The sequence below is a fragment of the Pelophylax lessonae genome, assembly GCF_965119305.1.
Source record: "Pelophylax lessonae genome assembly, chromosome: 1".
Taxonomy (NCBI): Eukaryota; Metazoa; Chordata; class Amphibia; order Anura; family Ranidae; genus Pelophylax; species Pelophylax lessonae.
The window spans coordinates 577,649,401-577,793,579 of record NC_138768.1 but is presented as its reverse complement, the minus strand read 5'-3'; the positions used below and the strand labels follow the sequence as shown (position 1 = coordinate 577,793,579).

The window sequence follows — 144,179 nt, the reverse complement described above, 5'->3', positions numbered from 1 at the left end:
GCCTGTTCCATACTCCTCCTACTCCTCATCCAGCCTTTTAGGGGTACAAACAATAGTAATTGGGGCCTAGTGTGCTTCTGTACGTGTGAGATACATACACTTTTTTTGATCATATTTTCTATTCTGCTATTCAATAAAAACCTTTGGGGATCAGTTAAATTGCGGAATAGTCTGTGTTGGTACGTGTGAGATCCACCTTTCCAAGTTTTTGTGGTTCATCTCATACTTCTGAAGATTTGAGGGTGCTGCCTGTTCCATACTCCTCCTACTCCTCATCCAGCCTTTTAGGGGTACAAACAATAGTAATTGGGGCCTAGTGTGCTTCTGTACGTGTGAGATACATAAACTTTTTTTGATCATATTTCCTATTCCGCTATTCAATAAAAAACCTTTGGGGATCAATTAAATTGCGGGATAGTCTGTGTTGGTACGTGTGAGATCCACCTTTCCAAGTTTTTGGGGTTCATCTCATACTTCTGAAGATTTGAGGGTGCTGCCTGTTCCATACTCCTCCTACTCCTCATCCAGCCTTTTAGGGGTACAAACAATAGTAATTGGGGCCTAGTGTGCTTCTGTACGTGTGAGATACATACACTTTTTTTGATCATATTTTCTATTCTGCTATTCAATAAAAACCTTTGGGGATCAGTTAAATTGCGGAATAGTCTGTGTTGGTACGTGTGAGATCCACCTTTCCAAGTTTTTGTGGTTCATCTCATACTTCTGAAGATTTGAGGGTGCTGCCTGTTCCATACTCCTCCTACTCCTCATCCAGCCTTTTAGGGGTACAAACAATAGTAATTGCGGCCTGGTGTGCTTCTGTACGTGTGAGATACATACACTTTTTTTGATCATATTTTCTATTCCGCTATTCAATAAAAACCTTTGGGGATCAGTTAAATTGCGAGATAGTCTGTGTTGGTACGTGTGAGATCCACCTTTCCAAGTTTTTGTGGTTCATCTCATACTTCTGAAGATTTGAGGGTGCTGCCTGTTCCATACTCCTCCTACTCCTCATCCAGCCTTTTAGGGGTACAAACAATAGTAATTGGGGCCTAGTATGCTTCTGTACGTGTGAGATACATACACTTTTTTTGATCATATTTTCTATTCCGCTATTCAATAAAAACCTTTGGGGATCAGTTAAATTGCGGGATAGTCTGCGTTGGTACGTGTGAGATCCACCTTTCCAAGTTTTTGGGGTTCATCTCATATTTCTGAAGATTTGAGGGTGCTGCCTGTTCCAAACTCCTCCTACTCCTCATCCTGCCTTTAGGGGTACAAACAATAGTAATTGGGGCCTAGTGTGCTTCTGTACGTGTGAGATACATACACTTTTTTGATCATATTTCCTAATCCGCTATTCAATAAAAACCTTTGGGGATCAATTAAATTGCGGGATAGTCTGTGTTGGTACGTGTGAGATCCACCTTTCCAAGTTTTTGGGGTTCATCTCATACTTCTGAAGATTTGAGGGGGCTGCCTGTTCCATACTCCTCCTACTCCTCATCCAGCCTTTTAGGGGTACAAACAATAGTAATTGGGGCCTAGTGTGCTTCTGTACGTGTGAGATACATACACTTTTTTGGATCATATTTCCTATTCTGCTATTCAATAAAAACCTTTGGAGATCAATTAAATTGCGGGATAGTCTGTGTTGGTACGTGTTAGGTACACCTTTCCAAGTTTTTGGGGTTCATCTCATACTTCTGAAGATTTGAGGGTGCTGCCTGTTCCATACTCCTCCTACTCCTCATCCAGCCTTTTAGGGGTACAAACAATAGTAATTGGGGCCTAGTGTGCTTCTGTACGTGTGAGATACATACACTTTTTTTGATCATATTTTCTATTCTGCTATTCAATAAAAACCTTTGGGGATCAGTTAAATTGCGGAATAGTCTGTGTTGGTACGTGTGAGATCCACATTTCCAAGTTTTTGGGGTTCATCTAATACTTCTGAAGATTTGAGGGTGCTGCCTGTTCCATACTCCTCCTACTCCTCATCCAGCCTTTTAGGGGTACAAACAATAGTAATTGGGGCCTAGTGTGCTTCTGTACGTGTGAGATACATACACTTTTTTTGATCATATTTCCTATTCCGCTATTCAATAAAAAACCTTTGGGGATCAATTAAATTGCGGGATAGTCTGTGTTGGTACGTGTGAGATCCACCTTTCCAAGTTTTTGGGGTTCATCCCATACTTCTGAAGATTTGAGGGTGCTTCCTGTTCCATACTCCTCCTACTCCTCATCCAGCCTTTTTGGGGTACAAACAATAGTAATTGCGGCCTAGTGTGCTTCTGTACGTGTGAGATACATACACTTTTTTTGATCATATTTTCTATTCCGCTATTCAATAAAAACCTTTGGGGATCAGTTAAATTGCCAGATAGTCTGTGTTGGTACGTGTGAGATCCACCTTTCCAAGTTTTTGTGGTTCATCTCATACTTCTGAAGATTTGAGGGTGCTGCCTGTTCCATACTCCTCCTACTCCTCATCCAGCCTTTTAGGGGTACAAACAATAGTAATTGGGGCCTAGTGTGCTTCTGTACGTGTGAGATACATACACTTTTTTTGATCATATTTTCTATTCCGCTATTTAATAAAAACCTTTTTTGATCAGTTAAATTGCGGGATAGTCTGCGTTGGTACGTGTGAGATCCACCTTTCCAAGTTTTTAGGGTTCATCTCATATTTCTGAAGATTTGAGGGTGCTGCCTGTTCCAAACTCCTCCTACTCCTCATCCTGCCTTTAGGGGTACAAACAATAGTAATTGGGGCCTAGTGTGCTTCTGTACGTGTGAGATACATACACTTTTTGGATCATATTTCCTAATCCGCTATTCAATAAAAACCTTTGGGGATCAATTAAATTGCGGGATAGTCTGTGTTGGTACGTGTGAGATCCACCTTTCCAAGTTTTTGGGGTTCATCTCATACTTCTGAAGATCTGAGGGTGCTGCCTGTTCCATACTCCTCCTACTCCTCATCCAGCCTTTTAGGGGTACAAACAATAGTAATTGGGGCCTAGTGTGCTTCTGTACGTGTGAGATACATACACTTTTTTGGATCATATTTCCGATTCCGCTATTCAATAAAAACCTTTGGGGATCAATTAAATTGCGGGATAGTCTGTGTTGGTACGTGTAAGATCCACCTTTCCAAGTTTTTGGGGTTCATCTCATACTTCTGAAGATTTGAGGGTGCTGCCTGTTCCATACTCCTCCTACTCCTCATCCAGCCTTTTAGGGGTACAAACAATAGTAATTGGGGCCTAGTGTGCTTCTGTACGTGTGAGATACATACACTTTTTTGGATCATATTTCCTATTCTGCTATTCGATAAAAACCTTTGGGGATCAATTAAATTGCGGGATAGTCTGTGTTGGTACGTGTGAGATCCACCTTTCCAAGTTTTTGGGGTTCATCTCATACTTCTGAAGATTTGAGGGTGCTGCCTGTTCCATACTCCTCCTACTCCTCATCCAGCCTTTTAGGGGTACAAACAATAGTAATTGGGGCCTAGTGTGCTTCTGTACGTGTGAGATACATACACTTTTTTTGATCATATTTCCTATTCTGCTATTCGATAAAAACCTTTGGGGATCAATTAAATTGCGGGATAGTCTGTGTTGGTACGTGTGAGATCCACCTTTCCAAGTTTTTGGGGTTCATCTCATACTTCTGAAGATTTGAGGGTGCTGCCTGTTCCATACTCCTCCTACTCCTCATCCAGCCTTTTAGGGGTACAAACAATAGTAATTGGGGCCTAGTGTGCTTCTGTACGTGTGAGATACATACACTTTTTTTGATCATATTTTCTATTCTGCTATTCAATAAAAACCTTTGGGGATCAGTTAAATTGCGGAATAGTCTGTGTTGGTACGTGTGAGATCCACCTTTCCAAGTTTTTGTGGTTCATCTCATACTTCTGAAGATTTGAGGGTGCTGCCTGTTCCATACTCCTCCTACTCCTCATCCAGCCTTTTAGGGGTACAAACAATAGTAATTGGGGCCTAGTGTGCTTCTGTACGTGTGAGATACATAAACTTTTTTTGATCATATTTCCTATTCCGCTATTCAATAAAAAACCTTTGGGGATCAATTAAATTGCGGGATAGTCTGTGTTGGTACGTGTGAGATCCACCTTTCCAAGTTTTTGGGGTTCATCTCATACTTCTGAAGATTTGAGGGTGCTGCCTGTTCCATACTCCTCCTACTCCTCATCCAGCCTTTTAGGGGTACAAACAATAGTAATTGGGGCCTAGTGTGCTTCTGTACGTGTGAGATACATACACTTTTTTGGATCATATTTCCTATTCTGCTATTCAATAAAAACCTTTGGGGATCAATTAAATTGCGGGATAGTCTGTGTTGGTACGTGTGAGATCTACCTTTCCAAGTTTTTGGGGTTCATCTCATACTTCTGAAGATTTGAGGGTGCTGCCTGTTCCATACTCCTCCTACTCCTCATCCAGCCTTTTAGGGGTACAAACAATTGTAATTGGGGCCTAGTGTGCTTCTGTACATGTGAGATACATACACTTTTTTGGATCATATTTCCTATTCCGCTATTCAATAAAAACCTTTGGGGATCAATTAAATTGCGGGATAGTCTGTGTTGGTACGTGTGAGATCCACCTTTCCAAGTTTTGGGGTTCATCTCTTACTTCTGAAGATTTGAGGGTGCTGCCTGTTCCATACTCCTCCTACTCCTCATCCAGCCTTTTAGGGGTACAAACAATAGTAATTGGGGCCTAGTGTGCTTCTGTGCGTGTGAGATACATACACTTTTTTGGATCATATTTCCTATTCCGCTATTCAATAAAAACCTTTGGGGATCAATTAAATTGCGGGATAGTCTGTGTTGGTACGTGTGAGATCCACCTTTCCAAGTTTTTGGGGTTCATCCCATACTTCTGAAGATTTGAGGGTGCTGCCTGTTCCATACTCCTCCTACTCCTCATCCAGCCTTTTAGGGGTACAAACAATAGTAATTGGGGCCTAGTGTGCTTCTGTACGTGTGAGATACATACACTTTTTTTGATCATATTTTCTATTCCGCTATTCAATAAAAACCTTTGGGGATCAGTTAAATTGCGAGATAGTCTGTGTTGGTACGTGTGAGATCCACCTTTCCAAGTTTTTGTGGTTCATCTCATACTTCTGAAGATTTGAGGGTGCTGCCTGTTCCATACTCCTCCTACTCCTCATCCAGCCTTTTAGGGGTACAAACAATAGTAATTGGGGCCTAGTGTGCTTCTGTACGTGTGAGATACATACACTTTTTGGATCATATTTCCTATTCCGCTATTCAATAAAAACCTTTGGGGATCAATTAAATTGCGGGATAGTCTGTGTTGGTATGTGTGAGATCCACCTTTCCAAGTTTTTGGGGTTCATCTCATACTTCTGAAGATTTGAGGGTGCTGCCTGTTCCATACTCCTCCTACTCCTCATACAGCCTTTTAGGGGTACAAACAATAGTAATTGGGGCCTAGCGTGCTTCTGTACGTGTGAGATACATACACTTTTTTGGATCATATTTCCTATTCCACTATTCAATAAAAACCTTTGGGGATCAATTAAATTGCGGGATAGTCTGTGTTGGTACGTATGAGATCCACCTTTCCAAGTTTTTGGGGTTCATCTCATACTTCTGAAGATTTGAGGGTGCTGCCTGTTCCATACTCCTCCTACTCCTCATCCAGCCTTTTAGGGGTACAAACAATAGTAATTGGGGCCTAGTGTGCTTCTTTACGTGTGAGATACATACACTTTTTTGGATCATATTTCCTATTCCGCTATTCAATAAAAACCTTTGGGGATCAATTAAATTGCGGGATAGTCTGTGTTGGTACGTGTGAGATCCACCTTTCCAAGTTTTTGGGGTTCATCTCATACTTCTGAAGATTTGAGGGTGCTGCCTGTTCCATACTCCTCCTACTCCTCATCCAGCCTTTTAGGGGTACAAACAATAGTAATTGGGGCCTAGTGTGCTTCTGTACGTGTGAGATACATACACTTTTTTGGATCATATTTCCTATTCTGCTATTCAATAAAAACCTTTGGGGATCAATTAAATTGCGGGATAGTCTGTGTTGGTACGTGTGAGATCTACCTTTCCAAGTTTTTGGGGTTCATCTCATACTTCTGAAGATTTGAGGGTGCTGCCTGTTCCATACTCCTCCTACTCCTCATCCAGCCTTTTAGGGGTACAAACAATAGTAATTGGGGCCTAGTGTGCTTCTGTACGTGTGAGATACATACACTTTTTTGGATCATATTTCCTATTCTGCTATTCGATAAAAACCTTTGGGGATCAATTAAATTGCGGGATAGTCTGTGTTGGTACGTGTGAGATCCACCTTTCCAAGTTTTTGGGGTTCATCTCATACTTCTGAAGATTTGAGGGTGCTGCCTGTTCCATACTCCTCCTACTCCTCATCCAGCCTTTTAGGGGTACAAACAATAGTAATTGGGGCCTAGTGTGCTTCTGTACGTGTGAGATACATACACTTTTTTTGATCATATTTCCTATTCTGCTATTCGATAAAAACCTTTGGGGATCAATTAAATTGCGGGATAGTCTGTGTTGGTACGTGTGAGATCCACCTTTCCAAGTTTTTGGGGTTCATCTCATACTTCTGAAGATTTGAGGGTGCTGCCTGTTCCATACTCCTCCTACTCCTCATCCAGCCTTTTAGGGGTACAAACAATAGTAATTGGGGCCTAGTGTGCTTCTGTACGTGTGAGATACATACACTTTTTTTGATCATATTTTCTATTCTGCTATTCAATAAAAACCTTTGGGGATCAGTTAAATTGCGGAATAGTCTGTGTTGGTACGTGTGAGATCCACCTTTCCAAGTTTTTGTGGTTCATCTCATACTTCTGAAGATTTGAGGGTGCTGCCTGTTCCATACTCCTCCTACTCCTCATCCAGCCTTTTAGGGGTACAAACAATAGTAATTGGGGCCTAGTGTGCTTCTGTACGTGTGAGATACATAAACTTTTTTTGATCATATTTCCTATTCCGCTATTCAATAAAAAACCTTTGGGGATCAATTAAATTGCGGGATAGTCTGTGTTGGTACGTGTGAGATCCACCTTTCCAAGTTTTTGGGGTTCATCTCATACTTCTGAAGATTTGAGGGTGCTGCCTGTTCCATACTCCTCCTACTCCTCATCCAGCCTTTTAGGGGTACAAACAATAGTAATTGGGGCCTAGTGTGCTTCTGTACGTGTGAGATACATACACTTTTTTTGATCATATTTTCTATTCCGCTATTCAATAAAAACCTTTGGGGATCAATTAAATTGCGAGATAGTCTGTGTTGGTACGTGTGAGATCCACCTTTCCAAGTTTTTGTGGTTCATCTCATACTTCTGAAGATTTGAGGGTGCTGCCTGTTCCATACTCCTCCTACTCCTCATCCAGCCTTTTAGGGGTACAAACAATAGTAATTGGGGCCTAGTGTGCTTCTGTACGTGTGAGATACATACACTTTTTTTGATCATATTTTCTATTCCGCTATTTAATAAAAACCTTTTTTGATCAGTTAAATTGCGGGATAGTCTGCGTTGGTACGTGTGAGATCCACCTTTCCAAGTTTTTAGGGTTCATCTCATATTTCTGAAGATTTGAGGGTGCTGCCTGTTCCAAACTCCTCCTACTCCTCATCCTGCCTTTAGGGGTACAAACAATAGTAATTGGGGCCTAGTGTGCTTCTGTACGTGTGAGATACATACACTTTTTGGATCATATTTCCTAATCCGCTATTCAATAAAAACCTTTGGGGATCAATTAAATTGCGGGATAGTCTGTGTTGGTACGTGTGAGATCCACCTTTCCAAGTTTTTGGGGTTCATCTCATACTTCTGAAGATCTGAGGGTGCTGCCTGTTCCATACTCCTCCTACTCCTCATCCAGCCTTTTAGGGGTACAAACAGTAGTAATTGGGGCCTAGTGTGCTTCTGTACGTGTGAGATACATACACTTTTTTGGATCATATTTCCTATTCCGCTATTCAATAAAAACCTTCGGGGATCAATTAAATTGCGGGATAGTCTGTGTTGGTACGTGTGAGATCCACCTTAGCAAGTTTTTGGGGTTCATCTCATACTTCTGAAGATTTGAGGGTGCTGCCTGTTCCATACTCCTCCTACTCCTCATCCAGCCTTTTAGGGGTACAAACAATAGTAATTGGGGCCTAGTGTGCTTCTGTACGTGTGAGATACATACACTTTTTTGGATCATATTTCCTATTCCGCTATTCAATAACAACCTTTGGGGATCAATTAAATTGCGGGATAGTCTGTGTTGGTACGTGTGAGATCCACCTTTCCTAGTTTTTGGGGTTCATCTCATACTTCTGAAGATTTGAGGGTGCTGCCTGTTCCATACTCCTCCTACTCCTCATCCAGCCTTTTAGGGGTACAAACAATAGTAATTGGGGCCTAGTGTGCTTCTGTACGTGTGAGATACATACACTTTTTTGGATCATATTTCCTATTCCGCTATTCAATAAAAACCTTTGGGGATCAATTAAATTGCGGGATAGTCTGTGTTGGTACGTGTGAGATCCACCTTTCCAAGTTTTTGGGGTTCATCCCATACTTCTGAAGATTTGAGGGTGCTGCCTGTTCCATACTCCTCCTACTCCTCATCCAGCCTTTTAGGGGTACAAACAATAGTAATTGGGGCCTGGTGTGCTTCTGTACGTGTGAGATACATACACTTTTTTTGATCATATTTTCTATTCCGCTATTCAATAAAAACCTTTGGGGATCAGTTAAATTGCGAGATAGTCTGTGTTGATACGTGTGAGATCCACCTTTCCAAGTTTTTGGGGTTCATCTCATACTTCTGAAGATTTGAGGGTGCTGCCTGTTCCATCCTCCTCCTACTCCTCATCCAGCGTTTTAGGGGTACAAACAGTAGTAATTGGGGCCTAGTGTGCTTCTGTACGTGTGAGATACATACACTTTTTTGGATCATATTTCCTATTCCGCTATTCAATAAAAACCTTTGGGGATCAATTAAATTGCGGGATAGTCTGAGTTGGTACGTGTGAGATCCACCTTTCCAAGTTTTTGGGGTTCATCTCATACTTCTGAAGATTTGAGGGTGCTGCCTGTTCCATACTCCTCCTACTCCTCATCCAGCCTTTTAGGGGTACAAACAATAGTAATTGGGGCCTAGTGTGCTTCTGTACGTGTGAGATACATACACTTTTTTTGATCATATTTTCTATTCCGCTATTCAATAAAAACATTTGGGGATCAGTTAAATTGCGGGATAGTCTGTGTTGGTACGTGTGAGATCCACCTTTCCAAGTTTCTGGGGTTCATCTCATACTTCTGAAGATTTGAGGGTGCTGCCTGTTCCATACTCCTCCTACTCCTCATCCAGCCTTTTAGGGGTACAAACAATAGTAATTGGGGCCTAGTGTGCTTCTGTACGTGTGAGATACATACACTTTTTTGGATCATATTTCCTATTCCGCTATTCAATAAAAACCTTTGGGGATCAATTAAATTGCGGGATAGTCTGTGTTGGTACGTGTGAGATCCACCTTTCCAAGTTTTTGGGGTTCATCCCATACTTCTGAAGATTTGAGGGTGCTGCCTGTTCCATACTCCTCCTACGCCTCATCCAGCCTTTTAGGGGTACAAACAATAGTAATTGCGGCCTGGTGTGCTTCTGTACGTGTGAGATACATACACTTTTTTTGATCATATTTTCTATTCCGCTATTCAATAAAAACCTTTGGGGATCAGTTAAATTGCGAGATAGTCTGTGTTGGTACGTGTGAGATCCACCTTTCCAAGTTTTTGTGGTTCATCTCATACTTCTGAAGATTTGAGGGTGCTGCCTGTTCCATACTCCTCCTACTCCTCATCCAGCCTTTTAGGGGTACAAACAATAGTAATTGGGGCCTAGTATGCTTCTGTACGTGTGAGATACATACACTTTTTTTGATCATATTTTCTATTCCGCTATTCAATAAAAACCTTTGGGGATCAGTTAAATTGCGGGATAGTCTGCGTTGGTACGTGTGAGATCCACCTTTCCAAGTTTTTGGGGTTCATCTCATATTTCTGAAGATTTGAGGGTGCTGCCTGTTCCAAACTCCTCCTACTCCTCATCCTGCCTTTAGGGGTACAAACAATAGTAATTGGGGCCTAGTGTGCTTCTGTACGTGTGAGATACATACACTTTTTTGATCATATTTCCTAATCCGCTATTCAATAAAAACCTTTGGGGATCAATTAAATTGCGGGATAGTCTGTGTTGGTACGTGTGAGATCCACCTTTCCAAGTTTTTGGGGTTCATCTCATACTTCTGAAGATTTGAGGGGGCTGCCTGTTCCATACTCCTCCTACTCCTCATCCAGCCTTTTAGGGGTACAAACAATAGTAATTGGGGCCTAGTGTGCTTCTGTACGTGTGAGATACATACACTTTTTTGGATCATATTTCCTATTCTGCTATTCAATAAAAACCTTTGGAGATCAATTAAATTGCGGGATAGTCTGTGTTGGTACGTGTTAGGTACACCTTTCCAAGTTTTTGGGGTTCATCTCATACTTCTGAAGATTTGAGGGTGCTGCCTGTTCCATACTCCTCCTACTCCTCATCCAGCCTTTTAGGGGTACAAACAATAGTAATTGGGGCCTAGTGTGCTTCTGTACGTGTGAGATACATACACTTTTTTTGATCATATTTTCTATTCTGCTATTCAATAAAAACCTTTGGGGATCAGTTAAATTGCGGAATAGTCTGTGTTGGTACGTGTGAGATCCACATTTCCAAGTTTTTGGGGTTCATCTAATACTTCTGAAGATTTGAGGGTGCTGCCTGTTCCATACTCCTCCTACTCCTCATCCAGCCTTTTAGGGGTACAAACAATAGTAATTGGGGCCTAGTGTGCTTCTGTACGTGTGAGATACATACACTTTTTTTGATCATATTTCCTATTCCGCTATTCAATAAAAAACCTTTGGGGATCAATTAAATTGCGGGATAGTCTGTGTTGGTACGTGTGAGATCCACCTTTCCAAGTTTTTGGGGTTCATCCCATACTTCTGAAGATTTGAGGGTGCTTCCTGTTCCATACTCCTCCTACTCCTCATCCAGCCTTTTAGGGGTACAAACAATAGTAATTGCGGCCTAGTGTGCTTCTGTACGTGTGAGATACATACACTTTTTTTGATCATATTTTCTATTCCGCTATTCAATAAAAACCTTTGGGGATCAGTTCAATTGCCAGATAGTCTGTGTTGGTACGTGTGAGATCCACCTTTCCAAGTTTTTGTGGTTCATCTCATACTTCTGAAGATTTGAGGGTGCTGCCTGTTCCATACTCCTCCTACTCCTCATCCAGCCTTTTAGGGGTACAAACAATAGTAATTGGGGCCTAGTGTGCTTCTGTACGTGTGAGATACATACACTTTTTTTGATCATATTTTCTATTCCGCTATTTAATAAAAACCTTTTTTGATCAGTTAAATTGCGGGATAGTCTGCGTTGGTACGTGTGAGATCCACCTTTCCAAGTTTTTAGGGTTCATCTCATATTTCTGAAGATTTGAGGGTGCTGCCTGTTCCAAACTCCTCCTACTCCTCATCCTGCCTTTAGGGGTACAAACAATAGTAATTGGGGCCTAGTGTGCTTCTGTACGTGTGAGATACATACACTTTTTGGATCATATTTCCTAATCCGCTATTCAATAAAAACCTTTGGGGATCAATTAAATTGCGGGATAGTCTGTGTTGGTACGTGTGAGATCCACCTTTCCAAGTTTTTGGGGTTCATCTCATACTTCTGAAGATCTGAGGGTGCTGCCTGTTCCATACTCCTCCTACTCCTCATCCAGCCTTTTAGGGGTACAAACAATAGTAATTGGGGCCTAGTGTGCTTCTGTACGTGTGAGATACATACACTTTTTTGGATCATATTTCCGATTCCGCTATTCAATAAAAACCTTTGGGGATCAATTAAATTGCGGGATAGTCTGTGTTGGTACGTGTAAGATCCACCTTTCCAAGTTTTTGGGGTTCATCTCATACTTCTGAAGATTTGAGGGTGCTGCCTGTTCCATACTCCTCCTACTCCTCATCCAGCCTTTTAGGGGTACAAACAATAGTAATTGGGGCCTAGTGTGCTTCTGTACGTGTGAGATACATACACTTTTTTGGATCATATTTCCTATTCTGCTATTCGATAAAAACCTTTGGGGATCAATTAAATTGCGGGATAGTCTGTGTTGGTACGTGTGAGATCCACCTTTCCAAGTTTTTGGGGTTCATCTCATACTTCTGAAGATTTGAGGGTGCTGCCTGTTCCATACTCCTCCTACTCCTCATCCAGCCTTTTAGGGGTACAAACAATAGTAATTGGGGCCTAGTGTGCTTCTGTACGTGTGAGATACATACACTTTTTTTGATCATATTTCCTATTCTGCTATTCGATAAAAACCTTTGGGGATCAATTAAATTGCGGGATAGTCTGTGTTGGTACGTGTGAGATCCACCTTTCCAAGTTTTTGGGGTTCATCTCATACTTCTGAAGATTTGAGGGTGCTGCCTGTTCCATACTCCTCCTACTCCTCATCCAGCCTTTTAGGGGTACAAACAATAGTAATTGGGGCCTAGTGTGCTTCTGTACGTGTGAGATACATACACTTTTTTTGATCATATTTTCTATTCTGCTATTCAATAAAAACCTTTGGGGATCAGTGAAATTGCGGAATAGTCTGTGTTGGTACGTGTGAGATCCACCTTTCCAAGTTTTTGTGGTTCATCTCATACTTCTGAAGATTTGAGGGTGCTGCCTGTTCCATACTCCTCCTACTCCTCATCCAGCCTTTTAGGGGTACAAACAATAGTAATTGGGGCCTAGTGTGCTTCTGTACGTGTGAGATACATAAACTTTTTTTGATCATATTTCCTATTCCGCTATTCAATAAAAAACCTTTGGGGATCAATTAAATTGCGGGATAGTCTGTGTTGGTACGTGTGAGATCCACCTTTCCAAGTTTTTGGGGTTCATCTCATACTTCTGAAGATTTGAGGGTGCTGCCTGTTCCATACTCCTCCTACTCCTCATCCAGCCTTTTAGGGGTACAAACAATAGTAATTGGGGCCTAGTGTGCTTCTGTACGTGTGAGATACATACACTTTTTTGGATCATATTTCCTATTCTGCTATTCAATAAAAACCTTTGGGGATCAATTAAATTGCGGGATAGTCTGTGTTGGTACGTGTGAGATCTACCTTTCCAAGTTTTTGGGGTTCATCTCATACTTCTGAAGATTTGAGGGTGCTGCCTGTTCCATACTCCTCCTACTCCTCATCCAGCCTTTTAGGGGTACAAACAATTGTAATTGGGGCCTAGTGTGCTTCTGTACATGTGAGATACATACACTTTTTTGGATCATATTTCCTATTCCGCTATTCAATAAAAACCTTTGGGGATCAATTAAATTGCGGGATAGTCTGTGTTGGTACGTGTGAGATCCACCTTTCCAAGTTTTGGGGTTCATCTCTTACTTCTGAAGATTTGAGGGTGCTGCCTGTTCCATACTCCTCCTACTCCTCATCCAGCCTTTTAGGGGTACAAACAATAGTAATTGGGGCCTAGTGTGCTTCTGTGCGTGTGAGATACATACACTTTTTTGGATCATATTTCCTATTCCGCTATTCAATAAAAACCTTTGGGGATCAATTAAATTGCGGGATAGTCTGTGTTGGTACGTGTGAGATCCACCTTTCCAAGTTTTTGGGGTTCATCCCATACTTCTGAAGATTTGAGGGTGCTGCCTGTTCCATACTCCTCCTACTCCTCATCCAGCCTTTTAGGGGTACAAACAATAGTAATTGGGGCCTAGTGTGCTTCTGTACGTGTGAGATACATACACTTTTTTTGATCATATTTTCTATTCCGCTATTCAATAAAAACCTTTGGGGATCAGTTAAATTGCGAGATAGTCTGTGTTGGTACGTGTGAGATCCACCTTTCCAAGTTTTTGTGGTTCATCTCATACTTCTGAAGATTTGAGGGTGCTGCCTGTTCCATACTCCTCCTACTCCTCATCCAGCCTTTTAGGGGTACAAACAATAGTAATTGGGGCCTAGTGTGCTTCTGTACGTGTGAGATACATACACTTTTTGGATCATATTTCCTATTCCGCTATTCAATAAAAACCTTTGGGGATCAATTAAATTGCGGGATAGTCTGTGTTGGTATGTGTGAGATCCACCTTTCCAAGTTTTTGGGGTTCATCTCATACTTCTGAAGATTTGAGGGTGCTGCCTGTTCCATACTCCTCCTACTCCTCATACAGCCTTTTAGGGGTACAAACAATAGTAATTGGGGCCTAGCGTGCTTCTGTACGTGTGAGATACATACACTTTTTTGGATCATATTTCCTATTCCACTATTCAATAAAAACCTTTGGGGATCAATTAAATTGCGGGATAGTCTGTGTTGGTACGTATGAGATCCACCTTTCCAAGTTTTTGGGGTTCATCTCATACTTCTGAAGATTTGAGGGTGCTGCCTGTTCCATACTCCTCCTACTCCTCATCCAGCCTTTTAGGGGTACAAACAATAGTAATTGGGGCCTAGTGTGCTTCTTTACGTGTGAGATACATACACTTTTTTGGATCATATTTCCTATTCCGCTATTCAATAAAAACCTTTGGGGATCAATTAAATTGCGGGATAGTCTGTGTTGGTACGTGTGAGATCCACCTTTCCAAGTTTTTGGGGTTCATCTCATACTTCTGAAGATTTGAGGGTGCTGCCTGTTCCATACTCCTCCTACTCCTCATCCAGCCTTTTAGGGGTACAAACAATAGTAATTGGGGCCTAGTGTGCTTCTGTACGTGTGAGATACATACACTTTTTTGGATCATATTTCCTATTCTGCTATTCAATAAAAACCTTTGGGGATCAATTAAATTGCGGGATAGTCTGTGTTGGTACGTGTGAGATCTACCTTTCCAAGTTTTTGGGGTTCATCTCATACTTCTGAAGATTTGAGGGTGCTGCCTGTTCCATACTCCTCCTACTCCTCATCCAGCCTTTTAGGGGTACAAACAATAGTAATTGGGGCCTAGTGTGCTTCTGTACGTGTGAGATACATACACTTTTTTGGATCATATTTCCTATTCTGCTATTCGATAAAAACCTTTGGGGATCAATTAAATTGCGGGATAGTCTGTGTTGGTACGTGTGAGATCCACCTTTCCAAGTTTTTGGGGTTCATCTCATACTTCTGAAGATTTGAGGGTGCTGCCTGTTCCATACTCCTCCTACTCCTCATCCAGCCTTTTAGGGGTACAAACAATAGTAATTGGGGCCTAGTGTGCTTCTGTACGTGTGAGATACATACACTTTTTTTGATCATATTTCCTATTCTGCTATTCGATAAAAACCTTTGGGGATCAATTAAATTGCGGGATAGTCTGTGTTGGTACGTGTGAGATCCACCTTTCCAAGTTTTTGGGGTTCATCTCATACTTCTGAAGATTTGAGGGTGCTGCCTGTTCCATACTCCTCCTACTCCTCATCCAGCCTTTTAGGGGTACAAACAATAGTAATTGGGGCCTAGTGTGCTTCTGTACGTGTGAGATACATACACTTTTTTTGATCATATTTTCTATTCTGCTATTCAATAAAAACCTTTGGGGATCAGTTAAATTGCGGAATAGTCTGTGTTGGTACGTGTGAGATCCACCTTTCCAAGTTTTTGTGGTTCATCTCATACTTCTGAAGATTTGAGGGTGCTGCCTGTTCCATACTCCTCCTACTCCTCATCCAGCCTTTTAGGGGTACAAACAATAGTAATTGGGGCCTAGTGTGCTTCTGTACGTGTGAGATACATAAACTTTTTTTGATCATATTTCCTATTCCGCTATTCAATAAAAAACCTTTGGGGATCAATTAAATTGCGGGATAGTCTGTGTTGGTACGTGTGAGATCCACCTTTCCAAGTTTTTGGGGTTCATCTCATACTTCTGAAGATTTGAGGGTGCTGCCTGTTCCATACTCCTCCTACTCCTCATCCAGCCTTTTAGGGGTACAAACAATAGTAATTGGGGCCTAGTGTGCTTCTGTACGTGTGAGATACATACACTTTTTTTGATCATATTTTCTATTCCGCTATTCAATAAAAACCTTTGGGGATCAGTTAAATTGCGAGATAGTCTGTGTTGGTACGTGTGAGATCCACCTTTCCAAGTTTTTGTGGTTCATCTCATACTTCTGAAGATTTGAGGGTGCTGCCTGTTCCATACTCCTCCTACTCCTCATCCAGCCTTTTAGGGGTACAAACAATAGTAATTGGGGCCTAGTGTGCTTCTGTACGTGTGAGATACATACACTTTTTGGATCATATTTCCTATTCCGCTATTCAATAAAAACCTTTGGGGATCAATTAAATTGCGGGATAGTCTGTGTTGGTATGTGTGAGATCCACCTTTCCAAGTTTTTGGGGTTCATCTCATACTTCTGAAGATTTGAGGGTGCTGCCTGTTCCATACTCCTCCTACTCCTCATACAGCCTTTTAGGGGTACAAACAATAGTAATTGGGGCCTAGCGTGCTTCTGTACGTGTGAGATACATACACTTTTTTGGATCATATTTCCTATTCCACTATTCAATAAAAACCTTTGGGGATCAATTAAATTGCGGGATAGTCTGTGTTGGTACGTATGAGATCCACCTTTCCAAGTTTTTGGGGTTCATCTCATACTTCTGAAGATTTGAGGGTGCTGCCTGTTCCATACTCCTCCTACTCCTCATCCAGCCTTTTAGGGGTACAAACAATAGTAATTGGGGCCTAGTGTGCTTCTGTACGTGTGAGATACATACACTTTTTTTGATCATATTTTCTATTCCGCTATTCAATAAAAACCTTTGGGGATCAGTTAAATTGCGAGATAGTCTGTGTTGGTACGTGTGAGATCCACCTTTCCAAGTTTTTGTGGTTCATCTCATACTTCTGAAGATTTGAGGGTGCTGCCTGTTCCATACTCCTCCTACTCCTCATCCAGCCTTTTAGGGGTACAAACAATAGTAATTGGGGCCTAGTGTGCTTCTGTACGTGTGAGATACATACACTTTTTGGATCATATTTCCTATTCCGCTATTCAATAAAAACCTTTGGGGATCAATTAAATTGCGGGATAGTCTGTGTTGGTATGTGTGAGATCCACCTTTCCAAGTTTTTGGGGTTCATCTCATACTTCTGAAGATTTGAGGGTGCTGCCTGTTCCATACTCCTCCTACTCCTCATACAGCCTTTTAGGGGTACAAACAATAGTAATTGGGGCCTAGCGTGCTTCTGTACGTGTGAGATACATACACTTTTTTGGATCATATTTCCTATTCCACTATTCAATAAAAACCTTTGGGGATCAATTAAATTGCGGGATAGTCTGTGTTGGTACGTATGAGATCCACCTTTCCAAGTTTTTGGGGTTCATCTCATACTTCTGAAGATTTGAGGGTGCTGCCTGTTCCATACTCCTCCTACTCCTCATCCAGCCTTTTAGGGGTACAAACAATAGTAATTGGGGCCTAGTGTGCTTCTGTACGTGTGAGATACATACACTTTTTTTGATCATATTTTCTATTCCGCTATTCAATAAAAACCTTTGGGGATCAGTTAAATTGCGAGATAGTCTGTGTTGGTACGTGTGAGATCCACCTTTCCAAGTTTTTGTGGTTCATCTCATACTTCTGAAGATTTGAGGGTGCTGCCTGTTCCATACTCCTCCTACTCCTCATCCAGCCTTTTAGGGGTACAAACAATAGTAATTGGGGCCTAGTGTGCTTCTGTACGTGTGAGATACATACACTTTTTGGATCATATTTCCTATTCCGCTATTCAATAAAAACCTTTGGGGATCAATTAAATTGCGGGATAGTCTGTGTTGGTATGTGTGAGATCCACCTTTCCAAGTTTTTGGGGTTCATCTCATACTTCTGAAGATTTGAGGGTGCTGCCTGTTCCATACTCCTCCTACTCCTCATACAGCCTTTTAGGGGTACAAACAATAGTAATTGGGGCCTAGCGTGCTTCTGTACGTGTGAGATACATACACTTTTTTGGATCATATTTCCTATTCCACTATTCAATAAAAACCTTTGGGGATCAATTAAATTGCGGGATAGTCTGTGTTGGTACGTATGAGATCCACCTTTCCAAGTTTTTGGGGTTCATCTCATACTTCTGAAGATTTGAGGGTGCTGCCTGTTCCATACTCCTCCTACTCCTCATCCAGCCTTTTAGGGGTACAAACAATAGTAATTGGGGCCTAGTGTGCTTCTTTACGTGTGAGATACATACACTTTTTTGGATCATATTTCCTATTCCGCTATTCAATAAAAACCTTTGGGGATCAATTAAATTGCGGGATAGTCTGTGTTGGTACGTGTGAGATCCACCTTTCCAAGTTTTTGGGGTTCATCTCATACTTCTGAAGATTTGAGGGTGCTGCCTGTTCCATACTCCTCCTACTCCTCATCCAGCCTTTTAGGGGTACAAACAATAGTAATTGGGGCCTAGTGTGCTTCTGTACGTGTGAGATACATACACTTTTTTGGATCATATTTCCTATTCTGCTATTCAATAAAAACCTTTGGGGATCAATTAAATTGCGGGATAGTCTGTGTTGGTACGTGTGAGATCTACCTTTCCAAGTTTTTGGGGTTCATCTCATACTTCTGAAGATTTGAGGGTGCTGCCTGTTCCATACTCCTCCTACTCCTCATCCAGCCTTTTAGGGGTACAAACAATAGTAATTGGGGCCTAGTGTGCTTCTGTACGTGTGAGATACATACACTTTTTTGGATCATATTTCCTATTCCGCTATTCAATAAAAACCTTTGGGGATCAATTAAATTGCGGGATAGTCTGTGTTGGTACGTATGAGATCCACCTTTCCAAGTTTTTGGGGGGTTCAATAAAAACCTTTGGGGATCAATTAAATTGCGGGATAGTCTGTGTTGGTACGTGTGAGATCCACCTTTCCAAGTTTTTGGGGTTCATCTCATACTTCTGAAGATTTGAGGGTGCTGCCTGTTCCATACTCCTCCTACTCCTCATCCAGCCTTTTAGGGGTACAAACAATAGTAATTGGGGCCTAGTGTGCTTCTGTACGTGTGAGATACATACACTTTTTTGGATCATATTTCCTATTCCGCTATTCAATAAAAACCTTTGGGGATCAATTAAATTGCGGGATAGTCTGTGTTGGTACGTATGAGATCCACCTTTCCAAGTTTTTGGGGTTCATCTCATACTTCTGAAGATTTGAGGGTGCTGCCTGTTCCATACTCCTCCTACTCCTCATCCAGCCTTTTAGGGGTACAAACAATAGTAATTGGGGCCTAGTGTGCTTCTTTACGTGTGAGATACATACACTTTTTTGGATCATATTTCCTATTCCGCTATTCAATAAAAACCTTTGGGGATCAATTAAATTGCGGGATAGTCTGTGTTGGTACGTGTGAGATCCACCTTTCCAAGTTTTTGGGGTTCATCTCATACTTCTGAAGATTTGAGGGTGCTGCCTGTTCCATACTCCTCCTACTCCTCATCCAGCCTTTTAGGGGTACAAACAATAGTAATTGGGGCCTAGTGTGCTTCTGTACGTGTGAGATACATACACTTTTTTGGATCATATTTCCTATTCTGCTATTCAATAAAAACCTTTGGGGATCAATTAAATTGCGGGATAGTCTGTGTTGGTACGTGTGAGATCTACCTTTCCAAGTTTTTGGGGTTCATCTCATACTTCTGAAGATTTGAGGGTGCTGCCTGTTCCATACTCCTCCTACTCCTCATCCAGCCTTTTAGGGGTACAAACAATAGTAATTGGGGCCTAGTGTGCTTCTGTACGTGTGAGATACATACACTTTTTTGGATCATATTTCCTATTCCGCTATTCAATAAAAACCTTTGGGGATCAATTAAATTGCGGGATAGTCTGTGTTGGTACGTATGAGATCCACCTTTCCAAGTTTTTGGGGGGTTCAATAAAAACCTTTGGGGATCAATTAAATTGCGGGATAGTCTGTGTTGGTACGTGTGAGATCCACCTTTCCAAGTTCTTGGGGTTCATCTCATACTTCTGAAGATTTGAGGGTGCTGCCTGTTCCATACTCCTCCTACTCCTCATCCAGCCTTTTAGGGGTACAAACAATAGTAATTGGGGCCTAGTTGGCTTCTGTACGTGTGAGATACATACACTTTTTTGGATCATATTTCCTATTCCGCTATTCAATAAAAACCTTTGGGGATCAATTAAATTGCGGGATAGTCTGTGTTGGTACGTATGAGATCCACCTTTCCAAGTTTTTGGGGGGTTCATCTCATACTTCATTAGATTTGAGGGTGCTGCCTGTTCCATACTCCTCCTACTCCTCATCCAGACTTTTAGGGGTACAAACAATAGCAATTGGGGCCTAGTGTGCTTCTGTACATGTGAGATACATACACTTTTTTGGATCATATTTCCTATTCCGCTATTCAATAAAAACCTTTGGGGATCAATTAAATTGCGGGATAGTCTGTGTTGGTACGTGTGAGATACACCTTTCCAATTTTTGGGGCGCATCTCATACTGCCGAGGATTTGAGGGTGCTTCAGTCTTCCTCCTGCCTGTTCCGAACTCCTCCTACTCCTCATCCTGCCTTTAGGGTACAAAAAATTGTAATCGGGGCCTAGATTGTGTTTGTACGTGTGAGATACACCGTTTTGTAAAATTTCTCCTATTCTGCTATTCAATATACACCCTGTTTGAGTGAAAAAAATTAAATTGCGGGATAGTCTGTACCGGTACATGTGAGATACACCCTTTTACATTTGTTTGGCGCATCTCCTTCTACCGCCGAGGATTGCAGGGCGCTTCCGTTTTTGCTCCTGTTCCCAACTCCTCCTACTCCTCTTCCTCATCCTGCCTTTAGGGTACAAAAAATTGTAATCGGAGCCTAGTCTGTGTTTGTACGTGTGAGATACACCGTATTATAACATTTTTCCTATTCTGCTTTTCAATATACACCCTTTTGGAGTGTAAGAAAATTAAATTACGGCATAGTCTGTATCGGTACGTGTGAGATACACCTTTTAAATTTGTTTGGCGCATCTCCTTCCACCGCCAAGGATTGCAGGGCGCTTCAGTTTGCCTCCTGTTCCCAACTCCTCCTACTCCTCTTCCTCATCCTGCCTTTAGGGTACAAAAAATTTTAGTCGGGGCCTAGTCTGTGTTTGTACGTGTGAGATACACCGTTTTTTTATCCTTTTTCCTATTCCGCTATTCAATATACACCCTTTTGGCGTAAAAAACATTAAATTGCGGCATAGTTTGCATATTTGACTGTCAGATACACCCGTGCGATACTGTTGTTGTTTTGTTCCGCTATTCAATAAACACCTTTCTAGGGCAAGATCATAAATTACAGAAATATGAGAAGACCGCCAAATAGGGGCCGTGACCTGGGTCGTGGTGCTGCTGGTAGAGCTCCTGTTGCAAGGAGAGGACGTGGTCGATCTGTGTCAGCTACACGCACAAGTGAAACACCTTCCACAAGTGTGAGTAGGCGACAGAACCTGCAGCAGTATTTGGTAGGGCATAATGCGCCTCTAGACGTGATGAGGCCTGAAGAAGTACAGGCGATAGTAGATTGGGTTGCTGACAGTGCCTCCAGTTCCTTCACATTGTCTCCCACCCAGTCTACTGCAGAAAGGTCAGAGTTGGCACCTGCAGCCAATGTCCAACCGTCTTTCACCTCACCCCCTTGGAAATCAGGCAAGCAGTCTGAGCCCCAATCCATACAGCAGTCTCTTGTTCTTTTTGAGGACTCTGTCAGCAGGGTTTCCCAGGGCCATCCACCTAGCCCTGCCCCAGAAGTGGAAGAGATTGAGTGCAGTGATGCCCAACCACTTATTTCTCAAGATGAGTACATGCAAGGACCATCGCAGCACGTCTCCGATGATGACGAAACGCAGGTGCCAACTGCTGCGGCGTTCAGAATTGTGGAGACCGACAAGGAGGGCAGGGGTGAAGACTGGGTGGAAGATGATGTGGAGGACGATGAGGTCCTCGACCCCACATGGAATGAACGTCATGCAGGTGACCTGAGTAGTTTGGAGGAAGAGGCGGTGGTCGCACAGAGCCACCAGCACAGCAGAAGAGGGAGCAGGGTGCAGAAGCGGAGCGGCCGTGCCCTAGACACTACGCCCGCTACTGCCCAACGCAGCAAGGGAACGAGCGCACCAAAGTCATCTCAAAGGAGTTCTCTAGCGTGGATTTCTTTAGAAAATGTGCTGATGACAGGACACGAGTAGTTTGCACCCTGTTCAATCAGAGCCTGAAGCGAGGCATAAACCTTCTCAACCTGAGCACAACCTGCATGATCAGGCATCTAAGTGCAAAGCACGAGCTGCAGTGGAGTAGACACCTTCAAAACCAAGAAACGTCTCTGGCTCATCCTGCTTCCTCTTCTGCTGCATTCTCGGCCGCTCCAGCCACATCTGTAGTGATACCAGCACCTGCCACCCCGCAAACAGAGGATCTGTCAGCCACCACCTGGGTCACCAACCGTCTCCACAATGTCCCGTGGAAGCGTTCAGCTTTCCATCTCCCAAACACTTGGGAGGAAGAGGAAGTACCCCCCTACCCACCCGCAATCCCTGGCCCTGAATGCCAGCATTTCAAAATTCTTGGCCTTTGAAATGCTGTCATTCCGTCTGGTGGAGATGCACAGTTTTAAAAACCTTATGTCGGTGGCTGTCCCACAGTACGTCGTGCCCAGCCGCCACTACTTTTCCAGGCAAGCCATCCCTTCCCTGCACAACCAAGTGGGGGAAAAAATCAGGTGTGCACTGCGCAACGCCATCTCTGGCAAGGTCCACCTAACTACCAATACGTGGACCAGTAAGCACGGTCAGGGGCGTTATATCTCCCTAACGGCACACTGGGTAAATGCAGTGGCGGATGGGCCTGAGGCGGATAGCAATTTGGCGCATGTCCTTCCACCACCGAGGATTGCAGGGTGCTTCAGTTTGCCTTCTGTTCCTAACTCCTCCTACTCCGCTTCCTCATCCTCTACCGCCTCCTCATCCGGACAGCGTAACACCTTCACCACCAACTTCAGCACGGCCAGGGGTAAACGACAGCAGGCAGTTTTAAAACTTGCCTGTTTGGGGGATAAACCACACACCGCACAGGAGTTGTGGAGGAGCATGGAACAGCAGACAAATGAGTGGTTGCTGCCAGCGAGCCTCAAGCCCGGCCTGGTGGTGTGCGATAACGTGCGAAATCTCATAGCAGCTCTGGGCCTAGCCGGTTTGACGCACATCCCTTGCCTGGCGCATGTGCTGAATTTGGTGGTGCAGAGGTTCCTTAAAAACTACCCCGATATGTCAGAGCTGCTGCAGAAAGTGCGGGCCGTCTGTGTGCACTTTCGGCGTTCTCACCCTGCTGCTGCTCGCCTGTCAGCGCTGCAGCGTAACTTCGGCCTTCCCGCTCACCACCTCATATGTGACGTGCCCACAAGGTGGAACTCCACCTTGCACATGCTGGAAAGACTGTGCGAGCAGCAGCAGGCCATAGTGGAGTTTCAGCTGCAGCACGCACAATTGAGTCGCTCTGCGGAAGAGCACCACTTCACCACCAATAACTGGGCCTCCATGCGAGACCTGTGTGCCTTGTTGCGCTGTTTTGAGTACTCCACCAACATGGCCAGTGCCGATGACGCCGTTCTCAGCTTAACTATCCCACTTCTATGCCTCCTTGAAAAAACAATTCGGGCTATGATGGAAGAGGATGTGGCACAGGATGAGGAGGAGGAGGAGGAGGAGGATGAAGAGGTAACATTTCCAAGGCTTTCAGGGCAGTCATTCGCAAGGGGCTCCGAGGGTGGGTTCCTGCACACACAAACGCCAGGGACACAATTGTCCAGCAGGGGCACAGTTCTGGAGGATGAGGAGGATGAGGAGGAGGAGCTGGAGGAGGAGATGGAACCATGTTCACATCAGGGTGGCACCCAGGCCAGCTCATGGCCATCACTGGTGCATGGCTGGGGGGATACAGAGGACACGGACGATACACCTCCCACAGAGGACAGCCTTTCGTTGCCTCTGGGCAGCCTGGCACACATGAGCGATTACATGCTGCAGTGTCTCCACAACGACCGCCGAGTTGCCCACATTCTAACTTGTGCTGATTACTGGGTGGCCACGCTGCTGGATCCCCGTTACAAGGACAATGTACCGTCCTTAATTCACTCACTGGAGCGCGATCGCAAGATGCGCGAGTACAAGCGCACGCTGGTAGACGCGATGCTGCTGGCATTCCCACCTGACAGCGGGGCCACAGTGGAAGCACAAGGCAGAGGAGGAGGAGGAGGAAGAGGTCGCCAACGCAACCAGGGCACCGCCAGCACCTCAGAAGGCAGGGTTAGCATGGCCGAAATGTGGAAAAGCTTTGTCAGCACGCCACAACAAACAGCAGCACCAGCAGCTCATGTGGAACGTCTTAGCAGGAGGCAGCATTTCACCAACATGGTGGAGCAGTATGTGTGCACACTCCTAGACGTACTGAATGAGGGGTCTTCCCCCTTCAACTTCTGGGTCTCCAAGTTGGGCACATGGCCTGAGCTTGCCCTTTACGCCTTGGAGGTGCTGGCGTGCCCTGCAGCCAGTGTATTATCTGAACGGTATTTAGCACGGCTGGGGGCGTTATCACAGACAAGCGCAGCCGCCTGTCCAGAGACAATGTGGACAAGCTCACGTCCATTAAAATGAACCAGGCATGGATCCCACGGGACTTTTCCGTACCTTGTGCAGAATAGCGATGGATACCGACCTTACCCAGCCATTGTTCCATTTTTGCTCTTTCTCACTCTTTTGGGGTGTACCCTCATTTAAAATTTGTGAAAAGAAGCAGTGTTGGCTACCTCGTCCTCCTCAGGGCCAGATTAACGTAGGGGCTATTGGAGCTGCAGCTCCAGGCCCCTACCTTTATATAGGCCCCGGGTTGGCCATATTCACTGTTACCGCTCTTCTGTCACTCGTAAACACAGAAGTCTGGCTTCTATACTCGCTTCCCCAGGCAGCTCCCTCAGAACCTCCCCACACAGCACGAAGGCCGGACAAGGAGGGACAGTTGCCGATGCATGGATGTGTTTATGGGCTTCAGAGACAGCATCCCATGTGGAATTAGGCATGCATGGCTGCACCCTTCCTCCTCTGGGTGCATGCCAAGGCACGGCCCTTAAGGCCCTTCAAAATCCTCAGCACCAGCACCAAGCCCATGATGCTCTTAATCCGGCCCTGGTCCTCCTCCACCGCCGCTTCCACCTACACCGCCCATAGGTGTGCGCAGCCTATTGCATTATATTATATTAAATACACATGCATGTGTTTGCCTACATGTACATGGCCCGATACATTACTCTCCCTGCTGGCAAAGAGAAATAGAGCAGAGCAGGTCCGAGGGAGATCTTTCCCATCTCCTCACTGGCAAACAGAGCGATAATGCTATGTGCCCTAGGTGATTAGGGTGTGCCCAGGTACACCCGGCACACCCTGTGCACACGCCTACGCCACATCCACCACCACCTCAACCTCCCTCCTACTCCATATGGGCCTCATCCTTCAGAGATGAAGAACATTGTTTTATTTTTCTGTTTTTTTTTGTTGTTTTAAGTTATTTCCCTATCCACATTTGTTTGCAGAGCACTTGCCATGCTCTTAACTACGTTTTGCTGCCATTTGCAGCAGTCTAGCCCTTTCCATTGGTGTTTTAGAGCCATTTTAGTGCCTGAAAGTTCGGGTCCCCATTGACTTCAATGGGGTTCGGTGTCCGGGAAAAGTTCGGCAAAAGTCCGGGACACGGACCCGGACTTTTTTTTAAAGTTCGGCCGAACCCGCCGAACATGGACATCCAGGTGTCCGCTCAACTCTAATTACGTGTTATAACACAAATACAGCAGCATAACAATTTGCAATCAAATAATTTATTTTTGTAAACATACATATTTTACAAACTCAGAATGAATATACACAGTGTGAGCTGCCTGATTTGCAATCAAATAATTTATTTTTGTAAACAGAAATTTTACAAGCTACCTGATTGCATGTATCCAGCTTTCACTGCAGGCCCAATGGCGCCCTTATAGCCAATTGATGATATCAGTATTTTAGTGCAATGAAATCATAGTGCAGAAAAACATGACAGGGTCATCTGCCCTCCCCTACACTGAATACTGTATGCCCACTGAGATCTCTTACACAGCTATAAACATTTACTAACAATCTCCATGTGTTTTGTAAAGTTATGTACTAAGATTATTTTTATTTTTTTATATTTTTTTGATCAGTTTTTGGCCTGATACTGGTTTTAGTTGATTCATTTTCCTATACCACAAAGTATATTAATAAATAAATATTTTACATGTACAACATGAAATGTATTGTTTGTAAGAAATGATCTGGATGTCATCACAAAATTAAAACGTTATTTTATAGCAAGTTATTTACAAATGCAATGCAGGAGGAGTCTGAATTTTATTAATATGCATTAACTTCATTGACTATTCTTTGTTTAAAAAAATCAGTATCCAAATGTCATGTCCTGAGTACTCAATTTGAACTCCTTGGTCACTCCTGTGACCTTGATGACACATATGTTTTGTTTGGCATGCACAAAAGGAAATAAGTCTTCTGTAAATCAGTTACATGATTTTATCCAGCTAAAATTGGCAAGATTTATATCCCAGATTTCTGTGTAATCCATTTGCGGAAATATGTGACCCTGGTGTAAACACCTGGTTTGTTTGCTATGGCGCAGCCGTATCCAAAGCTTACAATTCCAATGAGGGACCACCTGTTATTAGACTGTCGTGCCACAAGGGGGCCTCCAGAGTCTCCCTGCATTTAGGGAATAAAAGAGTAAAGTGCATTAGTGCTTGGTATGCTTCAAAGTTTCATGACAAGTGTCTATGTCAAACAATCCAGCCAGCGACTCTTAATAGGTCCCTCATTTACATACACTGAAGTGTTTTAAGTGGGGATAAATAATGTGAATTTGTTATGTAGAATAAACCAGTGAGAAAACTGTGAAATTCAAACTGAGCATATGATTAAACGCATATCCAAAGTAAACAGTAGGTCTAGAGCAGCCTTTCTCAATTAGAGTTCTGTGAAACCCTGGGGTTTTTCCCGTGGTTTCCATGGGTTCCTTGAGCAATTTACGCCTCTCAGATAAGTAACCACAGATTCCAATGAATGTAAGGGGGGAAATTCTTTCAACTGACCACAAATGTAAGGAGCATTTTTCCCACTGATCATTACTCAAATGTACCGGAAGCTGTAGTTATACTACTACTAAATTAATAGAAGGGGTTCCATGAAACTGGAAAATTATTTCAAGGGTTCAAAAAGGTTGAGAAAGCCAGTCTAGAGATATATAATAGTCATATAAAAATATCTACTGATGCTGTAACTGGAGAATTGGGCTCCGACCCCTTCTGTCCTCTAGGCCCTTCTATTGGTCATTGGGACCAACTTTACTTTAATTGTTCATATGCTTTGGAGAAGTAAGGGAGTAGGCCAACCTCTAGTTTAAGAGTCAATTATGTAAAAAAAAAAAAAAAACACTATCTTTTTTCTTCATTTCATTTAGCACTGGGACTGTGGTAATATAAAGAGGATTTCTTGAACTGCACCACAGTCTTTAGAACTCAGCTAAAACAAGGGAACAACAGCTATCCAAATAATATTTATATATATATATATATATATATATATATATATATATATATAGCAATACATATATCAATACATGATGTTAGTTTAAAGGGATAGCGCTATTAGGATAAAACCTTAAATCCTGTAAAAAATAAAATATACCATCAGTAAAGTGCATTGTTATGTGTTCTCACCTGGAAGATGTCCAATGACAAATCACGTTGGGCGGGGTTTAGATGTGACGTTAACACGCACGCTGTGATCATGCTCGTGGCTTGGAGCTTTCAGCCAGAGTCAAAATTGCTTTTTGCTGAAGTCTGTATACTTGTGTCAGTAGAGACACATGAAAAGTGTAATTCTTGTTTTTATTAAACAACAATCTTAAGGTGGTTTTACTCTATCAGAACTCTCCTCTTCTTGCTTATGAGTTATCAGTGGCGTAGCGTGGGTTGTCAGCGCCTGGGGCAAGGTAAGTAATTTGCGCCCCCCCTACACAAATCTACTAGACCACTACACAGACCTACCTTATTCCTACACTGACCTGCCTGATTACTATACTGACACCTACACAGACCTACCTGACCACTACAGAGACCTACCTTATACCTACACTGACACCCCCCATACACTGACACCCACACTGACCCCCCCTCCCACACTGACACCTTCACTGACAACTACACTGGTCCCCCCATACACTGACTCCCCCATACACTGACACCCCTACACTGACCCCCCTTACACTGACGACGTCACTGACCCCCCCCTACACTGACCCCCCTTACACTGACGACGTCACTGACCCCCCTTACACTGACCCCCCTTACACTGACAACTTCACTGACCCCCCCCCTACACTGACCCCCTATACTGACCCCCCTTCACTGACCACCCCTACGCTGACCACCCCTACATTCCCACATACACTGAGACCTACACTGACAACTGCACTGACCCCTCCCCCTACACTGACCCCACACACTGACACCCCTACACTGACCCCCCTACACTGGCCCCCCTACACTGACCCCCCTTAAACTGACAACTACACTGACAACTGCACTGCCCCCCCTACACTTACCCCCTACACTGACACCACACACTGACTCCCCTACAATGACCCCCCCTACACTGACCCCCCTACACTGACCCCCCTTAAACTGACAACTACACTGACCCCCACTCATACACTGACACCTACACTGACCCCCCAATACATTGACACCTACACTGACCCCCCCCCATACACCGACACCTACACTGACACCTACACTGACCCCCCCCCCATACACTGACACCTACACTGACCCCCCCATACACTGACACCTACACTGACCTCCCCATACACTGACACCTACACTGACCCCCCCCATACACTGACACCTACACTGACCCCCCCATACACTTACACCTACACTGACCCCCCCATACACTGACACCCCCCATACACTGACACCTACACTGACCCCCCCATACATTGACACCTACACTGACCCCCCCATACACTGACACCTACACTGACCCCCCCATACACTGACCATCACCATACACTGACACCTACACTGACCCCCCATACACTGACCCCCCCATACACTGACACCTACACTGACCCCCCCATACACTGACACCTACACTGACCCCCCCCATACACTGACCATCACCATACACTGACACCTACACTGACCCCCCATACACTGACCCCCCCATACACTGACACCTACACTGACCCCCCCATACACTGACCATCCCCATACACTGACACCTACACTGATCCCCCATACACTGACCCCCCCATACACTGACACCTACACTGACCCCCCATACACTGATCCCTACACTGACCCCCCATACACTGACACCTACACTGATCCCCCCCCTACACTGACCTATCTCCCCCCTCCTATGTCCACTTCCCTGGGCTCCCGGGCAGGCAGCACATCACTCAAGTCACCTCTTTCTGTGTCCGGACACTGGGGACTTGAGGAGACGATCTGGAGCAGAGGAGAGACACAGCGTGTCAGCAGCAGCAGCCAGCGTGGAGGCAGCCGGTCCGGACAGCAGGGAGAGACTCCAAGAGCGGTGCTGCACATGCACCGAGCCGCCGTCTTCACCCATGACCAGCCCCGCCCCGCCCCCTGGCTGCACATGACAACTTCAGTGTCCACCGCTGCTCGTCCTGCACAGTAAAGGAGCCAAGTGCAGGAAAGAGCGGCCGGGCCGCCGGACAGGGCATTGTCACAAATAAAGGGATGCGGGACACTATGATCTTGCGGATGGTGGGCGTGGGATGCGCCCCCCTAAATATTGCGCCCGGTGCCAGTGCCCCCCCCCCGCACCCCCCACGCTACGCCACTGTGAGTTATAACATATGACACAGAACCCTCTGCTTGAGTGAGCTCTAGATGGAAGCTGTGGATTGCTATTCCTATATTGGTGTTCACTATTTGCTGGTTTATAATCTTACCAGCATTGGGCTCTGGTGAGTGTACTTATACTTATGGTGGCGGAGTGCACTTTTTGGTGAATATTGCAAGAATTTAAGAAGAGCACTTTTAAAATTCATCTTGGATACATGGGACATTTATGAATTATTTGTATTTACTTTTATATGGACTTTATTAATTTTTCAGTGGAGTCATATGTATTGATTTTTTTCATTTTTGCACAGATATTTTAATTCTTTTTATTTTGCTTTTTTTGCACAGCACTGAGCACTTTTTGTATTTTTGTATTGCACATTTGGTATTTTTGCACATTGATATACCTTATCTTTTGGGAATAGAGCTATGTTTTGAAGAGAAGAGTGAGAACACATAACATTGCACTTTGGTGATAGTATATTATATTTTTATTGCATTTTTAGATATTGAATAGGATATCTGCATAGCGATGTCCCTTTAAACTAACAGGGAGAGATAGATGTTAACACGCAATCCCAACTCTGCCCTTCCCCATGCAAACAAAGTGGCTGAATTAATTGTGAATTGTTTTTTGTTTTAGCTATCTGCAATTTGCTAGAAGAAGAGTATACATTAAAGACAGCTTTACCAGTAAGTTCAATGGATATGTATCTGCATAGAATAAGGATAACGAGCCAATAACCTTTATACATGTTATCTGTGCAATCCTTAGTTACTTAGAGCAATCTATATGGTACTCTCATGAATATTTCAGCTAATCATAAACCTGTTACAATAAAAATATGGGCACTGCATTTCCAACGTTTTGTTTAAATAAATTGCTAATTGTCTGGCTATAATGGGCATTCTGTGGTTCCACTAATTTGAGATTTACTGAAAATGCATTCAGCAGCTAAAGAAGCTTGATGTACCCCTTGAAATTTTCCACATTTTGTCATGTTCCACTCAAAAATATGAATGTAAATGTATTTCTTTGGGATTTTATGTGATAGACTAACACAAAGTGGCACATCATTGTTAAGTGGAAGGAAAATTATTAATGGTTTCAAAACTTTTTAAAAATAAATATGTGAAAAGTGTGGCATGCATTTGTATCCCCCCCCTTTACTCTGATACTCCTAACTAAAATCTAGTGGAACCATTTGCCTTAAGAATTCGCCGTATTAGTAAATAGAGTCCACATGTGTGTAATTTATTCTCAGTGTAAATACAGCTGTTCTGTGAAGCCCTCAGAGGTTTGTTGGAGAACCTTAGTGAACAAACAGCATCATGAGAGCCAAGGAACACACCAGACAGGTCAGGGATAAAGTTGTGGAGAAGTTTAAAGCAGGGCTGACACTGACCACATTCCAATAATTATGTGCAAAGTACAGCCAATTCAGTAAAAGTTCCATGGTACATTCCCTTTACTGTCTTAAACAATCCAACAAATAATGTGTCATACATTTGGTTGTAACATGACAAAATGTGGAAAATTTCAAGGCGTATAAATACTTTTTTAAGACATTGTATATACAGTATCTCACAAAAGTGTGTACACCCCTCACATTTTTGTAAATATGTTACTATATCTTTTCATGTGACAACACTGAAGAAATTACACTTTGCTACAATATAAAGAAGTGAGTGTACAGCTTGTATAACAGTATGGATTTGCTGTCCCCTAAAAATAATTCAACACACAGCCATTAATGTCTAAACTGCTGGCAACAAAAGTGAGTACATCCCTAAGTGAAAATGTCCAAATTGGGCCCAATGTGTCAATATTTTGTATAGCCACCATTATTTTCCAGCACTACCTTAACCCTTTTGGGCATAGAGTTCACCAGCGCTTCACAGGTTGCCACTGGAGTCCTCTTCCACTCCCCCATCACGAAATCAAGGAGCTAGTGGATGTTAGAGACCTTGCGCTCCTCCACCTTCAATTTGAGGATGCCCCACAGATGCTCAATAGGGTTTAGGTCTGGAGACATGCTTGGCCAGTCCATCACCTTTACCCTCAGCTTCTTTAGTGAGGCAGTGGATGTCTTGGAGGTGTGTCTGGAGTCGGTATCTTGTTGGAATACTGCCCTGAGGCCCAGTCTTCAAAAGGAGGGGATCATGCTCTGCTTCAGTATGTCACAGTACATGTTGACATTTATGGTTCCCTCAATGAACTGTAGCTCCCCAGTTCCGGCAGAACTCATGCAGCCCCAGACCATGACACTCCCACCACCATGCTTGACTGTAGGCAAGACACACTTGTCTTTGTACTCCTCACCTGGTTGCCGCCACACATGCTTGACACCATCTGAACCAAATAAGTTTATCTTGGTCTCATCAGACCACAGGACATGGTTCCAGGATTCCATGTCCTTAGTCTGTTTGTCTTCAGCAAACAGTTTGCGGGCTTTCCTGTGCATCATCTTTAGAAGAGGCTTCCTTCTGCAAACCAATTTGATGCAGTGTGCTGCGTATGGTCGGAGCACTGACAGGCTGACCCCCCACCCCTTCAACCTCTGCAGTAAGTCTGGCAGCACTCATATGTCTATTTCCCAAAGACGACCTCTGGATATGATGCTGAGCACGTGCAGTAAACTTCTTTGGTCGACCATGGCGAGGCCTGTTCTGAGTGGAACCTGTCCTTTTAAACTGCTGTATGGTCTTGGCGATCGTGCTGCAACTAAGTTTCAGGGTCTTGAAAATTTTCTTATAGCCTAGGCCATCTTTATGTAGAGCAACAATTATTTTTTCAAATCCCTTCCTGTGACCAGTAAGAGTGAGAGCGATAACACCAAATTTAACACACCTGCTCCCCATTCACACCTGAGACCTTGTAACACTAACGAGTCACATGACACTGGGGAGTGAAAATGGCTAATTGTGCCCAATTTGGAAATTTGCACTTAGGGGTGTACTCACTTTTGTTGCCAGTGGTTTACACAATAATGACTGTGTGTTGAGTTATTTTGAGGGATAGCAAATTTACACTGTTATACAAGCTGTACACTCACTACTTTACATTGTAGCAAAGTGTAATTTCTTCAGTGTTGTCACATGAAAATATATAATAAAATATTTACACAAAATGTGAGGGGTGTACTCACTTTTGTGAGATACTGTATACTATATATATATATATATATATACATACAAAAAAACATATGCAGTGCATCTCCTTTTTCTATTCAAAGACCATGCAAGTACAGAAAAATACCTGATGATCTGTCAGAATTGCACTCAGCTACTAAGTCTTGTTGTAGGCGGACAACACACAGAATTTTTGTAAACTGAATGGTGTCAGCCCTTACTAGTTTTCTCTTGCCAAACTACTCAGACCCACATACTCTCCCATCTCTGCAACATAAAGGCTAATTATTCTGATGTCCCAAGATATAAAACTGGGAGGGCTAAGTAATCTGCTTGAGACAAGAAAGGAAGTTAGCATTAGACACAGGATAGCTTTGAATTCCTGGCAAGATCAACAGGTATTTTTTCACATAGCAAATAGATATAGGAACATAGATTGTAAGCTCTAACAAACAGGGCCCTCTAGTTCCTCCTGTATTGAATTGTATTGTAACTGTAATGTCTTCCATCACATTGTAAAGCACTGTGCAAACTGTGGGCGCTATATAAATCCTGTAATATAATAATAATAATAATACTTTCATGGTTTCATGGATTTGGTATCAATGGTATGTTTAACTGACCAAAGGAGTGGAAAAAAAAGAAAGAAAGAAATTAATTGCCAGGATATACATACATTTTAACCATTTTCATATTGTGGCCCCAAGTCTATTGTTTTTTGTCAATGTTCTAGTACTCCCAAAAATGTGTTTCTTAGTAAAGCTTTTTTAAAAAAATGTTTTAACAATAAGAGGACAATAATAGGGCTCCTATATGACCGTCAAATGCAGACAGAACTTGAGTTTGCTGTTGAGAAAGGAAAAGTCTGGAATGACCTCCTTTGATGTTGATTTATGAACTCCAGTCGGGTAAGAAAATTGACAGTGGCAATGGTGATATAATTATCAACTCTTTCTTTCTTTTACAAATATCTCGAGATGAACAAAATGCATGAAACTTACCTGACAAGAATCAACTTTCCCTTCAACATATCCAGCACATATCATTGATGGTTTTATTATGCTTCCATACATCTGAGCACTACTGCATAAACTTGTACTTATTATCGTCAACTGAGCCTGTTGCAGAATAGAGGGCAAGCTTCCTCCTTTAAAAAGAAAAAAAAAACATTGATGTTATCCCAGCAAATATCTTAATATTTGTAGGAAATGAGGTATAGATAAGGTGCTTATAATAAGATATGTTAGTGGTACCAACCTCCATCTGTTAGTGTTCCCCATCCGGTGACATAACAGGAAGAATTGTCAGGAACGGCAGTCAGAGTATCTGCCAGACACACAGGTTGGATGTACTGAGTAAAGGCCACTGGAGATGACAATTCAATCAAAGCAATATCATTAAATACTATTCCAGTGGTGTAATTCTCATGGATAACTATAGCTTTGATGCTTAATCCAGATCCAGAGGTTAAAAGATTTGTTCCTAAAATGACAGTCCATGCATTCACATCTTTGTTCCTGTGGAAATATACATTTTACATTATATTTTTTAAAGTTATTCTTAGATATGCTATTATTATGCTGATGTTATAAATATTACAACTTATAAAAAATAAAGTCTTATCAACCTTTGTGTTAACACAAATACTTTATTCAATGAGTGAGTGCAAAGATTCATAATCCATAGAAACCAACCAGATAACAGTTTGCTGCAGTCAAACTAGTGGAAGAGGATTTCTGATTATTGAAATATTTCCTCATCTCAGTATGGTACATATACTCAAAGCGGGATTAAAGTCAAATGGGGACCAAGGCAAGGCTGCAACTATGAGCCCCTTCTTCAGTCACTCTTCTAGTACTTCTATTTGGCCCATACCAGGTTAGTAACCACTGACATTGTTCTACAGTTCTAGGCAGTCCCTACACTGACCTCCACTAACCATAACTAATGGCACACCTCTCTACCAACTACCAATTTCTTTGAGTACATTTACTGGATGTTGTGCTGTACACCACGTGTGTAGTAGCTAATATTTTCCAGTCTGCTGACCTCTTCACACTGTTTTGAACAATTAGAACACTAGAAATTTTAGGGGTAATTTGGTATTTCATCCCGTTCAATGAGCAGGAGACTTTAGCAGTAAGATGGTTTACATTGAGTATCTATCAAGGGTACTCAGTGACAACATTGCTATGTTAACCCCTTACTGAAATCAATGCCAAAATCAATGTCTCCAACAACACAGATGAGTGGCCCTGGACGCAGGCAGTTTGTGTCCAGGGTTAGTCACCTGTCCCTAATCGCTTGCAACTGTTCGATGTGTAGTTGCAAACAGCCACAGCAGTTTATCATTCATTTTGCAAAGTCCTGCCCCTACGTGACTCCTGCCTTACAACTAGCTGTATGGCCAGGAGGATGGAGGGCATGGCCACGGGTAGTTGGAAGGCTCTCCTAGAGGCAGGAGTCACATGGGTCAGGACTTTGCAAAAAGCGTGGGAACCAAAAGGCGGCCATCTCTAATGCGAAACGTTGTATCATGGACCTAAAGCTGCTGTTTTTATGAAAGACTGACACATCTGTCAGTTTGTGAGTATAATACTTATCTCTTTTTACATATTAAAGTTTACAGTTGAGGATAATGCACTAGGCCTGTGCGCCCTCTGTTTCGTTTTGTGGTTTCAGTGCTCTTAGACTTCCCCAGAATTATGAGGGCAGCAAGGCTTAGCACATTCAGGCAAGCCAGGATAGGAATATAGACAACTGACATTTCTCTGTCCACTTTCAAGTGCAAAGGGTTTTTGTGTTTGCTATTTACTCAGAAAGGGCTCTCAATCTGATGTCAGACTGATGCCATTAACACAAGCCGAAAGCCTCTTGACCAACGTCCTAAATGAGAATACAATCAGAGTGTAATACCAGTAGCCAGCTTTGAAAAACATAAGCAAAATATTAAAATTTGTACAGAAATTTTTTTTCTTTAAAAATGTTATTGCATCATGTTGTTGACCAGTTCAGATGCAATTGGTAGCAAAGTAGTAGCACAGTATTTCATAACTTACGATTTGAAACAGTGAGCAGCAGTTGTTAGCCAGGTGTTGCTGATGAGAGACGCTCCACATACATGATTCCCATTTAAGTGTAGACTAGCCTGCCAGGGCCATGTACCCAAAGCTGCATCTGTTCCCCCAACTATTTTACTTGATATTAAAGGTCCACCAACTCCGCAACCTGTTCATAAAGTGGGAAACAAATTGTAAGCAATATGTTTTTACAGTGATTACTATCTCATACTGCCAACAAATTATTGACACAAGTATGAGCCTTAGGGGTAACTATGAACAAAATAAAAAATGACATCCATGATGCAGTCTGTCACTAGTAGCTGTGAGCTAAGGTTTTGGCTGAATTCAGCTGAGACTGAACTTGGGGGAACATGTTAACAGGCCACACACCCAGTCATCTGCAGCCATGGAATTCCCCCCCAGCCACACGTAACAAATGGTCAGGGTTACGGGTGACATCATTGACCTATTATGTCCAAATAGCTATATTTGGATAATGTGGCCATAATAGGTGAATGATGTCACCAGCATCCCATCCCCTTGTTAGCTGGAGGATGGGGGGATTCCATAGCCATAGCTGATTAGGCCGGTGGCCAGCTGTCATTTGACAGTTTCCCACAGATTCAGACTGAACTGAGTTCAGCCAAAACTTAGGCTCGTCCTTAGTCACCAGCACTTCACCTATTAATCCTTCCAGTAGACCCATTATTGTTCTACTACTGACAAACACAGACTATCACTAATTGTTTATTGCATATTAATTACCTGATTATAATATGACCAGCACCTCTTACACTGTCCCTCAACAATGTAAGATGTACCGTATATACTCGAGTATAAGCCGAGTTTACAGCACATTTTTTGTGTGCTGAAAACGCCCCCCTCGGCTTATACTCGAGTCAAGGAAAAAAAAAAAAGTCCCTGGCCGCTCCGACGGGCTTAAGCTTTAAAAATGGCACCGTCCGTCGCTTACATGTCACCGCGCATGCGCAATGACGTGTCGGCCCCGGGCGGCGCCATTTTTAAAATGAAGGCGCCTCTGGAACAGGTAAGTGAAACAGCTTCACTACCTGCCATTATGCAGGGCTGCGGGCACACTACAAGGGATGCAGTGCTGCGGGCATGGTCCACCTGTACCATGCCCACAGCACTGCATCTCCTGTAGTATGCCCACAACCCCGGATCCTCTTGTACCATGCCAGTACCCTGCATTCTCCTGCACCATGCCAGTACCCTGCATTCTCCTGCACCATGCCAGTACCCTGCATTCTCTTCTCCTGCACCATGCCAGTACCCTGCATTCTCCTGCACCATGCCAGTACCCTGCATTCTCCTGCACCATGCCAGTACCCTGCATTCTCCTGCACCATGCCAGTACCCTGCATTCTCCTGTACCATGCCAGTACCCTGCATTCTCCTGCACCATGCCAGTACCCTGCATTCTTCTGCACCATGCCAGTACCCTGCATTCTCCTGCACCATGCCAGTACCCTGCATTCTCCTGTACCATGCCAGTACCCTGCATTCTCCTGCACCATGCCAGTACCCTGCATTCTCCTGTACCATGCCAGTACCCTGCATTCTCCTGTACCATGCCAGTACCCTGCATTCTCCTGCACCAGGCCAGTACCCTGCATTCTCCTGTACCATGCCAGTACCCTGCATTCTCATGCACCATGCCAGTACCCTGCATTCTCCTGCACCATGCCAGTACCCTGCATTCTCCTGTACCATGCCAGTCACCCTGCATTCTCCTGCACCATGCCCGCCGCCCTGCATTCTCACCCTAGGCTTATACTCGAGTCAATGATTTTTCCCATCTTTTTGTGGTAAAAGTAGGGGCCTCGGCTTATACTCGGGTCGGCTTATACTCGAGTATATACGGTAACTGTATTTAACTATGGATCTCTTTTCTAGTTTTTCACCCTTGTTCAGGATATCAGAGAGTAAATTACCTAGAAGCTGTCAAACAGTGGGATTCCCAAGTCCAACCTTTCAGGCTATTTTTGCAGCCTGTATGCCTACTTGGTAAATTCACCCCCTTTAGTTGTCCTAGTGATGATAGTCACTGACACAAAAAGTGATTGGAAATTCAGAAGATACAGTTGTCTCCCAAAAGGAGGTGAGGGTAAATCTTCCAATATGGACAAAGTTTAAGAGGCTTTTTCACCTCCCTTCAAAGAAATGACCTCTTTCTTTTTGTTATATCTTTAGGACAAGAAGAAAAGGGAAAGACACCTAATGGGACACAGATGTAAAAAAACAAAACAAAATGTACATCGATTTTAACCATTCCCTACTCTATCGACAACTGAAAAAAAAAAATGTTTGCTTTAGATACACAGTATCTTCACTTTACAGACATTTTCACTTGATACAAAAGTCTCTTTTGGTCACTAACTTTCTGCTTTATGAACTATTTACAAATTATGTGAAACCAAAAGTGCAGCGCTTAAGTGATTAAGAATGAGTAAAACAATCTTATAATCAAAATAGTGTAAATAATATACGTCTGACAAAAACGACCAACAAAAAAGTTACTTTAAAATGTGCATAGAAAGTCCCTTCTTTGTTTTAAATAATATCTCCAACAGTTATCCATGTGTAGCATTCATTCAACAGTTCAAATATATTACCACATGTTGCTTCAAACCACCATCTTTGCATACTTATCAGCTTTTAAGCTGCATCAGAAAGGCATCAGACAGCTTTGTTAGCACTGACAGGGCAACACAGTATGGGAATCCATCCGCAATGTAATCCTCCACTCACACAGGGCACTTTCTCCAACTCTGGGGTGTGTAAAAACGCGAGTTACGTGTATTCAGGCATTTTTCAGGCACTCCCATTGAAACCTATGGTGGCTAAAAATGTACTCAAAGAAACTCATGTACTTTTTTGAGCTCTGAGTACCAAGCTTCAAGCAACAAGATGCTCACATATCCCTGGGCACCATTAAATATACTGAGAATCTTGTTGATGAGTGTTGATGCACTTTGGGAAATGTCATCTTCCCGTGTGGCACAGATTCCCTATGATGAGATCTTTTCAAAGCCCCTCAACAGGGGGGCTCCAAAAAATAAAAAAAATAAAAAAAAATAAAATTATACAGAGTCATAAAAAAATAAAATTGCAAAAAAAAAACCCCCACACCGTCCACTTCCCTACCGACACTGACTTCTGCCCTACTGACATGTCCACTGCTTGACTGACACTGTCCATGTTTTAATACAATCAAAGGAAAGAAACTCACTGCTCAAGGTGGTATGAAAGCCTGATGACACACACCGGTGCACACCCCGGCTCGCTTCGGTGGATAGTCAGTAAAGAAAACAGGAACAGCTGCAATCCAGATGAGGTCAAAATCCAGATTTATTGACTGGACATCCCAATGTGACAAATAGTGGCAAGGTAGACCCGTTTCACACACTACAATGTGTGCTTAATCATTATCAAACGCGTCTACCTTGTTTTAATACATTTTAAAAATGTTTGTCAATATTTTTTATAAGAGTGTGTTTGTCTGCATATGTATATGTGTATATGTACAGTATATGTGCATACATACATACACATACATATATATATATATATATGTAATATACAACAATGGACCCATGAGTGCCGCCCTTTTTTGGTTTATATATATATATATATATATATATACACACACACATACATATACAGTATATATATATATATATATATATATATATATATATATATATATATATAGTATTATTTTTTTATTGAAGGTTAATGGGGTTTTTTGGTTGTTTTTTTTAAATTAATGCATAACTGGACATCTTTTATTTACCAAGTTCCCCTTTAAGACCCCTTTTAAAAATGGCAATGGATCGTTTCAGTATCACTGAATATTGAACCCAAGCAAGACTGGACAAGTCTGTGATTCCGAGCTCAGCATAAGCCACGTGTTCCATGTGAATGCACATGACCTGTCCTGTCTTCCGTATTAGCGCCGGGGGTCGGGTGACATCACGCCCATCCATTAACTGTTACACATACCATCATACACACATACATACGCATGCATGTTTGAGCTTTGGGGTGTACACCGTAATGCAATAGGCTGCACGCACCTATGTACAACATTAAAAGAATTTTATAAATACCAGCAGGCGTAAGTACCTTAATCTGACCTGGTATTAGCCTCTTACTGCTGCTATGCAGCAGATCTGGAGTGTGAGAGGAGAAAGTAGCACAAGGAGCCAATCAGTTCATGTGATGACATTCTACGAGAATTTTGAGTCATTCTAAGAGAAAGCAGAGTGACAGGCAGAGGAGCTCATCACTATACTGCTTAGCAGTGCTAACTGGATTGAAAGAAAGGTGGTTGAGAAATGCTGGTGATCAGACTGAAGACATCTAGTGACAGAAAAAAAGTACTGCAGGAAGAATCTCTGCATTAGAGGTAAATATTGCAGCAAAATCTAGTTTTGTTATTTTTTCCTATAATAGGCTATTCATTTCTTCTAGTTCTTTTTGGCTCAAGTTCTGTTTTAAGAGTGTGACAGGCGCTGAAGAGTAAAGGCCCGCACACACGTAGCGATTGTCGGCCGTAAATATTCGGCCGCCGAACGATCAGCCAATTGTCGGCTTGTTAGTATGATGCTTCCGACAACCGACTGCGACTTTTCGGCCGAACAGAATCGGGTGTGCATGCTATAAAATTTTTGTTGGCCGTCACCAGAACGGCCGATTGTTCGCCAGTCAGTACAGAATTCGGCCGACTAACAGCAGATGAGCAAGACTGGGCATGCTCAGAGAAGAAAAAACACACGGAAAGTTAACCATCACATGACATCACTTCTGAAGTCGGCTGTTGTAGGCCGACAAAATTCGTGTGCAGTCTTTAGCACTTTTCAACCGACAGGACAGCACCGGACAAAAGACGGCCGATCGTTCGGCCGACATTCGGTACGTGTGTACGGGGCTTAAGTATCGTATTTGTGGTTAGCAAAGGTTAAGAGATTTTTGCAGAATTTGCTTTCTTATTTATGATAATTACCCATCACAATGAGTAGAAATCACTAAAGCTGGCCATACTTAGCTCAGTTTTTTTGTTCAGCCAGCCAGAGCAGAATGAAAAAAACTGAACAGATGTCCCCATCCACACATTAGAGGCAGATGATGGAATCCTTCCGCTGTGTCTTTGTATTCTGACAGTGGGTCTCCCTGCTGTAAGACTACACTGATCAGTGCTAGAGCCTATAATCTGCATGCGCTGATCAAGCGAAAATATACCAACAAGACTGATCATTAAAAGTCGATCGATTGGTCAACTTCTCATGAACAGAAACAGCAATCTGTGAATCAAAATTTGGCCGGTTCCTGCTTAACTAGCGAATTTCAATTCGTGTATCACTGACTTAACACTTTACTCTCAGGTTTTAGCCACTCTGGTGTGAATTAGAAATATGTAAAATGTGTCTACAATTAATGTTCTAAATAAAATGTGATTAATTGTAACTTTTCTAATCATCCTGCTTTCTATAGCGATATAAAATAATAAGCACAGTTTAAACAGTTCATTTGGACCAAGCTAATCCAAATGAACTACAGTAAAACCTTGGATTGCGAGCATAATTAGTTCCAGAAACATGCTTGTAATCCAAAGCGCTCTTTTATAAAAGGGAATTTCCCCATAACAAATATTGGAAACTCAGATGATTCATTCCACAGCCATTTATTCACAAATCCTTCAGTTTATAGTCCATATAAAAAGATTATAGCAATGTGATAGATTGTGTAACCATAAAATGTCCATCCACAAATGGCGCCTCCACAAGGGGTTTAGAAGCAAAATCCAGCAGGAGCTACAAAGAAACTCACATGGTTGATAAATAAAAGAGGCACATCTAAGAATGCAGTCATTCGGGGTAAAGCTGTCCACATAGGCCGTCCTCCTCACCGCTGGCTCTCACTGCTGTCAGTCTACAGTCGTGACCAGGAAGACTACCCTGCAGTAGAGGGATGGCATCCATAGTGGTGCGGAGGATTGTCTATGTGGACAGCTTTAACCCGGATGCCTGAATACTTAGATGTGCCTCTTTTATTTATCAACCACGTGAGTTGCTAAATGTTGTACCTTTTTTAAATGTGACCATATTGCTACACTTAGAGGCGTCTCTCTTCTCTTTTATGCTCAGTTGTGATATGACGCTACTTGTATATCAAGACATTGCTTATTTATCAAATCAAAATTTTGTCTTGCAAAACGCTCCCAAACCAAGTTACTCTCAATCCAAGGTTTTACTCTATTTATATAGTCTCAGCTATGTACAGTATACATTGCTGTGTTCCGACAGTGAGACGAGAACTTCCCATCCCGTACCTGGAGTGAAACTGAGTCTGCTGAGCATTGCTCAGCCATTTACAACTTCATATTCTATGAATGAATACAAAGCTTCCTCTGATTGGCTGAGGAGGCGAGGTGGGAAGATGACATCATAAACTCAGTCAATCAGAGTTAGATTTGCATTCATTCACAGAATACAAAGCTTGCTGTCAGGGCTGCTGTTAGAAACCATGGAGCCCCATACAGCCTACCTGACAGGGCCCCCTTCCCCTGACTAAAAGTGACTGTGGACATAGATTTATCAGTCCCTTTCTCTGTATATATAGCTGCATAGATGAATGAATATGAAGCACTCTGAGGCTTCCTGCTCATTCACAAACTGAAGCATAGTAAACATAGTTTACTATGTTTCAGTGGCAAATGGACACAGGAGTGATTGGTACAGATGGCTCACCGTGTTCATTTAGAAATGGAAGTGGCCAGTAAATTACATATTTTACCCGCACCTTCCCATGCTCTCCACTCCCTTAGTGTCTGCAGCAGCTTCCAGCAGGAGAGGAGCGTAGGGAAGCTGGCAGCGCTGTGAGGGAAAAGAGCATCAGATAGAAGGAGTGCATGTTCTAGAAGGTGCTAGCAGTGCAGCTAGAGGGGGAAAGAAGAGGTGAAGCTGGCAGCACAGCAAAGGGAGGCAGAAGAGGATCGGTGTCTGCAATAAGACAATACAGCTGGACCTCCTGCTCAGCAGGTACCCTGGCCCCCCTTTTGAACTGATGGGGTCCGGAATCAGTACAGGAGGGCTAGCTCTACTGCCTTATCAGCTGCCCTGCTTGCCATGAATTAATATTGTTAGCGGGGTGGGAATTTCCTATCCTGCAGCCCAAACACAGCGCTATATACTGTGTGTAGCTGAGGCTACATACAGCTTTTTCAGCACTTTCAGCAGCAGCCTCTGTGAGTGATGAGAATAGTTTGTTTGGAACAGCTAGTGTAAACTGCACTGAAACATGGAGATCAGCTTTAACTATTGTTGTCATTACCAATGTAATTATTATTATCCTTGTATAATGAGTTGCACGGTAATTACTGTAAACCTGCCATTATAGTAAATAACCATGTCACTGCAAAGTTGCCCAAAATGCCCTTCAGTACTAACATAAATACATGCTAATAAATCCTAATGTGTCAATTACTGTATATGTACATAATCTAAAAATGCTAGTTGCTTAATTGGCAGGGTCACCCATAGGCGTCCAATCACTGATGTGGACCAAATATGCAGATCTGGAATTGTGACTTTACTTTTTGCATTCTTGTTCCAGGCCATTGACTGACAGTACTAAAGCCAAAGACAGCTAGACAACTACTTATGGCAGCCTGCATATTTCTCTCAGTATAAGTTTCCTATAAACAGTCTGCTCCCAGCCTGGACAATTGCAGTAACAGTGCATTCGTGCTTTGTGACATACATTAAAGCTCTGGGTGTTGTTGACTTATAACGGGGCTGTTCATTGTTTCATGTACTCAACCTACCTATTACAGTTTGGGAAGTGCTCTGTGCTGTAGTCCTAACATTTGTATAGCCTGGAACTGTAAATGAAAATAGATAGAAGAAAATTAAATCAATTCAATGTGGAGGAAGCCATTACTGAAAAATCCTTCTGATATTATCAGTTGGCTGGCTGTTATGCTGATCCTATAGCATCAAAACATTCGGAGTAGCTGATCTGGAATAAGCATGTAGACTGACAGTTTTGACAACAGTCTGAATTTACTTGCCAGATGCATATTCCAGATCTATGATTTAGAAAGTATAGAAGCATGTGGTGGCAATGCAACTAGCGTTTTTAGAAGTCCAGAAATAGCAGATCCAAATGTATCTTAGTACAGGCTTCCTTTTTAAAAAAAAAGGCAATAATACGTATATTCCAGGTCAATGACTCAATGGAGGATGGGTCAGAAATGTCTCCCTTTAAATACTAAGAGTTACAGTACACACTCATATGCAGACCCTTATGCTGGCCATACACTATACGAAAAATCGTCCGAAATGTGGTCATTTGAACAGTTCTTTCGTTTTTCGGCCAGTTAATGGGCACTAATTGGTAATCGGTTGTGATGTTTATGAGCCAAAAAAACAAAGGACAGGTTTGGAAATTTTCTGCCGAACAAGCGATAAATTGAAAGGTTAATGTGTTTCTCATTCACACTGTTTGTACTAGGTATATGTGAAAAAGCGAACAAAAAACAGATTCATTTATGTCCATTGAACGACTTATCGGTCATTACATGATGGCACGATAGTTTTCGTTTTTCAAAAATGAGTTTGAACGATTTTTCGTATGTAGTATGGCCAGCATTAGGCTGGCCATACATGGGTCAAATTTCGAGAAACTTTTCTTTCAAAAATCTTATCTAAGAATTTTCGTTTGAAGTTTGCACCTTTAGTGGGCCACAGCAACAGCTGATTTTCGTGCAGTCATTGAATTTGAATGATCGGGCATGTTGGAAATTTTTTTGAAAAAACGAACGATTTTCTAATCAATGATGGGAGAATCGTGCGAGAAATATAATTGAAAAAGAAATGTGCATGAGTGCAAGAAAAGAAAATTCCAAGAAAGAAAATAAGATTCTCAGTCACGAAAATTATTTTCTGTAGCAATATGAGGTGAAATTGAAGGCTTGGTTGGTTGAATTTCGAAATCAATGGTGGCACCATCAAATCACAGAACACACAACATTTCCGAGTTTCGAAATAATACTCTTTCTATTGATACTTTGGGCCCAATTTAGACATTTTAACTTAGGGGTGTACTCACTTCTGTTGCCAGCGGTTTAGATATTAATGGCTGTGTGTTGAGATATTTTGAGGGGACAGCAAATTTACACTGTTATACAAGCTGTACACTAACTACTTTACATTGTAGCAAAGTGTCATATTTTCAGTGTTGTCACATGAAAAGATATAATAAAATGTTTACAAAAATGTAACTTTTGTGAGATACTGTATATATATATATATATATATATATATAGGTAGTAAGCGGGGTGCCCCAGGGCTCAGTCCTGGGACCAACCTTGTTCAATTTATTCATAAACAACATTGAGGTCGGGATCAGTAGTTCGATATCAGTTTTTGCAGATGACACAAAATTGGCCAGGGCAATAACTGCACAGCATGAAGCAGATATCCTACAGAATGACCTGGACAAAATTACAGAGTGGGCACGGACATGGCAAATGAGGTTTAACGTGGAGAAGTGTAAGGTTTTGCACTTGGGGACTAAAAACATAAAAGCACAATACACGTTAGGAGGGGAACCCTTGGGGGAATCAAAAATGGAGAAGGATCTGGGAGTCTTGGTTGATGATAGATTAGGCAACAGCATGCAATGTCAAGCGGCAGCTGCCAAAGCCAGCAGAATATTGCCATGCATAAAGAAAGGGATGTATTCCAGAGATAAGACTATAATCCTTCCACTTTATAAAACTCTGGTCCGACCGCATCTGGAGTATTCTGTCCAGTTCTGGTCGCCAGTCCTCAGGAGGGATGTGTTGGAGCTGGAGAGAGTCCAGAGAAGGGCAACTAAACTAATTAGGGGATTGGAGGACCTTGACTATGAAGAGCGTCTACAGTCGCTCGATTTATTCTCCCTGGAGAAGAGACGTCTGAGGGGGGACATGATAGCAATTTATAAATATCTTAATGGGGATCCCAGCTTAGAAAAAAAGCTGTTCATTCGAAGGGATTGCATGAGGACTCGAGGGCATACAAAGCGATTAGAGGAGAAGCGTTTTAACCTCAGGCAACGTGGGGGGTTCTTTACTGTTAGGGCTACAAGATTGTGGAATTCTCTACCACAAGAGGTGGTTTCTGCGGGTAGTATGGTGGCTTTCAAAAGACTCTTAGACTTACATCTCAAGGATCAGAACATTCAGGGGTATGTGAGATGATTACAGCCACACACACCTACACAGGTTGAACTGGATGGACTATTGTCTTTATTCAACCTCACCTACTATGTAACTATGTAACTATGTAACTATGTAACTATATACACACATGCATGTGTGTCAGGGCTAGTGTACCTTTAATCTTAGCAGTATATATATATATATATATATATATATTAATTTTTTTTATATATATATATATTCATTTTTTTTATATATATATATATATATATATATATATTTTTACAAATTGTCTGAAATCCATTTAGTTTCTCTCTGTATTCAACACACCTAATACAGTTTGGCCAGTGCTCTTTGTTGAAGTACTAGATATTGTATAGCTTGGAACTGTAAAAAAGGGACCACCACCTTTTTTTTAGAAAAAATTACAGCTGAAAGATCAGATTTTAAGGGGTGTGCCAATACCAAGAGTGAATAAAATACATTATGCTACATGTCGTTTATGCTACATGTTGAAGTAAAGCAGCCTATTCTTTTGAATCAAAATTAAAAAAGGTCCTAAAAGGGGCAGGATGCATTTTTGGCAGTACAGCACACAGAAAAACATGTCCGTGCACAAGACAATGAGGAGGTGTCACCAGTCAAAAGCGACTCAATCCTTGTTAGACAGCTGAGTCTAAAGTTTCAATCTGAAAAAAAAGTGTCTCAAAGCATGCACTGTCTATTTAGGTAACCCAGTGTGATATATATATATATATATATATATATATATATATATACACACACACACACACACACACACTACTGTGCAAAAGTTTTAGGAAGAAATGTCGGTAAGTAAGAATTCTGTCAAAAATACATATTTAAATTGTGTATTTTTTTATCAATTTACAAAATACAAGGTGAGCAAACTGTCAAAATCTAAATCAAATCAATATTTTGTGTAACTACCCTTTGGATTCAAACCAACATCAATTCTTACACTTGCACACTTTGTACACTTGCACAAAGTCAGGGGTTTTGTAGGATTAGAGTCAAGTGTATGATTAATCAAGTATACCAATCAATTTTGTACATAGGTTAATACACAGTCATTAGCTGAAACAGAAACAGCTGTGTAGAAGGCTTAAAACTGGGTGAGGAACAGCCAAACTCTGCTTCTAAGGTGAGGTTGTGGAAGACAGTTTCATGTCACAGGCCATACACCATGGCAAAACTGAGCAGTGGCAAAAAAACACAAGGTCTCTCCCAGGCAAATATTTCAAAGCAGACTGGGGTTTCAAGCTGTGTTGTTTAAACTCTTTTGAAGAAGCACAAAGAAACAGGCAGTGATGAGGACCGTAGATGCAATGGTTGGCCAAAAAGCCATATATCCAACATGGAAAATAGGCTAAGCGACTCAACAATACAAGAAAATATGGGAACTGGGTGCAGAAAAATGGCAGCAGGTGCTCTGGACTGATGAGTCAAAATTTGAAATATATGGCTGTTGTAGGAGGCAGTTTGTTTGACAAAGGGCTGAAGAGCAGTACAATAATGAGTGTCTGCAGGCAACAGTGAAGCATGGTGGAGATCCTTGCAAGTTTGGGGCTGCATTTCTGCAAACCAAGTGGGAGTTTTGGTCAAGATCAACGGTGTCCTCATCCTCAATGCTGAGAAATGCAGACAGATACAGTACTTATCCATCATGCCATACCATCAGGATGGCGTGTGACTGGCCACAAATTTATTCTGCAACAGGACAAGAACCCCAAGCATGCAGTCAATGTCATTAGGAACTATCCTCAGCGTAAAGAAGATCAAGGAGTCCTGGAAGTAATGTTTGGCACCCCCAGAGCCCTAACTTTAACATCATGGAGTCTGTCTGGGATAACATGAAGAGACACAAGGATTTGAGGCAGCCTACATCACAAGATGATCTGTGCTTAGTTTTCCAAGATGTTTGGGACAATCTACCTGCTGAGTTCCTTCAAAAACTCTGTGCAAGTGTACCTAGAAGACTTGATGCTGTTTTGAAGGCAAAGGATGGTCATGCCAAATATTGATTTGATTTGGATTTCTCTTCTGTTAATTTACTTTCCATTTCGTTAATGGATAAAAATAAACTATTAACACTTCTATTTCTGAAAGCATTCTTAATTGCAGCATTTTTTCGCACCTGCCTAAAAAACTTTTCCACAATACTGTATACAGTATATTCTATATATGAAACAATACTGTAGTCGAAAATTGGTTTATAAAACTGACTGAAAACCATTTAGTTTCCTTTTGTTTCATGTATTCAACCTACCTAATACAGACTGACCAGTGCTCTGTGTTGAAGTACTAAAATTTGTATAGCTTGGAACTGTAAAAGAAAGTAAATGAAAAAGTAATCAATCCTGTGCCATGTCTGCATTTAAAAAGAAAAGACAATGGTATTTCCTGCATCTACTCTTTATAGTTTGTCAGTCTGACAGTAGATTGAAGGGCCCAGCATTCAAAATGACAGCTGAAATATCAGATTTTAACCACTTGCCGACCATCCGCAGCAGGTTCCCGCGAATCGCCGTACCTGTTCGCGGGAGCGATCCTGGGGCGCCCACTCACTAGCGGGGAAGCTGATGCACGGGGGCAGGCACCCGCGATCGATCCCCATGAAGAGAGAAAAGTGGTCTGCTGTTGTAAACCTCCCCCACTTAACCCCCTATGTCCACAGGTACAATCATTACTTCCCTCATTCAGTCAGTATTAACGAGGTTGCTAAACTTTTTTCTAACACTCAGCTAACCACCTACCCCTGGATCCTGCTCCCTCGCAAATGCTATGCTCACCCTCTAACTCTATTCTACACTCTCTAACTCACATCTTCAACCTCTCCCTCTCTTCTGGCATTTTCCCCAACTCTCTTAAGCATGCGCTAGTCACCCCCATCCTTAAAAAGCCCCCGCTGGACCCCACCAATCATAACAACCTATACCCCATCACCTTACTCCCTTCTCCTCCAAACTCCTTGAACGACTGGTCCTCAACCGACCATCTGACTAAGAATATACTTCTAGATCCCCTTTTAGTCTGAATTTTGCCCTCCACACTCAACAGAAACTGCTTTCCTTAAACTCATAAACGACCTATTAACGGTTAAAACCAATGGACACTTTTCTGTACTACTCCTTCTGGACCTCTCTGCTGCCTTTGACACAGTGGACCACCCCCTCCTCAAAAAAAATAAATAAAAAACTCCACTCCTTTGGTCTCTGTGACTGTACTCTTCACTGGTTCTCATCCTACCTATCCCATCCCACCTTCAGTGTCACTTACAACTCTATTACCTCCTCTCCTCCTCCTTTCTCCGTCGGGGTCCACCAAGGTTCTGTTTTTGGACCTCTCCTTTTCTCAATCTGCACCTCTACTCTGGGTCAGTTGACTGCCTCTCATGGCTTTCAATATCTCTACACTGACAACACACAAATCTATCTCTGCACCCATCAGCTTACTCCATCAGTCTCCTCACGCATCACCAACTTACTAACAGACATATTAGCCTGGATGCCACATCTCTTCCTCAAACTCAACCTATCCAAAACTGAGTTAATTATTTTTCCTCCCCCCCATGCCTCTTCCCCTGATTTCTCTGTCAAAATCAACGTCTCAACTACCAACCCATCCTCCCATCCCAGGGTCCTAGGTGTAATCCTGGACTCTTAACTAGCCTTTCGGCCCCACATCCAATCGATGTCCAAAGCTTGCCACCTCAACCTCCTTAACATCTCCAAGGTACGCCCCTTTCTAACCAATGATACCACAAAGCTTCTAATCCACTCCCTGGTCATCTCTTGTCTCGCCTACTGCAGCTCCCTCCTCATTGGCTTACTTTTAAATAGGCTATCCCCCCAGTCCATCATGAACGCTGCTGCCAAGCTCATCCACCTTACAAACTGCTCAGTATCTGCTACCCCTCTGCCAATCCCTCCATTGGCTGCCACTCAATCAATGAATTAAGTTCAAGATACTAACAATAACTTACAAAGCCATCCACAACTTGGCCCCTCAGCTAAATCACTAACCTTGTCACAAAATACCAACCAAATTGTTCTCTTCGTTCCTCCCAAGACCTCCTCTTCTCTAGCTCCCTTGTCACTTCATCCTATGCTCACCTCCATGACTTCTTCCGAGCCTCTTCCATCCTCTGGAATGCTCTACCCCAATCGGTCTGACTATTTCCTACTTTGTCCACTTTCAGATGATCCCTAAAAAATCATCTCTTCAGAAAAGCCTATCATGCCCCCCCTAACAACTATACTTTTGTGTTCTCCATCAGCACATCCCCACAGTTATTACCTCTTGTATCTCTTGACCCTCCTTCTTAGATTGTAAGCTCTAACGAGCAGGGCTCTCTGATTCCTACTGTATTAAAATGTAATGTAGTTGTACTGTCTACCATCAAGTTATAAAGCGCTGCATAAACTGTCGGCGCTATATAAATCCTGTGTAATAATAATAATTTAGTTTCTCTTTGTTTTATATGTGCAACATACCGAATACAGTTTGGTCACTGCTCTGCGTTGAAGTACTAAAATATGTAGCACTTGGAACTGTAAAAAAATGTAAATGAGAGACTAAATCAATCCTGTACCATGTCTGCATTAGGAAGAGAAAATACAGCTGTATTTTTCTGCATCTACTTTCTATAATTTGTCAGTCTGGCAGGAAAATGTAGGGTCCAGCACAGAATAATATATTGGGTCCCAACCATATTCTCAGTACAATTCCACCCCTCCCTCAAACACACTTCAGATGCAGCGCAGCAGTGTTATGTCCTTAGCCACAGGCTCCTCCCCATCTTGGCACACCAGAGTTGAGGAGGAGCCTAGGGCCAGCGGACTTTACACATTTTCCCCAGTGGAGAGAGATGCTTCGCTGCTGCAGGGGTATGGGAGAGCGGCTCGGGGACTCCTGCCGTCAGATCAGGACTTTACAGAGTTGGCTTCCCCTGCATAGTCCCAATCTGACAGTCCAGATGCGGGAGTATCAGTGGCAGGAAGAGGGTCTGGAAGGGAAAGAGCACCTCCTCCTGACTCTCTTCTGTTCTTCGGATTTGGCCTGTGACTTGCCGCACTAAGCTGACAAGAGTAGTGATGCAGTCACTACTCCTGTCGGTTTGTAGCAGCAATGCCCTCTCCATTGTGTAATTATCCCAATACCGCAACTAGCAATTGTAAAGGAATAATAATAAAGGAAAAAATATTTTTTTGAATCTGCTTAGTGATATTTTGTAGCTGGAAACCAAACAAAAATCCAAGCCCTGCTTATCAAAATGGCAGTAAGTATGATATCCTTACAACCTAGTACTGACACAGTGCTGATTTTAGCAGTGGTGCCAGATGAAATTCGTTTTTTTGTTGATAATAAATTTAGGCTACAAAGAACAAGTGGTAAAAAAATGTTATAGTGTTAATAATACATCGCCAAGCTAGTTCAGATTTACACTTCCCCCTCTTTGGACAATTGTCCTTTGCCTCTTTCCTGCTATTCTAATCCACTGATTAGCCTCATTTCACACAAAAAGGTCAGATATCATAGCCACACAAAGCACACTGCTGGGGGCAGAAAGACTAAAAAAGATAGCTAACACAATGATGCATCAGTACACCTAGAACTTTGGAAGGGTAGGGCAAGATGTTGATGTTCACTTTAAAGGGCTGCCTAATGCACCAAAATGCACTAACAAATTTCACAGCACAGGACACAGCATGTTAATGCGTTGAGCAGGTGTCATTTAGAATGAGTTGCACCACATTGCACCAATACACTTTACTGCAGTGCAAAAGTTTGAGAAGACCCTTACTAATAGCAACTTGAGATAAGGCTTCATACCATACTTAGCAGCCCTGCCATCCTAGGTCACGGTTTAGTTTGGATAAACAGGAATCAGGCCCTGCTCCAAAGAAATGCTTATAAGATAATGTACAATGTACAGTAGGCTGTAGTAACCAATCAGATTGGATTTTCCCTTTGATTTGAATCATTAAAGTGCATCTAAACCCAAATAAAAGGCTTTCTTTCCTTAATTTTCACCTGGTGACCCCGCAAATAACACATATCCTGTTCTAGGGTGGCTACGTTCACTCACTTCACTGTATCTGTGGAGGAACCAAGATTGTCACCAATCTTTAGATTTACCATAACTATCTTAAATGAGGTCAAACCTAAACATTTTCAATTTGTATGCAATCTTTCAGGCCCTTGTGCTACATAGTTGAAGGTAAATCTAAATTAAATCGAATAGGAAAAATGTATAATGTATGGCCAGCGCAGTGTTGTCAAAAGAAGAGCGGATGCTACATGGTGGTAAACATGGCTCTGTCCAAACTTTTTTGAGACATGTTGCTGCCATCAATTTTAAAATGACCTTATTTTATTCTTAAAATGGTATATTTTCTCAGTTTAAACATTTGATATGTTTTCTATTTCTATTGTGAATAGGAAAAATGTTTATAAATTGAATCACTGTCAAAAGCTTGTACACTTCACCTCCGTAACATCTCTAAAATTCACCCTTTGTAAACTAATGAAACCACCAAGCTTCTCCTTCACTCCCTTGTTATCTCTCCCTTTGACTATGGCAACTCCCTTCTCCATAGGCTTTCCACTCTTCAGTCTAGAATGAATGATGCTGCTAGACTCATTTACCTTACCAACTGCTCAGTGTGTTACATTCCACTCTGCCAATCCCTCCACTGACTTCCGAATGCCCAATGAATCAAATTCAAAATATTAACAACAACATACAAAGCCATTCACAACTCTGCCCCGAGCTACATCACCAATCCTGTCTCCAAACTTCACCCAAACCCTCCTCTCTACGCCTCCTAAGACCTGCTCTCAAGCTCCCTTATCTCCCATGCTTGTATCCAGGACTTCTCCAGAGCCTCTCCCATCCTCTGGAACTCTCTACCTCAGTTTGTCTGGCTATCTCCTACTCTGGCTGCCTTTAGGCGATCCCTGAAAACTCATCTTTTCATGGAAGCCTATCACACCTCCAACTAACTGAACTTTTATCACTTCCATCAGCTTATCTTCCACAGTTATAACCTTTTGTACCATTTGCCCTACCCTATTAGATTGTAAGCTCTTATGAGCTGGGCACTCTTAACCCTCTTGTAATTTATTGTATTGTAAGTGTGCTCTCTCCCTTTATATTTCAAAGCAATTAATTATTGTTGTTAAATCCTGTATAATAGTAATATTAATAATAATTATCAGATTTGCAAATCATTGCATTCTGGTTTTATGCAGATTTTAGGCAACATTCCAGCTTCTTTAAAATTTGGTAGTACTGTATATATATTGTAACACGCACACATTTTTCTGTGCGTGTTTTTTCTGCATGCTTTGGGTTTGTCATATGAGTTTTCACTGATTTCAGGTGATACACTGATGGTTAAAAAAAATATTTTTTTAGATAGTTTTATTTTTAAAACGCAGCACATTTTTTGTATTTATTATAGTGAATCTGATTGTACTAGCTGCTTTGTTATCGGGAGGTTTAATCTAAGCCATTTTGCAGTGACCCTGTTTTATTTTTGTTTTTCCTCAATGGAAAAATGCTGTTAGACTACATTTTTTTTAAAGGCCATGTGTGTTTTCCGTGTAGATAAACCAGTTCTCAGGAAACACAACTGACATTAAAAGAGCTTAGATGAAGTGTGGTTCACACCTCCAATGTCTTGCTGTCTTTGCAGCTGCACTATCAAGCCAGTGTATAATACTTGTTGCTCACAGTCTAATTTTTGTTGCAATAAAAACCCTGGCTTGTTACTTTCTATATGCTGTCTATGCTAGTGCTTGTGTATTGTCCCAACTGTAGCTTTATTTTTTTAAGAGTAAACTTTTTTCCTATAGCTTTTACAGCTGTTATGACTGCCACCATTCAACCCAGACATTTTTTTCAGGTTGAAATAAAGCAGACTGGGGAGCTGCTACCAAGCAGTAATGTAAAAGTAAAAAAAATCAAATACACATCCAAAATATGTGACACTAAAACCACATACAGCTTAAAAGGCATCGCTCAAGAATGTCATTGAAACAATTGGTGTTTTTCGTATGTGATCCTTGATTTTGAGTTTAAAAATGTATTGCTTTGTTAATTTTCCCCTATGGCAATGCCCAAGTCTCCATAACCGAGTTTGACAAAAGCTTGCCTAGACTTCAGGGGTTTCGATGCAAAGTTCAGTTTTCGCAGACTTCACGCAGGTTACAATGAACCCACTGTGAACCGAACCCAGGCAGAATTGCTCATACTTTTTAGTCTAGCCTGTGTTCACTTCAAATCAATCCCGAACGTTTGCCCACTTTATGAGCACATTTTTTGTGGTTCCCTCATGTGACAAGTCATGACGAGTTAGCCAAGTAGAATATTTGCATTGCACACGTTTCTGAAAATGGCTTCGAGTAAGTGGGTACTCTGCAGCTGTCAACACAAGTCAAAGCATACGTTATATCACCAGCACATCTTAGAGTCTCAAAATAGCAACCAAAAATCCAAAAAGAGACCATATTACAGCCCATTACAGTAGTAAATTATGTTTCAGGGCCACGCAGGAACCCTTGTTCAGGCATAAGATAAGTACAAGATGAAAAACACAGTACAATGACATTCAAAGCACAATTCACTATTTGATTAGCTATGGGTTAGGCCTCATGGTTTACATCCACCTACAATTTTGGCCTGTCTTATGATATATGAGTAACACTATTAAGACAGAGATATGAAGTGGACCTATACTTAGATGTTACCATAATGTGAACATGTTTTTGGCCCAAGGGTGAAGGGCTTAAGACTGGGAATGGCAGGGCCATTCCTACCTTGTTTGTACATTTAGTGCTCTTCATGTTCTTCATGTTTTTTTGCGAATAAAAGCATTTGGATCCCAGTTTGGTGTGCAGCCATCCAGATTTTCCTTTCATTTGTAGCACCCTCCTAGATAGGTGCTAGGATAAAAGCATTGTTATGCTCCATCTGCTTATCAGGGGAGTCTGATCTGTTAGTTATGCCTGTTACATGTGTCCAGGAGTCACTTGGTCTGAGGGAGTGTCCCCACTGTATCCAATAGGGGAGCCTGTTGGAAAGTGAAGGAAACCTGGCCAGTGGCAAACAGGCTTTTGTCGCAGTCCCTGTGGGAGGGCACCACTGCAGTGCATCCTGGGACTGACCATAAAAGCCAAGGGCACGTGTGACAGGGCGTCTTTGGTGGGAAGCAGAGTCCCAGGAGGAGGGTGACCGCTGTCTCTCCTCCTGCTGTTTGGGGAAGGCGGTCACTGGCAGTCAGCCTAGTGAGCCAGGTGTGGAGCTGAGCCTGAAGGATCCTGGAAAGCTGACGGTGGAGCTGCCGGCAGAGTCATCTAGGAAAAACAGTGTCCATGAGTACCAGGGGGCTTGCCAAGGGGTCTGCCCAGGAAGGGGTTCCATTCCAGAGAAGTCAGAGGATAAAAGGTCAGCTCACACAGTTAGCAAGACTAAGGGTAAAGGGGGTACCAAGCGGGGCCCTGAAGAGTAATTCACTATACAGTTTGCTTATCTAATACTTTACTACAGTGGCAAGGAGAAGCAGCGGCCTTGCCACACTCAACATAGCTAGAAGTCCTCAAGTTGTGCATAGTTCATCCAGTTGGAGTATCCCACTCATCCCTTCTCCCATCCCAAGTTCTAAAATACAAAAAACAAAAACCAAATCCTCTGGACTGTTTCCAGACTGAGCCAAACACTTAAAGCACTTAAAGAATTGATAAGTTGCTGCTATGGGTAACCCAAGGGAATCCGCATCAAAGAGCTGCCAAGGGAGTAGTGCTACACATTATTAAAAGGTCCCATGTGCAGCCTGTGCCTAGCATCCAAGGGATTTTGGACCCAAGGGTAAATTTAAAGCCTAACAGAGGTACTTGCTAGTCTCACAGGGTGGCTCTGCATGTCATCAGATTTTTAAATACAGCTAGAGCTGAACATTTACTGTAAAAGTGTTACCCAAAATGTAATAAAAGATTGTACTTACCACTGTTAATGAGGTTCTGTGCCACATCATATGTAATTTCTAAAAGAAAAAATAATAATTAATGATTACTGCTTGCTTTTATAAATTGGTATAAATTGGTATGTGTGTGTGTGTATATGAATATATTATGTTTATTATATTTTTTTTATTTATTAGGAAATGTGTAGCCATCGCCTTTTTAGTTAAAAAAAATATTTATATACAGTATATATATATATATATATATATATATATATATATATATATATATATATATAGTATCTATATAATAAACTAGAAAATAAGCACAGGGGACATTACTTATCATCAGTATGATGTGTCTGTTGCACTGCTGTTTCCTGCTTTGGGTGAAATCTTTCTCCCTTGATATCTCCCCACCCACCCCACCCCACCACATTCCTCTGCTGTGACAGGGGTTAACAGAACCGAGGGAGCTGTGACAGGCTCCCACCAGGAGAGCCCGATTATGTCTGCCCTTTCCGCTCAGCTCCTCCTTTCATTGAAACCGGACTAGCTCCTATGCATGAAAAACAATCTTTGAATTGAGGGGCAGACCTTTCAATGATCCGCCCATCCTGTAGTACCAGCTTCTATGAATGGATGAGGTGGGTGGAAAGGGTGGGCATAGTCGGACATTTTTGATTTGTGCCTGTAACAACTCTTTAAGTTCTATTAACCCCCGACACACCAGAAATTTACAGAAGCAGGGGCGGGGGATCATAGGAGGAACATTTCACTGAAACCAGGAGACAACAGCAAAGGGAAAACAGCACAACAATGGTAAGTCATGCACCTTGTTGCCTTTTTGTTTTTTAACTGAGCTTAAGCTTTAAAGACTAACTTTTATTTTGTTTTTGGACACAGCATAAGTTACTGTAAGAACCTCTACCAGGATTGTAGGAAATCTCTCAAACAGGGACATAGACAAAAAGAAAACATTTTTAAAAATATTTTTAACACTTTTCTGCTGGTAAACAGTATAATGCTACTCCAAGGTAAATTTGCCATCATTTACCTCCATACCCCTTTCATTAAGGTGCAGTTTGGTCTGTTGTAGCCAAGTAGAATAGATGATTTGGAAATCTACACTGCATAAATCTCTAAATTTCATAAATACATGTAATACAACTTCCAAAAGCTATACAGACACTTGGGGACTAAAAAAGTCAATGCGTTTCATACTTTTAGCACTTAATCATGACTTCCTGATGAAACATGAAACGTGCTGACTTTTTCAGTCTCCACAGTGTCTGTATAGCTGTTAGAAGATGTTTTTACATGTATTTAATAAAGGTGAAGATTTTTGTAAAGCAGTTGTCCAGATCATCTATTCTACACTTTTCTGCTGGTATGTTTGCATTAGAAAGTCTTGTGCCTAATTAATTAAAGCCTTTCGACATGTGCTACAGATTCAGCTAGTTCTTGTTTGTGTTAAACTTCCACAATGTGTCACTATGGCTACAACATAATAAAAAAAAAATTACCACTATTTCAGACATAAGGAAACTGGAAGTAATCAAGACCAAGTCTATGTTGGCATAAACTAATAACTGCTTTTCTGAGCCGGCCAGATCAGACTGCCCAGAGTGGGACCACTGTGTGCATACTGTGACCACTGTGTCCTTTTGCACAAACACACACACAGAAAACCGCTCATGTGTGAGAAGTCCAACAATCCAAGTCAGATGCACGTCAAACCCGCAATCCCGGCAACCATAATCTTTGGAAGTAGAGGACTGCACTCCGACTTGAAAATTGCAAAAAAATTATTGAAGGATCCAAAAATCCATGATAGACAAAATAATCAGAGACAGGAGACAGAGCATAGTTGACACGTTTCACTAAATCAAATTCTCTTAATCATAACACTGAGTGCTTTTACAGTGTGTGTGTGTTGGGGGGTCTTTCTCATACACACACAAGTTGAGTTTCCCAAGCAGACAAGAATCAATAAGCCAGAAGCAGAAGAGTAGAAAATATAGTGTAAAGAACCAATGCGCTACCAGTAAAAACAGTGAACCTAAAAATAGATGTATGTGTGATAGCAAATGAAGGAAAAAGTCACCAATCTGTGTAGTGTCACCACATACCAATAAAATATTCTAATAATTAATATAGACCGGCACTGATTCTAATGTGTAATGCAATAAACAATTTCAGAGCATATAATTAAAATGCCTAACACGTATATGTATTAATTCATTGATAGTGATAAATAACAAAAGTCCATAAAAAATTTCCTGTGGATGTACAATAAATAACTTGATTGTGATAGTGATAAATAATAAAAGTCCATAAAAATGTTCCTCAATGGTAAATAAATCAAACATTTATCTGGAGTATAAGGTTCATCCGTATGGCTGGTAATGACTCAGATAACAGGTAAAGGTGTTGTAGATGGATTGCCAGATGACTCAGATAACCATAGAGGTGTAGATGGACTGCCAGGCATTTTGAAAGTAATGTCTCATTGATGTATTCATATAAAGACAAATATGAGCCTTATAGTGTAGCATCTAAATGACGTTTAATGAAAAAAATAGTAAACTTACAAATAAATTCGAAGACCTGTACATGGAGAACGGACTGCACTGAGCGGCGTGATAAAAATCCGAACTTAAACTGTAAACTGTAGACCGGAAGTGACGTCAACCGGCTCCTACCGTTGCGTTGCGTCACAAATACCCGTGACTTTCTCAAGGGTATGTACTCAAGGGTTCGGATTTTTACCACGTCGCTCAGTGCGGAGACCCAGCGGTCCGTTCTCCTTGTACATCTCTTCAAATTTATTTGTAAGTTTACTATTTTTTCATGAAATACCATTTAAATACTACACTATGAAGCTCTTATTTATCTTTATATGAATACTTCATTACTTTCAAAACGCCTGACAGTCCATCTACACCTCTATGGTTATCTGAGTCATCTGGCAATCCATCTACTCCTTTACCTGTTATCTGAGTCATTACCAGACATACGGACGAACCTTATACTCCAAATGAATTTATTTACCATTGGGAACATTTTCATGGACTTTTATTATTTATCACTATCACAATCAAGGTATCTATTGTACATCCACAGGAACTTTTTTATGGACTTTTGTTATTTATCACTATCAATTAATTAATACATATATGTGTTATGCATTTTAATTATATACTCTGAGATTGTTTATTGTATTACACATTAGAATCAGCGTCGGTCTATATAATTTATTAGAAGAGGAGAAAAGTGGACCATGACCACCATAGTGGAAGAAGAAGAGTCTGGGACCAGGCCCGCCACTGTAAGGCTTGGTTCACACCTATGTGTGTGGTTCAGCCTGCATTTGCATGGGCACAGCAGCCCATTCACTTGAAATGCAGGAAATGCAGAAAAAGGTCCCTGCACCTTTTTAAAAACTGCAGTCGCAGGGGAATTGCATGACACTTTTGCACAGTGCAATTTCCCGCACTGGTAAACAAACTGCATGTTTAGATGTGTGGGGGTGCCATTAAGAATAAATGGCAGCCCTGTGGATCTGTACAAGAGCAGCACGTTTTGGCTGTTATTCCCACACCCGAAACCACCCGCAAGTGTGAACCTAATGCAGAGCTTGCATAAAGAGACTGGACTCTCCACGATTGCAGCACTGGACCCCAGACCCACACAAATGCCAGAACAGGTCAGTGGCACTGTGATTGTGTGTTTGCTCCCAGACTCTGCCTGCTGCTGCAGTGAATCGAGCTGCTCACTGAAAAGAATCAGAGCAGGGTATGTTGTGTATTGGGGAGTCCCAGGAGAATGGTGTGATCCTCCTGTACTATTTACTTGATTGAGGAGAGGTTTTCAGTGTGGTAGCCTTGATGTGCTGGCTGCCTAACTCCTGCAGTGCTGGCATGGAAACTTGAAAGGGTTCTCCTACTTTTTAGAAAATTGAAGCATCTTTGCAACACATGCATTTACATGTTTATGACAGATACATAAATCTATTGCAGACACCAACAGTTGCCATTCTGGTGTGTGACACACTTCTAAAGATTGCTGTGCCAATCTTTTTGAATTCCAGAGAGTTTTTCTTTTTATTGCTGGCCATGCCTTTCTGTCCTGGTGACAAAAGCACCTACCGTTTCTAATATGGGCATCACAGGAACACAAAGTGAGGGTTTTGAGACATTTAAATTCCATTTTGAATAGGGTACGGAATGGTTATAACTCCTGTCTATTTTGTATTTATTTTTTTGCCATCCTATCCTTTAGACACAACAAAAAAATAGAAGAAATTGCCCCCCAAAAAATTAGGTATATGCTCTTTTAGACAGTTATCATTGGAACAGGTGTCCCCAATTCAAATTTTCATGTCTATTTCTGTACTGGTACAGCTCAAAATTTTGGATTTTCTCTCATTTATAGTCCCAGGGACAGTTGTCAACAGGGTACATAGAGAGGATAGATCTGACCAGCAAAACAAATTTTACTGGTGTTCTAAACCTTACATATTATTTCCAAAACTAAAAAAGTCCTTTAGAAACACTTTAAGGATCTGCTTATTAGCGCAGCATTTTTTTTTACCAGTTGCGTTTGCGAATACATCCGCAGTCCAATTACATGCCACAGCAGGGGTTCCCGCAATTGGCTGTGAAAGGCAGCCCCATTGAAACCAACCAAGGCTGCCGTGTCCTGCAACTAATTGCACTGACTTCCATGTTATTACTCATGCATTGATCACATGGGAACCATTGGTCCTACAGACAGTCTGCGTCCAGGGCTGATCACTCACATATGATTGCTACATGAGTCATTACATGCAAGGGGACACAAATAGCTGTAGGAACTGGAAGCCTCCCAATACTCTCAATGGAGCTGCCTTTCACAGCTAATTGCGGGAATCCTCACTGGGTTCTCACACGTAATCGGACTGCTAGGGGTGAGAATTATTATGGAAATCTCCTATCATAATTTTTCATGGTTAAAGAAGCAATGCTCTTGTTCTTGCATATCCGCTCAGAAGAAAGGAAGGAAAGAAAAAAAAAAAGAAAAAAAAAAAAAAGGAAAAAACGTATCTTCTCCTTATGAAGCAGGAATTATCCTACTTGCCTGTTAGTTGCAGTGAATTCTTGTCAATGTTGAATTGTGCTGTGTTGGTATTTCTCATGCTTTCTGAGAAAATCTCCTGAACTGATACATTTGTGCTCATTAAACTATCAAAATTTAAAGTCACCACAAATCCTGGTATAACGCTTCCGGGGCTGAGGAAAAAACAAGAACGTGTTTAGTAAATACACATAAAGTACACCTAAAATAAATGCACATGGGCAAATGTGTGGTGTAAAGATGCTGCTTATTTTTGTAGCCTTATATGTACACTACAATCTTACATGAAAACAAAGAAAAAATGCAGCACTAATAAATATGTGTAATATATAACTTATATGAAAATGCCATGTTCACTCTAAAGTGCAATGTGCAATACATAAACTGCAGAAATATAGTAATACTCCTGTGAAAAAAACATACAAGTGCTTGAAGTGCCCTTTTGTGCTTATGCTAAAGGTATATAAACCTCATAAGTTGTGCAAATTAAAGTCCATAAAGTTCAATAAAATTGGATAAAGCAATAGGCGTGCATTCAATAAGAAAATAAGTGACTATGTGCACTATATATATTTTTTTTGAATGTAGACTTATTGATTCATCTAATTTTATTGAACTTTATTGACTTGTGATTTAATTTACACAGCTTATGTCCAAATACGTGTGTTTTTCCCTTTAGAGGAGCAACCACAGGAATCAGGCTTTAGGCACTCCCAGTCCTGTGAGGATAAGCCCAGGCTACCACCCTGTGGATAGCCCTATCTGCAACCTCCCACGCAAAATTCTTTGTTTGAAAAAAATCAAAGGAGTCAGGTGAAAAATTGTTGGCTGTCTATACCATAGATCAGGGATCCTCAAACGACGGCCCTCCAGCTGTTGTGGAACTACACATCTCAAGAGACATTGTAAAACTCTGACATTTACAGACATGACTAGGCATAATGGGAATTGTAGTCCTTGAACAACTGAAGGGCCATAGTTTGAAGATCCCTGCCATAGATGGAAGAATCTGTTGGATTTTTTGGTTCAGTCCACAGACTAAACAACAAAAATGTGTTTATGGACAGATTTACACTACAGGAGAGAGGTGTTTGGACATTATTTATGTGTTTGATAAGGTTTGATTTACTTTTGAAATCATCAGTTACATACCTTAGGCTAAAAACTTGCACCTTCTTGTACTCACTTCTTAGCTCTGAATAATTAAATATTAAATAAATCTGCAATAAATACAAATACAGTCAATACTAGTAGCACACCACAATAGTATTATACAAAGAAAAATTTATATAATATACCTTGAGTTATTCTGTTCAATATTTTATTTGAAGCATGTTTACAATCTTAATTACCTCTTTAAATTTTCAGATTCTTGATTAAATGTATAAGCTATCATGGGAAAATGAAAACGTAACTGAATAATCAGGGTTTTCGGTATATGAAGTCACAAAACAGACACATGGTTTATTACAGTCCCAGACTTTGATTAGTGTGATAGCTACAATATATTAGGATTTCACAGTGCTAATCACATAGTTTAAAGCAAAAGGAACCCAAATAAATGATACAATGCCAAGGGACCTGTAGATCAGTTTGCCAGTCATACACGACTGCAGATATAGTGATTGCCATTAAATAGTAAGAACCTATCAGCATTAATTTACTGACCAATTAGCTCCTACTGATCCTTGGTTTAAGCTAAGCACTAATATATGCAGAGCTGCAGAGCCTGGTAAAATGTCCAAGCAATGGACTGTATTGATTGTGTTGGTTGATTTAGGATGCATAGAGTCATGAACCATGTGGCTCCTATACTAGCGAAAAAAGATTGGATCAATCATCCCATGATTGTGGTACCTTCAGGCAGTGGCAATTTATCATGCCTACTATTATGTTTGCATATGATCAGCTGAACAGGAAGCCATGTCAGCTTGATATTGCAGGGTAGTTAGTACCAGGCATCACCACCACCACCACCAACATAGAGTTTGCTAGTGTGTGCCCTGCATTGCTCTTCCTTTTTCCTGACACGGTTGGGATATGTCTCAATGTGTGACTAATCTTTAAAGTCCATGGATGACTTTAGCCTGTGAGCGTCTAAAGCTAAGCTTGTTATCCAACTCTCAGTATGTAAGAAGGGGTTACAGCCGGGGAGGTTTTAATTTAGTTTTACTCATAGGCAGTGGGTGGGGTTAGCAAAAGAAAGAGTGAAGCAGTAGGCACGATGAAACAGAGGCCAGACCTCTACTGAGGGGTGCATGAGGTAGGCCTATGGACTGGGAGGAACCATAGCTTTAGGACATACTGGCATATGGCAACCCCCCCTCTTTGTCACTACCCTGGGATGGGACCAGTTACAAACTGCAAGCTGTTCCTCCATAAATGTGGTTATACTGTACAGGTTGAACAGAATTATGCTCTTTAACTTGTACCATGTTCTTACTGTTTATGAAGAAACTCACAGTGAAAGAGTTAAAGAAATCCACTTTCCCATTGTGTAATACTGGATGTAAGTAAGTGGATGCAATTGCTTGAAGTCTGCGGGCTGTTGGACACAGCAGTAATGCCCCACAGTGGTTCACCAACACTCAGGCTCAGGGAATCCTGTAAGCAGCTGATTTGGAGATATTAATGATGGTGATCAATTACACAGGTGAGATGGAAGGGGTGGCCAGGTAGGTTACCCAGAGTACTGGTAAAACATCTGGGCACCTGTGTTGCATTGGCCCCAGCTGTAGTTGTGAGCGAATGTTAATTGCACCACCGTAGTAAAGAACAATCTGTAGAAAGTGTATATTGCTGCTTTTCAGGCCTAGTGCGTGCAAAGAGAACTGATAAGTGACTGTACTGGAAACCAATTTGATGTGCTGATGCTTAGGCACATTGTCCTTGTAAAGTTGCTGAATAGTAGGCCCATGTAGCTCTACATTTACACTATCCTACCCTGACTGCACCTGTGGGAAAATGCAAAACATGGCACAAACGCAAACTGTGTTCTTGCCGCGATTTGCATTTTTCTACAGTGGCAAGTTTAGGAGCTGCCAATGTACCTGAAATCTTAACAACCCATACGCTAGGGGGGCTTCCTACATATAGGTGTTTTAAAAAACTCAGCTAATATTGCAGTATGCTTTCTGATATATATGTCTTGTGACCTCTAACAGGGCAGAGCAGGGCTGGGACAAGGGGTGGGCAGGAGGGATGGTTGCTGTGGGTGCAATGGTTTATTTCAGGGATGGGGGGCACCTTGACCCTAACTCTAAGGGAAGAGGGGGGGAATATTGGCATCCTTGCCCTGGGTGCTGGATGACCTTGTCCCGGCACTGGGGCAGAGCCAAAGGGTTCTGAAAAAGATGGCAGGCATCTCCTGTTTTCATATAAACTTGCACAGGAGACATTGACAGAAAAACTGTGGCTTAGCAAGTGTTTAACAGTGTCTATGAACAATTCATTCAGTGGTGCTTCAGCACTCCCTATGTCCCAGAACAACATTTTCTCCTATTTTTCCCATATATGAAAAGAAAGTTTCACATTTCTCTAAAGCTATTAAAAACTACTTACAAATCCTTCAATTTGAACAGCCATTGACTGAAATTCAAGGCTACTGCTTCTCTTATAAGCTTCTGTATAGTTTAAATTTAAAACCCTAAAAGAACCGCTATAATACACAAGGCTGGATCCTGATTTGCTGCTTGTACCTATAAAAAAAAAAAAAAAAAAAAAGCAAAGTTTGTCTATTATTATTTTATGCCATATGCCTTTAAAACCATCATCAACATAAGTCCATTTGTCAGTTTCCTTGTTTTATTAGCTTGGTATGTTGTGCTTGATATCATAGATAAAACATTTTTGCTGTCCCTTTGGAGTTTCATGCATTTTAAGTATAATAATTCACCATTTTAAGTATAATGTACAGTATTTGAAGATGAATATGTGAACCCTAACAAGGATTGCTTCCTTACACAGGCCCTCCCTGGCTTATACTTCACTTATGTGACGGTACTAGCCGTCACTATGGGTGACGGATCACCCTGTCCCTGGATTGTAAACCCCTTTGTGTCATTTTCTTATGAGTTTGGGACATTGCATTTTATTTTCCCTTTATTCATCCTCTGAACAACTGACTCATGGCATTGAGTTAATGTAATGTAATGTTACAACCCATCCCCCCCCCCCCTCCTGTTTCTGTGTCTAAGTGTGTGGATTCATGGCAGACAATGGTCTGAGTTGGAGACATCTCTCCGCAGGGGGTGTGTATTAAGACTGCATGTTTCAAATGTACAAATGTTCAGTTCTCATTGGTTGGTTCCCTTCCCCCCCTTCTGTGGAAAGGCTAAGGGGAGTTTCCCTAACTGTATGTAAAACTGTTGTCTTGGAATGTAATAAACAGTTTAAGCTCTGCATGTTTAACCCTCAACACCTGTGTGGATTGTCTCGTGATTGAGGGGTTAAGGGCTGGATATGACTTCTCCGCAGGCTGTGGGTGCGTTTGGAGGACAGGAGACACAGATTCGGCGGATGTGCCCAGCTGGGGTACAAAGATCCGTCACATTGGTTGGCAGCGGTGGGATGTCTCCTGAAGTCCAGGACATCCAAACCACCACCAGGATTCAAGATCTGGGCAGCTGCCGAGGAGTGATACGGGGACCAGCCAGCATGAGAGCGGAGTTCGGGAGGAGGCTGCAAGGCATGCGGAAGCAACATCGGGAACCAGCGACAGAGCACACCAGGCTCGGCTGGGAGGATGTGATCCGCCGGCAACTCTGGCATGAGGCGCTAAGCCACGAGCGGCACCATCAGGGGAAGATCCTTCCCTCCTCCACAGAGATGTCCTGGAAGCAGTACTGTGCGCGAGAGGTGTTCCTGAGGGAACGACCGCGAGATGAAGGGAAGACGGAGCTCGGAAGATTGGTCCAGGAGGAAATGAGGCTGGACGCCAGCTACAGAGCCCTCCGGTGGTTCGCGGCTCAACTGTGGCCAGGTACAGCAGATGGCAGCCCAACAGAAGGCGTTGGCTATGGCGGCGTGGGGCTGCTCCATCAAAAAATGTACGGAGACCCAGACTTTGGGAGCGATGAGGAGTGGCGGCTGGAACACATTCTGGATTTCCGAGATGAGGTGCTGGACCTCCCCGACGAGGCGTGTGACCTGGAGGAATTGGAGTTCCTGGTTGAGCAGGAATGGGAGCTCGAGATTGCCTACAAGCGGCTGTTTGACGGTGATCAGCAGCCTGGCATGGCTCCCGTTGCCTGGGACTGTCCGAGAGAAATAGCAGACAGTCACGAAGATGAGAAGCAAATGGGGCCAGGGGTGACCCTGCGTTTTCCCGTACTAACTGCAATGGAAGAAGCAGCGATGATACAGAGGGCACTGCGAGCGCTAGAATGCCGGAACGCACTGGAGGTCCACCAGGCAGCGAGACAAGCTAATAGCATGAAGGTCTCAGGAGTTGAGACAGGCGCTGGAAGGCTGGGAAATGGTGATCAGCAGCAAGTCCAGAGTATCTCATCTGGTGCCCCAGCAGAAGCATTGGCTACAGGGCAGAGTGCCCCTGGCATCTGCCCAGCATCAGAAAAAGAGTTGGATCCGGAGAGTCTGAGAGAGGATCTGCGTGAGCTGTTTTCCCAACAGCAGATACCCCCACCGGGAGTAGAGGAAGCAATTCTCCCTCCCCAACAATTGGACACTACCCCAGTGTTTATCCCCCCAGCAGAAGCGCTGGCTACGGGGCAGAGTGCCGCTGGCCTCTGCCCACCCTCAGAGGTAGATCCAGGGAGTCCGAGGGGTGACCTCAGTGAGCCGTTTCCCCAGCACTTGGACACTACCCCAGTGGTTATCCCCCCAGCAGAAGCGCTGGCTACGGGGCAGAGTGCCGCTGGCCTCTGCCCACCCTCAGAGGTAGATCCAGGGAGTCCGAGGGGTGACCTCAGTGAGCCGTTTCCCCAGCACTTGGACACTACCCCAGTGTTTATCGCCCCAGCTGAAGTGCTGGCTACAGGGCAGAGTGCCCCTGGCATCTGCCCAGCATCAGAAAAAGAGTTGGATCCGGAGAGTCTGAGAGAGGATCTGCGTGAGCTGTTTTCCCAACAGCAGATATCCCCACCGGGAGTAGAGGAAGCAATTCTCCCTCCCCAGCAATTGGACACTACCCCAATGTTCATCCCCCCAGCAGAAGCGCTGGCTACAGGACAGAGCGCTGATGGTCTCTGCCCAGCATCAGAACCAGAGATGAAGAATCCGGGACACAGTCCCTGCAAGATACCTTCTCAGCGGCTCGTAACTACACCAGGAGAAAAGCAAGTACCTTTTTCTCCCCAAATGCATAGCCCTACCAGCCTACATTCCCTACCAGCGGAAGCGCTGGCATCAGGGCAGAGAATTATTCAGCTCCCCCCAATATCTGCAACCCTGCCCTGGATCAGAGGAGTGCAGACAGCTGTTCCCACTCTGCAGCGGCTGTTTTTATTCATGGGAGACCCTAGGTGCGGTGTTGCTCCCCATCGCCAGAGTCGTTCTTTTACTTTTCCTGGTTGCCTGGGGTGGAAGTTTGTGACTAACGCAGGTCCAGACCAGTTGAGGGTCAGGAACCTCGTTAGCCTGTTTTTAAAAGGGGAGAAATGTGACAGAACCCACTGTCACTGTGTGTTTTGGAGGGGACTGTGCGCAAGCCTCCTACCGACAGACTATGGGCCAGAAGCTACTGGAGTTTGGCGCTGCAGCCTTTTGACTTTACCATCCACTACTGCCCTGGGAAGCAACGCCGACGAATTATCCAGGCAAACAGACATTGACTCTTTTTGGGATTTGTTACCCGACTAATTCAGGCACAGACCAGTTGGAGGTCTAGTACCTGGATTAGTCTACCTTTGGGGGGGAAGAGATGTGACGGTACTAGCCGTCACTATGGGTGACGGATCACCCTGTCCCTGGATTGTAAACCCCTTTGTGTCATTTTCTTATGAGTTTGGGACATTGCACTTTATTTTCCCTTTATTCATCCTCTGAACAACTGACTCATGGCATTGAGTTAATGTAATGTAATGTTACAACCCATCCCCCCCCCCCCCCTCCTGTTTCTGTGTCTAAGTGTGTGGATTCATGGCAGACAATGGTCTGAGTTGGAGACATCTCTCCGCAGGGGGTGTGTATTAAGACTGCATGTTTCAAATGTACAAATGTTCAGTTCTCATTGGTTGGTTCCCTTCCCCCCCTTCTGTGGAAAGGCTAAGGGGAGTTTCCCTAACTGTATGTAAAACTGTTGTCTTGGAATGTATTAAACAGTTTAAGCTCTGCATGTTTAACCCTCAACACCTGTGTGGATTGTCTCGTGATTGAGGGGTTAAGGGCTGGATATGACTTCTCCGCAGGCTGTGGGTGCGTTTGGAGGACAGGAGACACAGATTTGGCGGATGTGCCCAGCTGGGGTACAAAGATCCGTCACAACTTACAACACAGAATGCAAGGATGCAATGCTTTAGATGCAGAAAGGTCCTTCCCCATACCAGGTAGTTTCCAGGAGTTACAAGACCAACCCTAAGCTGACCTCCCTCAACAGGTACCTTTTCCTATGCTGAGCATAGCTTTCCTCCCACCAGCATTTGTCTCACCAAGTGTCTGTCCCTATCTCAACTTCCTTCACTGCATGGTGCACAAAAATAACCCAGCAGAGGCTATGTATAGCCTCTCTGGGTAAAGATGGCTTCCGATATAGCGGAAGAGCTCTGTGTCCAGTCAGACACAGGCTCCCCCAAGATGGCTATCAGAAGCCCAGTGCAGAGGACAGTTCTCTGCAAGGTTTCCCTAGCCTCAGAGGTAAGCAGTGATCATCTGACCATTGTGTTTGACAGCTAAACTTGAAGTGAGAGGACAATTTGCAGATCACCTCCTCACTTTCAATGCTTGCACTCACTTGAGGAGCAGGACAGCAGTGACTACCAGCAACATCCTCATACATGTCCTTAATTTATTTCCTTGCTGATAAACATTTAAGTTAATGCCATGAACTTACCACGAAGAACAGTAACTACAATAGCTGAAACCACAGCAGCAATAATTATCAAAATAAATATGATTATGGAAACTGCTATTATGATGTTGCGATGCCTAGAGACTTTCATTGGAAGACCAGATTGAGGAGATCTAAATGAAAACAATGTTAAAAACACTGAATTAGTTAATATATTATAGAAAGGTAAAACACCACTAGCAAAATAATATTTTATAGAGATTAGAAAATGATTCTGATATAAATACAACTGTTGTTCTATGATTCTCCTTTTAGCAAAGGTGTTATTAAAAAAGCAACAGAAAAGAAGTAGTACAATCCCAACCAAACCTTCAGTTTAAATGAACTAAATACATTTCAGGTGCAAAACAAAAGTTGTGAAAAATGCTAAGTCGGGGGTTACACTTGCACAGTGTGTTAAAGTGTGCTACATTGTGCAAAACCATTCCTAACCTTTCTTCGAAATGCAACACACAATGCACTATAGTGGGCTTCTGCCCCATGTAGAAGGCTGCAGTGCAAGTGCATTGGGGTGCTATTTAAAATAAATTGTACCTCAACAAACACGTTTTTGTATAGTGCATTACTGCAATGCAGTATTGTGATTCCCCTCAGAGTCTGGTTTCTTTAGAAAGCAGGCACAGCCTGAGTATTGTTCCCTGTCAGCTTATTGTAGAGAAGGACCTTTGCTGTCGGAAAATTAAAGTCAGAACATGTTGGAGGTTTATATATAAAACTCTGGTCTGACCGCATCTGGAGTATTCTGTCCAGTTCTGGTCGCCAGTCCTCAGGAGGGATGTGTTGGAGCTGGAGATAGTCCAGAGAAGGGCAACTAAACTGATTAGGGGATTGGAGGACCTTAATTATGAGGAGCGATTACAAGAGCTTGATTTATTCTCCCTGGAGAAGAGACGCCTGAGGGGGGACATGATAGCAATTTATAAATATCTCAATGGGGATCTCAGCTCAGAAAAAAAGCTGTTCAGTCGAAGGGATTGCATGAGGACAAGAGGGCATACAATGCGATTAGAGGAGAAGCGTTTTAACCTCAGGCAACGTGGGGGGTTCTTTACGGTTAGGGCCTACAAAATTGTGGATTTCTCTACCACAAGAGGTGGTTTCTGCGGGAAGTATGGTGACTTTCAAAAGACTCTTAGACGTACATCTCAAGTATCAGAACATTCAGGGGTATGTGAGATGATTACGGCCACACACACCTACACAGGTTGAACTGGATGGACTATTGTCTTTATTCAACCTCACCTACTATGTAACTAATATATATATATATATATATATATACTGTATAAATCCAAAACTGGTTTAGAGGCACTCAAGTACAGCCCGAAGCAAAAAAAAATAAGGCGCAGGGCTGGCATGACTAGGTAGTCAGGGGAATCAGGGAGAGGCAAGGTTAATAAAATTTTTACTAGGCCCCTACCCAATTTGGGTTTTTTTTTTGCAGGTAGGTGGGGCTACATGGAAGTTGCGGAGAAGGCAGCACAATGTGCCCGGCATTCAGTTGAGACACGTGGGGGAAGAACATTAACGCCCACCCACCCCTACCCTGGAATTTTTACATTGATCTGTTGTCTTCCTGGTTGTCGGTTGGGGTCTTTGGAGGCGTTTAAAAAAACCTGCTGTGTTTATCAGTTTAGGGACCCATCTAAGGTATGGAGTCACCTGTGGAATGCCAGTTAATGGGGGTTAACTGGTAGGTTAAAATGCTGAGGTATCTGCTGAATGTTGAGGTCGTCCCCGAGCCGGTGTGGTATGGATGGGGACTGGGTAAATCGTTACACAGATACAAAAGTGGATGATTGATACTTGGTGCCTTCAAAGATCGGCAAACTCAGGTTTCTTGTTACTGCATTATTATTTTGTTTCCTGTTTTAAGGAATGTTTGTTATATTTTGTTTGGTTTTAATAAAAGGCCATTACGGCCAAAATTTTTACTCCAACAATTGTGTTTGGCATTTTTATGTAGATAGTTGGGGTAGCAAAAGGGGTTGGGTCGGTGTAGGTGTTAGAAGTTTAACCTCCTAGGCGGTAATCCCGAGCGTGACTCGGGGTTGAATTTTCATATCAAGAGCGGTAACCCCGAGTCACGCTCGGGGTAGAGTTTCAGAGTGCCAGCGGAGCCTCCCTTGGCTCCCAGAAGCATTCCACTTACCTTGTCCCGGCGATCCAGCGATGTCCTTCGCTCCGATCGCCGGGTGACCGGCATCTGACTTCCTGGTTCCGTTCCCTGCGAGCAGAGGCGGCGCACGGGAGCGGAACTGGGCGGGAGTTTTGAAAATGAAACAAAATAAAAGAGGTGATACACTGTAATCTGATAGGATTACACTGTATCACCACAGATCACCTCAGATCTGACATTACAGTGCCCCTCTCTTCAGTAAACTTGTGATTTGTGCCCAAAAAAAAAAAATATATTATGGCATCAAAAAAGCGCCAGTCTAAACCGCTTTTGGACCAGCTGAGTGACAGCGGCAGCGACAGCGACCCAGAGGTGCTCGCGGAAGTGAGCGATAGCGAGTCATGCGGTGATTTGTCGTCCGACACTGACACGGATCTGGCAAGTGAGAACGGCGATGACCCTGACCTCAGCGATGTGCGCACTTGGTGCGCTATTGATTGCGATGCGGACCAGGTAGCGCCCCCAAGATTCCCCTTCACCGGATCACCTGGGATGAAGGTAGATGTCGAGCGTGACAATCCTCTGGCCTACCTGCAATTATTCCTCACTGAGGAGGTAATTGAATTAATTGTCGCCGAGACGAATCGCTACTAACAGCAGCAATCCGCAACGCTGCATGCCAGGCTTTCCCGAAGCAGAAGGTGGGAACCGGTAACGAAAGAGGACATGTGGCTGTTTATGGGACTCCTCTTTCTTCAGGGGTTGGTGGGGAAACCGTTCCAAAAATGGTACTGGACCACCAACAGGTTACTGGCCACACCGTTCTTTGGGACCGTGATGTCTGAGTATCGCTTCTCCCTGATTATGAAGTATTTCCACTTCACAAACAATGAGGAATTTGATGAGGCCACGCATCCTGCGCCCAAACTGAAAAAGATCTGGGAGGTATGGCAACTTATTGTGGGAAATTTCCAGCTGGCCTACGTGCCAGAAAGGGACATCAGCGTGGATGAGAGTTTAATGGCCTACAAGGGTCGCCTAAGTTGGATTCAGTACATCGCATCAAAAAGAGCGCGGTTTGGCATCAAAACATATATGCTCTGCGAGTCATCCACGGGGTACATATGGAATTCCATAATTTACACCGGCAAAGGCACTAAATTCAACCCCAGGTACAGCGACTATGGGATTGCCACATCATCCGTCCTGACACTTCTTGACCCCTTGCTGAACCAGGGATATTGTTTGACGACGGACAACTTCTATACCTCCCCGGAACTATATGATGTTTTGCTACAAAATAGAACCGACGCATATGGTACCGTTCGGCCTAACCGTCGAGACATGCCATCTTTTTTTGCCAAAAAAAAACTAAAAACCGGAGAAATGGTTGCCTGGCAGAAGGGAAAGATGATGGCAATGAGATGGAGAGACAAGAAGGATGTGTGTCTTATGAGCACTGTTCACACTACCTCCACTGCCATGGTCCATACAAAAGGTGGGACTGATGTGCTGAAACCACAGGTCGTAATTGACTATAACAAAACAATGGGAGGTGTGGACAGAGCCAATCAGGCCATGACCTTCTATCCCACTGTACGAAAACAGCAAAAAAAATACTATAAAAAAATATTTAGACATCTTCTGGAACAATGTCTATGGAACGCTTACATCCTGCACAAAGCCAACAGTGAAAACCCTCTTGCTCATTCCGAGTTTGTCTGGAAGGTGGCTGAGCAGATTTTTGCAAAGTACCAGACACCATCAGGAGTTGAAAATTGACCCGGACGTCGCTCTGTTGACGTGGTCAACCCAGAGCGTCTGACCGGCCGTCACTTTGCAGACTATATTCCGCCAACTGCAAAAAAGGCAGCACCAACCAGGATGTGTGTTGTTTGCTGCTCGAAACGCGATAGAAATGGAAAGAAAGTCCGAAAGGAAACTAGGTTCCTTTGTCCTGACTGTGACGTTGGACTTTGTGTAGTTCCTTGTTTCAAGATTTATCACACGCAGCATTTGTATTGAATTTTCTTTCTTTGACAAATTTCCTTATTCACTGCATTATTGAATAAAATGACATTATTTATGAGATTATAATTCATGATTTTGTGTTTCAAAATTTATCACATCTGGGATGTCTACTAGAGTCTTGTTTTGGTCAGGTTTAAGTCAGTAATTACTAAGAATTGTAGGCCTATAATACATAACACCAAATTTCCATGAAAATAATTGTACCGCTTTTGGTATGAACTTCCAGACATAATCATACCGCCAGGGAGGTTAAGATGACATCTGAAGTGCTTTAATCATGGGTCTATGTTCGAAGTAAATGCCCAGGTGCTCACCCACAAAGAAATCCATACAAATCCAAAACTGGTTTAGAGGCATTCGCTGGTCTTGTAGAGGAGGAAGATCAAAAACAGCAGTGTTTTTATTGTCAACGTTTCGATGAAGCTCAATCCATCTTTCTTAAGATGTCTTGAGAAAGATGGACTGACCTTCATTAAAGCGTTGACAATAAAAACACTGCTGTTTTTGATCTTCCTCCTCTACAAGACCAGAGAATGCCTCTAAACCAGTTTTGGATTTGTATGGATTTCTTTGTGGGTGAGCACCTGGGCATTTACTTCGAACATAGAGTGCTGTGGCTACCCTTGGAAATGTTAAATAAATATACTGTATATATAAACTAGATTACATCTGTTTTTTGTGCACTTTACACAAAAAAAATATTTTCATAATTCTGTTACTAATAACACCGACATGCATTCAAATGTTAATATGATTGGTCAGAGAGAGGCTGGACATTTTCAGCAAAAGGCTTTAGTAAACTGAATTGGGAGCATCACGCATGCTACAGTGTTTACTGTGTCCTTAGGCTACACAGCAAGCAACCTCATGGAGACCATTTTGTAAGCACTGCCATCATTTACATAATTGATTATACAGACTATACCATAACATTAATTAGCATAATAAATACCTTCATACCAATGCAACTACAAGGGCTGAGGTAACTCTAAAGTTTTTAATACAGTAGTTTTGTCACAGTTTTATTGTACTCCCACATACCTGACAACGCATTTGAAGCCTTTGCACCTCAAGCTACTTTGCCCGATAATTACCCCTCTATTTGCACCTGAAGCTTATTTGTACATACTTTCATCTGCCTTTAATGTAGTGCAATATGCATAGACATTGTTTTTTAACCTAAAACAGTTCCTATGTGTGTTAATTATGAATAATGAGGCAAATAACATTCATGCTACTATAGCATGTTATGACGTGTTTTTATTATGTTTTTGAGGCAATGAAAAAGCATCACGAATGCTTGATAAATGCCAATGAATGTGTTGTTTTTCTAGGAGGAAGTATTGTAGATAAAATAATCTTCTTTGAGGAGTGGCTAGGTTGTGGCATGATAGCAGGTATTCTTGTGAATTCTCTGAAAAATTTACTCATATACATTGATCTCTTTGACACTTGGCTTGGTCCCACTCAGCTTTTCTGACACAAAAAGCTTTTGCCATTGGCAAAAAAAAAAAAATGCTCAGTGTCTCTGCCCCTGCCTGGCACTGTCAGGAGTGCTGGCTGGATTGATGTTTTTTTCCTGCACACAGAAGTAAATGGTGCTATCATACAGTTGCTCTGTACAACCAGAAACTGTCTGGAGCTGCTCTGTCTTAATTCTCTATTATTTACCAGTGCATTTTGGGATACAGGAACCTCCAATGCCTCTCCCTCAGTAGCGGTTCACATATATGCGGAGCGGGAACCCTGCAAATTCACTGCTAGTTCCTGCATCGCATTAAACTCACAGGCAGTTCACACTGCCATATGCAAATCTCTGGGGGTGTCAATAAAAGGTTAATGACACCCCCAGATCAGTTGGCATATCGCAGTGCGAACTGTCAGTTCGGACATGAATGGGATCGCATAGGTGTGAACACCTATTTTGGTGCGGACCCAAAAAAGGGTTCTGTGCAACATCATAAATTCTGTATGTGCCGTTATGGCGCATTACCATCTAAATTAATAGAGGCTTTTGACCAGCATTGATGCTTTGTGAAAGCAACAGCCTGCTTCATTTTTAACCACTTCTGGACCGGAAGGATTTGCCCCCTTAATGACCAGGATATTTTTTGTGATTCAGCACTGCGTTACTTTATTGGACAATTGTGTGGCTGTGCGAAGCTGTACCTAAATAAACTTGATGTCCTTTTTTTCCCACAAATAGAGCTTACTTTTGGTGGTATTTGATGACCTCTGCAATTTTTATTTTTTGCGCTATAAACAAAAAAAGCGACAATTCTGAAAAAAAAAAAAATATATATATATTTTTCACATCCTGCTATATAACACCCCCCCCCCCCAAAAAAAAATTAAAAATCTAATTTTTTTAACAATTTGTTTTCTGCTACATATTTTTGGTAAAAAAAATTGCAATAAGCGTATTTTAAATTGGTTTGCACAAAGGTTATTGTGCCTACTAACTACGGGAAAGATTTATGTAATTTTTATTGTTTTTTTTTTACTAGTAATGGCGGCGATATTACGGCAGACAGATTGGACCCCCTAACTGGCATTTTTGACACTTTTGGTGGGACCAGTGACATTAATACAGTAATCAGTGCTACATTTTCATTCTTTGGTTTATATACACTCAAACTTGTCTTATTTGTAGTGTTGAGCGAACACGGACTGTATTATTCGTGTTCGTACCGAATAATTGGATTTTTTGTACCCGAACACGGACACGGACACTTTACTGTATGTTCGGGTAAAAATCCGTGTTCGGTCGTTTTATTTCCGGGTTTTGCATGCTTTGGCGCTCTTTTCATGGCGGGCTTTCAACAGCCAATCAACAATCGTTTAACTGGTGTGCCTTAAGCCATCCCAGCCATGCCTGCAAATGTCTCAGTAGCTGTGATTGGCCGTCTGAAGCATGTGACCAAGTCTTTATAAGTTCGAGGCAGCCGCAGCGGCGTCATTATGCTGCTTAGATTCAGGGACAGAGCACACATCAACGTGCTGGCTGCTGATTAGGGAAAGATAGGCAGGAAAAAACCATTTGTGTCCGGATAGAATTGAGGGACAGGTCGGAGTGTTTAGGCAGGGCGAGTTGTAGGCATTTTAGGGATAGAGTCTGCTGAATTATATAGGGTCAGTGTCTTCTACAAACTACAATCGATATTGCTGTGTGGGGGGTGGGGTGAATCTGCACTCAATCCTGATCTACGATCTCTTCTCAATCCTGTTAGGGACAGAGTCTGCTGAATTTTAGGGAAACTGTGTTCTACAAACTACAATCGATATTGCTGTGTGGGGGGTGGGGTGAATCTGCACTCAATCCTGATCTACGATCTCTTCTCAATCCTGTTAGGGACAGAGTCTGCTGAATTTTAGGGAAACTGTGTTCTACAAACTACAATCGATATTGCTGTGTGGGGGGTGGGGTGAATCTGCACTCAATCCTGATCTACGATCTCTTCTCAATCCTGTTAGGGACAGAGTCTGCTGAATTTTAGGGAAACTGTGTTCTACAAACTACAATCGATATTGCTGTGTGGTGTGGGATTGGAGATAGGCAGGTGTCAGTGATCCACATCCATTTTTCTGTGTGTGAGCTGCAGTGAACACAATCTTTTTTGGGCTGCAGTGAACACAATCTTTTTGGGCTGCAGTGAACACAATCTTTTTGGGCTGCAGTGAACACAATCTTTTTGGGCTGCAGTGAACACAATCTTTTTGGGCTGCAGTGAACACAATCTTTTTGGGGTGCAGTGAACAAAATCTTTTTGGGGTGCAGTGAACACAATCCTTTTTGGTGTGCAGTGAACACAATCTTTGTGGGGTGCAGTGAACAAAATCCTTTGTGGGGTGCAGTGAACACAATCTTTTTGGGGTGCAGTGAACAAAATCCTTTTTGGGGTGCAGTGAACAACATCCTTTTTGGGGTGCAGTGAACACAATCTTTTTGGGGTGCAGTGAACAAAATCCTTTGTGGGGTGCAGTGAACACAATCTTTTTGGGGTGCAGTGAACACAATCTTTTTGGGGTGGAGTGAACAACATCCTTTTTGGGGTGCAGTGAACAAAATCCTTTTTGGGGTGCAGTGAACAAAATCATTTTTGGGGTGCAGTGAACACAATCTTTTTGGGGTGCAGTGAACACAATCTTTGTGGGGTGCAGTGAACACAATCTTTTTGGGGTGGAGTGAACAACATCCTTTTTGGGGTGCAGTGAACAACATCCTTTTTGGGGTGCAGTGAACACAATCTTTTTGGGGTGCAGTGAACACAATCTTTGTGGGGTACAGTGAACAGAATCTTTGTGGGGTGCAGTGAACACAATCTTTGGGGGGTACAGTGAACACAATCTTTGTGAGGTGCAGTGAACACAATCTTTGTGGGGTGCAGTGAACACAATCATTGTGGGGTGCAGTGAACTCAATCTTTGTGGGGTACAGTGAACACAATCTCATACTGAAGGTTTGAGGGTGCTGCCTGTTCCATACTCCCCCTACTCCTCATCTAGCCTTTTAGGGGTACAAACAATAGTAATTGGGGCCTAGTGTGGTTGTGTACGTGTGATATACATACACTTTTTTGGGATCATATTTTCTATTCCGCTATTTAATCAAAAACCTCTGGGGATCAGTTAAATTGGGGGATAGTCTGTGTTGGTACGTGTGAGAGAGATCCACCTTTCCAAGTTGTTGGGGTTCATCTCATACTTCTGAAGGTTTGAGGGTGCTGCCTGTTCCATACTCCCCCTACTCCTAGCCTTTTAGGGGTACAAACAATAGTAATTGGGGCCTAGTGTGGTTGTGTACGTGTGATATACATACACTTTTTTGGGATCATATTTTCTATTCCGCTATTTAATCAAAAACCTCTGGGGATCAGTTAAATTGGGGGATAGTCTGTGTTGGTACGTGTGAGAGAGATCCACCTTTCCAAGTTGTTGGGGTTCATCTCATACTTCTGAAGGTTTGAGGGTGCTGCCTGTTCCATACTCCCCCTACTCCTAGCCTTTTAGGGGTACAAACAATAGTAATTGGGGCCTAGTGTGGTTGTGTACGTGTGATATACATACACTTTTTTGGGATCATATTTTCTATTCCGCTATTTAATCAAAAACCTCTGGGGATCAGTTAAATTGGGGGATAGTCTGTGTTGGTACGTGTGAGAGAGATCCACCTTTCCAAGTTGTTGGGGTTCATCTCATACTTCTGAAGGTTTGAGGGTGCTGCCTGTTCCATACTCCCCCTACTCCTAGCCTTTTAGGGGTACAAACAATAGTAATTGGGGCCTAGTGTGGTTGTGTACGTGTGATATACATACACTTTTTTGGGATCATATTTTCTATTCCGCTATTTAATCAAAAACCTCTGGGGATCAGTTAAATTGGGGGATAGTCTGTGTTGGTACGTGTGAGAGAGATCCACCTTTCCAAGTTGTTGGGGTTCATCTCATACTTCTGAAGGTTTGAGGGTGCTGCCTGTTCCATACTCCCCCTACTCCTAGCCTTTTAGGGGTACAAACAATAGTAATTGGGGCCTAGTGTGGTTGTGTACGTGTGATATACATACACTTTTTTGGGATCATATTTTCTATTCCGCTATTTAATCAAAAACCTCTGGGGATCAGTTAAATTGGGGGATAGTCTGTGTTGGTACGTGTGAGAGAGATCCACCTTTCCAAGTTGTTGGGGTTCATCTCATACTTCTGAAGGTTTGAGGGTGCTGCCTGTTCCATACTCCCCCTACTCCTAGCCTTTTAGGGGTACAAACAATAGTAATTGGGGCCTAGTGTGGTTGTGTACGTGTGATATACATACACTTTTTTGGGATCATATTTTCTATTCCGCTATTTAATCAAAAACCTCTGGGGATCAGTTAAATTGGGGGATAGTCTGTGTTGGTACGTGTGAGAGAGATCCACCTTTCCAAGTTGTTGGGGTTCATCTCATACTTCTGAAGGTTTGAGGGTGCTGCCTGTTCCATACCCCCCCTACTCCTCATCTAGCCTTTTAGGGGTACAAACAATAGTAATTGGGGCCTAGTGTGGTTGTGTACGTGCGAGATACATACACTTTTTTTGATCATATTTCCTATTCCGCTATTCAATAAAAACCTTTGAGGATCAATTGAATTGCGGGATAGTCTGTGTCGGTACGTGTGAGAGAGATCCACCTTTCCAAGTTGTTGGGGTTCATCTCATACTTCTGAAGGTTTGAGGGTGCTGCCTGTTCCATACCCCCCCTACTCCTCATCTAGCCTTTTAGGGGTACAAACAATAGTAATTGGGGCCTAGTGTGGTTGTGTACGTGCGAGATACATACACTTTTTTTGATCATATTTCCTATTCCGCTATTCAATAAAAACCTTTGAGGATCAATTGAATTGCGGGATAGTCTGTGTCGGTACGTGTGAGAGAGATCCACCTTTCCAAGTTGTTGGGGTTCATCTCATACTTCTGAAGGTTTGAGGGTGCTGCCTGTTCCATACCCCCCCTACTCCTCATCTAGCCTTTTAGGGGTACAAACAATAGTAATTGGGGCCTAGTGTGGTTGTGTACGTGCGAGATACATACACTTTTTTTGATCATATTTCCTATTCCGCTATTCAATAAAAACCTTTGAGGATCAATTGAATTGCGGGATAGTCTGTGTCGGTACGTGTGAGAGAGATCCACCTTTCCAAGTTGTTGGGGTTCATCTCATACTTCTGAAGGTTTGAGGGTGCTGCCTGTTCCATACTCCCCCTACTCCTCATCTAGCCTTTTAGGGGTACAAACAATAGTAATTGGGGCCTAGTGTGGTTGTGTACGTGCGAGATACATACACTTTTTTTGATCATATTTCCTATTCCGCTATTCAATAAAAACCTTTGAGGATCAATTGAATTGCGGGATAGTCTGTGTCGGTACGTGTGAGAGAGATCCACCTTTCCAAGTTGTTGGGGTTCATCTCATACTTCTGAAGGTTTGAGGGTGCTGCCTGTTCCATACCCCCCCTACTCCTCATCTAGCCTTTTAGGGGTACAAACAATAGTAATTGGGGCCTAGTGTGGTTGTGTACGTGCGAGATACATACACTTTTTTTGATCATATTTCCTATTCCGCTATTCAATAAAAACCTTTGAGGATCAATTGAATTGCGGGATAGTCTGTGTCGGTACGTGTGAGAGAGATCCACCTTTCCAAGTTGTTGGGGTTCATCTCATACTTCTGAAGGTTTGAGGGTGCTGCCTGTTCCATACCCCCCCTACTCCTCATCTAGCCTTTTAGGGGTACAAACAATAGTAATTGGGGCCTAGTGTGGTTGTGTACGTGCGAGATACATACACTTTTTTTGATCATATTTCCTATTCCGCTATTCAATAAAAACCTTTGAGGATCAATTGAATTGCGGGATAGTCTGTGTCGGTACGTGTGAGAGAGATCCACCTTTCCAAGTTGTTGGGGTTCATCTCATACTTCTGAAGGTTTGAGGGTGCTGCCTGTTCCATACTCCCCCTACTCCTCATCTAGCCTTTTAGGGGTACAAACAATAGTAATTGGGGCCTAGTGTGGTTGTGTACGTGCGAGATACATACACTTTTTTTGATCATATTTCCTATTCCGCTATTCAATAAAAACCTTTGAGGATCAATTGAATTGCGGGATAGTCTGTGTCGGTACGTGTGAGAGAGATCCACCTTTCCAAGTTGTTGGGGTTCATCTCATACTTCTGAAGGTTTGAGGGTGCTGCCTGTTCCATACCCCCCCTACTCCTCATCTAGCCTTTTAGGGGTACAAACAATAGTAATTGGGGCCTAGTGTGGTTGTGTACGTGCGAGATACATACACTTTTTTTGATCATATTTCCTATTCCGCTATTCAATAAAAACCTTTGAGGATCAATTGAATTGCGGGATAGTCTGTGTCGGTACGTGTGAGAGAGATCCACCTTTCCAAGTTGTTGGGGTTCATCTCATACTTCTGAAGGTTTGAGGGTGCTGCCTGTTCCATACCCCCCCTACTCCTCATCTAGCCTTTTAGGGGTACAAACAATAGTAATTGGGGCCTAGTGTGGTTGTGTACGTGCGAGATACATACACTTTTTTTGATCATATTTCCTATTCCGCTATTCAATAAAAACCTTTGAGGATCAATTGAATTGCGGGATAGTCTGTGTCGGTACGTGTGAGAGAGATCCACCTTTCCAAGTTGTTGGGGTTCATCTCATACTTCTGAAGGTTTGAGGGTGCTGCCTGTTCCATACCCCCCCTACTCCTCATCTAGCCTTTTAGGGGTACAAACAATAGTAATTGGGGCCTAGTGTGGTTGTGTACGTGCGAGATACATACACTTTTTTTGATCATATTTCCTATTCCGCTATTCAATAAAAACCTTTGAGGATCAATTGAATTGCGGGATAGTCTGTGTCGGTACGTGTGAGAGAGATCCACCTTTCCAAGTTGTTGGGGTTCATCTCATACTTCTGAAGGTTTGAGGGTGCTGCCTGTTCCATACTCCCCCTACTCCTCATCTAGCCTTTTAGGGGTACAAACAATAGTAATTGGGGCCTAGTGTGGTTGTGTACGTGCGAGATACATACACTTTTTTTGATCATATTTCCTATTCCGCTATTCAATAAAAACCTTTGAGGATCAATTGAATTGCGGGATAGTCTGTGTCGGTACGTGTGAGAGAGATCCACCTTTCCAAGTTGTTGGGGTTCATCTCATACTTCTGAAGGTTTGAGGGTGCTGCCTGTTCCATACCCCCCCTACTCCTCATCTAGCCTTTTAGGGGTACAAACAATAGTAATTGGGGCCTAGTGTGGTTGTGTACGTGCGAGATACATACACTTTTTTTGATCATATTTCCTATTCCGCTATTCAATAAAAACCTTTGAGGATCAATTGAATTGCGGGATAGTCTGTGTCGGTACGTGTGAGAGAGATCCACCTTTCCAAGTTGTTGGGGTTCATCTCATACTTCTGAAGGTTTGAGGGTGCTGCCTGTTCCATACCCCCCCTACTCCTCATCTAGCCTTTTAGGGGTACAAACAATAGTAATTGGGGCCTAGTGTGGTTGTGTACGTGCGAGATACATACACTTTTTTTGATCATATTTCCTATTCCGCTATTCAATAAAAACCTTTGAGGATCAATTGAATTGCGGGATAGTCTGTGTCGGTACGTGTGAGAGAGATCCACCTTTCCAAGTTGTTGGGGTTCATCTCATACTTCTGAAGGTTTGAGGGTGCTGCCTGTTCCATACTCCCCCTACTCCTCATCTAGCCTTTTAGGGGTACAAACAATAGTAATTGGGGCCTAGTGTGGTTGTGTACGTGTGATATACATACACTTTTTTTGGATCATATTTTCTATTCCGCTATTCAATAAAAACCTTTCTAGGGCAAGATCTTAAATTACAGAAATATGAGGAGACCGTCAAATAAGGGCCGTGGCCTGGGTCGTGGTGCTGCTGGTAGAGCTCCTGTTGCAAGGAGAGGACATGGTCGATCTGTGCCAGCTACACGCACAAGTGAAACACCTTCCTCAAGTGTGAGTAGGCGACAGAACCTGCATCAGTATTTGGTAGGGCATCAAACGCCCCTAGAAGTGATGAGGCCAGAACAAGTTGAGGCGATAGTAGATTGGTTTGCTGCTGACAGTGCCTCCAGTTCCTTCACATTGTCTCCCACCCAGTCTACTGCAGAAAGGTCAGAGTTGGCACCTGCAGCCAATGTCCAACCGTCTTTCACCTCACCCCCTTGCAAATCAGGCCAGCAGTCTGAGCCCCAAGCCATACAGCAGTCTCTTATTCTTTTTGAGGACTCTGTCAGCAGGGTTTCCCAGGGCCATCCACCTAGCCCTGCCCCAGAAGTGGAAGAGATTGAGTGCAGCGATGCCCAACCACTTATTCCTCAAGATGAGTACATGCAAGGATCATCGCAGCACGTCTCCGATGATGACGAAACGCAGGTGCCAACTGCTGCGGCGTTCAGCATTGTGGAGACCGACAAGGAGGGCAGGGGTGAAGACTGGGTGGAAGATGATGTGGAGGACGATGAGGTCCTCGACCCCACATGGAATGAACGTCATGCAGGTGAACTGAGTAGTTTGGAGGAAGAGGCGGTGGTCGCACAGAGCCACCAGCACAGCAGAAGAGGGAGCAGGGTGCAGAAGCGGAGCGGCCGTGCCCTAGACACTACGCCCGCTACTGCCCAACGCAGCAAGGGAACGAGCGCACCAAAGTCAGCTCAAAGGAGTTCTCTAGCGTGGAAGTTCTTTAGAAAATGTGCTGATGACAGGACACGAGTGGTTTGCACCCTGTGCAATCAGAGCTTGAAGCGAGGCATGAACCTTCTCAACCTGAGCACAACCTGCATGATCAGGCATCTAAGTGCAAAGCACGAGCTGCAGTGGAGTACACACCTTCAAAACCAAGAAACGTCTCTGGCTCATCCTGCTTCCTCTTCTGCTGCAGTCTCGGCCGCTCCAGCCACATCTGTAGTGATACCGGCACCTGCCACCCCGCAAACAGACGATCTGTCAGCAACACCACCACCTGGGTCACCAACAACCATCTCCACAATGTCCCGTGGAAGCGTTCAGCTTTCCATCTCCCAAACACTTGAGAGGAAGAGGAAGTACCCCCCTACCCACCCGCGATCCCTGGCCCTGAATGCCAGCATTTCAAAATTATTGGCCTTTGAAATGCTGTCATTCCGTCTGGTGGAGACGCACAGTTTTAAAAACCTTATGTCGGTGGCTGTCCCACAGTACGTCGTGCCCAGCCGCCACTACTTTTCCAGGCAAGCCATCCCTTCCCTGCACAACCAAGTGGGGGAAAAAATCAGGTGTGCACTGCGCAACGCCATCTGTGCCAAGGTCCACCTAACTACGGATACGTGGACCAGTAAGCACGGTCAGGGGCGTTATATCTCCCTAACGGCACACTGGGTAAATGCAGTGGCGGATGGGCCTGAGGCGGATAGCAATTTGGCGCATGTCCTTCCACCACCGAGGATTGCAGGGCGCTTCAGTTTGCCTCCTGTTCCTAACTCCTCCTACTCCGCTTCCTCATCCTCTACCGCCTCCTCATCCGGACAGCGTAACACCTTCACCACCAACTTCAGCACGGCCAGGGGTAAACGACAGCAGGCAGTTTTACAACTTGCCTGTTTGGGGGACAAACCACACACCGCGCAGGAGTTGTGGAGGAGCATGGAACAGCAGACAAATGAGTGGTTGCTGCCAGCGAGCCTCAAGCCCGGCCTGGTGGTGTGCGATAACGGGCGAAATCTCATAGCAGCTCTGGGCCTAGCCGGTTTGACGCACATCCCTTGCCTGGCGCATGTGCTGAATTTGGTGGTGCAGAGGTTCCTTAAAAACTACCCCGATATGTCAGAGCTGCTGCAGAAAGTGCGGGCCGTTTGTGCGCACTTTCGGCGTTCTCACCCTGCTGCTGCTCGCCTGGCAGCGCTGCAGCGTAACTTCGGCCTTCCCGCTCACCGCCTCATATGTGACGTGCCCACAAGGTGGAACTCCACCTTGCACATGCTGGAAAGACTGTGCGAGCAGCAGCAGGCCATAGTGGAGTTTCAGCTGCAGCACGCACGCGTGAGTCGCTCTGCGGAACAGCACCACTTCACCACCAATAACTGGGCCTCCATGCGAGACCTGTGTGCCTTGTTGCGCTGTTTTGAGTACTCCACCAACATGGCCAGTGGCAATGACGCCGTTCTCAGCTTAACTATCCCACTTCTATGCCTCCTTGAAAAAACAATTCGGGCGATGATGGAAGAGGATGTGGCACAGGATGAGGAGGAGGAGGAGGATGAAGAGGTAACATTTCCAAGGCTTTCAGGGCAGTCATTCGCAAGGGGCTCCGAGGGTGGGTTCCTGCACACGCAAACGCCAGGGACGCAATTGTCCAGCAGGGGCACAGTTCTGGAGGATGAGGAGGATGAGGAGGAGGAGGAGCTGGAGGAGGAGATGGAACCATGTTCACAGCAGGGTGGCAAACAGGCCAGCTCATGGCCATCACTGGTGCGTGGCTGGGGGGATACAGAGGACACGGACCATACACCTCCCACAGAGGACAGCCTTTCGTTGCCTCTGGGCAGCCTGGCACACATGAGCGATTACATGCTGCAGTGTCTCCACAACGACCGCCGAGTTGCCCACATTCTAACTTGTGCTGATTACTGGGTGGCCACGCTGCTGGATCCCCGTTACAAGGACAACGTACCGTCCTTAATTCACTCACTGGAGCGCGATCGCAAGATGCGCGAGTACAAGCGCACGCTGGTAGACGCCATGCTGCTGGCATTCCCATCTGACAGCGGGGCCACAGTGGAAGCACAAGGCAGAGGAGGAGGAGGAGGAGGTCGCCAACGCAACCAGGGCACCGCCAGCACCTCAGAAGGCAGGGTTAGCATGGCCGAAATGTGGAAAAGCTTTGTCAGCACGCCACAACAAACAGCAGCACCAGCAGCTCAGATGGAACGTCTTAGCAGGAGGCAGCATTTTACCAACATGGTGGAGCAGTATGTGTGCACACGCCTACATGTAGTGAATGACGGGTCTGCCCCCTTCAACTTCTGGGTCTCCAAATTGGGCACATGGCCTGAGCTTGCCCTTTACGCCTTGGAGGTGCTGGCGTGCCCTGCAGCCAGTGTATTATCTGAACGGGTATTTAGCACGGCTGGGGGCGTTATAACAGACAAGCGCAGCCGCCTGTCCAGAGACAATGTGGACAAGCTCACGTTCATTAAAATGAACCAGGCATGGATCCCACGGGACTTTTCCGTACCTTATGCAGAATAGCAATGGATACCGACCTTACCCATCCATTGTTCCATTTTTGCTCTTTCTCACTCTTTTGGGGTGTACCCTCATTTAAAATTTGTGAAAAGAAGCAGTGTTGGCTACCTCGTCCTCCTCCTCAGGGCCAGATTAATGTAGGGTCTATTGGAGCTGCAGCTCCAGGCCCCTACCTTTTATATAGGCCCCGGGTTGGCCATATTCACTGTTACCGCTCTTCTGTCACTTGTAAACACAGAAGTCTGGCTTCTATGCTCGCTTCCCCAGGCAGCACCCTCAGAACCTCCCCACACAGCGTGAAGGCCGGACAAGGAGGGACAGTTGGCGATGCATGGATGTGTTTATGGGCTTCAGAGACAGCATCCCATGTTGAATTAGGCATGCATGGCTGCACCCTTCCTCCTCTGGGTGCATGGCAAGGCACGGCCCTTAAGGCCCTTCAAAATCCTCAGCACCAAGCCCATGATGCTGTTAATCCGGCCCTGGTCCTCCTCCACCGCCGCTTCCACCTACACCGCCCATAGGTGTGCGCAGCCTATTGCATTAAGGTGTGCACCCCAAAGTTGAAATACACATGCATGTGTTTGCCAGCAGGGAGAGTAATGTATCGGGGCCATGTACCTGTAGGCAAGGAGAAATAGAGCAGAGCAGGTCCCAGGGAGATCTTTCCCATCTCCTCACTGGCAATGCTATGTGCCCTAGGTGATTAGGGTGTGCCCAGGCACACCCAGCACACCCTGTGCGCACGCCTATGTCACCGCCACATCCACCACCACCTCAACCTCCCTCCTACTCCATATGGGCCTCGTCCTTCAGAGATGAAGAAGAACATTGTTTTATTTTTCTGTTTTTTTTTGTTGTTTTAAGTTATTTCCCTATCCACATTTGTTTGCAGAGCACTTGCCATGCTCTTAATTACGTTTTGCTGCCATTTGCAGCACTCTAGCCCTTTCCTTTGGTGTTTTAGAGCCATTTTAGTGCCTTAAAGTTCGGGTCCCCATTGACTTCAATGGGGTTCGGTGTCCGGGAAAAGTTCGGTAAAAGTCCGGGACACGGACCCGGACTTTTTTTTAAAGTTCGGCCGAACCCGTCGAACACGGACATCTAGGTGTCCGCTCAACCCTACTTATTTGTTCTTATGGTTTGTTCTAAACCTTCACTACTCTTTCAATTTTATTTTTTAAAGTTGGGGATTAGATACACTTTAAATCTTCACAGCTTTAAGCTCACCTGCTCGTGGACTGCATTATTCTTCTCTTATACACTCAATTTATTATTCTTCTTTCCATTTTCAATTTCTTGTATGTAATTTAGCATACATGTGAACATTATCTAAAAAGGACAACAATATATTATTACTTTAGTCAAGCACTATTACAAATTCAAGTAAATAAAAAAAAAAATAATATTTAAAAAATAACTAACATCACTAAAAGCTCCTAACACTGGAAAAAAAAGTACAATATCAAGCTAATTAATCAACTTTATTTTTTTTCTATTACTTACAGTCATCAGGAGAAAAAAAAAGTATAAAAAGTGAATATAGCTGCTTAATTAGATTATTAAGGCCTGTCATTCTGAATGGGATGGGCATCACACCAAGGTAATAATTATCACAAAATAGAAAGACAAAGCAGTAAAATGCATTCTATGCACCCAATGTTGTAAGAGGTGCTGAAAGAGCAGAAAGTAAATTATTTACAGCTGTTCCATGAGAATGAACATTGTTTCATAGGAACAAGAGTTATATCTATACACTTGAGACCAGATGCAACCAAGTGATGACTGTTTTTAAAGCCCAAGGGTACTTTTTTGTAAAAACAAATAGCCCACCATCTGTAAACATAAGGCTAAGTTGACATGTAGGCGTTTTGGGGCGTTTTTGGGGAGTTTTTCTGCTCTAGGATCAGCTCAAAAAACGCCCAACAAGACAAATCCTATTAATTTCAATGGACCCTGTTCACATCTGAGCGTTTTGACGTTTTAAGCAAAACGCCCAACGCTCAAAAAAGTACATGAGCTTCTTTTTGGGCAGATTACAGGCATTTTTATTTTTTTCCATTGGTTACTAGTCAGCCTAAAAACACCTGCACAAAAACGCCTGTAAAACACCTGAAAAAACGCCTAAAAAACGCCTGTAAATAGCAACGCCAAGATGTGAACATAGCCTAAAAGATATTTCTGCAATACTTACTTTCTCTACGGCAGTGTCCACCACATACACCTACTCTGCTTTGATGGACACCCAGGGGTCATTTGGCCTACTTCCTGGAGTACAGGGGATCATGGATATGACATGGCACCCTGCACTCATAGCATAAGGATGCAGAGAACATGAATGACATCATTACGTCATCAATACTCATCAATAATACATCAATACCATTGTGGAATAGACTCCCTCCAGAGGTGGTTCTGGTTAGCTCACTAGATTGCTTTAAAAAAAGGCCTGGATTCTTTCCTGGGTGGACTTAATATAAGTGGGTTCTAAAATTTATAGGTAAAACTGATCAAGGGAATATCAGATTGCCTCTCGGTGATCAGGAAGGAATTTTTTTCCTCTGCTATAGCAAATTGGATCATGCTTTTCGGGGGTTTTTTCGCCTTCCTCTGGAACAACTGCAGGTATAAGATTGTGTATATGGGATTGTATGGTTGGGTTTTCATTAATGTTTTTTTTTTTGTTTTGTTTTTTTTTATTGGTTGAGCCAGACTAACTATGTAACTATGTAATACTCTCTGCATCATCGAGGCACACTTGTTGCTGAAGAAGGTAGATGACCCTACATGTCACATAACTGGTTAGAAGACATCTAAAAAAAAGTTTTATGAAACAAAAAAATAATAAAAAGTGTATGCAAGGGGGAAAACTCGGGAGACAGGGGAGGGGGGAGATTTAGATTTTGCACAGCATACATGGAGTAGGTCATGATACCTCCAACCATTTAGCCTTTTAAGTAAAGCCTAAATATATTTTACATATTGCTCCTTAACTGACATATAAATGTAAATGCTTAGAGTAGCAAATTAATAGTGCTTAACCTCGACTAAGTGATACTTTAGTACTTGAAATGTATTTTATCAATACTGTACTGATGGTGTCCCTATGGAACATCTGGGTGCCTCCGCGCACCGATGGTTTACCATATGAACCCTGGGATGTGAAGAAAGTATTTAATTCTAAAAATTGAAGCACCTCGCTGGAGTATTGGAGTCCATAATTAGATTTTACCCAGCTGCTGAATATCACATAATATATTTTTACAGGAAACTAAACAATGGGGTTAATTTACTAAAAAAGTAGAGACTGTTCACCAAGCAAAATTAATCTTCATTTTTTTTTAAAATGAATGTTAGAGAAAGAAAAGAAAATAATCCTTTTTATCTTTTTCCCTCACACATAATTTGGTATTCAAAGTGAATATAGCTTTAACTTTTTACACCACCCCTTCTTTTGTACTGTATATAGAATATAGGATATTGATCATATTTATATTGATATTTCTGCTTTAAGTATATTTCCCTGCCTCTTGACTTTATTGTGGTAGCTCGGGTTTCCTATTCTATACAAAGATCTAGCCAGGTGCTACAGTGCTTCCAGAAAGTATTCACAATGCTTCACTTTTTCCACATTTTGTTATGTTACAGCCTTATTCCAAAATGGATTAAATCCATTATTTTCCTCAAAATTCTACAAACAATACCCCATAATGACAACGTGAAAGAAGTTTGTTTGAAATCTTGGCAAATGTATTCAAAATAAAAAACTAAAAAATCACATGTACACAGGTATTCACATCCTTTGCCATGACACTCAAAATTGATCTCAGGTGCATCCTGTGTCCACTGATCATACTTCAGATGTTTCTACAACTTGATAGGAGTCCACCTGTGGTAAATTCAGTTGATTGAACATGATTTGGAAAGGCACACACCTGTCTATATAAGGTCCCACAATTAATAATGCATGTCTGAGCACAAACTAAGCCACAAAGTCAAAGGAATTGTCTGTAGACCTCGGAGACAGGACTGTATGGAGGCACAAATCTGGGGAAGGGTACAGAAACATTTCTGCAGCATTGAAAGTCCCAATGAGCACAGTGGCCTCCATTATCTGTAGATGTAAGAAGTTTGGAACCACCAGGACTCATCCTAGAGCGGGCCACCTGGCCAAACTGAGCGATCGGGGGAGAAGGGCCCTAGTCAGGGCTGTGACCAAGAACCCAATGGTCACTCTGACAGAGCTCCAGCATTTCTCTGTGGAGAGAGGAGAACCTTCCAGAAGAAAAACCATCTTTGCTGAACTCCACAAATCAGCCCTGTATGGTAGAGTGGCCAGACGGAAGCCACACCTTAGTAAAAGGCACATGACAGCCCAAAGTTTGGCCCAGTTTGCCAAAAGGCACCTGGAGGACTCTCAGACCATAAGAAACAAAATTCTCTGGTCTGATGAAACAAATATTGAACTCTTTGGCCTGAGTGACTAGCGTCATGTCTGGAGCAAACCAGGCACCGCTCATCAACTGACCAATACCATATCTACAGTGAAGCATTGTTGTGGCAGCATCATGCTGTGGAGATGTTTTTCAGTGGCAGGAATTGGGAGACTAGTCAGGATCAAGGGAAAGATAAATGCAGCAATGTACAGAGACATCCTTGATTAAAACCTGCTCCAGAGCGCTCTGGATCTCAGAGTGGGGTAAAGGTTCATCTTCCAACAGTACAATGACCCTAAACACACAGCCAAGATAACAAAGGAGTGGTTATGGGACAACTCTGTGAATGTCCTTGAGTGGCCCAGCCAGAGCCCAGATTTTAACCCGATTGAACATCTCTGGAGAGATCGGAAAATGGCTGTGCACCGACACTCCCCATCCAACCTGATGGAGGTTGCAAGGTCCTGCAAAGAAGAATGGGAGAAACTGCCCAAAAATAGGTGTGCCAAGCTTGTAGCATCATACTCAAAAAGACTTGACGCTGTAATTGGTGCCAAAGATGCTTCAACAAAGTATTGAGCAAAGGATGTGTATACATATGTACATGTGTTTTTTTTTTTTTTTTTTTTTTTAAATAAATTTGCAAAGATTTCAAACAAACTTCATTCACTTTGTCATTATGGGGTTTTGTTCGTAAAATTTTGAGGAAAATAATGAATTTAATCAATTTTGAAATAAGGCTGTAACATAACAAAATGTGGAAAAGGTGAAGTGCTGTGAATATTTTCTGGATGCACTGTATCTGCAATGACAAACTCCTTCCAATATACCTTCATGCTGGAGGTGTAATTGCTGAGATAACTTGAAATATAGTAAAACATCCAGCTGTTTACACTCCAAGACCATGGGTACCTCCAAGATCATAGCCAGCACTTCCTGGCCGAGCCTACTCTTGGTAAGCCAAATAGCTTTTGCTGGCCAGTCACAGTTATTTGTAGACCAAAGTGTTCCCCCTTCCTCCTCTAAAGGCATAGACATAAAAGTCTTGCCAATGCAAACTTTTGTTTTTATAGAAAGACATTTAATTTATTGGTAACTTTAGTTACGTACAGGAATGTAGATCATTTCCATCAAAGGCAAGGACTGGTAAAATACCAAGTCAACTGAATATTATCAGCCACCACCTGTATGTTGGTAGGAGCTAAATCATGTACATCAATAATACTTAAAGATTTTTTGGGCAAGAATTTATTTTAAATAATTCTTTGTCACTACGATTGAGGTCTATAAAAATATATAACAAAACAAATCCCCGTGCTGTCTATGTTCTTTAACATGACTTCTATTCACAAGCCCAGTACTAAAGTCTTTTAAACTACCTAATACATTAATATACTATTTGTTAGAGGCTTTCTCATACAAAAATGATTTCAAATCATAAATAAAACATTATGGAAATGTGTAAAACAGTTAAACTAGGTCAATAAAAGTATAAAACTATCAATTTCTTATTTTGCATTTAGACAAAAATCTGATATAAAATGTCACATGCATTTTTATGTGGAAGAATTAGCCTATATAGACCTAAGTACATAACTGTATTGGTTCATGAACAAATTACTTTCCAGAATACTGTATATATATATATATATATATATATATATATATATATATATATATATATATATATGTAAATATATATATATATATATATATATATATATATATATATATATATATATATATATATATATATATATATATATAGACAGGCAGTAGAAAGATACAAAGCACATATTAACACAAGTCTATAGCTTTCAAACCTACAATCCCTCAAGTAAAATGGCTGGGAGCAATGTCACTGTTGGGCTATGCTTACCTTTGAGAATGTTCCTGGTCAGACTTGCTTAGTAGGTGACTTGGTCTCTGAATGATTTCAACAAAGATCTGAGAACAGTCCTGGGTGCTCAGAGTTTGACAGGGGCTAAGCAAACAAGTGATGTCAGCAAAACTTGTTCTACAAGCCCAAATCAACAAGTGAGATTCCAATGGCAGGTAACAGACTATAAATGAATTCACACTGAGATCTAATACACAGTAGTTCGTTGGAGTCAAAATATGAAAGCACTTCCTTAGTTGCTTCATTTAGTAAAGTATAAGAATAATCAAAATGACACAAGGAATTACATCAAAAGCATTAATCTCTCTACACATTTACTCATAAAGGGAAACCACAAGCTTTTGTATAATTTTAAAATAACAACTATAAATATCTCTATTAAAGTAAATCAGGTGTTGCAGAATTGGTAATATTACTTGACTACTGTTGATACATACGTCTTAAATATCCAAATCCTAGTTTATATCTAATTTACAGTCTTAATATAAAACTCAGAGACAACGTATTACTATTGTCTTTGTGTAATCCTAGTTTTCTGGAGTTATTATGTTGTTCCAATAACATTTATATTGTATTATTCCTGTATCTTGCTTTATACTATTGATTTAGTCTCTTGACCTAAAAATCCAGTAATGTCAATTTAATTTTTTGTGTTTAAATTCATTGTAACTATAAGTAAAACTAATCCACAAATTTAATAGTAAGTGTCCATTCACACTAGTATGAATTGTCAGGCAACTTGGTCAGCCTGACAAGTCACGCACTATCGCAGTCCATTGACTGGTACAGGAGCCGTTCTAAGAGGAGCGACACAAGTCGCTCCAACTTAGAAGAAGGGTCCTGTACTACTTCGGGGCGACCTGGAGTGACTTGCATAGACATTCATTTTATGAAGTCCGTGCAGGTCGTGCCGAAGTCGCGGTGTACGCGACTTCACAGGTCGCCCCGAAAGTCGTGCCGCTGCAGTGTGAACCGGCACTTATTGTACATCCCAGAAGTAATTTCATTAGGATACGTTCACACAGGCCTCTTGCTTTTATTCCATTTAAATGCAGGAAAATTGATCTGGATAGCACACAAACTTTTTACTTCCCAGATCACTTTCTCATGTGTTTACAATGTGTTTCAATGAGTAGTAATTTGTCCCTGTATGCACAGAATTCTATTTCTCCATATGCAATTAAACAAAATGCACCTAAACACAGGTAAGTGCAGAGTGTGAATAATACTATTTAAAATGATCACATGTAAATGTCCTATAAATGCATATATCCACATGTATGTCATTTCCCATTTGAATGAGGCCTTAGCTATGCCTTAGCTATGCATAAGATCTTTATGCAGTAATCAGATCCTTCGTTATAAACCAAAGACACATAAAAAAGATTAAGGTGTCCTTTTATGAAACTGAGATGACCAGTGATCCTGCTGATCACAGCTCATTTCCGATCATTCTCAGTTTATGAAACAGAAATGATCGCAGGAGAATATGTTCTCCGCTGATCATCTCTTCACATGGGAATCTGTCATTGACTGACACAGAAACAGCCAGACTATGAAGCTGCGATCTCCGCACTTCACTGGCGATCTGGGTCAGAATTCACACTCCTGGGTTCACCAGCCTGGAGCTTGTGAAGCGGGGAGTGAAGACAGAATCAGGGGAGAATTGAGGGGGAAAAAGGAAGATTATGGACTTCCTTCTTCCTCGTTCAGACCCCCCAACACAGTAATCATGTCCCCCTGCCATATTTATGTATATATATACATGTATATATATACACACATACATGTAGATATCTATTTAATGTGTATATATATATACAATGTATGTGTGTGTGTATTCAGTGTATATATATATATATATATTTATGTAAGGGGACTATTATTTATTAACCTCATGTACTCAGCAGTGATAATTTATCTCTGCTTGTTAAAGTGCGCCAGGGATTTTCATACTACTGTAATCTCGCTTTGTCTCACGAGATTACAGACGCCCCATTGACTTCTACACAGATCTCCGAGAAAACCGTTCTCCCCTGATCACCCTGGGCGAACTGAAGTTCTCCAATTCATAAAATGGGTGCCAGATGTGATCATTTTCCCCGGAGAACTGTAGAGAAGCCAGCGGAGAAAAAAATCACCCGTTCATAAAAGGACACCTAAGTACGGTATATTTCAGGCTGTGTGATATAGAGTTTTTGCTAGCATGACTTGTAAAGTCAGTTTAATCCACCACAAAAAATGTATTTTGGTTCATAAGACAATGGGCTTTCACATAAAATTCTGGTCTATTGCAAGCATTTGCAATCAGTCCTTGCCTGGTGAAAATAGTACCCAGTGCATTCTTAAAATGTATCGCTAGACAAACATTTTTTTTTTTTTAGATTTTAGTAAAGTAGCAATGTTGCTGGGGCAATAAGCAAAGAACATTGTTTAGTGGGGTCAAGCACAACAATAAGACTTGGTTCACACTACTATACAAGTATCCTAACTATAGTGTCTCTTTAAAGTGTAACTAAAAGCAAAACCTTTTTCTTTTTTTTTTAGTTTGGATAGAGCGTAGAGGGATTAGAACACCTGTCAGTTTTTTATTGTCTGTCCCCTGTTAGAGAGATTCATTCTCTCTATTTGTCATGTTTACTATTATCACCCAACGTGTAAGTAAAAGAAAATCCCAAATTATGGGTTGAAACCAGGACAGTAATAGAAGGAAAACCTTCCAATGGGGACACTAGCTCTGGTCACTCTGGGGACAACAAGGGATTCCCTCACTTTGGAGGGACTTCTTCTCACTTCCTGTTTTGGCTATGGGGCAGGAAGTTAAGTGAAGTCTTCCCAATGGGACACAGATGACATTATCATGGCATGACAATAAAAATAGGGCATGAAAAATTGGGCCATGCCACAACTGTGCTGCAATGGATGTACAGTAGTTATGGTATTGTGAAGAGGGATTTCAGTATAAAATTTTTCTTAAAACAGGCATGAAGGAGGCATCAAATCCACTCCCGATTGCCTCCTAACCATGTGCCAGCCACTGCTGACAACGCAATCCACTGCAAGTAGTGAGTCAGCAGCTGGATCCATTGACACATTAACAATAAATCTATGTCTAATGTAATAAAGAGTGATAACAGAGAATACTAACCCCCTAAACATACTACATTTATATATATTTTATAGCATACTGACTTGTCAAACATGAAAAGAACATAGACCTGCAAAAATATTATTACTGAGAGTATCACTAATTTTCTGTAGGCAATCAATTAAGACAATCAACATGGGAGCAGTAGACACCCTTAGGTAGTTGCATTGCTATTACCAGTTTCTAAAAGAGGAAATTAGTCATGGGAATGGGTTTATCAACATATAAAAGAACTGCTAGGGAAGATAGACACAACATCTTCCTTTTGTAAAAATGCAAATTTTTGGTCTCCAGCTAAGGTTTCTTTCATTCAAAAGAAATGTTGAAGGACGACAATCGACATGACACTTAATTGTTCACCTATTCAGTAATACACAAGAGGTTACACATGTCTGATCTCACAAGTCTGTAACATTTCCTTTTCCAGACATTTTCCCAACAAGTTTCCTGCTTGTTAAAACTTGAAATGAGTGGTTAGAGCCCACCCATGATATGCACATCCACTACTCAATATATGTCATACAAACCCCATTCCTGTTATCAACAGAGATGAACAGAAAGAGAGATAACACTTTACAACCAATCACATATCTGGTAATGGATATACTGATCCCCTAATCTGGTCATTTACCAACTTTGCAAGTTGCAGTCCTTGCACAATTGGTTACAGCATGGAACAAACTGTGTATATTCAACTTTAGTTTTGGCATTGGCAAGCAAATTAATTTCAGGGGCTTCCAGGTTTCGAGAAGCATGTGTCTCAGACCATGTGTCAGCACTGTCACACAGTGAGTCCATAGCCCTGTGTAAGCTATGACTCCAGCAATGTGTAGCTTACACAAGACTTTCCTTTCATGCCCCACAGAAGAACGTTATGGGAGTGTGAAAGTAAGGTAAGTATATGCTTACTGTTTGGTGCAGAGTTCATAATTAAAAGTGGAATTCGAGCCAAATTCCAACTAATACTACTTGAGCTAAGAGAGCTCAAGATTGTAAATCTAGGCTTAAGAATAAGCAAAAAGTACAAGCCCTAGAATTGGCAATGGCCAATAATTACTTCTGGCACAGTGGTTCCTACCATAAACAAATAAGGGGCGTAGCGATGGGCACAAAGTATGCACCCAGTGCAGCAAACCTATTATTAAGTCAATGGGAGGAACAAGAAATCTTTGGAAGATCAATACCAGAGTTGGCCCTATACAAAACATATATTGATGACCTTATTATCCTAAAGAACGGGTCAGAAGAGAAATTGATCCATTTTCTAGAGAGGATCAATAATAACAATTACGGCCTAAAATTCACCGGTAGTTGGGATAAATACACGCAACATTTTTTGGGTTTGGTTTTGGTTAAGTATGATGTGTTTATTGGCACTAAAACATTTTTCAAAGAAACAGATAGGAATAGTTACATTCCCACCGCCAGTTGTCACCACCCAAAATGGTTGGGGGGAATACCGAAAGGGCAATTGATGTGCATTAGGCGGAACTGTAAACATATAGAGGATTATGTCGAACAGTCCAATGTGCTAGTTAATAGGTTCAAAGAAAAAGGCTATGATAATAGTACTTTGGTATCTATTCAAAATAAAGTTAAAAATATGGACAGAAAGGAGATATTAGCAAATAAACCTAAAAAAGTAGTGAATGTAGGGGAAATGGCCTTTTTAACTAGTTTCAATCGAGAGTATAAGTCATTAGAACACGTGCAAAAACATTGGCCAATATTATTAAGAGACAAAATGCTTAACCCCAGTTTTATGTCCTTTTGTGGCAGTGATAGGATTGAACAACATTGGAGGGGAGGGGGGGGGCAATATGACTCGGAAGGTTTCCCAAAACGAGACAGAATGGATTTTGAGATGAATACTTTGTGTCCTATAGGTATACAGTATACAGTATCTCACAAAAGTGAGTACACCCCTCACATTTTTGTAAATATTTTATTATATCTTTTCATGTAACAACACTGAAGAAGTTACACTTTGCTACAATGTAAAGTAGTGAGTGTACAGCTTGTATAACAGTGTAAATTTGCTGTCCCCTCAAAATAACTCAACACACAGCCATTAATGTCTAAACTGCTGGCAACAAAAGTGAGTACGCCCCTAAGTAAAGTCCAAATTGGGCCCAAAGTGTCAATATTTTGTGTGGCCACCATTATTTTCCAGCACTGCCTTAACCCTCTTGGGCAGGCAGCTCACCAGAGCTTCACAGCTTTACCACTGGAGTCCTCTTCCACTCCTCCATGACGACATCACGGAGCTGGTGGATGTTAGAGACCTTGCGCTCATCCACCTTCCGTTTGAGGATGTCCCACAGATGCTTAATAGGGTTTAAGTCTGGAGCCATGCTTGGCCAGTCCATCACCTTTACCCTCAGCTTCTTTAGCAAGGCAGTGGTCATCTTGGAGGTGTGTTTGGGGTCGTTATCATGTTTGAATACTGCCCTGCGGTCCAGTCTCCGAAGGGAGGGGATCATGCTCTGCTTCAGTATGTCAGTACATGTTGGCATTCATGGTTCCCTTAATGAACTGTAGCTCCCTAGTGCCAGCAGCACTCATGCAGCCCCAGTCCATGACACTCCCACCACCATGTTTGACTGTAGGCAAGACACACTTGTCTTTGTACACCTTACCTGGTTGCCGCTACACACGCTTGACACCATCTGAACCAAATAAGTTTATCTTGGTCTCATCAGACCACAGGACATAGTTCCAATAATCCATGTCCTTAGTCTGCTTGTCTTCAGCAAACAGTTTGCTGGCTTTCTTGTGCATCATCTTTAGAAGAGGCTTCCTTCTGGGACGACAGCCATGCAGATCAATTTGTTGCACTGTGCAGCATTTGGTCTGAGCCCTGACAGGCTGAACCCCCACCCCCTCAACCTCTGCAGCATGGCTGGCAGCACTCATATGTCTATTTCCCAAAGACAACCTCTGGATATGACGCTGTGCAATGCACTTAACTTCTTTGGTCGACCATGGCGAGGCCTGTTCTGAGTGTACCCTGTCTTGTTAAACTGCTGTATGGTCTTGGCCACTGTGCTGCAACTCAGTTTCAGGGTCTTGACAATCTTCTTATAGCCTAGGCCATCTTTATGTAGAGCAACAATTCTTTTTTAAGATCCTCAGAGAGTTCTTTGCTATGAGGTGCCATGTTGAACTTCCAGTGCTCTAGTTATTCTATTTTGTGTTTCCGAGATGATGAGGTGGGGAGTTTTCCAGGCCTTTGCGATAGTTTGTTTTGCGGCTGTGGTCACCTGGAAGAGTAGTTTGAATTCAAGGTGTGTTACCTCAGGGGGCTTTTTGTTGACTAGAGCTATGGTTGGGTCGAGATTCAATGTAAACTTTAATAGAGTGGAAAGGATGCAAAATATGTCAGTCCAGAATTCTTGGGCTTTTGGGCAGTTGCACCAAATGTGGAGATGCGTGCCAGTATCTTGGCAACCTCTAAAGCATGTTGGGGAATAGCTTGGTAGATATTTAGCGATTTCGGAAGGGACCAAATACTATAACGTTTTGTGAGGCTGATTTTGTAGCTATCCATAAGTTGGACCAATCGTTTGGATCCATTTGTATGTTTAAATCAGATTCCCATTTATTTACATAAGGTAGAGAAGAGCAGGATGGTGGATCTAGTAGTTGTAAGTAGAGGGAGGAAATTAAGCTCCATGAGTGTGGGTCTTTCTCGCAGACACGCTCAAAATTGGTCATGCCTGGCAGGCAGGAATCTGTGCAAATGTTTGAGGAGAAGAAATGTTTCACCTGCAGGTAATGAAAGATTTCAGAGTTAGGTATGCCGTGTGATTCACATATGTTTGGGAAAGCTTTCAAGGAGTCGGAAGTAGTAAATTTATATGTTCAGATTAGGTTGGCTGTCGTCCAATGTTTGAAGGATGTAGGGGAGGTCCGTGCTGGGTAAAAGGCTGGGTTCCGAAGAAAGAATAAGAGAGGGTTGTGGGGGGATTGCAGTTTATATTTAGTTTTAAGACTATCCCATATCCGTAGTGAATGGTAAATAATCTGTTTTTTTATTGCCTTGCGGTCACCTGGGCGAAGCCAGAGTAGGTTAGCGACAGAAAGGGGGTCACATTCTACAGCTTCTAGCGATACCCAAAGGGGAGTTTCGAATGAGGTGTGGTATTTTGGTTGTTAGGCTAAGTGAGCTGCCTGGTAGTATTTAGTGATGTGTGGTAGACCGAGACCACCCAGTAGTTTAGGTAGATACATGGTCGATCTTATCAACCGGGGTTGGGTTTTACCCCAAACGAAGGCAAGAATTCTCCGTTGTAGTATGCAGAGAAAATGGGAGGGCACTTTCACCGGTAGGACCATGAAAAGGTATAAGATTTTAGGTAGGATTGACATGCAAGGGGTAGGGTTGACCAAGTGGACATTTATTTCGTCAGATGTGTCATCATGGGTGGGTAGTTAGCTGAGTTTAAAGCAGCAGGGTCTGCTGTGAGTTTAATACCTAGATAGGATATATTATGGGGTGCCCAAGAGAAAGGAAGGGATTGTTGTAGTTGTGATAAGGTAGGTTGGGGTAGTGAGATGTTTAGTGCCTTGGACTTCTGTGGGTTTACCACTAACCCTGAAATTGATGAAAATTGGTCCAACATTGAGATGAGGGTGGTAGTGGATAGTAAGGGGAAGGTTAGAAAAATCAGTATGTCGTCTGCAAACAGAGTTTGTGATGGATGCCACCCATGCCAAGGCCCATGATGTCAGGGTTGGAGCGAATCAATTGTGCTAGGGGTTCTATGGCAAGAGCGAAAAGAAGAGGTGATAGGGGGCAGCCTTGTCTTGTTCCACGTCCAATTAGGAAGGGATCTGATTTGTAACCTGCGTATTTAAGATAAGCGGAGGGAGAAGAAAATAGGGAGAATACCCAACGGAGGAAGTGTGGTCCAAAGCCCCAGCACTGTAATATAAAGAGGATGTATGGCCAGGAAAGGGTGTCGAAAGCCTTTCTGATATCTAGCGATATGATGCAGGTAGGGATGAGGCGGGAGCGAGCGATATGGTTAAGTAGAATTGCCCTGTGGACATTGTCTCCAGCTTGTCTCAGGGTTATAAATCCCACTTGATCTTTATGAATAAGGGAGCTTATGATCATGTTTAGACGGGAAGCAATTATTTTTGCCATGAGTTTTATATCTATATTTAGAAGAGATAGGGGAATAGTTGGCCCGTGAGGAATCATCTGAATGTGGTATAGGAAACATGGAGACAATGACCGTTAGGGAGTCATCATGGAAAGAGTTGCCATGTAGGATAGAGTTAAAGGCTTTAGAAAGTAGAGGCGCAAGTAGGTCAGCAAAATTCTTATAGTAGGTGGCCGAGAAGCCATCATGGCCTGGCCGTTTGTTCTTCTTCAGTGTCTTAATAGCATTAAGAATTTTGAGTTTAGAGAAGGGTTGCTCTAGTTCGGTCTGTTGGGTGGTGGTCAAGGTTGGAAGGGTGAGGATGAAAGTTTGAGTCTCGTTGAACTTGTGGTGTAAGTGGAATAGAGTTTGGATAAATGTTTACCGAAGGTGGATAGAACCTTTACTGGGTTGCTGGAATAGGTATCCTTATCTAATATTTTTTGTATTTTTATACATTTTTTTGATAATATGGTTTATTGTAAAAATGTTTCAATTGGATTTATCTCTATGGGATTAAATCATTCTCAATATTAGCTCCATTGAAGTATTAGTGAATATATGTAAATGGATGATATCACCAATAGGTGGCATTGAACTGGTCTCAGTTCTGTATGCAACCACCAGAGGTCTTATACTTGTTTAATCACTATTCGTATATGAGATTCCTTTTTTACCATTTATACGTTCTCATTAGTCTAATTTAAATTTAATATAAGTCACAATCATTTTTGTTGTATATATCATACTCATTAACCACTTGCCGCCCGCCCGCCGTCAAATGACGGCGGCCCATTCAGGCAGGACAGGCGCGCGATCGTGTGCGCGCCGACCTGCACTGTCGGTGGTGGCGTGTCCCCGGGACACAGCGCGTCACCGGCAGAGGGGAAACAGCCAATGGGCATGGCTGTTTCCCACGTGATCGGCTGTGATCTAATCTCACAGCCAATCACAATAGTAAAGCCCAGAAGATGACCGCGCATGCGCGATCGGGAGCGCGCAGCGCGGTCAGTGGCTGTTTACTATGTGATCGGCTGTGAATCCATTACAACTTCAAAAAACTCACCATGCCCCTTATTAAATACCTTGGAATGTCTACTTTCCAAAAAGGGGTCATTTAGGGGGTATTTGTACTTTCCTGACTTTTTAGTGTCTCAAGAAATGAGATAGGCCTTCAGTACATCAGGTGTGATCAAGTGTGATCAATTTTCAATAAATAGCACCATAGCTTGTGGACTCTATAACTTTCACAAAGACCAAATAATATATACTTATTTGGGTTATTTTTACCAAAGATAAGTAGCAGTATAAATTTTGGCCAAAATTTGTGAAGAAAAATTACTAATTTGCAAAATTTTATGACAGAAACAAAGAAAAATGCGTTTTTTCACAATATTTTCAGTCTTTTTTTATTTATAGCACAAAAAAAAAACCCAGTAGTGATTAAATACCATCAAAAGAAAGCTCTATTTGTGTGAAGAAAAGGACACAAATTTTTTATGGGTGCAGTGTTGCATGACTGAGTAATTGTCATTTAAAGTGTGAGAGCGCTGAAAGCTGAAAATCGGTCTGGGCAGGAAGGGGGTGAAAGTGCACTGTAGGCAAGGCAAGTGGTTAAGCTGGTTTTAATGTGGCAATCTCAATTGGTTTAGAAGGATTGAATCAGATTGGATAATTTTTAGCAGTTGTGTATATTAATAATAAGTGACGGGTACAGACATGTGACCCCTGATGACCTCAGACGCACACTGACGAAACACGTAGGGTAGGACTAAACATGAAACCCCATTTCCGCTTCCTGGAACGCAGGTGGAACGTATTGTGGCCTCCCCTGGTTCACGATTATGCTTGAAAACTTTTCATATATTGTAAGTGTGTTTTAACTATTGATTGAACTATATCGTTTTTTTAACGCCGTTACCGATATTTTGGTCATCGGATATCGGTATCGGCCGATATTGGCCGATATTTTCGGACATTAAAAAATGTTTTTTTTTTAAATGTCTACAGGTACTGTGGTGGAGGCTTCTGGGGGTCTAAAAGACCACAAAACCCCTCCTCTGCACTTAAAAGCATTCAAAACTCAAAGTTTGGCTGTTTTGAATGCTGTAATTTTTTTTAATTAAGCGCCACCTTACTCGGAAGTGATGTCATGCCGAATTTAAAAAAATGGAGACCTGGTCAGAGCCAAATGCGGCTTTGATTGGGTCTTCTCTTTGGCGGCCTTGCAGATAGGATGCCTGGTTCTCCCGGTGGGATGGGAGACCCGGGCGGGCCGCGGTGTCCCCTCCTGCTCCTTGGAATGACAGCCGAGCGGCTTCTCGGCCGCATCGCTTGTCATTATAAGACAGCCGACCATTGGCTATGGACGCCAGTACCGGGGTGATACCTCTAGCTGCAGGCATCACTCTGGTACATGCACTTTCCCAAAATATCGGCAATATCGGTAACCTCAGGGGCCGATATATATGGGAAAGTGCATATCGGTTACCGATATATCGGTGTTGCCGATAATAGGTCGATCCCTAGTTTTACCCTTTTTTTAATAAATATATTTGAACTTAATGCACTATGAGAGGCTTCTCTCTTTTCACCTCTACATGGACATTATGAGTATCTATACACACAGGAACACCGTCTTCACAGGCTCTCCCGGATCCATTTCTTCATACGTGGAAACTCCTATTTTCTGCTGGTTCAGACTACCTGTAATGGGGGTCAATACCGTCTCATGAGTGTGATGTACATATGAATGTTGGTGGAGAGGAAACATTTCAGATCACGTGTGACTCGTCAATTTCGGGTATTTGGAGGATAACAATCACATATGGGACTGTGTTTTTATGAAATGATTCGAATTGGGACTTTATGCACTTTACTTCACCTTGTCACTTCAATGATTTGTACTGAAAGCGCGGTCAATTTCTGTTTGTTTGTTTCAAATTCCAACTAAGCCTAAAACTATTCCCTCTCCCATTCTAGATCTATTCTATCTACTCTGTAAGCCACAGTTCACACCAGTGCAACTTGTCATGCATATTGACAGTTTAGAATCGCATGGCAAGTCGCAGCCTATTTATGCCTATGGAACCGTTTAAATCAGATCGACTCCGACTTGCACCAATTTTGAACAAGACCCCTGCATTATCTTTGGCAATTTCATGTGCGACTTGTATAGACACGTGTGCATAGATGTTGGCAAGCCACACATGAAATCACACTGACCCATGGCTTTAAAATCATGCTGAAGTAGCGCATTTCAAAGCTGCATTCAGTGTGAACTGGGGCTAAAAGAAAAAATGTCTATACTTACCTATTCTGAAGCTGCTCCAGTCCGGTCACATGATCGGGTCCCAGCACCAGCTTCAATATAGAGGAGGGACAGCCAACAATGGATGCCCCATCGTAAGCCTATCGGTGATGTCATCGTCAAAGCTCTGCAGCCATTGCCATCAGTCTCTCCTCTACACTGAAGCCAGTCCTTGGAACTGATTATGTGACTGGACTGGGTCGGCTTCAGAAAAGGTAAATATAGACATCTTTTCTTTTTACAGGGTAGATAGAATAGTCTTAGACCCCTTTCACACGGGCTTTCCAAACTGGTCCGCCTGTCAGTTTTTCAGGCGGACCGGATCGGATGCTCCATGCAGCCCTTTGGAGCAGCGGATGTCAGCAGAGACACCTCCGCTGACACCCGCTGCTATCCGATCTGATCCTGTCCATGAAATACGGACAGATAGAAACCCTATTTTCCATGGCGTCTGGAGGATCGGATCTGATAAAATTGGATGAAAACGGACAGGCGGTAAGTTATCATCCAATCTCCGGAGCGGAGACGGATCGATCCGCCGATCCCCGCTGAGCAAAACGGACTCCGTCAAGCGCACCGCCCATGTGAAAGGAGCCTTAGAATGGGGGTTTAGGCTAATTATCAATTAGCCAGTCATACTTCATTATTTCTTCCATTTTGGTTGAATCCCAACTTCCTCAATGCCTTGAGAAATACAGCATTTAATGTGTTACTAAACCCACAACAGTAAAATCAGTCTGTATATACAGTAGAGCACGCTTGTTATACTCATTGTGGAACCTAATGGGATCTAATTCTAATCCACAGCATTGTGTAAAAAGGCTGTTTGATCCTGTCTTCTCTGTTCCTCCCCTTCTTCCACAGAGGCTAGGGGACAAACTGCACATGCTCAGTTTGGTGTGTATAGCTAGAGAGGTTTTTTTTTTTCGGTGGAGAGTGCATTTCATCAGCACAGGGCCAATCAGCACTGTGCAGACAGAGGGTGTGGGGTCCTGCATCCTCAAAGGACAATAAGGGGAGAATGAAAACTCCTCCTACAAGCTTTACACAATGCTGTAACCAGGCTCAAGACTGCTAGATACTGCTGATGAGAAAAAGTATTTAGCAGTTTATATTTACAAAAACGATTGCATTTCCATGTCCTGTGTACTGTGGGAGACCAGATATAGTGACTGCAGAGCCCTGGGTTTGATAACACTTTAAGGCCTGATTGATTACAGCATTGGCTTTCTACTATGAAATCTCTCACAAACTCCTTCACCAGAAAACTGCTCATATTTGAAGCTGTACAGTAAAGTCTATGCTTTTAAAATTCCAATCTTTTCGCTGTATGTTAACATGCAAACAGTATCAGATAATATGGGTTCACGGGCACTCCTGTCTCTTGATGCCAACAAGGCATTTGATAGCGTGGAGTGGGATTATCTCTGGGCAGTCCTGGCGAAATTTGGCTTCGGTGAGACTTTTATCGCATGGGTGCGTTTACTGTACCAAGCCCCGCGGGCGGTCATTCGGGAGGGGGGCATGATATCTTCACCGTTTAACTTAGAGAGGGGGACCCTATCCCCTTTACCTTTGGATAGGTTGCAGTAGGGTTACCCTTGGCTTGGGATTCCTCCAGCTGTCCACCTGTGTTACAAGAGATACACTGGACTGCACTGTGAGCCATGCTGTTTAGGAGTATAATTGCAAGTAGCTGTTTTCTTATCTGTTTTACTGAAGTAGTGATTCTCTGCTTGACTCTCTGTCATTATACAGTCTTAAAGAGACTATGCTATGCAGCTAGATGTTACCCTGATTGAGCCACAAAGACATTTTGTGAAGAGTCAATGTTAGTGCAGCCTTCTTATGTATGTGCAGCTATCAGTATTCAGTGTATGCATTTGTTTTGACATCTGGAACCGGTTTTGCATTATTGCTTTAACTTTGTACTTGTCTAGTAAACTCAAATTTATAGGTTCTTTTGGTCTGATCATTCAGCTGATTATCCTTTATGGTAAATGACCACTATGTCAACTTTAAAATAATGATAATGTAGAAGTTGGAGACTTTATTCGCAAAATAAGGCTACTGCATGCAAATGGCAATGCAGCCTGAAGATGGCAGTGTGAATCTGTTTAATTCCAATATATATTTTTTGTATTAGTGAGTTTGTAATAATAAGGCTCCATGTACACGGGACGTTGTAAATGGCCGTTTAGGAGCAGTTGGGCATTTTTTTCAGAAGCCCCTGAACCCATCTACATTTTATCTTATCTGTCCATGTACACAGGGTCGTTTACAGTCATTTGCAGGCAGTTGAGTTCAGGGACGTTTTTTGGAACGCAATTATTTGCGTTCGAACGTGTGTTTCCCAACGTTTCAAATGCAAAAACGCGGCCGAACGCGATAACCCGTGTTTGGCGCTCGCGTTTTTCCATCTTAAAGGGGAATGATTTTTTTGACCCCTAGGAAACGGTTTTAAACGCAAACGCCCGCAAATGCCCGCTAAACGCGGGTGCAAACGCGACACATCGGACGTTTTAAACGTCCTTAAAAAAAAAAAAAAATCCAGCATTCAAGGGACTTTTAACAATGTCCCGTGTACATGGAGTCTAACAGAGAGGGGTTTTAATAAAACGAAATAAAGGCTTTCATTGTTCATAGAAAGAAATGTAACAATTATAAAAATGAGTCCTATGCTTCAATGTTCTTTAGTCATAAAAGCGGTTAATCAATGTACAGTAGAAAAGTAAAAAAAAAAAAAAATAAACATGATAGCAATGAAAGAATATACTTAAAGTGTAACTCCACTTTTGTTGAGAAACAAACATTCCCTTCTGGGTGATCTCTGTACATTACACGGATTTTAACAAACTTTGTTGCAGATTCCTACCTTTTGTTATTCTGAAGAAATCATTTTTTGTTCCTCTGTGCCTCTGTGTTGAATGGGTCTAATGGGAGTGGTTTCATAATTATCTGTCAGCTGTGGAAGCTGCAGAGCACTAATGAGGGAAGCTGCTGGGTCTGCATCCCTTTAGACGTGTTCCTATTGGGAGTATCTCACCAAAAATGACATTATTTATTGCAGGGCATGCCAGAATTCTGACTTGTATCTTAGTGCAGACTTCTGGGAAAATTGGTGAGCCAATCACACAAGCAGGAAATTATGTTTCTGGGGTGTGGTCAGTACACATTCTGTGTACAGAAAAGGTCCATGTTGCCATATTGCATTGTATTTATAGAAAATTACAACAGCTGCAGATTGAAAAGGAAAGGTAATTTTTAATAAAATTCAAATACAATATGATTTGTGGCGCAATTATATACGCTATATTGTTTTTTTCTTTATTTGCTATTTTTTTCCCCACTCTTTAAGCATACATTCATATATAAATACCTAAAAAAGTACTAAAGCTGGCCATATACTAGTAAATTTTTCATATATAAATTATCACTACATTCAGGGACTTGATGAATATTGTTCAAAAGTACTTTAACATTTCATTTGCTTTTAAAGTTCAGTTTTGGAAAGAATGTAAATTCCCAAGCAAAAGCCAAATACACTGTTAGAAATGTGCTTATTTCGAAAAAAAATTTCCATCCTGCTCCTCAGTACGTGAACATGAAAATAGATTGGATACCATTGATTAGGAAATAGAAAGAACATTCTTAAAGCGGAGTTCCGGGCACAGAGGTCATTTTTTACTAAACATACCCCCGGGACAGTCAGGGCTAGCACATTCCACAATGGCTAGCCTCTGATCTGTCCCGGTTCGCACTTACCTTTTAGAAGGAATACTTACTTATAAAATTTCTTCCACAGCGTTTCCATCTCTCTTGTGGGCAGCTGAAGCCGGCGCGCTCCTCTTCTTTGTCTTCTTCCGCGTCTTCTTGTCCCAGAATGCGCCTGCACCGGCCCCTCTCGTCACTTCCGGCGCGTCGCCCGGAAATGACGAGCGGGCCGGTGCCGTCGCATTGATTCCTGGGAGCTATGACGTTCAGCTCCCAGGAATCATAGCGAGACAGGAAGTGACGGGGTGAGCCGCTGCTCCGAGGGAGGAAGTACTCTGAGGTGAGTATCTTCGATCTTCAATTACAAGGTAAGTAAACAAAAAAAAAAAAAATAACTATCCAATTCCTTTTCAGGTGAGGTCTACCTAGCGGAGGGGCACAAAAAAAAAATCGTTTTTGTGCCCGGAACTCCGCTTTAAAACATTTCTAGCGTAATTCAACTAGCGTATAGCCATGTTTAGCCTAATCAGAGTACATGGACAGAATATCTTGTAGTTCAAGTTCAAATTACAGCACAATCTGCATTTAGTTTGCATGTTGTTCCTGTGTGTATACGTGGGTGCCCCAACCTCGCGCATTACCCAAGTATTGTTTATTGATATAAAAAGAAAGGAGATATACTCACATACAAGTCAATCATAAAAGCATTTCTGAGTCCACAATGAACGCAAAGCAACCAGGTCACTGAGACCGTGTCCAGCATGCCAGAGGACCTTCCAGATGGTGACGCATTTCGAGGGGAGATCCTCTCTCCCCCTCTGAGCCCTCAGAGTCCCGGTGACCTGGTCGCTTTGCGTCTATTGTGGACTCAGAAATGCTTTTATGATTAACTTGTTTGTGAGTATATTTCCTTTCTTTTTTTACCAATAAACATTACTTGGGTAATGGACAAGGTTGGTGTGCCCTCTTTTAGTTTTTTCCACTTTGTTTCCATTGGGTTTCCCTCGACCCCTGGAGGGCAGCAAGGCCTGTGTAGTTACCTGGAGTCATAGAGATCCATAGGCAACATCCACTGCCATCACATCATCTTTAAGCGCAGGAGATTTTGTTGTTTATCAGTGTATACATGGGTGTTCTTTGTGTTCCTGGGTTTCCTCCCATAGTCCAGAAAGAACAATGGCAGGTTCTTTTTTTTATTAACAAGATAGAGCCCACAGAAACCTTTCTCAATGTTTTTACCCTGAAGGAACACCTAAAATAATTTTCAGGTCTCAGGGAACCCATGCTAAAAATTATATTGCTTTAGGCATGTTACTTGATCAGCAAAATGTAGAAATAAATGATCCATCACTAGTCACCATTGAAGTATTATTATATTAAGTGCAAGTGCCATGCGATCTCCCAGCTGCCACGGGAGACTTAGGATGTCTGCAGTCAGTGACAGAGCCACTGCTTCCTGTATAGTTCTGGCTCTGTCACAGGTGGAGTGATATGAAATGCACCCCTCCTCCGCCTGTGACAGAAGCCATACAGGAAGCAGTGGCTCTGCTCTCTATTGCAGGCGCTGCTTCCTCCAGCAGTACCGGACGTCATGACCAGCAGTACCCGCCAGCAGTAACCACCAGCTGTATCTGCTAGCAGTAACCATCAGCAGTACCCGCCAGCAGTACCCACCAGCTGTATCTGCTAGCAGTAACCACCAGCAGTAACCGCCAGCAGTCTGCAAAATAACTAGAAAAGTTATGTGCATTAGCGTGTGTAAATTGTTGTAATATGTTTTTTAATACCTAGTTGTGTTTTGTCACAATATGTCATGTCCTTGTTCATACATGTATGAATAAGGAAGGACATTACATTTTCTGGCTGCCTAAGTCATATGTGCTAGGGGTGCAACTATCCCCCAGCACATAACTGTAAATATCCCAGCATGTGCAGTGTTTCTGACTCCACTTCAAATCACTGAAGTGGTCATGGTGGTTAGAGTGTTCCTTTAATATCTCTCAGAAGAAGTAAACCTCTGTATACTGATTCCATTTCATTTCATCATCCTCTAGTTGTGATAAATTAGTGTGTGTGTGTGTGTGTGGGGGGGGGGGGGGGGGATGGGCAGTGGCATTTTATTACTTATATACCTTAACTATAGTATATATTTTATATGCGGACTGAGAAAATTTCTCTACACTCAGTGTGGCCCAGAGAAGCCAAAAGGTTGGACACCCATGGTCTAAACTGAATAATAATGTGAGACAGCTCCGCTTACCCATGCCACACTATAATAAAAATAATGAAATACCATGTAAATATATACCAACATTAACAGTCACTAATACCGTGAATGTAAAAAATGATTAATATCCTGCTTTAATCAATAAAGATTGGACCACACGCTGGATCCAGAGTGGATCGGAGCAGCAATGCTTCTCTCCTGTACATTGGCAGATCATTCCAGGTGCCCGGCAAGGCACTACACTTGTGAGTGGATACATTTTAAATATTTTTTAAGATTTTATTAAATAGCTGTGATACACTATGATGTTCCCTATGGCTTTTTTCTTCTGAGTTCCTGGTGGTGTGGATAGAAAGCTCCTGGATGGTGACATCAGGCCTGCTATTAGAAATCACAGGGTCCCATACAGCCTACCTGGCAGGGCCCCCCAAACATATTAAAATGATATGTTCACTAAAAGTACACTAAAATCATTATAAGCAGACACAAACATAACATAACTTACAAATGTCCTGTTAAATGATAAAACTGTATTGAGTAAAAAGTTCTGTGTGTAAATGAGGTATTGGGGCTTATTCACATATGCGCTGTGTAAATCAGTGTTTTTTAAATGTGGCTATTGCTGTGTGTTATGCTATGGGGACGCAGTAGCTGTAAAACACAGCCTCAGGTCCTCAATTGACAGGCATGTGGATGCGGGTCCACTCACCTGCATCTGCACACTCATCAAATCAGGACCTGCGGTTGTGTTCATACAGCTGCTGCATCCTCATAGAGTAACAGACGGCTTCCGCTGCACAAACCAGCCACTCATTTACACTGTATGGCCAATAGAACCCATGTGAATGAGCCCTTCATTTTTAAAATAATTTTTTAAAACTTTTTTTAATTTTTTACATTTTTTTCATTTTTTTAAAAAATATTTTTTACAATTTAATATTTTTTTTTTACAATTTTTAAAAATGATTTTTTTATAATTTGTGTGTTTTTTTTTTTTTTTTTTTTTACAACGCTGTTGGGGGGAGGGGGCATTGGTTACAGTCTAAACAGACCCCTGACATTTCACCTTTGAGACAAAGAAAGTAAAAACAGTTTACTATGTTTAGTTATCAATGGACACAGGAGTGATCAGTACTAATCACACTTTGTCCATTCAAAAAAGGAAGGAGACGGTTAATTACATATTTAACCACCCTCTTCCACTGCTCTCCAGCCTGACAGTGACACATTCCATACCCACAGCGGCTAGCGGGAGAGGGAATCCAGCAGCACTGCAGGAAGAGGGGGGGGGGGGTGCGTCAGAGGGGCACACGGGGGAAACAGAAGTGGACACAAAAAGGAGAGGGTTCGGTGTAGGAGAAGCAAATACAGAAGAATGCCCTGTCTCTCTTTGCAGCAGCTGAAAGCCAGCAGGAGGGAGAGAAACCGGCTTTCAGCTGCTGCAGAGAGCCAAAATCCCTGGTGTTCCTGCCAGTCCCTCTGCTTTCCTAATAAAAACTGACCACACTAATAAGGACAGCACAGTGTGGTCACTTCTCTAGCTGTGCTGGGAACTCAGCCTGTTCTCCTCAGATGATCATGCTTGTGCAAGCTCAGTGTGATGTTGTTTCTCTTCCCCTAGCACTGATGCAGCTGAGAACATAAGGAATATGATCACTTATTAGAAAGGGAAAAAAAGGTATTTATAATGTTTTCTTAAAACCATACATAGATGTTTTGCCTTTCATTTCTATTTTAAACTGAATGGATTGAATTACAAGGTGATCATTTAAAATCACTTGAATTGTTTTCTTTATAATTTATTTAGGATTATTTGAAATTTGTTACTATTGTGATTCGGCGATTTGGATACATTCGAATCTCCAAATCATGCAAATTTCATCTGAATTTCAATTCGTATCAAAAGAAATTGCACCTGTCTAATGAAAACCCTAACTGGAAATTCTTTATCTAAGTTCTAACCAGAGGCGGCTCTCTAATTAGGCCGGTAAGGCGGCCGCCGAAGGCCTCGCAGTTAAAGGGGCCTCGCATGATCTTTCCCAAACATTTTTTTTTTTTTTTTATTGAATAGATCCGGGGTCCTCAATAGGCGGACTCCGGACCCACACGGATTAAAATCTGGACCGCCGAAGCGGTCTGCTTCCTTCTGTCTCAGCGGGGGACAGAATGGAGAGGATCGGGAGGATCGGAGTGGCTGTGTTTACCGCTGCATGATTACAAAAAGCCGAGTACAAGTTCTTCTTACCCAGCGGAGAGGATGTCCTACAAAGTCCCGCCTCCTGGGCCGGCTCTTACCTATGATAGACAGAACACTGGTGACGTCTATCATAGGAGCCGGTGTCCAGGAGGCGGGACTTTGTAGGACATCCTCTCCGCCGGGTAAGAAGAACTTGTACTCGGCTTTTTGGAATCATGCAGCGGTAAACACAGCCACTCCGATCCTCTCAATTCTAACCCCCCCCCCCGCTGATGACAGAAGGAAGCAGACCGCTTCGGCGGTCCAGATTAATGGGGGCACACACACTGGTCAATCTGCAATATTGGGGGCACACACACTGGTCACTGCATTAATTGGGGCACACACACTGGTCACTGCATTATTAGGGGCACACACTGGTCACTGCATTATTGGGGGCACACACTGGTCAATCTGCATTATTGGGGGCACACACTGGTCACTACATTATTAGGGGCACACACTGGTCACTGCATTATTAGGGGCACACACTGGTCACTGCATTATTGGGGGCACACACACGTCACTGCATTATTGGGGGCACACACACTGGTCACTGCATTATTGGGGGCACACACACTGGTCACTGCATTATTAGGGGCACACACTGGTCAATCTGCATTATTGGGGGCACACACTGGTCACTGCATTATTGGGGGCACACACTGGTCAATCTGCATTATTGGAGGCACACACACTGGTCACTGCATCATTGGGGGCACACACTGGTCAATCTGCATTATTGGGGGCACACACACTGGTCACTGCATTATTGGGGGCACACACACTGGTCACTGCATTATTGGGGGGCACACACTGGTCAATCTGCATTATTGGGGGCACACACACTGGTCACTGCATTATTGGGGGCACACACACTGGTCACTGCATTATTGGGGGCATACACTGGTCACTGCATTATTGGGGGCACACACACTGGTCACTGCATTATTGGGGGCACACACTGGTCACTGCATTATTGGGGGCACACACTGGTCAATCTGCATTATTGGGGGCACACACTGGTCACTGCATTATTGGGGGCACACACACTGGTCACTGCATTATTGGGGGCACACACATGGTCGCTCTGCATTAATGGGGGCTCGCACACTGGTTGCTCTGCATTAATAGGGTTCACGCACACTGGTTGCTCTGCATTAATAGGGGCACACACATGGTCGCTCTGCATTAATGGGGGCACGCACATGGTCGCTCTGCATTAATGGGGACACGCACACTGGTTGCTCTGCATTAATAGGGGCACACACATGGTCGCTCTGCATTAATGAGGGCACGCACATGGTCGCTCTGCATTAATGGGGACACGCTCTGCATTAATAGGGGCACACACATGGTCACTCTGCATTAACGGGGGCACGCACAATGGTCGCTCTGCATTGGATGAGGGCAAGTTTTGGGGGAATGCCTTTTTTTGTTATTGGCGTTCTGTATAGCACATGGTCGCTCTGCATTAATGGGGGCACGCACACTGGTTGCTCTGCATTAATAGGGGCACGCACACTGGTTGCTCTGCATTAATAGGGGCACACACATGGTCGAAATTTTTTATCGCGCAAGGGGGGCCTCATATTTTAATTTTGCCTAAGGCCTCAAAAAGTCTAGAGCCGCCTCTGGTTCTAACATTTAGTTTGCTAATAAACTGTGTATCATAAAGAATTGCTGTTTTTTTACACTGTTTTTACATTCATTCATCCTTTTTTGCATCTCTGTACTGATCTTCTGCAGTCTCTTTGGATCCCATACTATCTACATACACTCGATTTAGTGACACCTACATATCGATGCTTTGGGCAGGCCGTCTGTTGGGGACCACAGCAGAAGAACATGGCTATGTATTGAGCATTTGCACAGCCATTAATCTCCACTGTAAATGCTTACAGGGAGATGACACAGTAGAGCAATCAGAAAAGAGTAACCGTGTTGTCACCCTATAACAGGAAATGCCTAAGCAAGGACCTTTATGGGAGCATCACCAGGTGTTATTTTAATGAAAGCTGCAGATTTAAATATATTGACAATGACTTTTAAAACTACGTTACCGTGATAAAAATTATATACTTTAGTAATTGGGTTGGATATACCTTAAATGCTAACTCCACATTTTTCACCATGTTACACCCTACACATCTGTTATTGAATGAACTACAAGTCCTGTCTTCCACTGGGGAAGATGTACTTGTAGTTCTCAGTGGAACAACATTCATGGTCCTTTCACTTTTCCTTCAGTTCTCCATCAGAAAGCCCTACCTCAGTACCGGTAGAGAGCTAGAGGAAGAGGCTGTAGAAGTCTGGCATTGCACCCACAATCCACTGATTGCAGGTGCAATGCTTTGCTCCATTAAAAAAAAAAAATAATAATAACTGCAGATTTTTTTGCCGGGAAATATGGGTGCATTTATTATTTTTTTCTTACTCTTAAAGCCCAACATATATAAATATACCTTATTTTGTAGTTACATTACTGTACCACAACTGTTATTACAAGAAAGAAACAGGGGGTGATATTTATTTCAGTTTTATTAAATCAGAATATGAATTCCAAAATAATTGATTTATTAAACATTGCAAGAAAAGGATTTTAAATAAATTATAATATTATGTAAATATAGGCAGCAATTCTTTTCTGTACTTGCGTACATGACTATTGCACATAAGTTTAAAAAATAATAAATACATATCACATTTACAAAATAAGGACTTATGCACAATCCTGTATAACAGGAAAATATATTAAACATTCCAATGAATGAGCAGATTATTTCTTTGACTCACAAAGTTCTAAATGCAATTATTATAAATATATTTTCTCCATGCAATAATAACCTTTAAAATAAACTAAGTCAACAAACTGTGATTATAAGCCTTATAAGTAAGTCTTATATGTGAATTATATTCACTTTGAACTGTGGTAAAGCAGTAATTTGCTAAAGAGTGTCAGTTCTTTGACATCGCAACCTTTAACTTGTGCTTAACAAAACATTAAACGCATAACCCGCAGAGCTGATCAAGAGGAAATTTTCTGACAGGGTGGATCGAAATTTGGCCAGTCCCTGCTGAACCTTCCGAAATTTTGATCCATTTATGGGCACTGTGTGTATCCGCTAGCAGTCTTCCAAGGTCAGTGGTTTGTCCAGGACGTTCAAGTTCCTCCACACCACATTTTTTCTTTTCCTGGGCATTATAATCTGGGCATTATAATCCAGACTTCTGGGTAATCCAGTCGCGTAGAGATGTAACTCTGGTGTAGATGCCAGGCTTGTTAGGTAATGCACACTCATCACCAGTACTAACAATTCCAATAAGGAACCAACTTTTCTTTTGAATAGAGACCAAAGGGCCACCAGAATCACCCTAGAGAGAGACAAGAGCAATATGTTAGTTTATTATGTCAAGTCTTTGCTAACTAATAATATCATACAGCTTCTACTTTGGTGTGTTTCGAATGTATACACAGTAGTTTTGACTTAGCTATTTATAATAGCTACGAAGAAAAATGCTTCTAAAGTAATTCTGAAGGTAATACACAAGTTACGTTTAAACAAGAAAAATAGAAACCAGCGCAAACAATCTATTGTGTTATATGTAAAAAACCATATGTATATATAATAAAAATGCACTCACAAGAGTATCACAGACCAAGCAGAATGGGATGATCAAGGCAAAATCAGGAGTGATGTCAGACAAGGGGAGGTTCTAGCCATCGCGGTCACACTTCCTGGTCATGGACGAGGCCCGTACCTTTTATAGTGACACTTGGCACCTGTTTCCACCCTTTTGTCTGTGATATAGGCTAGATGTCCCACACCATGTTGTTGGCCCTCCTAATTTTGCCCTGATCACCCCATTCTGCCTACTCTGAGGTCCTCTTGTCAGTGCATTTTTATTACCTCAATAAATATGGTTTTATACAGTGCTTTAAGTGGCCCAAAAGAGGTGCCGGTACTCTATTATAGCCTATAAATTTTTTCACCCCCCCCACCCCACATCAGAGTCCCCACAGAGCACCCCCCCCCCCCTGGCCTGGGCTGGAACTCCGGAGCAGGGGGACTCACTGGTGGTGACTGGTCTTTCTCTGGAGTAGGAAATATTCTTGGGGGGGGCAATTGAGGGTGAAGAATGTTCAAAATGAGCGTACTGGTACGCTAAGGCGCACGGAGAGGTGGCAGTATGCTCAAGAGCTATATTTGGAAATGGCGGTACTGAGTACCAGTGCATACCAGCCCACTTAAAGCACTGGTTTTATACATACTTTGAACTGGTTTCTATCTTTCTTGTTTAAGCTACAGACGGAGAGCGCCCTCCTAGTCCACTGGCTGCAGCACTTATTTAGTCACAGTAGTGACTTATTAAGTATTGGACTGCCCACTCATCTACTTATTTATTGCCTATTTATCATTTATTTATTGATTTATTCTGTCAATGAATAATCTATTCACTGATTTTCCATCAGCATTCAATAATATTCATAAATTTTTTTCTGTCGGGTGGTGTTTATTCCCACTGGTTTGGGATATTGGTCTGGCCTTATCTTGAAACAATATCTCACAAAAGTGAGTACACCTCTCACATTTTTGAAAATATTTTATTATGACTTTTCATGTTACAACACTGAAGAAATTACACTTTGCATGTAAAGTAGTGAGTATACAGCTTGTATAACGGTGTAAATTTGCTGTCCCCTCAAAATAACACAACACACAACCATTAATGTCTAAACCGCTGGCATGGAAAAACTTCAAGGAGAGAAACAAAGTTACACAGATAACAAACTCAGGAGCAGAGCTAACATTAGAGCCAGGGCTGAGAGGAGGGCCCACACAGGGAGGGGGATTAGTGAGGGACAACTATCTCTTTCTCAGCAGATTAAAGATGGCAGCAGGGAGAGGGGGGGGGGATCAGCTTTCAGCTGCTGGAGGAAGATTTCTGTAAATGTCGTTCATCACTAATCCCCCTCCCTGTGTGGGCCCTCCTGTGTGCTCGGGCCCCCTACAATAGGACAGTTGGTCCCACCCTATCACCTGGGAACCCTGCCCGTGAGGGGTTCCCCATGGGGGATTTTTTGTTTCCTTTCCACATGCTTTTCCACAAATTAAGGTATACGATAACAATAACCAATATTTAAGTAAAAACCTGTTTCAGAAAGTCTATCTTTGAATGCATGCTACAAAAAATACATACATAAATAAATGCCGAAAGTTTGAAATTTAAGTAATACCCTTTGTTGGCTAACTTAAATTAGCTTTAAACACAACAGTTTTTTTTTTTTAGTATTGCATTTTCTGCATTTAGGTAAAAAAAGCTTCCATTAGCTATTCCTCTTTATTCCTAAACACTTACCTGAGTCCTCTATCGATCCAGCACTGTGCCTGGCTGCAGTTATTTTCCCCTCTCTTTTTCCTACAGGAGTTTTCATAGAGCAGCAGGAGCCATTGGGTCATGCTGCTGTCAGTCAAATCCTGTAAGGAGGGCATGGGGGCTTGCTGCAGGGGCTCTCAGAGAGGAGGAGCTGACAGGGCCTCTTCAAAATAGAAGAGGTAAAGGACTTCTCTGTACAATATCCTTGCGTAGTGCAGGTGAATATAACATATTTATTATTTTAATTTAAAAGCATGTGAGACTTTACTTTTCACTTTAATTTATTAAAGATGCAAGCTTTCAGGTTGCCTTAGATTCCTTGTTTAAATGCTTGTATCTTTAATAACTTAAGTTAGCCTAAAAAGGTATCCCATAAGCTGGAAACTTTCTACACTAATGAAATGCTGTTACAGTACAATACTCCAGTCCACTACTGCATGAATTAATTTGAGATTGCAACATGAATTAGATTTAAAGGAGTTGTAAAGGCAGAAGTTTTTTTTTATCTTAATGCATTCAATGCATTAGGATAAAAAGCCTTCTGTGTGAAGCAGCTTCCCCAGCAACCTCTAATACTTACCTGAGCCCCATCTCTATCCAGCGACGTCCACGAGTCCCTCAGCCATCTCAGACTCTCCCTACTGATTGGCTTAGACACAGCTGCGGTGCCATTGTCTCCTGTGGCTGTCAATCAAAGTCAGTTAGCCAATCAGGAGAGAGAGAGGGGTGTGGGGCCAAGCCGCAACTCTGTGTCTGAATGGACACAGGGAGCTGCAGGTCGGCTCGGGTGCCCTCATAGCAAGCTGCTTGCTGTGGGGGCACTCAGCAAGAAGGATGGGCTAGGAGCAGCGAAAAAGGACCTGAGAAGAGGAGGATCCGGGCTGCTTTGGCAAAACCACTTCACAAAGCAGGTAAGTATAAAATGTTTGTTATTTAAAAAAAAAAAATACTATCTTAACTCACCTGGCAAGCATCGATTTTTCCCTCCTTATATCCAGCACATAGCATTGATGGCTGTATTGAATTTCCATACATTTCAGGACTCATACACACATCTTGACTGATTATCTTCACTTCAGCTTGTCGCAGAACCGGTGATATAGGGCCTGTAAAAGTAAAAATTTTATATAAATCTACTATGCAGTGCTGTTTAAACTGGTGCTGCATTGCTGTGTACATAAGGACAAATGCACAGTACTACTTGTTTTAGCCATAGGACACAAGTGTATACAAAACTACATATTTCTCCGACGAGAAAAGGCTGTTTTGTTGTAAAAAAAGTGCAAACATTGGCCTTCCAGGGTGGGGTGAAAATACCAACCACCATCCCACTCAAAACTGCCCTGTGGCTAGTCTCCGGCCTGCACTACGCCCCCCTAATTTGCACAGATTTTGGCTTTTAGTAATTATTAATTTAACAAACACAAGCTTTTGCACCTTTAATAAGTGGTGTGTGTCTGTATAGTATTGGTCCAGTGCAGGAGCAGAGATTTACTGAATATATCTCAAATATCTGAAATTAATATGAACAGCACAACTCTTTTTTTTTGCGATTGATCGATCCGGGTCTCGCTAGAAAGCCAGCATCTCACAGTTGACATCCCATCTATAAAAGGATGGTGATTGAGAAAGTTTAGACTACTCACTATGAGTTCCTTCATTTTATATAGCAATGTTACTATATTGACAATACATTAAAAAAAGTAGGACAAACCATAAGAAAACTCAGACAATCCATAAAAGTCTGTTTGGCCTTGCCCCTGTCTGTCACCAAGACTTCTCATTGGTCAGTGATTGCACATAAAACTAAAGGACCAATAGGGACATTTGGTGTCAGGAAAGGGCAAGGCCAACCAGCTTTTTGGATATTGGAATAGACCGGGCCAAGTTCAGCATTTACAAGACATTTTTAGATTTGAATTTACTGTAACTTCAGCTGCTCTTAGCTATTGAACTACTGATTTGACATGTGGTTTTCACTAAAGGACATGGCTGCTTAAACATGTCCACCCTGAAAAATTTTTTTAGATAAAAATACCCCCGGGACAGTCAGGGCTAGTGCATTTAAGCAACGATAGCCTCTGAACTGTCCCAGTTTGCACTTACCCTTTAGAAGAAATACTTACCTTGAAAATGTATTGTTCAGCGCTGCCATCTCAGGTGTGGGCAGCTGCAGCCAGAGCGTCCTCTTTGGTGTCCTTTTCGGTGATGTCGGAGTCCCAGAATGCCCTGCACCGGCCCTGCTCGTTACTTCCGGTGCAAGCGCATCATCCCTGCAAAGCTTCTGGGCATGCGCAGAAGCTGTATTGCTTCCTTTAGGTGAAATCCCTGGTGTTCCTGCCAGTCCCTCTGCTTTCCTATTAAAAACTGACCACACTAAGCAAGAGAGCACAGCATGTTCAGTTCTCTAGCTGTGCTGAGAACCCAGCCTGTTCTCCACCAATGATCAGACTTGTCCTGACATGCTCCCCCTGCACAACCATTCACTGGGAAGCTCAGTGTACTGCTGCTTCTCTTCCCCGCAGCTCTTATGCAAATAAGAACAGAGGGAATGTGATCACTTAAAAAAATGGGGAAAAAAGGTATTTATAATGTTTTTTTTTTTTTTAAATATCTATACACAAATGTTTTTCCTTTCATTTATATTTTAAGCGCAATGGGTTGTTTTGCAAGGTGATTGTTTACAATCACTTTAAAGCCCAACTTTACTAAAAAATTATCTCTTGCAGGTTTAAGTCTAGGGAACCCAGGAAAGAAGATCTACATATCCGACCTGCTGCGCTGCTAGACTGGCACTGTCTTCCCCCCATTGATTCAGTAGTCTAATGCCTTGATGTCATCAAGTCCAATGAAGGGTCCATCCCCTGCACTGGACATGAAGTTTCCATGGGACAGTCCACTGCCGAAGCAAAGGGAGGCACCATCTGTTGGGGGAGCTGAGGATCAGGTAGGTTAAAGTGCAAAAAACACTTCCCTAAGCTAAACAAGCAGGTAACCCTTGCAGTGTGGGCACAACCCGATTTCAAGGGATAATTTTTAGGTTTCTTAGAATTGGGCTTCAGGGCCGGTTCACATTATAGAGATGCCAGACATTGCATGTGATTCACACCGCTTTGCTATGCAAATCACATGCGATGTCTGTGCAATGCAAATTCAGCCATACAGATTGTATGGCTGAATTCGCATTGCATTCGGACTAAACTCGTGCAGGACCCTTTTTTTGGGTCCGCACCAGAATCGGATCGCATGGGTGTATACACCAATGTGATCTTATTCATGTCCGAATTGACAGTTCGCACTGCGATAATCGAACTAATCTGGGGGTGTCATTAACTTTTTATTGACACTCCCAGCAGTTCGCATATGGCAGTGTGAACTACCTGTGAGTCGGGTGCGATGTGGGAACCTGCAGTAGATTTACAGGGTTCCCGCATCGCACCAATGTGAACCGAACCTTCAAGTGTTATTAAACCAGGAGCTTGCATTCACTATATCTGGTCTCCCCCAGTACACAGGACATGGAAATGCAATCATTTGAGTAAATGTAAACTGCTAAATACCTTTTCTCATCAGCAGTATATAGCAGTCTTGTGACTTCTATCAGTGTCCGGCCGAGCCCTGGTTAAAGCTTGTAGGAGGAGTTTTCAGTCTCCTCTGACTGTCCTATGAGGCTGCAGGACCCCCATAACCCCCTGTCTGGACAGTGCTGATTGGCCCTGTGTTGATCACATACACCCTCCCAAGTTAAAAAAAAAAAACTCTAGCAATACACACCAAACTGAGCATGTGCAGCCTGTCCCCTGGCTCTGTATTATCAGGAGATAGATGATTTGGGGACTGTGGAAGAAGGGGAGGATCAGAGAAGACATGATCAAATGAGAAGGATTAACCCCTTAGGTTCCACAGTGAGTATAACAAGCATGCTTTACTGCATATACAGACTAATTTTACTGTTGTGGGTTTAGTAACACTTGAAATAATCAAGAGAGAAGAAAACAATCCGTTACACATACTACAATATGCTGATATATGTGACATCTTACTAACCACGATATTCGAGTGATCCCCACCCGGTGACATAGCATGATGAACCATCAGGAAAGTTGTCAGATGCCTTTGGTAGACATATAGTGCGAATGTTTTGTTCAAAATTGACAGGAGCGGTCAGCTCAAGAAGTGCAATGTCATTTCCCAGTTCTGCACCGATAAAAGCTTCGTGTACTATGATCCTCCGAATCTTTAGGCCAAAGCTAGGGCTTGATAACAAAGTACCCAACACTACTGTCCACGAATTCACATCCTTACTTCTGCACAGAGAAAAAGACATAGACATTCAAAATGACAAGCTGAAATGTACATATTAAGCAAATATACCTTCATATTTCAAGTTTTTAGAGCCAACATTAAATATATGTAATAATATAAGTACAAATTAGCCAAATGAAGTAAGAACAATGCAATGGTAAATGTTTAAACAATAGATATAACTGATGAATGCTTATGGAATATACATAAGGCAGCAGACATCCAGTTAGACACTGAAGAGGCTCAGTGGCTAAGATCCCCTGATTGTGGACCAATGAAATCTAAGGCTTAGTTGAAAAGATTCTGTCCCTCAGTGCCGGTTCACACTTCTGCGATGCGGGAATGCTGCGAATATGCAGCGTGTTCCTGCATCGCATCCGCACCTCTGGCAGTTCACACTCCCATATGCGATACGCAGGGAGTGTCAATGAAATGTTAACGACACCCCCAGTTTGATTGCATATCGCAGTGCGATCTGACAGTACGCACAGAATCGGATCGCACAAGTGTGAACCACTGTGCGATCCGATTCTGAGGCGGCTGAAAAAAAGGGTCCTGTGCGTCTTTGGTGCGGATACAGTGCGAATTCAGCCATACATAGTGTATGGCTGAACTCGCATTCGCACATGAGATCACATGTAATGAAGGAGCAGTGCGCTCCGAATTACATGCGATCTCGTAAGCCGCAACAGTGTGAACCGGCACTCAAAAAAAAAAACAGAACAGTGCTACAGAAGGAATGTTCAAGCACTTCTACCTGTAGCAGCTTCTGCAAGGCTGGGAATACATCTGAATACTAAGCCATTCTCATGGGCAAATCTCCGTCACTCCAGCACATTCCTATTGGTCTATCACTATGATAGGTCATCCCACTGACCAACAATGTAAGGGCCTTGCGTTCTGTTGTATCTGCACTCTCTATAAATGCTGAAAGGATGTGTATGCACCTCTTACTACATGCATTTTATATCTTAGTTCACATATGTCAAACACAAGGTCCACGGGCCAAATCCGGCACAATCACGCCTTGTCATGCGGCCCTCGCCACCTCTGGCTCCCACCCTCTGCTCTCTGCTGTCACTTGTAAACACAGAAGCCTTCTGTGTTTACAATGGACAGTTTTGCACTCAGCAGCTTCTGTAATGAACAGATCCCTGCACGCACTCACGGCAGCGACAGATCTCCAGGATCTGAAAGAGAGAACAATCTCCCTGCAAGGCGAGGCAGAGCCACCTACACAGGAAGGTACTTAGGAGCCGAGAGAGATGAAAGGGAGCTTTGGGGGGGTTGGGGTGCGCTCCCCTTAACCCTGAACTCTGTACACAGCACAGACTTAAACCCTGCACTCTGTACATAGTGCGCACCTGAACACTGCACTCTGTACATAACACACTCCTGAACCCTGCACTCTGTATGTAGCACACTCCTGAACCCTGCATTCTGTACACAACGTATCCCAGATACAACCAGCCCTTTGCGGGTGATCATCCTGCTGATGCGGCCTGCGATGAAATTTAATTTGACACCCCTGCTTTAGCTGAATCAAATTCATGGCTCTCCATCTCCCAGTTTGAGTGCTAGCAATTAAAAGAGATTGATAGTAAAGTATATATAAAACCATATTTATTAAATCTTTGCATAGAGCTAGGAATGTTTAGAACCCCTGTAAGGCTTTTATTTCTGTCTCTTTTCCCACTGTGGATATTCACCCTCTCTATTGTTCTGGTAACTATTGCAATTAATTACCCTACCTCTTCACTGATTTGAAGGGATTGTCTCTATATTGAAACCAAATCCCTCTGTCAAATATCCCTCTTTGTGGTCTGAGGTCATAGGAATACCCTAATCACCCCATGTGCACAGGGCTCTGGCGCTGGTCCTTTGGTTTCTGCTCAATGCTATCACTTCTAAATACAGAAGCCCAGCTTCTGTATTTAGAAGTGACAGTGCTCCTCTCTGAGCGGCTGCACCGAACCCTCCCTGCCATCCCTGAGCACAGCAGCTGTAGTATACAGGAAAGGAGGGGGGGATGCCAATGGCATTATTACTTGTTCTAGGCATCAAGGCATCCAGGCATTGCCCTTCTGCAGTTGCCAGCACCCAAGGAATCTCTCCCCGCTGACTGACACCCATCACACTAGGGTAAAAGAGATGAGGAAGCTTCCACTAGACCTCTCTCAGCTCTAACCTGCCTAATGACAGACCATGCGGGGAAGCCTAGGAGAAAGATCATCTACCGCCCTGCATCGCGCCGTGCTGTATCTAAAGGTCTGTGTTGGGAGGGGACAGCAAGGGGAAATTGTGATGGCAGGAGAAGAGAATTTACAGTGGATGGAGGAATAGGGGGGGGGCTTGTGCTAGGATTGGAATGCAAATCCTGTTGAGGAGAAGGAGGATGTGCACATTGCACACTCCTGAACTCTGCTCTTTCTACATAGCACACTCCTGAACTCTGCAGTAGCGCACTCCTGAACCCTGCACTCTGTACTTAGCCCACTCCTGAACCCTGCACACTGTATGCAACGCACTCCTAAACCCTGCACTCTGTATGTAGCACACCCCTGAGTATTGCACCCCTGAACTCTGCAGGTATCACACTCCTGAACCCTGAATTCTGTACGTAATGCATTCCTGAACCCTGCACTCTGTACAAAGCCTATTCCTGAACTGCACATTTTGTAAGCAGCGCCCTCTTGAACTCTGCTGTTAGCACAAATGAGGAAAGTAAAACCTTCGGTATTGCAACATAGATGATCACTTACAAATCAAAACAGTGAGCAGCAGAAATTAGCCAGGTGTTACTGATGAGAGAGGCTCCACACTTGTGTATCCCATTCAAACGCAGACTGGCCTGCCAGGGCCATGATCCTGAAAGTGCCGAACTTCCTCCTGCTATCCTACTTGTTTCAGGACCTCCAACACCACAATCTGTTCAGAATGTAAATAACAGAAGTATTTCAAAATGTGTTTAACTGTAGCCTTTTCCACAAATGGGCCTAAAATATCAACTTAAAGTTTTACACCACTCAAAAATATTTCAAGGGGAAGTCTAATGGGCTTAGTCACCAGATTGCTTCTCTTATCCAATTAGGATTTCAGCTGTGAAATTGCTATAGCTTCTGGATCCGTTTCTCCTGTTTTTGGAACTTTGTGGTGTTTCTTCTCATCTTAATGCTTTTTCAACATTATTGAAATAACTTTAAAAATACTTATATAAAGATATTGCTCTTTTTAATCTGGTACCAAGGGTATGTCGGCAGTAGAATGGAGTATAGAATGGGCAGATCAACAGAAAACTAAAGCCAAGATGAAAAAACATCTGCCCCATTATAACATATTTGTTACATTGATACATAGACTGCCTTTGGAAGATGCATACAGCATGAAACCAGTTTTATGGCAACTTCACCAAATATGCATGCAGTACCGGGACAGGGTCGTCCAACGCCCAGGGCAAGGATCTAGAATTGCTCCCCCCTCCTCCACTGTTAATACATGCTGTAGAATGGGTGCACAACCCTGCTCCTATTCTTTGCCCTCTTGTGGGTAGATTTCCCTCCTACCCACCCCTTGTCCTGGCCCTGTATGCATGTATTGAGTGTTGTAATTCTCATTTAAAACCTAGAAGCATTGAGTGAAGCCATTAACCTTCTACCCATATTGATGTGTTAATACTATATTTTCAAATGCCAGCCTAACATCAATGGTGGTGTTTTTTTAAATGTATACCACCTGTTTGTGTTTCTTGAATTATGGAAGCATACCTCCTGACTTTTTGAGATGGGAAAGAGGGACATCTACTAGAAAAAGGTATGTAGGCATAGGACATCCCCATTACATGGAGAATTAATATACAATAAATGTTTGGTTAAACCCACTACTATTCTCTTATACTGGCTCTTGAAATACAATAAAAAATTAGATACAAGGTTTAGCACTAATAACATTTTTTTCGATAGATAGATAGATAGATAGATAGATAGATAGATAGATAGATAGATAGATAGATAGATAGATAGATAGATAGATAGATAGATAGATAGATAGATAGATGACACATTTTTATACAGGTATATACATCAGACCAAAATGATGGCTACATGAGGAATTGCTGAATTTATGTATGTGCCCAAGATTATAACAAATCATTTTAATGTTTTTGGTTAGCAGAGAAATTAGTACATTTAGCATGTTTTGGTATGACCTTAAATTCTGCCATTCAATTTAATTTATATGCATACATGTAAACAAGTGTTCAAAACCCTTTTCCATTATTATTATGCAATCCAGTAATTTTCTAAATTGTGTGATTCATTGTTTTTTTTTTTTTTTTTTGCTTTATTGTGCTACATTTCCTGTTCACTGGGGCAGGCACTGCAAGTCAATGCTTTAAAAGTTTATTTTATGCAGGCACATTAGTCTGGTGATAATGAGATAGGACCAAAACAAACCAAAAAGCCCTTAGTTAAAATGTCGTGAATGCATTACTGACTTCTTAAATCAGTTAAAATTCCATTAAAAATCCAAGGACATTGAAATGGGGCAGTATGTAGAACATTAACGTACACACAGTATAGAATGAAGAATAATTAAGTAAGGGGCAGAGGGAAAATTTAAGTGCAATAATTATTAAAGACACAGTTACATATCAATTAATTTAATATTGTATTTGTTACTGTGTTATTATAGTTCCTACATTGCTGTGATCATAAATGATGGCACCCAACAAAAAAAGACTAAACTGTATCGCTTTCCTTGGAAGCAAATAGGCATATTTCTGGATTCTCCAAATCTCAAGATAATGAAACTCAATGCAAATGTCTCATACATGTAGTGCATGTGATAATATGGACATCAATAGAAAAGAACAGTGTTCTTCAATAGATGTCACATATTCAGTATGAACCCACAAGAAAGTTCCAAATGCTCTCAGTGGAAGAAAGAGTTGATATGTGGGAGGTGTGGAGGAATTTAAGTAATTGACACCTATTTGCTTTGCCAAGAGTTGGCATATTTATTAAAGTATACCAACACCCAAGAACAAAAAAATGTAAAATATTGTAGGTAAAGGTGTTATACCTGAAGGGTTTCACATGTACTGTTACTTTAAGGCTGGCTCCACCCAGGAGTGATGACAAGGGTCAAGGGGCAGAGTGGCCATCTTAGAGACATGTAAGGGATGCATTGATATACAGAGCTGTCCTGTAATGCATGTTGGAGTGTACAGTGAGTCTTGAATAAACATCCATTGTTCCAGATCAGAGTCCTGTGTCTCTCACAACATGGAGAATATAACAAACACGTCCTTGGATGTGGTGGCTGCATTCGTTTTTGTTGTCAGGGTAAACACATTCAGAGGAATTGCCTAAAGTGGTAATGATGCCTTTTCTGGCAGTAGTTCCCTTTAGAACTACCTGCATCTAATTCAAGCAAGCATTTGCACCAATGTTGGAAACATTGCTATGGCAACAACAGATTCGTAAAGAACTACCACCAGTTAAACTGAGACTAGTTCCTCCTGAATGCCTGGAAACAGCTGTTCTACCACCCTCTGAAAAGTGAATCCACAGTGAATTGCTTTTCAGGGGATTGAAGAAACTGCACGTCTGTGTGAACCTAGCCAAAGAGCACAATGCCACTTTGCTTCACTGGCTAACCTCAATTCTGTATAATAAAAGTGGTGTTTAATATTGTATAGGGTAAACTTTAGGTTTATAAAGTACAACAGGTGTCGAGATCTTACCGCCATAAAGGAGATTCCCTGCTGCAGCGACTGAGAGTTCTAGAAAAAAAAAATATATACAATTACTATAAATAAAAAAACAATCTTCTAGGTCATACACACAAGTGCATTCAAGTGTGGGTTTGTGAAAAGGCTGGGGCCTATGGATCTAGATTCATAACTTTTTTACGGTTTGTATGTAAAACTGAGGGAAAGCACTAGGAAAATTATATACTACGAGATGCATTTGACACTTATATTAATGGAAGTCTGTACTGACTGGGCGATATATAAAGGCTGTCACTGAGGACCTACTAAAATGCTTGTTCAATGCCAATCCCGGGTTAGTAATTTTCAAGTTACAAAGTTAGAGCATGCATGCAGAAAGAAAAGTCAGAGCAAAGTCGATCTTGTTTTTTGATGGGTGGCTGAAATAGTAATGAAGCCTTTGAATCATTGTGATGGGGAAAACAGCTTCCATTTGTACTGTAAGAGTTACAATTTTTTAAAGAAAACCTATGTCCTGAGGTTTATGTGTGTCTGTGCAACTATCACTTGTGGTACAGTGATTAAGGCGTAATTTGTGCATGCAAAGTATGCAGCAAAATAGACAGTGTATACAGCAAGCAGCCTCAGGCTCTATTTAAGCATACCCTTTAGGCCACGTCCAATATATTTAGAGCAATGTGGCCACTTGCAGCTTTTGCATGCCACATTGAGCACAGTGCAATTTATCTTAAGGTTTGTCTCTCTGTAAAGCCTCACACCCTATAGCTGCCCTGATGGAACTAGCCACCTCCTAAGGCAAATAATATTGTATCCTGGTTATTTTTCTGAACATGGTGTGAAGCCCATTTTCTGTAAACCATTTCACTTTCATCTACTAGAAGACTGTGTTTAGTTAATATATCTGGGATATGCTTCTGAATAATAGAGGTATTATACTGCTACTTTATGAATGTTGTTAGCTGTGGCAGGTAGTGGCTGAAAGGTTTACCACTATTTAACCAGAACTGTTAAAAGAACATCCATGTTTAGCTTCTCCAACAACTTGTCATGCATATTATGCAATTTTTACATTTGCTTTTCGCCTATTTTTCTGTTAAAGGAGAACTATAGGCAAAGTTTTGGATAGAGTAGGGCAGAGCCATAACTCCTGTCAGTTGTTTTTTTTTTTGCCATCTGTGTCCAATTTCAGAGATTTCCCTTCACTTCATGTCCCATAGTCAAAACAGGAAGTGAGAGGAAATCCATGCAAAATAAGGGAAACCCTTGGGGTCCCCCAGGTCACCAGAACTAGTGTCCCTATTGGAGGATTTCCCCTTTATTACTTTTCTGGGGGCAACCCAAAATTTGAGATTTTCTTTTACATTCACATTTAATGATAATGGTAAATAGGACAAATAGACAGCAAAAAAAAAAAAAAAAAAAAAAAACCTGACAGGCGTTCCAATCTCTCTCCACTCTGTCCAAAAAAAAAGGTTTCGCCTTAAGTTGTAGTTTAAATCATCCCAGTCACATAGTACAAAATGTAAGCATATAGGGCTCTCACTTTGAAGTGTACATACATCCAAAATCAGTTTTTCCAGTAAGTTTTGGCACCATGTCTTACTGTATACAGTTTTCTTAAGAAAATATATTTTTTTATGAACCTGTTGTAAAGTTCCTTACCTAGTGGTTTTACCAGTAATATCACTTCCTGTTTCAGGCTGACAGTGGTAATTGCTACTTTACAATTTGTAGTAATGTTATCAGGCTTCCATTTCCTTTCCTTCAGTTGGCTGTTGGGTTACCTATCAGGTCTGCAGGAGGCGTGCATACACCAAATAGGCAGTCCAATGACAAACTAAAGGAGTGAGCATGGCAGTCTGAAAACATTATTGCTAATTGCAAAGAAGCAGCTTAGCATTGTCAACCGCAGGCCCAGTTCACACTGGTGCGACATGGAATCTGACTTATGAGAGAACAAGTCACATGACATGTCAAATTAAAGGTTTCCTTATGAGAGTCATCTTAACTCATCCGACACAAGTCACTCCGACTTTAGAAAAGGTCCCTTCACTACTTTGGTCCAACTTTGATACGACTTCAATGCCACAGAGTGTAAAAAGTTGCATTAAGTCAGGTCAAAGTTGGACTGCAGTTGCAGGGCAAAGTAGAATCGGAAGTCATGCGACTTTTATGTCTGAGCAGTCTGAACCTGGGCTGAAAAACAGTTACTGGTAAAATCTCCAGGTATGACACTTTGCTACATGTACTGTATACAACTAGAGAAAAGGAAAAAAAAAAAAAAACATATGCTTACGAAAACTGTATACATGACAGAATAGATTTTGGGTTTACATGCACTTGGATGTTTGCCTAGGGCCCCATTTTGCATAATGCAGTCATGTAAAAAATACATATTTAGATTTGACCCTTTTTGCTGCCATGGTGCTCCGCTCATGATGCATGTAATCTCCACCCATCTTTCTCTAGTTTAAAAGTTGGGGGTGGGTATCAGTGTTAATTCTGACATCAAATTTTGATTTCGTTTTAGTCATTGTCTTTTGAATAAAATGGCATTTTAGTTTTAGCCAGATTTTAGTCATTCGAATGGTTTTACTTTTAGTCATATTTAGTCGAGTATCTCCAGTTCATTTAAGTCGACGAAAATCCTTTGTGTCGACTAAAATCGAATGGGTTTAGTTAAATTGTAATGCAATATTTAAGCATTTCTCTAGAACTTTCAAACTCATTATATACTCCTGGAGTAAAAATCTAATAATATGTTATTATTTATGGTATTAAAGCGGAGTTCCGGGCACAGATCTCATTTTTTGCTGAACATACCCCCGGGACAGTCAGGGCTAGCACATTCCACAATGGCTAGCCTCTGATCTGTCCCGGTTCGCACTTACCTGCAAGAAGAAATACTTACTTTGAAAATTTCTTCCACAGCGTTTCCATCTCTCTTGTGGGCAGCTGAAGCCGGCGCGGTCCTCTTCGGTGTCTTCTTCCGCATCTTATTCTCCCAGAATGCGCCGCACCGGCCCCTCTCGTCACTTCCGGTGTGGCGCCGCATTCCTAAACAGCTTCTGGACATGCCCAGAAGCTGTTTAGCAGGGGAATGCGGCGTCGCCCGGAAGTGACGTGCGGGGCCGGTGCCGTCGCATTGATTCCTGGGAGCGATGACGTTCAGCTCCCAGGAATCATCGCGAGGCAGGAAGTGACGGGGTGAGCCGCGGCGCTGGAGGAGGAAGTACCCTGAGGTGAGTATTTACGATCTTCGATTACAAGGTGAGTGTACAAAAAAAAAAAAATAACTATCCAATTCCTTTTCAGGTTATGTGTAGCTAGCGGAGGGGCACAAAAAAAAAATACCGATTTTGTGCCCGGAACTCCGCTTTAAGGTTTGAACATGCACTACACACACAGATTTAGCCATTGTGATATATAAGCAGTGTTAATTTTTTCATCAAATTTCAATTTCGTTTTAGTTAGTCTTTTGACTAAAATGCCATTTTAGTTTTAGTCGCATTTTAGTTATTTGAATAGTTTTAGTTGTAGTCGTTTTTTAGCCTACTAAAATAGTGTTAATTTAGTTGCCGAAAAATGTTTTTTGTTGATGAAAATAACACTGGGGGTAAACGTATCTAACATTTACAAAGGAAAAGGTACGTTTCTGAAAGTTGGTCATATACTTGCCTGACAATTGCACAGAGTCCTTATCAATGTTAAAACTTGACCTAGATGCAATTTCTCTAAATATATTTTGAATAGGAACAGAGGAGAAGTTTTTTATTTCTGCAGGTAAGACTTGGAATAGGATCACTAATCTTGGTTGAACAATCCCATTGGACCTAAAAAACAAGATATGTGTTATAACTTATGAAGCATTTTAAATCATGCTGTCAAATCATTTTTTTATTAACTTAGTAATATAAACAAATAATGTAATTTATTCAATTTGAAGCAGTTACTGAGGAAGCTTCTTGGATGAGCAGCGAAACATCTTTAACAATACAGGACACACCTATTCGAATGTGACCAACTATCTATTAAGAGATTTTTTATGAATTTTATATGTAAAATTTCCAAGTACTACATTCAAGATATTAAAGAAATATTCAAGTCACACTTTTTTTGCACAGAGTGGTAGCTTACCTCCTCTTCTGGGGTCCTCCACTGGCGCTGTCTGCTCCTCCTCTTCTCCGAGTGCCACCATAGTAAACCGTGTACTATGGGGGCCCTCATGTGGGCCACTCCCTATAGACACACATAGCACAGCTCAGCACTAACCCCCAATCCCTGCTCACAGGATTTGACTGACAGCAACAGGAGCCAATGGCCCTTAAAGCCAAAAAAGCCTGTGAATGCAGGAAGAGAGGAGAGAGGGGCTGCCAGCAGGGACAGCGCTGGATCGAGAGAGGTGACACAGGTTTAGGGCTCCGGGGATGAGGGGGCAGAAGATCTGTGGGAATGTCTTTTACACTAACGAAGGGAATGCATTAAGGTAAAAAATGTTTTGTTTTTATAACCACTTTAAGATGTAATTAAAGTTCAGTTTTGTGCACCAGTTCACAAAAAGGATGTTGGAGAACTGTAGAAAGTGTTAGAAGGGCAACCAAACTGATATAAGATGCATGCAGGAAAGATTAGCTGAACTGAAATTACTCTCTCTTAAGAATAGGAGATTAAGGGGGATCTAAGCACCATGTAAACATGCATAAGTAGTCTATATAGTGAGCTCTGCGTGGAGTTAACTTTCAGGTCATTCCAGGGATATCTGGAGAAAAAGAGATTTAACCTCCACATACAGATAGACGTCTTCACAGTAAGAGCTGCGAAAATGCGGAAAATAGACTCCCTCAAGAACTAATTCCGGCCAGCTCAGTAGATTGTTTTAAAAAAGGCCTGGGTGCACAAAATATAACTGGATATTATTATTTAGAGGTAAAAATATCAGAGAAATGTTTTAACACAGGAAATATCCAACTGGCTTCTGGGGAATTATTTTTTCCCCCAATGGAGCAAATTGGACCATTCTTTTTAGGGGTTTTCTTCCCTTCCCCTGTATCAGCTGTGGGTATCGGAAGCACTGATGAGAAGTTGAACTGGGATTTTCTGGGTTACATAGCAAAGTTTAAACCAAATTTGCCTTTGGCAGGCAAAATCCAGAGCCACAAAAGGATAGCTAAAAGCTACATGCTTCTGTATGGTATTCAAATATGAGCAAACAGGCAGAACTAGAAACTACTTAGCTATGCATGTATGTAGAAAGCATGCCCTGAATATGTATGCTTAAAATGTTTCCACCCAGACATCAACTGATGGTAGTGTGTTTATAGGTGTACCATATGTGAGTATGTGTATAGTATGTGAGTGTGTTTTCAGGGGGAAGAGGGATGTCACCTGTTCTGCCAGCAATTAAGCCATGACACATTGGAGGTTATTTACTCAGGCCCGGTTAACACTGGTGCAACATACGCTCTGAATTTGAGAGTACATGTTGCATGACGTGTATAAATCAATGGTTCCCTATGAGAGCCATCTTAATTGGCCCGACAAAAGTCAGTCCGACTTTGAAAAAGGTTCCTGCACTACTTTGGTCTGTTTTAAGCCCATTCAATATCACTGAAGTCAGATTAAAGTCAGTTCATCGTCTTAACTGATCAGACTTGTGGCATGCAACTTGTGCTCTGAGAATCTTGAATGGGGGCATGCTAGGGTGGTGATGTCACAAGGGGGACACCGGATGGCCACGCCCCATAGCTATATAAGAACCCGGCAGAAAACGGAGCTGGCAAAACTGTGGGAGCTAGCATTGGGGGAAGACATTAATGGAGGGAGAAGAACCAGAGGAAGAAGCCATCAGCAGCGGAGGAAAAAGAACCAGAGGAAGAAGACAACAGCATAAGGGAGAAGAACCGGAAGAAGAAGAGATCAGCAGCGGGGGAGAAGAACTGGAGGAGGGAGGGAGAAGAACTGGAGGGGGGAGAAGAACTGGAGGAGGGAGAAGAACTGAAGGGATAAGACATCACCGTTTAAAACTTAAAAAAAAAAAACTATAGCTTTAGATATGATTTACATTGGCAGATGATCATATGGGCACAATGCATCTATCCTTGCAAATTAAGCATTGCAAGGTGCAATGACATTGATTCATCTATGTGGGACCAATAACAATTTTCTGATATATACATCATCTGCTAGCAATAATCATAATAGGTAAATGCATAAAAAAGTGTTTCCTATAGCAAGAACGTGCTTATTTTCTGTGTTACTAAAGCTTGTCCATTTTTTCAATATACTGCACACTATATTACCAAAAGTATTGGGGCGCCTGCCTTTACACGCACATGAATTTTAATGACATCCCAGTCTTAGTTTGTAGAGTTCAATATTGAGTTTGCCCACCCTTTGCAGGTATAGCAGCTTCAACTATCCTAGGAAGGCTGTCCGCAAGGTTTACGAGTGTGTCTATGAGAATGTTTGACGATTCTTTCAGAGGCGCTTTTGTGGACTAATGTCAAAGAGAAGGCCTAGCTCACAGTCTCTGCTCTAATTCATCCCAAAGGTGTTCTATGGAGTTGAGGTCAGGACACTGTGCAGGCCAGTCAAGTTCCTCCACCTCAAACTCGCTCATCAATGTCTTTATTAACCTTGTTTTGCGTACTGGACCAAATCATTTGGTGGAGGGGGAATTATGGTGTAGGGTTGTTTTCCAGGGGTTGGGCTTGGCCCCATTGGTACCAGTGAAAGAAACTGTTGAGGCGTCAGCATACCAAGACATTTTGGACATTTTGGGGGATGGCCCCTTCCTGTTCCAACATGACTGCGCACCAGTGCACAAAGCAAGGTCCATGAAGATATGGATGAGCAAGTTTGGGGGTGGAGGAACTTGACTGGCCTGCACAGAGTGCTGACCTCAACCCGAGAAAACACCTTTGGCATGAATTAGAGCGCAGACTGCGAGCCAGGCCTTCTTGTCCAAATGCGCTTCTGGAAGAATGGTCAAACATTCCCATAGACACACTCCAAAAGCTTGTGGACAGCCTTCCCGCAAGAGTTGAAGCTGTTATAGCTGCAAAGGGTGGGCGTCCCAATACTTTTATTAATATAGTGTATATATATATATTTATGCATCATTCATGTAATACTTTTGACAACTGTGGTTACATTTCAACATTTTTCTAGCAGAATCGTGATTTTTAATTGGTTCACCAAGCCGACTACTTTATTTATTGTATCATAAAAACTGTTTGCTAGTAGAAATAATAAACCTCTCCTAAAAGTCTCCTAATAAACCATCACCTTTACTCTTTGAAAGCAAAAAATGGGAATAATGACTTACCCCAAACTGATCACTTTGGACATACTGAATAGACCTTTGAGGACTGAACCTTCAAATGTTTCTTTTGTCTATAAGAGACCATATAGAACAAATATGTAAATTTTTCTGTAGACCAAAACCAAGAGGTCAATGACTTATATAGCAGCTACACAGGCCATTAACATATTCAAAGTGCAAACATAAAGTAAGCAGGAAAGGAGCCTAATGGGTTTGCCATAACTGCCTGATTTGACTCATAGGCCTCATGCACACTGGACATTTTTACAGCTGCTGTTTTTGGCATCAAATGTTTTTTTTAGACTCCCAAGTATGTTATTATATGTGTCCATGCACACATAAGCTGTTATCAGCAGTTTTTGGCAGGGGTGCTTTCTGGCTGGAACCCCCCCCCCCCCCTCCTCCCAGAACCAGTGGGTTTTAAGAGGAGTTTTTCAGCTGTAAAAATGCTCTAACTCTGATAAAAGCTGAAAAACTTAGCTATTCAGCTCTTATCAGTGTTTTTGAGCCATAAGCTTTTATAGTAGTATAGCTAAAGAAACGCCAAAAAACGTTGAAAAATGCTACTGCAAAAACGATGAAAAACTCATTCTACAGCTACAGCTTTCTACAGCTAACATTACTGTCTTTTTTTTTTATAACATCCAGTTTGCATGAGCACTAAAGGAATAGCTTGAGGTGACAATCTTCTTTCTCAGATTGAGTGGTGAATGAAGGCCTTAGGAGATGACGGCCGACCATTCCCAGTTACAACACAAAAAGGATTTCTATTTTTTAGTCTTTAGTTGGCCCAATGAATGAGTATGTATGCCTATGCAATCTTTTCAAAATAGTTGTAGATAACTGTTGACAGCATGTATTTGCGTAATAGCAAAAAACTAATACTATCCATCTGGCAAGAAGCTTGATATCATCCATAAAAAAACATATGTAATATGAAATTTCACAGCCCCCTCTTACAATATTGGTAAAAAAGTGAAGTTGCATTTAAAGTTCTTGCTTATGCTATATATTCAGAGAGGTTAAATGCCAAAAAAAACAAAAACAAATAGCAATAATTGTTTAGAAATTAAAAATGAATCTATACTTACAAGCCTTTCAATCCTAACTGACAATGCTTTAAATTCAGCACTACTGGCGTCTCTATAAGAAGGCGTGTAGTCTGAGTTCATTATTCTAAACGATCCTTCATAGTAGCGAGGAACGGGCCCAGAATTTTGGTTACCTGGATAAAAGAAACAGCAATAATTAAGCAACAACCCTTGTCCAAACAAAAACCTAATTTAAATATTTAAATATAACCCACAATTAGTAATGTAATATTACAATTTTGTCTCTATTGTGAACTTGAGAGACTTGCCCATATAAAAATAAGTTGACCTCCTACAGAAAATTAGAAATTATTTTCCTTGCCCTTTCCTGCAGAAGTATTTATTATGATACACAAATGTAGGCATTATGTGAATCAAAAACATGGTATGCAGTATCCTCTTGTCTCCAACCACTTCCCAAAATCTTCAGCTAAATACCACCCAGTTCTGAAGGGGGCTATCCTCCATTTGTTCTTGCTAACATTGCAACAGATTTAAAGTAGAACTATAGGCAAAACTTTTTTTTTCATTTTGGATAAGCATAAGGGAAGGTTATAACTCCTGTCAGATTTTTTTCGCCATCTGTGTCCCATTGCGAAGATGTTCCTTCACATCCTGTACCATAGCCAAACAGGAAGTGAGAGGAAATCCTTGCAAATAAAGGCAATCCCTTGGGAACCCCCAAGTCATCAGAACTAGTGTACCCATTGGAAGAATTCTCCTCTATTACTTTTCTGGGGACAGTCCACGATTTAGAATTTTCTTTTAATTTCACTTTTAATGATAATGGTAAACAGGACGAATGGGAAGAGTGAATCTTCCTCCCTTGCACAGGCAGCAATAAAAACGGACAAGCGTTCTAATCCCTCTCCACTCTATCCAAAGCTAAAAAAAAAGTTTTGCCTTTACTTATACTTTAATGTCTTGCATGTCAAAAGATCTTCATTCACTTTTCTGGGAACAACCCAAAATGTGGGATTTCCTTTACTTTTACTTTCAATGATATTGGTTTACAGGATAAATACAGAGGGTGAATATCCTTAATGGGGGCACAGACAGCAATAAAAACTGACAGGTGTTCTAATCGCTCTCCACTCCATCCAAAACTAAAAAAAAGTGTTGACTTTAGTTAAACTTTAACCTTTAAATGTATACATTTGGTGAATATTGGGCTGTGGAAACATCAGGGCAGCCCATTACTTCATGCTAATGTGTTTAAGGGTAAGCATATGTGTCATTAATTCATTTTCTTAATGGGCCAAAAAATGGGCCTGTGTCAGTAGACTTCAGTTTGCCCTGGAACTGCCTCTCTACCCATAGTACATAGATCTCAAGTACATAATAACAACCTAAAGCAGGTTCATGCATCTTAGAAGAGGTCAACTATAAGACAAAGGTCAACGACAGCTCAAATGCACCTGTCAATTGACTTGAATGGTTCAACACAAGCTCAAAGTTGGCTTTCATGGCACTGAACAGTTCTAGAATAGGCAAAAAGTAATTTTATATACTGTATAAGGGTTATGTTATGTTATGTTATGTTATGTTATGTTATACAGTCTTACCAAGGACAGTTGTTATAACAATGGAAGCAACAACAGCTGCTACAATAATGAAGATGGTCACACCAATGACAATTATTGTAATCTTGGCTTGTCTGGATTTTAGCAGTATCCCCGACTCAAGCATCCTGTACAAAAAAAGATACTAAAATCAGGTTACGTTTTAAGGAGAATGTATAAACATTAATGATTTTTTTTTTTTTTTTTTTAATATAGCACAAAAAAGGACATCTTGGTGTATATAAGTAAATCTTAAATTCTTTGTTTCTATGTTGAGTCTGTAATTACACGTGCGCATGGGAACAACCATTTGCTCATGACATACCCAGCCTCCAAATGGCTTAGGCCAGCCATACACGGTTTGAATCTCAGCTGGTTCAGGATGGCTTACGCCCGCCATACACGGTTCAAATCCCGGCTGGCCGGGAGAAAACAATTGATCGGCAGGAGGGATTCCCATGTCAACACTGTCTGTGTTGATGGAAGAATGGTGGAGATTTCTTTCCTGCAACCCGTGGTTGCCCTACATACTACTGACCTCCGTACGCTGCCCTACATACTACTGACCTCTATACACTGCCTTACATCCTACTGCTGCCTGTGCACTCTCCTACATACTACTGACCTGTCTGTACACTGCCCTACATACTACAGACCTCTGTACACTGCCCTACATACTACTGACCTCTGTACACCACCCTACATACTACTGACCTTTGTACACTGCCCTACATACTACTGACCTTCATACAATACCCTACATACTACTGACCTCTCTGCACTGCTCTACATATTACTTACCTCTGTACACTGCTCTACATACTACTGACCTCTGTGCCCTGCCCTACAAACTACTGACCTCCGTACGCTGCCTTACATACTACTGACCTCTATACACTGCCTTACATCCTACTGCTGCCTGTGCACTCTCCTACATACTACTGACCTGTCTGTACACTGCCCTACATACTACAGACCTCTGTACACTGCCCTACATACTACTGACCTCTGTACACCACCCTACATACTACTGACCTGTCTGTACACTGCCCTACATACTACAGACCTCTGTACACTGCCCTACATACTACTGACCTCTGTACACCACCCTACATACTACTGACCTTTGTACACTGCCCTACATACTACTAACCTTCATACAATACCCTACATACTACTGACCTCTCTGCACTGCTCTACATATTACTTACCTCTGTACACTGCTCTACATACTACTGACCTCTGTGCCCTGCCCTACAAACTACTGACCTCCGTACGCTGCCCTACATACTACTGACCTCTATACACTGCCTTACATCCTACTGCTCCCTGTGCACTCTCCTACATACTACTGACCTCTGTACACTCTCCTACATACTACGTACTGACCTCTGTACACTGCCCTACATACTACTGACCTCTGTACACTGCCCTAAATACTACTGACCTCTGTACACTGCCCTACATACTACTGACCTCTGTACACTGCCCTACATACTACCGACCTCTGTACACTGCCCTACATACTACCGACCTCTGTACACTGCCCTACATACTACTGACCTCCGTACAATCCCCTGCATACTACTGATCTCTGTGCACTGCCCTACATACTACTGACCTCTGTACACTGCCCTACATACTACTGACCTCTGTACACTGCCCTACATACTACTGACCTCTGTACACTGCCCTACATACTACTGAACTCTGTACACTGCCCTACACACTACCGACCTCTGTACACTGCCCTACATACTTCTGACCTCTGTACACTGCCCTATATGCTACTGACCTCTGTACACTGCCCTACATGCTACTGACCTCTGTACACTGCCCTACACACTACCAACCTCTGTACACTGCCCTACATACTACTGACCTCCGTACAATCCCCTGCATACTACTGATCTCTGTGCACTGCCCTACATACTACTGACCCCTGTGCACTGCTCTGTCTACTACTGACCTCTGTACACTGCAGGAGTTGCAGTGCTCAGCAGAATGGTTAGTGTGTGATGCTTCCAGAGTATTTAATGTAAAATATTTTTGCAATATTATTGGTGTTATACAACTTTGTTGTCGCTAAACAAATACATCAATGATTTTACTAATATACAAGACCTTTTTGGCAGTTGTTTTGTCCTTATTATGATACTCTTTCCTGTATATACAGTATTTTAAAGTGCTACATACAATATGCAAAGCACTGTGAAAACCGTAGACACTATTTACATGCCTGTAACAAAATAGCTAACAATATGCTTCTTGTACACTCACATCATTTTCAAATGAATGCGCCACCCCAAATTAAAGTACTTGCTCCTCCTACAATGGCTTGCTGAACACACAACCAAAAAAGTTGTCCTCTGGAACCTTTTTTGAAATGTTGGCAGCTATGGTAGGGATGCTTGCAACAGTTCTATCCATGTTACAACAGAATCATATACACCTTACCGACACATACATACTACTGCAAGACAGACTTCTAAAGAATTTCTACTACACATTTCATGAATTCTAGGAAATGTGTTTTGATATATGCTTGCATGTGTATGGAACTTTTATGGCTGCTAGATTTTTTAGCACAGTAAAAAGCTCCTAGGGAATGTTGTTGGAATAAACAGTAACACGTGGCGTGTACAGGTGACAGAAAAGTTATCAATACTTTCACTGAAATATAAATGCTAGTGTTGTTCTAAATGTTTATGAGTAATCTGCTCTGCCATGCCATCCTTGCCAAGTAATTAACGATGAACTAAAATATTTCATGGTGACTCATTTTTAAGTATTAAACTAGGAGAGCAACTAATGTGATAATCAACACTAATTAGAATACATTTGTAGACATGTAGTGCTAAATATTTGAAGCCTCCAACACTATCTTAGCAAATGTGTATATTGAACACAGTATTATAAAACCTAGAATAAACAATTTCACCTTAATTTTCTTTATGATGTTGCTTGTATACACTTTTTAAGTGCAAAAATTAACTAAAAAAAAAAAAAATGACTTCAAAATAATAAGAAATGGAAAATTTAACTCACTGAGGAATCTAGAAAACATTCCCCTGCTGTGAGAATTCTTCAGTAGATAGCATGAAATGTTATAAGGTTTTTGAGGTTTTTGTGGTTATGAATATTTATTCTGCCTTGGCCATTTACAGAGGAGTGTATTCCAGTAATTTGGGCTGAGAAAGTGGATAATTATCTGGCATGACCTTCTAAAACACATAACACAAGGCTGTGGGCCGAATCCGGCCCTCCAGGCCATTTCATGTGGCCCTCACACCGCTCCTGCTGCTGCGGTAACCCCCTCGTTTATGCCCCAACCTTGTCTAAGCAGTCAGTAGCAGAGAGGAGGACAGAACTCCTCTTCCAGATCCTGCGCTTCTCTGTGCAGCCACAGAGAGGCTTATCTCTGCCCTCCCCCTCTCAGTAGAGATGAGGGCCCTGCACCTCTCTGTGATGCCCCAGCACCCCCTTGTCTCTGCCTCCACTGTTCTCAGCATTCAGCAGACTCTGGCAGCTTACTCCAGAACTCCTCCAGACTATGCACTCTCTGCTTCCCAGCTTTGTCCCCAGCTTCTTCCCAGCAGCAGCACAAGGTAAGGAGGGGTGCACTGTGATGTAAAGGAAAGTGGGGGACTTTTTACATCTGATGTAAGGGGGATGGGGTGCTCTAGAAATCTAGTCTTACAGATACAACTGGCCCTTTGAGGGCAACCATAATGCTGATGTGGCCTGCAATGAATAATTGTTCTAGAAGGTCCCTCCCAGGTTTTCCCTGGAGAGAGTGTGTGTGAAGGACCTAGTCTTGGCCCCCTAAGCCTGCTTGTAGAGGGTGTAGGTCTAGAGCTTTTTACTTCTCAGGCCTGCTGTTGGAGGAAAGAAGCTGAAGCTGAAGAAGACTCCTGTTAAGTCAACTGCCTGTCCCTTGTTAAAAAGTCACAAATTTCCTATCTAAGCCTAAAGTCTGCTACTAGCCTGTAAGGAAACTGAAGATACCTAAGGGTTGCTGTCAGTCTGGTCTACCAAATTTGCATTAGTCTGAGGTAGAAGTTAAAAATATTACAAAATACTACAATTTAGAGGAAATTCTTGCTGTTTTTTGGGTACCCCGAACAACTGAGACAAAAAAAAAAGCAAAAACAATATTCATGGAATCGAGATGTGACTGTTGCCATCAGTGGGTCAGTAAATGCTAGGTGCAGCTATAAGCCAATTCACCAGGCTAGGAGGGCACATAAAAAATCCAGCGGCTCATTGATGGGTCAGTTCTCCGGGGGGGGGGACCCAATTAGTATTTCTGGGCACACATGGGCAATATTTGCTACTGTCCCATGCTACTAAAATTGTGTGTGATCAATCGCCTAGAAAACAGTTTAGTGTAGCATGAAGTAACAGTGATAGCACAGTGCTCCAATTTTTCAGATCAATCACTACTACATTTAAATGCATGTGCAGCAATTGCTAGGGATTAATCACGGAAGATTTTAGTAGTGGTATTACACTAATGAAAATCCCCTGTATACCCTCAGCCCTAGGGGCTATGTAACCTTGTGTGTTTTCAGAAACAATAAAACCCATGTTCAGTATTCAAGAAACTGTAACGCAGTTTGCATAACTATGAAAAATGCAGTTTTAATGCATTGAAGATTCAGATGTTCAAGCATAGAATGATACTCTTTACCTAACCACAAATAAGTAAGTTAAAACAAAGTAATTCAAGCTTATTGGATAAGTAAAAAATATTAATTGTGACCTTAAATAAAAATCAAGGGCTATCGGAGAACCCAAACTATAACTGGCTGCCCAAAGCTCTACCATAGACTACCTCAGTACATAATTTATTTGAAAATCCTGATAATTGATAAGAAGCATGTAGCAAAACATGGCCTAGATAAAACTTTATAATAGTAGCTTTTATCCTCTATTCTTTTTAAAACATTTTCAGCAAAAAAAATTGAGTAATAACAGCAAACTTACCTTGGAGTCTTAGCTGGTTCACCTTTCCTTCTTTGCAAACGGCGTTGATCTTGTAGCTCTGATTAAATTATCAGCCTTAATATATCCAATGTCATGCCCAAGAGGTTGGACAATGCAAAAAGTAAACAGACTCAAAAAGTAAAACAAAGGGAAACTCGTTGGACAGGTCCTGATCCGCAGCCGACTTTTGCAAGGTAAGACAGTGTGTAAGATGGAAACAGCTGTCGCATTAATAGGTATATTTATACTTCGGCTACTACATTGGTTACAACAGCAGAAACCAGTGGAATGGGCGTGTTAGGATATGTTAATGAGTCATGAGTAATTAAGCTGCTGGCATTGTATTAACCGTTTCACTTTAGTAATATGATAAATAATCAAATTGCGTAGCTGAACACGTGCATCACTCCAAATATGTTTGCATGCATGGGTAAATCCCAAATAAGGGTATTCAGACCTTATCAACTATTACTTAATTAAATGTACAATTATTCCTAAAATGTTATTAAATATTAATACATAATATTATGTTCAAAAATATAATGGGGATATTTGTAATTGTATTGCCTTTGTGCCATTTCATAGATTTCTATCACATAGACTTAGACACTGCTTCACGCTAATCTTCCTATCATTTAATAAACAGTGATTAGATCTTTTTACTTGGCCAGCATAGAAATGGGGGTGGGTGAAATAGGTCATGCATATAGGCCCCCTTGTGACTTATACGTGCGTATGCAGAATTGGGGTTAAGTGTGTATTAAGCTGGCCTTACACCTATTTAATTTCGTCTGGTTCCCTAATTACCCAGCCAAAATCCGTGAGTGGCCCCATTGGCATGTAGGTGGGGTCCAGCGTACTGCAGTGGCAATAATTTACACAGCCAGGTGCAATGGAAAACTTGTATTGAACTCATACAGCAAAAGTTCAAAGTAAAAAGTTAAAAACAAACCCAGTGGGAAGGCTGCCCAACCAGGTACACTCATGGTTTCCAGTATGTGAAGAGAGTAGGTATCAGCGGGATTGACAGCATCTGTTAAGA

At 42.3% G+C, this 144,179-nt stretch overlaps 2 protein-coding genes across 2 annotated transcripts; both read right to left on the bottom strand.

Moving 5' to 3' along the window:
* Nucleotides 1-26,793: 26,793 nt before the first annotated feature.
* On the bottom strand, nt 26,794-96,917 carry LOC309548582 (transmembrane protease serine 11D-like; the record flags this gene model as incomplete). The annotated part of the gene is made up of 13 exons (XM_082248556.1): nt 26,794-26,955; nt 34,265-34,410; nt 34,521-34,780; nt 36,323-36,491; nt 44,175-44,231; nt 48,847-48,903; nt 56,588-56,626; nt 61,667-61,818; nt 62,816-62,883; nt 65,225-65,361; nt 69,672-69,802; nt 92,951-93,055; nt 96,751-96,917. 13 exons carry the CDS (start codon nt 96,915-96,917, stop codon nt 26,794-26,796), a joined length of 1,650 nt encoding a protein of 549 aa, XP_082104682.1.
* A 19,054-nt stretch (nt 96,918-115,971) lies between these two features.
* Nucleotides 115,972-143,342, bottom strand: LOC309566189 (transmembrane protease serine 11D-like). The gene is made up of 10 exons (XM_082271275.1): nt 143,138-143,342; nt 138,152-138,276; nt 136,587-136,720; nt 135,499-135,566; nt 131,850-132,004; nt 128,184-128,222; nt 125,203-125,368; nt 122,183-122,442; nt 119,099-119,241; nt 115,972-116,131 (listed from the first exon to the last, which is right to left on the bottom strand). Exons 2-10 carry the CDS (start codon nt 138,273-138,275, stop codon nt 115,973-115,975), a joined length of 1,248 nt encoding a protein of 415 aa, XP_082127401.1. The 5' UTR covers nt 138,276; nt 143,138-143,342; the 3' UTR covers nt 115,972.
* Between the last annotated feature and the right edge of the window lie 837 nt (nt 143,343-144,179).

Excerpts from the sequence above, each read along its gene's own strand:
- LOC309566189 (XM_082271275.1), bottom strand. The coding sequence starts at position 138,275 with ATGCTTGAGTCGGGGATACTGCTAAAATCCAGACAAGCCAAGATTACA. Across the intron at positions 135,567-136,586 it reads CAGTTAGGATTGAAAGGCTT|ACAAAAGAAACATTTGAAGG; the intron begins GTAAGTATAGAT and ends GGTCTCTTATAG. Across the intron at positions 132,005-135,498 it reads TCCAAAGTGATCAGTTTGGG|GTCCAATGGGATTGTTCAAC; the intron begins GTAAGTCATTAT and ends CTTGTTTTTTAG.